At 38.2% G+C, this 135,674-nt stretch overlaps 1 protein-coding gene across 6 annotated transcripts; it reads right to left on the reverse strand.

Annotated features, from left to right (window-relative positions):
- Nucleotides 1–8,595: 8,595 nt before the first annotated feature.
- MYO6 (myosin VI) lies at nucleotides 8,596–91,099 on the reverse strand. Of its 6 annotated transcripts, XM_059829577.1 has the most exons (35): nucleotides 90,968–91,099; nucleotides 84,699–84,768; nucleotides 79,683–79,756; nucleotides 77,492–77,621; nucleotides 76,382–76,487; nucleotides 74,409–74,464; nucleotides 72,064–72,161; nucleotides 70,058–70,222; nucleotides 63,311–63,391; nucleotides 61,577–61,585; nucleotides 60,493–60,673; nucleotides 57,809–57,953; nucleotides 48,124–48,281; nucleotides 47,043–47,134; nucleotides 46,536–46,608; nucleotides 43,968–44,095; nucleotides 42,817–42,912; nucleotides 40,583–40,756; nucleotides 36,877–36,915; nucleotides 35,168–35,261; nucleotides 32,986–33,116; nucleotides 32,800–32,877; nucleotides 31,757–31,886; nucleotides 30,015–30,105; nucleotides 28,783–28,933; nucleotides 27,209–27,417; nucleotides 26,763–26,841; nucleotides 24,172–24,332; nucleotides 20,877–20,906; nucleotides 20,371–20,409; nucleotides 16,849–16,952; nucleotides 15,415–15,546; nucleotides 12,785–12,811; nucleotides 10,306–10,524; nucleotides 8,596–8,899 (listed from the first exon to the last, which is right to left on the reverse strand). In XM_059829577.1, exons 1-35 carry the CDS (start codon nucleotides 91,082–91,084, stop codon nucleotides 8,700–8,702), a joined length of 3,867 nt encoding a protein of 1,288 aa, XP_059685560.1. In that variant the 5' UTR covers nucleotides 91,085–91,099; the 3' UTR covers nucleotides 8,596–8,699. The 6 variants fall into 6 exon arrangements, with proteins under 6 accessions (XP_059685560.1, XP_059685564.1, XP_059685574.1 ...); XM_059829581.1 differs by lacking the exon at nucleotides 61,577–61,585 and having other exon boundaries at nucleotides 90,968–91,084; XM_059829591.1 differs by lacking the exons at nucleotides 12,785–12,811; nucleotides 61,577–61,585 and having other exon boundaries at nucleotides 90,968–91,084.
- Nucleotides 91,100–135,674: the final 44,575 nt, after the last annotated feature.

Consider the following 135,674-nt stretch of genomic DNA (forward strand, 5'->3'; position numbering starts at 1 on the left):
TTAAGAACAAAAAGTTCTTACTATAGCTGTTAGCACCCACTATTATTGAGGGCACTATCAGGATTACCCTGGCACTACAGTACAGGATTACCCTGGCACTAGCTATATACTATGGGAGACAGGATACTGGGCTACGTGAATCTTTGTCTTGAGCCAGTACACTGTTACATAAATAAAGGAACAAGTAATGATACCATAGAGAAAGGTTTATTTTCACTGATCTTCATCATACCCAGGTCTGGTCTCTTCAAGTACTCAAGATGACAGTTACAGACTGAGCTGACAATGGTGGGACTGGAACGCAATGATAGACATCGACAAGTCAGCAGGGAGTAGCAGTTCGGAAAAGCCCGAGAATAAATTGGCTGATAAAAACAAGAGCAGACGTTTGCCATTAGTATTTTACACCCATCTTAAAAGAAATGTGTCTGTCGGTAACTGTAGACCAATAAACTTTCATACCAGCTGAACTACTTAAAATTACTACTTACAAAAGCAGTATTTTATGAAAGAAATAAAATGGCACATCTGTGGGAGAAAACCAGGCCTGTGTCATCTAGACTCTGAATTGTCGAAAGTATATTGACAAAGCTCTTCTCAAGACCTAGTTAAGGCAATTAATTTAGTGAGAAGTGAGGCAACCACAAAATATAAATGGGTTTAAAAAAAATTAGGTAGTTTTGGCCATTTTTCACCATTACTTAAGTTCAAAATGAGTGTTTACATCAGAGCCCTTATGTTGAACACGTTTTAATGACTTGAAAAAAGTTGCTGGAGAAAGAAAAATGTATGTAGAACACAGCTTTCGTTAGCTGAAACTAAGACCACCGCTTCCATATCACAATCTAGAAAACTCCTTGTGGGCTAGGATTTTTAAAACAGAATATGGCACTTGAATTGAATTTTCAAGAGGAGGTAGATATCTAGGACTCTTAGGCCAAATTGAAAATTCCAGACTTCAAATTTTGTTTTGCAATGTGTAATAACAGCAGTGACAGCTTTTTAGGACCTATTATCTACAGTAAGTACAGCTCTGTATTTATAAAGGCATATATGAAAATAAGCATAACATTCCAGCAGAAGCTAAAATAACCTTCAATTCCTTCCTAAGCATGAAAAACGTTTCCAGTTTAGTTACAGGGTCACTACATGGCAAATGATTGTAAAACTTAGTTATCAGAGGGGATTTTGGTTGGGTTTTTACCCAATCAGTTATCCAGGAACTAACAAACATGTTTCACGTCCAGGTGAAGAACTTGCTCTTCCTTCTCTCCAAGCTCAGTAGGAAACACAAGTTCTTGCAAGCAGCTGAAAATCACAGCTACCTCTCCAGATGGTTAGGTCTCTGGGAACTTGGTGTGTCTTACTCCACACAGTATAATATGAGGAATAAAATGACTGTGAGAGTCATCTTTCTTTGGGTCAAAGCAGAATGTGACAATGAGCTAGAATTTACACATTCAAGTGGATCAGCCCGTTCAGACTGAGACATAAGGCCAATAAGTCCACATCCAGCTGGCCCACTATGGTTGAGAGTCAAACATGCCAAGTTCTCTAAAAATGATCCTGCTGATCTGACTCTCTGCTGCCTTCCTCACCTACACGTGCTCTCTGCTCCTTTGAGATGAAAGCTGAAGATACCACCTCATTCAAAATGCAACTTTTCTCTTGTAATATCTGCCGTCCCTGTTACCGAATGTGCTGGACATTGTCTGCTCAGTGAAAAAGGTGCTGAAAAATAAAGCACATTGCTTTTCAGCTGTAAGGGTCTTATGTCAAGCTGTCTGTAAAGTCTGTTATTTTTCAGTTGACCTAATAGATGCTATTCTATAAACCTGCCATTTATTTGTGCTCGTACATGGCATTTAGGGTGAGCAGGCTTCTTTTTCAAGACGTTATCTGGCAAAATTCAGTAATGGATCTAACCCTTGAAAAGAAAAAGGATCTCATCTAAAGAATCTTCACAAACTTTTTTAAGCTTGCAAAAGAACTGTGCTGCAAAAAATAGCACAGAATATCAGTTTTAACAAACTTAGATAAAACCTTAGAGGACCCATAAATATTTGACACAAAATAGCCCAGAACCATTGGAAATAAAGCACTGGGTACAAGGATGGTAGAATAATTTGTTTCATAATGCTGAATCTAATCGGCATGGACAAAGACCGCTTCATTTGATGTCATTCAGATGAAGCTTAGAAGTCATTACAGATTCTCCTTAAGAAATATGTAAAATACATCATTCTTTGTTCATCAAAACCAGTAACTGACACATAGCATGATCCTCTGAAAAACTGACTCTCAGCCCCCAAGAAAGATGACTGAAATTAAATTTGAGAAAACAAAGACTGCAGTTTGTTTTATCCTCACATCAGTCACTTGGATCATCAAGCAAACAGTATTTTGGATTAAATGAATACAAGAATCCAAGTTAGCCTGGTAGAGCCCTGCCACCCCTCCCCCAGTATCAGAGATTTAGTGTTTCATTACCAGAATCAGGGGGGAAAGACAACCTAAAATACCATACAGAGATTGAAGTGCTGTGCTCTTAGTTTTACAAATTTGTAAGTTTGCATGGCACAGCTGCTGCTCTTACACATAAAACAATGCAGAGAAGCTGAACATCCCAAAGACTATTTTATCCCAGGTCTGCTGTAACTGTGAATCTTGCAGCTACTTTAGATATGGCTTCTTTTGTAGTATGCTGCTTTCTAATTATTTTACAGTCAAAGATATGTTCTTCAGATTTTGATGATATCGGTGGTACTTGCTTGTTATTTTATACAAAAGCACAGCATTGTTATACCAGGGAGAAAAATAATAATTTTACTCCGAGCTCAATGATTTAGTATGTAAAAAATAACTTCAGGATTAACTCAATTCTCCTTACAATGAACTGGAAATTATCTCAACAGATTTTAGTGGGATCTTGGCTATTAGCAGTAGATAAAGAATACATTTTCAAATTTCAAATGTCTCATGAGAGTTTCTTTTACAGGTATTCAAAAAAGAAGTTCTGAGTTATTCAAGACTGGGCTTCAGGTTGATTATGCATATGAAAACGATTCAAGGGTTCCTAAAGATAAAATATTTTAGCTCTAAAATCTGTAATAAAACAAATTGTTTTATTAAAGAAAAACAACATGACCGTGTTGACCAACTACTTGACCACGTCTAAAATTTGCCTAGGAAGAAGTTACCAGTGTTAAGATGCATGCATTGAGCATCCAGTGCTTACACATCTTCACTGTATTTTGATTTAAGAGCCAAGTGCTAGAAAGAGATTTTACTGAGAAGTGACTTTTTTCAATATTGGATGTCACAACCATTCTGGTAAAGATGTTGATGAAACTTTACCACATTTCTATACCCTTTTATTAACCTTCCTTATACACACTAACGTAAGAGGCAAACACAGAAATAAAAGCTGTCATTGACCAAAGGCCACGTTAAAAGCGTTTGGGAACTTCTTCATTCTCTCCCTACAACGCTCACACTGCAAATCACACAGAAGTTGGGATTAACTTTTTTAATGGTTTCTATGAACATCAGATTCTGTTCATAAACACATTATGTATACATATGTACATACGCACTTCACTGCTTAATTTCTGGTGACAGTTAAACTGTCTTATCCCAAGATTTCAAACTTTTTGCTCAGGCACAATACCTGCAGTTTCATCTTTTCAGAACGTGAGATTTGTATTCACAAGCACCCTCTCCATAGCAAGTAGATCACAGAGTCGCACATAAGCACATAGACTTTAAACTCAGTATATACACAAATAATTTTGAGAGGTTATTATTACTTTTTGTAGAAGAGCTCTAAGCAGACAATGGGTGGCCATTAAGTATTTTACAGGCTTAGTAATTTATGCTCTACGGATCCACAGTCCTGATTCATGTATGAGCATTACTTTACCTTGAAGATCTTTTTCTTGATTATATATATCTATTTATATGCTGCACCAGTGTTGTCTAATATTCAGGCACTGTTTGCTGCTTGGTGCATACCAGAAGTTGTATTTACAGCTCAAACTGAGCTTCCACAAAGTTCGTGACTATACTGGATGACGGCTCCTCATTCAGGCGTGAAACTTTCATGTATTCAGGATAGTAGCTGATTTTAGTGACAATCCTTTTTACTTCGCACCACACAGTTACCACAGCAAAGACTGAACTTCAGTTTACCTTACTATGTTCGCTCAAAAGAACTGTTTATGAATTCCAAACAATTAACTGCACAAACAGATTTGCCTGCAAAGCCACCAAAACTGGTGATTGTGTACAAATGAAGGCAATGCACCAACAATACAAGGTTGAGTTTCTACAGCTGAAATAGTATTTTTACTTAATTTAACTAGGAAAAAACCCAACAAAAAAGAAACCTAAGATGTGGCTTTACACAGTAACACTCCAGAATAAAACTCTATTTAAAAAATACTTCTTGCAGGGCACTGGAAGTCATCCCTGCCAACAAATGTTAGCTTTTCACTATTGCTCATGTAAGTTAAGAATGCATTAAGAATGCTGAAAGCATTCCATTTTTTTTCCATTACAAATGTATTTTTGTATGTGTTTAGTATATTTCAATCCATACTGGTTATCACTAGTCAGATTAAAAAAATAAGTAATTTCAAAATGTGTATTTTAATAATGATTATTCATGACTGTATTTATCACTCTCAACTATTAATCACCAAATATATTTGCTGGATGTAAGCCTTTTGTATTTCAATAAAATATAATAAAACTATTTACTTCAAAATTTCAGAGGGAATTAAATTCATATTTAATCTCACACTAAAACACATCACGTTATCTTAAAACTGATGTAAAGCTACAGTTGGAAATAAAAGCCATAAGGACAAAACTGTATCTCCTAGATATCAAAGTCTGAATTACTTCAATGTTTTTAAATAAAAAGAAATACCACTCCGATCCGGCCCTTAAGACAGCAAAGTTTGATAACACTAAAAAAAAGCAAAACAAAAACCAAAAGTAACACGACCCCCCCACCCCAAACATAAAGCTTTTCCTGCACCATACAAACTCAAAGCTTAAGTGGATTCACTAGTCACTGACTGTCATGATCTAAAACAAAAAAGATGCAAACCGTACACAGCACACCACATGATAAAGACATCAGAAGTGACAGCAATAAAGGTTAAAAAAACAGTTATAAAATTTAAAAGACACTTGTTCTAACAAATACTGAGACATGAGGTATGAGACTTAAAGATAACAAAATCAGAATTTTTTAATACCAGAATGTTATTTTAGAGGAACACTCACCTTAGAAAGTAAAGACAAAATCTCTACTACGGTAGTTTTAAGCACCATAAACATCTGATAGAAAAGGAGCAGGCGGCTCCAGCACAGAAATCAAATCCTTCCATCCTTCTCATAACTGAATTTACCCTTACTTACTATGCTTTAAATCTTTAAAAGACAAAATGGTGAGAGAGACAACTGAGATTTCAACATGGAATGTATTTATTTTTTTTTAATTTTCAGTACAGTATTAAAAGGTCATTTAAATACTTTATTTAAAGATTTTTGAGAAAACCCCAAAGGATTCCACTAGGTAAAGAAAAACAATCTTATCAGTGGATGAAAGACAAGCATTTAATGACCTTGTGATCCTCCCAAGTAGCATTCCCTAGAAATTTCATATTCGTGGGTCACCTAGTCAGGAATGCAGCCTAGCACAGTGATTCTCTTCCTCGCCTTTATATTCTGGAGTGTTTCATGCAGAAGATCTCAATTATAATGGACAGCTTCGCTGAGAGGCAGGAAGAATTTTTTTAAAAAAAATAATCAAACACAAAGAACCAAGCCAACATGTTTACCTCATCATTTTACTTTAAAAACCAAATTACATTTTTCTCTATAACCATAGATCAGAAGGGCATTAAGTAACACAATCCTACAGATCAACCCCCTCCCCCCTTTTTTTATTTCCTCTCCAAATCAACCAACAGTATCATTATCTGACACAGTAGATGGGACAATGGAAACAATCAGTAAGCAGCTGAATATTGCCTGACATTAAAAAAAAGAAAAACCTCAAATGAACTGAAAATTAATTTTGTTGCACAAAAAGATCAGTAAAACTAAAAGCAGATGCTGCTTTTGGTGCAGGAAAAAAAAAGCGCACACTACTGTGCAAACTAGAATACCATGATTTTTGGAATGCATCTTCTGCTTGCCTCAGGCATACTGCTGAAGCAATGCAGAGAGGTGGGAACATCTCATTTGAGAACATCCAGCCACCAGTATCTCTTCCACTACTTCAAAGTCAATTTTATTTTCCTCATAGCTCAGATTTGTTAGTCATTTAGTTAACAAGAACTCCCATACACCCCATTCTGAAAAATAAATTTTCTTCCTGATGCCAGTCAAGGAAACCCTGGCATAATCAAAGGAACAGACTAGAAAAATTCAGTTAACAATTTTATTTATTTTAAGTTCCCCACAAGTATGTTTACACATACATATACTAAAATATTTAAGCATATATATGTGTATATTCATACACACACACACACACTTAAGTATTGAGGTTCTTTGCTTACCAGTCTCATAAGATCCATTTTTTATATCTCTAAGCTGAGACTGAATGTGTTAAGTCAAGAAGTTAAATCTAGATAGTAATAAATACAGGGTAGGGCATCACAGCCCTATCAGTTCAGCGATTTTTTTTTTTTTCTTCCTTGCTATCTCATGAATGATCACAGCTTCTTGCAGCGCTAAGTTTCTGGAGACTGGAAGTTCTGAAACTTTCGTTCCAATTCAGTAGCACATTAAACCCCAGTAATCTAAATTTCATAAGCAGCACCTTTAAACTCATGCAACATGGTATAGGTTTGTATACAAGCCAGCAGTCTGATGTGCTTCTCCTTTCATCTTCCAGCCAAAAATAACTGCTTCAGTGAAGAACTTGTTTGGGTAAAATGAAAACATTTTCTCGTTTGCAACCACATGACCAAAAAGTAGAGTGGCTATGCAGTGGAAGCTGAGATTCCCTGACGCAGCAGATTCATACAGAGTTAAGGTATTACTCAAATGCCTCCACATGTATTATTACAGTAAGGAGTGCATTTATAACAACAAGCAGACTGTGGCATGCAAGCACAATCTAAGGTCAGCAAGGATGTGTGCATCGTGAGCTTTCTCTGTGCTACAGAACTGCACCTCTTGAAAGTTACTCATCAAGTATATTTACACATTTAAAAACGAACGTTTCCAAGAGGTTTCAAACTGAGTAAACAGTGAGGAATTATTTTATAGTGTAAGCAAACTTGTCAATTCATTTTTAAATCAGCTTGAATAAGTAATTGCTACTTATATTTTGAATTCCTATCGGAGAGATAATAAATAATCAAGTTTAATTTGTTGAAATAATGGCCAGCATGGTGAAACAATGTTCACAAAAGTGAACAAGATGCATCTTAAAACTGTATGAAATCAATAATTCCCACCCACAAAAACTCCCAAAACAAATTGCTTAATAAGGGAACTGTTACAAGCTATGAAACTTGACAGAGGAGATTAAGATAAAGCTCAGTGTCTGAATCACTATCATATTCCAGTACACTAAAAATAGTAGCTATTTCATCAGCACATAGCATTAAGATGATGCATTGTGTTATTGGACTGAATTTTTATACAATCTAACAAAAGGTACAGACCTTGTGCATCTCGTTAGAATTAAAATAAACAATATGTCCGAGGCTCAGGCCTCAATATTCAGTTAAGTTATACTGCCACCAAAAAGCTGAACATATTTCCCTTATGCTATCCTTAATCTTATATGCTGCTAGATAGAAGTCTTGGACAATTTTGCATAATATATTGAAATTACACTACCTGGATGAACAAACTGTCCAAGAATTCCTAATGGAAATTTGGTCAGAAAAATAAAAGTCGGAAGGAAATTTCTACTTAAAGAGAAAAAAGAAACAAAGAGAGAAGTGGTATAAGCCCTAATGAGCAGTACATTCTTTTAATACCTCCAATATTACACACTATTGACTTACATGAATGCTCTTCTCAGAATGTACAGAAAACCATTTCTCTCAAACCAAGACAGAGAACGCATTAAATAGGAATTTATAGGTCTCAAGTTTAGGAGGATTTCCCATCAGTTTCTGAAAAAGTCAGTAAATACACACACTAACCAGTTTTCAAATCAGGACATAAAATGTCTCAGATTATACAAAAGTATACTCCAACTTCTCCGGAACAGAAGTCAAAGCTAAGGCCTCACAATTCCAGTTATTAGAAAGAGCATATCCTCTTTACTAGGCCACCACTTTAAGCCAACTATTCAGTGTTTTAAAGAGGGGATTTTAGAAAAAGGTGGTTGCAATGCAGTTCTTTGTAATATGTACCCAAGTATAGACAGATGGCTTAGAAGTGTTAAGAGTTATAACAGGAACTGTCAAAGAAAATGCAACATATAAACAAAATGCAACAAACTACACTGAAATTTCTTCAAGGTCCTCATACCTAGTGAAGTTCACTACACAAATTAAACATCATAAAGTACAAATTAACAAACCACATGATTAATAAAATCTGTTCATTTTATATTAAACATCTCTAGTATGATTATAGAATGCTTACGTCCTCTGTTGCACAGAGGAACTCTTCCCTTTGTATCATGGGCAAGGGTTACTGTGCAAAATGACCATTTATTTCAATAGGTTCTGCAGCATAGCTGTAGCATACGTAGGACGAGCTTGTCTGCTTTCAATTGCATTTTGAAGATACTGGATACCTCCACAACGCTCCCAAATTTCTTCAAACTGTCTCGGCAAAATTTCAGCACCTCGCTTTCGAGTTAAGCCAGTCTCTTCAAGATTAAGCTCACACATATCCATATCGTCCTTACCTGAAATGGTGAAGAGGAAAAGAAAAATCTTTATAAAGCTTTTACATCATTCAAAGGTCCCATTAACAAAGATTAGATCTTTGTTAATTAGATATCCTCTCTCAAGCTCTGGTTTGTTAATAGACTTCAAAACTTATGGGGAAATCAGTCCTCAGATACAGATATTGTGGGTTGTGGGGTTTTTGCACCAGAAAAGCAGTATCAGAACAAACTAGTATCAGATGCTGCAACTGACAAAATTGTGCTAAAAAAACGAGCAAAAAGGAACAAAGGAAAGAAGCCGAAAAGATTAGCATCTTGATATATTCTCCTGAAATCCACTACGGGATAACAACCGCATTTGTTTTACTCATACTTTCAGTTTTACCCAGTTTTACAGTGAACTGCTGTTATTATTTAATTTGTTTAAATGCAGCAAAGCAACTAAGAACTTGAGACTTTTGATCAAGTAGCCAGTATTCTTATCCCATGCTAAACAGTGTTTACCAAACGGGACTGACACAGGGAATCCAATGAAATGATGAGTGTAGCTCGCTCGCTATATTTTAATCTTATTTTTAATAGGTGATTCATTGAGTGTGGTACTCATGACAGCAATGCTACTTTTAGCTATGGGCTTTGACGCTGAACAGGTAACAGCTGGTATAAGGAATTCTATTAAAAATAATTAGCAGAAAACAAAGGAACTTTTGTCACTAGTAAAGCATCACTCTGAAGCTAAACAAATTGGTTATGGCCTCTTCCTCAGTCCCCAAGTTAAATACAAAAACACAGAACTATAAACAGCATTTCTCCCGTGTTTTCTCCCCCTTTCATTATCCTTCAGAAAAGGAGGATATGTTTCATTACCAGATAAATCTCTACCTATCCATTGCCACATTTAGTTTTAATCTTAAATATTTAAAATAAAAAGCTATTCTCCCATACTAGGCAGCACAAATACGGTAAAAGCATCAGTTTGCTATTAGCACCATAGTATGGAAAGACAATATATCATATGTGCAAATTACTTTGATACAAACTGCTGTAATTTTTCAAGGCTAACTAAAAACCAATACAACGCTGAGCAGAACTTTCCCAGATAAATTGTGATGTTTTATCTTCATGCTGTCTCCAGTTCAGTGAATAATCTGAAGATACTTAATAATAAAACCATTTACATTTGGATTCCTACTCTGTCTATGACTTCCCAGCTTAAAGGACGTGTACAGGTAAAACATGTGACCAGGTACATCTCTAAATGATACTCTGTAACATTTGGCCACCATCAACAGCAGTCCCAAATCCTCAAATTCCGCCCAGATGAGAACTGCTGATGAAAAAAAGAGGATGCGACTTGGGAAACTTGCAAGTAAGCTACCAACTCTGAATCGTCTCAACAATTGAATTTTGCTTTCAATACCAACCTGCTACAAGGAGAATGGGTGCCTTGTCAGGATGAAGCTCCATTTGTCGAGCAATCCATGGCCCATCAAAATGCGCATACCACCAACCCTTCTTCTTGTTCTGGGGATCTTTGTATTGGTCCGCAGGACGGATGAAGGGAATGCGGAAGTAACGCTGTTGTCTGTTTATTTCAATCTCTTGTTGTCTGGCTGGTAGCTGGGTTGTCGGGTTCTGTTGAGCTATCATACAAAGAAACCCCAAAACAAGCAAACAAAAAAAACAGAAAACAAGAAAACCATATTATGACTTGCTTGATTAATCAGCAAAGTAAAAAAAAACAAAAAACAACTAAATCAACCAATCAAAAATAAGCAAAAATAAAAAAAAAAAAACCAAAAACAAAAACAAACAAACCTAACAAACCAAACCCCCAAAAACCTGAGAGATTCTCTCTGAATACAAGGTCAGGTCATCTGAAGTCTCATCAAACCTAAAAAGCATTCCCATCTCACCTAAAAAGCATTCCCATCTCATATAATGTGCATTCTTTTAATGACTACAGCTACCACACTGGTGAGGAAAGGCTCATGTTAACTGTGTTATCTATATGTAATACTAGGTTGCTCAACGGCATCAGGTACATTCAGACAAAACGAAGTGAGTAAAATAACACATTTTGCTTTAAATCAGTATTTAAGGTAAAACTTCCCATATAAAATTTCTTACCAACCCGAAACATTAATCAGTAACTGCCCTAGTTCAGTCCATCTCTTTGTAAAACAAGGTCCCAGTGCAAAGCAGTATTTTCAGTTACAAAAATGCAAAGCATCACTTCAAGATTTTTGACAGTGACAGAATGGTGTGTAATACTGTTAAAAAAGACTAATTTGTTAGTAGAAATGTTGACCACACATACTGCTTATTACAAAGCTGCCACCAAACATAACTTTCTGCCTAGATTTCTGTGTACTAAACTCCAGCATTACAACTACTCTCTGGCGGCTTTCTATTTTAAAGAAAGTGTTTATTTCAGACCATTAAGATCAACAGACAAAACTTCTAGAGGAGACAGAGTTGTATGAAATCTTTTAAAGCTTCATACAAATTTTTGGTAAACATTTCCCATGTGCGTTTTTGAACTCCCTCAGAGTCCCACACATTTCAGACTTCGGAGAGAAACTTTCTTTCGAATAAAAGAAAATACTCTTTATGTTAACTCATCAACTGATTGACCTTCTTAATGTTATGTATAAACTATCATAATCAGTTTTAAACAGTAAATGTTCTTACAAGCAAGATCCTTTCCTTTAATAACTGTTCTCCTGGAAAAGTTTATTACTGATCCTGTTTTACTGGTTTACAATACCACTGTTACAAATACACTGTTTAAGAAATTCTGCATGTGAATCTATGCCATCTCTACAAAAAGAAAATCAGTATTAACAGTTCCATGTTTCAGCTTAAAGAGAGTAATTAAAAGTGAATTCCTTTTTTGTCCATTGTCTATTAAGCAGCAAAGCTAATTTTTGAGCTAGAATTTAATAAAATGGAAAATGACAATCACTTCTAATAACATATATTTACAGTTATGAACAAGACTTATAGACTAGCAACTGCACCTTGAAATTTCTTCCACTTAGATTCAAGGAAAAATAGTTTTTCTAGATGTGAAGAGCAGAAGCTCAAAAAATGTATGTACTATACAAATCATACCCCCCATTTTTTTTCCATGTCTACATGGAAAACAAAGAGAAGAAAAACAAAACAGATTTTAATAGGTAAATACTACTTTTATACATCAACTCTGATAAAGCATGTATTTTACAGGGAGACATAGTCTACAGTTTATAGGAGATTTATTCTATTTTCTGCAAATTGTCTGAACATCTATCACAGCAGATCAGTGCTTTAGTACTGTCAAAACATTTTTTCTAAGGCTTATTTCTAGCGCTATGCATATCTAAATCCAAGAGAAAATCTAGACAGGAATGCTAAGCAGCCAACATAGCCTCTACTTTTCAGTGCTATGGAATTGTAGTTCTTTTGAATAGAGAAACCATCACCTGAATGTTAGTTTGTGTGCTAGGAAAACAGCTGTTATATTAAGTTGATTCCAGAGTTTTGCTACAACAAAGCGCCATGTGCAGACAGTAAAAAATGTTAGAACAAGCACAGTATTTCTTGGGGAGAGGCAGGGGGAGAGAAGAGATTATACCTTCAAATAACCTACATAAAAAGGTTATTTCATTCTCCCTTCCCATGACTGCTCAAATAGGCAGGATCTCATGAAGATAAGCAGTAAATTACATTCGTAAATTACTAGAGTAACATATAATTGCCATCAGTTGTATAAGATTGCCAAATAGTAAAACAGAATTTTTTGAATAACTAAATTCTGTGTACACCTGTAGCAAAACACTGGATTAATTAATGTTAGTATAGAGATCTCAAGTGTTCCTATTCTTCAAAGTTAGCTTAAATAACCATCTCCCCACTTACGTGAGTTGCTCAAAAATGGTGCAAAATCTGTGAACAAATATTACATGTTGAACAAAACATAAAAGTGCTCTTTATAAGCTATAGTTTCATTACTTCAACATTTTTCACCAATGCTGACGATAGACAAATGGAAATTCTAGTTACAAAATAAACACAGATGTTGAGCCAAGTATTTCTATTCACTTTCTGCTCACTGTCATATATAAAATGTCTCCTTTCCTCAAGTTTCATAGATTTCCAACTGCTTCTATTTTCATCAGGGTTTAATTTTGAAATTGATTACTTCAATGACTTGCGATGCCTGTTACAAAACTCCAGTTATATACATGCTAAGCACAGACTGCTGTAACAAATCTGCTAGTTAATTAACCTGTTAATTAATAGAGGTAATATTAATTAACAGGTTAATTAACTAGGAAAAAATTTCCAGACCTCTATTAATACCAAATCTGCCTGTTCCAGTAATAATATACAAACCAGTGTTTAGCTTCTATACTGAATGTATGAATTTAATTAAAGGAGACCTGTAAAATTATATGACATTAGTGAGAAGACAGAAAGAAGAAACTACATCAGTTGAAGCACACATCCACTGACACCCGAAAGACTTTTAGCTTAAACATCTAAGAAATCAGAGTTCCTTCTTACTACCTACTCAGATCATTATAATACGTAGATGTGAAATGCACATGTAGCATAATTATTTGCCATAGGAAGAATTACTTCTGACATTAACAAGAGTCTCTAAAGGTCACTATTATTGACTGTCTTCTGAACTGCAATGTTGTAACTTTTCTTCAGAAATATGAAGCCATATTTCAAGAAAAGTAAAAAAATGCAACAAAGAACATGGAAAAGAATGTTGTAAATGTATAACTAAATGTGATGAGATCATGAATATTCCAAACTTTATTTGCAGAAGTCCAAAGATTTTCTGCTCTTTGATACTTCCCATCAGCAATACTATGCATGAATATTTATTTTACCCATTTAGCTGCAGACAGAATTTGCAAGCTCAAATTCAAAGCAACTTACCACTTTGCAGAAGTGCTTCAAAGGCCTTTTCCTGCTGTTTCAGTCATAAGCTTTCTTAAGCACTTAAAACCACATTACTAGGCATGGCCACAAGGACCCATTCTTTGATAACATCTTTTCCAGGGGTCCAGATTTCACCCACCATACATCTGTACCAAAGTTCCCTGAAAAGCTCAAATTCTCAGGTCATGCTCAAGCAATGCATAACTCTGAATGAATCAAGGAGACACCTTTATACAAAGACTAACACTGAAAGTAAGCAGGGCACCTGCATCCCCTGGGATCTGCATCCACCATGTCCCAGGACAATGCTCTAATCCCAGGCTAATGGGACTTTGGGGAGAGCATCTTCTCCCCATCTTCCCTTTTCTCTGTCTCTCCCATTAACTGTGTGGTGAGGAACACAAGGATCATGGAACCAGAAAACAGCAAGAAAGATCTGACTAAATTATTATATCAGTTTGCTGTGATTCTGTTCATTTCTTAGATTCCTTTTATAACAGATGATCACTGGACTTGAGGGTGGGGTGCCAGGGAAAGAGTAACAATCAACTCCACAAATATCACTTCAGAAACTGGGCACCTAATTTTCAGGCCTGGCAGTGTTAAACACAGTAACTCCTACACATTTTTGTTGAATTTAAAAGGCAGTCACTTATTCTCATTAGCGCATTGCTTTGATAATAAACACCCATCTGTGAAATCAGCAGAATGACAGTCTAATAAGAAAGCAGCAACTACAAAAAATTTGCCATCCCATAATCAAAAATTGCAATATCAACACCCATAGAATTTAAAAAAAAAGAATGTAACCTGAAATACATAAGGCTTACAGTAATGTAAATGAGGAAATTATTAGCGCCTTTTAAAAGTATCTACATCTATGTTTATATATCTGTGTCTTACAGAAGAATAAAAGCATGAGGAAAAAAACCCTTACACCAATACTTTTTGGTTTGGCTGGACCCTAAAAGTAATAGTGAATTACATAACAGAGCATGATTTCTTTCAATCTTGTTTTTTATAGCACCAAAAATATCACATGCAATTCTCTGATAGATGGACTATTTGAGAACTATTTTTAGAATCTCTATTCTATCCTTAGGTATAATTCTCTGTTCTGAACTATCACTAACTACTATCAGAAAGCAACATTTGTAATTACAGAGGTCAGAACTAGTATGAGCAGCCTTAAAAACAAAGTCTCAGAAGTCTCAAAATGCGAACCACAGTTTCATAAATGGAAAATTATCTTCCTTAGTCTTAAGCAGCACAGCAATGAACATTTAGCAAAAATGCCAGCAACCGCAACACCAAATCAAGAACTATTTTTAACAGATGTGAGTTGGTATGACAAAAGGTTTCAGGGAGAGCTATTCAGTACATGTGTCTGGGTCTCCTGAAAGTATTCTACTTTCTGCAAAGTATTTGTCAGTTACAATATTTTCAAAATATTTACCTTAAATCAATATAAAAATACTCCAAAAACCACAAGAATTTCCTTCAACCTAGCAAAACCAAAATTCATTCTAGAAATGTTTTCTCTAGAATATTGTCACCAAAATGATTATAAACACAAAATTATCTCTCCTCACCGTAGTCTGTAACTGATTTGGGAGCACGCTGTTCTGTTTCTGCATTGCGTTTCTTATTCTTGGATTTCCAAGCATGATATACCTTTAGCCTTCTATGAAACTCTTCTCTGCAAGCTGCCAAGAGTTCAATATCTGTCTCAAAAATGAGGAAGGAAGGGAGGAGTGAGGAAAATCAGAAAAATTATTTATTAAATGCTTTTCTATATTGATAGGTACATAATTTTAGATCAGTTTGTAACATATAATATAATATAATATAATATACCCTCATTCTCTGCAGCAACAGGGCCTGTATTTTATGGCCCAGAAAGATCCTTGGAGTGCTATATATCCTTTTTTCTTTTACAGGAATGACATTGCCCAAAGTAGCTGTTCTACTTTGAGATTTGGAGCAGTGAAATGCTACAAATAAAATTTTCTATTTGCTAAATTTGTCTGTTGACATTATCACAAGCCAAGCAGTACAGAAACAGATAAAATTTCACCACTGAATTTTATTTCTGCAACTGAAAAAAAGAAAATCAGCAATTTGACTGCTCAGATCTAGGTTCTTTTTCCACATTATTAAATATATTTTAATTTTGCTGAATTTCATGATACTAACAGACTGAATGATTGCAAGGCTTTTTCATTAGTCACCTAAAAGTATCCAAACTGGCTTCATCAGAGATGAACATACATTAGTTCCAGTCTTGCATATGTAAAAACAATAGAGACACAGTTAGAATTTGGAGCTAACTTTGGGTTTTATGGAGCGAATGGGTTTGTTTCCAATTTCTACATCCAGGGAGAAATTCTGCATTATCTTAAATCAGAAATTAACCAACTGCTTTCAATCAGAAGCAGGAAGAAACAGTAATATTTAATAAACAAATACTTCTTATCTGTTTTTATCTTCGTAACATCGGGGGAAAAGTAATTAATGTCCCAACTGCAAGCTTCCCAAATGAAGTTACACATTTTGAAAATTAAAGAATAATCTGAACATCTAAGACAGAAAATATTTTATGCTGTGTTTTACATGACGTATTTGCTTTTTTGTGATTTGGTGACAGCAAGAAGCAATAGCAAAAAATTTCTTAGAACACGCAAATTCTAGGTAAAGCATAATAACTATTATTCCCTTCGTGGAAATACATAAAACTGAGACAATTTAATTAAGAAATTTCAACATGTCTTTTATGGCCCAAGCAGTTTAACATCATAAATATATACTCAGTAAAGGAGGTAACAAAGGAAATTCTGTTTCCTCAATATGGAAATAGCTTAGTTTGCTGTTCTATTTGGGGTAATAGAAATTTTTAAAATGAATTTGACATTCATTCAAACCTGAATAAATTCATGAGCAAATTTTTATCTTTATCATAGGAAGAAAGTAACACCTTTCATTCAGCTGCAACTTTCTCAAATCAGAGAAAAAAAAAAACAACTCACCACAGGATGTATTGATGGTATCACGAAGCTCTGCATATTTCCACTTACTGAGATCATGCTTCTTAGTACCAGCGGCAGCTTTCGTGGCTTGCACTGAAGGACCCCTACAATTATTAAAAAAATATATATTTTTTCAAGTATGAAACGGGAATTGTTACAACAGGAGGAATAGATCCCACGATCAACGCTGCAGCACGCTTATTACAATGAAAATCAGCAGCAGAGGTACTGAATTCAAAGGCAAAGTGCCCTATTATTTTCATGATGTTCAAATGATTAAGTGAAAGCATCTTTTACGTCCAAAATCATGTGACAATCTGATTGGTTGCCTGGAGATTAAAAGGAATTGTCATTAATAGATAGCATTTAGGTGTGAAAAGACGCATATTCTATTCATGTGTACCTCACCCCACACTGATGTACACTTTTCCTGGTACTAGTCAAGATGCAGAATACAGACAACAAAGACTGGCCATATACATTTTTAGTTTCATTCGAAAAACAGACAAGGAAAAATATTTCTGAAGTAGACAAGGAGAAGGAAGAAAAAGCGTTTCCTCTGCTGTTTAAAACTGGATTAAGTCAAAATCCTTGTTCCAAGACTAGAGGAAATATTCCATGCCTTTGACAAAAGTCTAATTTGAGAAAAGAAATCAAATTAATTCTATATTAATTGTATAGCAGCTGTCTGAGAACAGCAACATTTATTCTGGAGGCGGGGGGAAATGATTAAGAGATACCAAGGAAAAAAAGACCATTCTCAGAAGAAAGGCTGACCAGTATAAAAAGACTCACCTAGAAACAGTGTTTTTCAAAGGCAAAAGGTATTCATCGTATAGGTAGCATGCAATAAAGTCAACAGCAAATGCATGTGAGAAACTATTACTAAAATCTCCATCATCTCTAATAGTATGTATAAAGTTATCCATGTAACAAACAAACACTATATGTATATGTATAAAGATAAACCTTAAAAATGTATAAAGATATAAGGTATAAAGATATACCTTAAAAATGGTATGGATAAGAAGAGGAAGAACTCTCCCTTAGGAACGGCAAACTTCCCATGGATTATTTGGATATAAACTAAGTTCAAAACACTCCACTGTTCAGTGATGATCAGAATACTTTTTAAACACTAAGGAAATTCAAGAACAGACACATGATTTTACCAATCTCTGCTAATGCCCTTGACTAAGAACAAGAGGCAAACTGAATTATCTTTCAGGATCTGAGAGGATTTGTTCAGAAGAAACTAGATCTTTAACAGGGTAGCAAAATACTTGATGTGATCTGTCACTTTAAAAACTCACAAGAGAGAAAACCAGAAGAAACTAGGCCTTTTCAGATAAAGTCTGTTTGTGCAGCAATATCTTTGTGGGACTGTTACATTATTACAGTATTTCTTATCCAGTGGATATTATTTTAAAGCTTGTTTTTCCATAAAGGTCTCATGTGGGACTATGAAGTTTTATGTTGTTTATTTTCCCTTTCAAGTTAATAGGTTATAAATACATCTTCTATGAAAAATTTCTCTATGTAGATATAGCAGTTCTAAAAGGACAGATAACAAGTGCAATTTATTTTTCAGTTTCAGAAAATAAAACAATCTGTTTAACCAAATGTTCTTCTTAATAGCAACTGAACCATCTCCTGAAATGTAATTAAAACTACAGAATGGTACTCTTTATTGCAGCATCAGCTTAATTATGCCTACTCATACTACTAATCTGAGTCAACACACAGCTTCCAGTTATGGTATGTGAGAAGTCTGACATAAAAAATGACCTCTTTGACTTTTAATCAGTACATAGCTAAGGGACAGGAACTTTTCCTCACCCTTAGCACTACTCGTAAGTGTAAACCAAATCATTAGACAGACAGTCTCCTTCAAAATATATATTTCAATATTTTCTTATCATTGGCATACCTGTAGGACATTAAAGGATTGCTGCTAAATGTAATTTCCGTTGCCTGGTGTCTAACCTTCTTGAACCTAATTTGAAAAATCCTAAGGATTTTCCTTATTTAGCAACACTACCCACTACTCTAAGAGTTTGCTACATAATTCAGAGCAGCAGAACTAGGCTGTAAGATCTCTGGTTAAACTAGTAATCTTTAAGAATGCTAATCCAATTGAATGGCTTAGCCTTTCCATTACAGTACTACTCTGCACTCTGCAGATCACTCTTTCTGTTTTCTACATGTCTAAAGACAGCATAACAGTCTGGCAGTAAGAAGAGCATCATACTTGACAATCAGACTTCACCGCTCAATCTGACAAAGTTATGTATCATAAGCAGTATTTTCAGACTTAAAAAAAAAGTCTCAAGTCAAAAGTTTCCAGTATATGAAAAGTGAAAAAAATCTAGTTAAACAAGCATGCAGTAAGAAGTACTGCATTTTGAATTCAACCAAAATAGAGCCTCTGATTTTGCCCCAAAATTTGTGATTTTTTTTTTTTTTTTGCACATTAAGAATTAGGCCATTGTCATTGGAACTATGTCAATGTATGCAATACAATCTAGCCATCTAAATTCACATGCTAACTTAATTGCACACAACATTGTTTATTCCTGTTGCTAAAACACCACTGCAAGAAACAAATTTAGTTAACAGCTGCATTTCCAATTATCATTGCTACAGCTAGAAAACCCAACAAACATGTGAGACCGATTATCTTCAGACTATATATACACAGCATAGTAGGTTGTTTAATAACAGATTCACTTTTTAAAACTCTAAACAATATTGCCTCTTATGTAAGCTTCAGAAAATGAATGTCAAAAGTTTATTTTTGTCCTCATGTTGCACAAAACACTTTCTAATTACTCACTGATATGAAGGACATTATAAAAATTTCTTTCAACATAGAATTAGTATTCTAACACAAACTAGTATGAGACTGTTACAGTAGAATTGTATTCAGATCTAAACCTGCATTCTCCTTTCCCCCTGCATTCTGCATAAAACCTTGCATCAGCATTCAAGAAATCTCAGAAGGGGATTTTGTTTAGATGTCTTAAGAGGGTTTTTAATATGCTTTTAACGTGGTAATTTTCAAAACTGCTTTTATTTGAAGGGAATTATAACTAGAATATTTTCTTATTAAAAGCACTAACAGTTACATTAACATTAAATAACTTCATTAATTCTGTGTTGAATCTGTAGAAAACCTCCTTCGGAAGATATGAAGCCTAGTTTTCTATTACCGTTACAAGAAAGGTGAAAAGAGAAGAAAGCTGGAGGTACATTATCAAAATTACACAAAACACCAGGGTATGTGAACTATTTTTTTTTTTTTTTTTTATGTAATCAATTAAAATGGCAGAACAGTAATTGCTGGAAAAAAGGTGTTGATAAAGGAAATTTATCTGAAAGAAATAATTTATTTATCTGCTTAGCACTTAAAACAAACAAACCAGATTCCATTATTTTTCATTCCATAATAATTCAACCCATTTCATGTGTGATTTCTTTTTATAAAATGATTGATTCATTTGGTGTTGTCTTCTCACCTACCTAGACAATATTTCTGACATTTCTGTGGCCATTTGTTCCCTATAAAAAAATTGATAAATAAGCATAAACCACACATATGAATATAAAAACAGCCTTTATAACTGTGATAGCCTCTTGCCAACCAAACTGAAGCTAATTCAAGTGCACAAAAAAAATGGCTACTTATTTTAAATGATTTCCTATATAATATGCATACACAGTCCTGATTCTTCAAAGAGCAATAAATCACACAGGGCAGTGAAAAATGGATGGTATGTGAAAAAGTTTACACTAATTATATAATCATCTTTAAACAGATATTATTAGGTATATTAGATTATTAACTTGTTTATTAGACATAAGCAAAGTAGAGGATATAAAGTATTACAAATTGATTTAAAGTTTACAGAAGCATGCTAATAAAGATTATTATGGGGTATTAGTAAATAAGAGGACAGTATCAATTTCCTTTGAATTAATTAGTATTGCTTTTTTCTATTATTCAAATGGGAAAAAAAATGCCATACACAGTCATTTGAGGCTTTGTTCCATTGGCTCTGCAAATAGAAGACATTTATGTTAGATAGACTACTTCCTAGTTACCTTTCTAATAACTGAAGTGGGAAAAGGTAGGTCATAGTATTTCCTGCTCTGTCACATCTTATTGACTATCTTACGCTTTTTGTTGTTCTTTTTTTTAACTGAAAAACAGGATTATATAGACCTTTTTTCTTCACCTTTTTCATTCAATCATGACTGTCAAATTATTTTTTAAAAGTTAAATTAAGATAATCTGGAAAAAATGTACAGGCGAAAACTTCCCCCACCCTTTCTCCCACCCCCCCACCCCATCTTTCAAAAGCAAAAATTTTGAGACATGCTACTGATATATTTTATGCCTGGATAAGCGTATCACAAGAAGTAACAGCAATCCTCATGTAGCTACTCTGGGAACAGGACCAATAGCTTCTTCATGCAAGCTGTGAAAAGACACAGTCTAACTGCCATACTGAAGACCCACATGTACACACATGTAGCACTGAATATGCTACAAATTAGAACTTACTTGGATTGTTCCAATGCGATGCACAGAACAGATACACTCACAACACCTTCACTGAGGCTAGCTTATTTTGGTGCTATATGCTACACTATATGTTTCAATAAGCCTCATAAATTAAAAATATTGCACAGGTGTAAACAGGTATCTATTATTTAATTAATTTTTTGCTTACGTGCTAAGCACTTCTGTTAATTTACCCCTAGGTGCAGTAAATCCCTTATGACACATGCTTTCAAATTGTGGATGAGTAATAAAATTGGATGAAGCTAGGAGACGTCCAGCATATCCAGCACAGAAAAAGCACAAATAAAAATGCTGGATCTACTGCCAGAAGAAACAACGCTTCTTCTTTGACGGGAGCCAACGAGTATATTTCTCAAAGAAACTACTAATACTTATGAGCCTTTAAAGATCTATGAAAACTAATGGTGAATGCAGCAAGGCATTGAGAAGAAAAGAAATAAAGCAGAGGCTACTCATTTTCAAATATGACAACATGCAAGTATCACACGTTCCTTAAAAATAAGCAAAATACAGGAGTTCCTTCACAGTGGCACATAAAAATCACCTTGCTCTTACTATTTTCACGCCACAGGTTGTACAGCACAATGGAAAATACCCTTTTATTCATACCAACATGTAAGCATGAAACGATTTTTTACAAAACTGTGCAAAAACACTGTAGAAACCAGTATACTGCATGAATTCAGTATGGAGTGATACATGCGTTATCTTACTACAGCAAAATTTAACAGAAAAGGGAAACATACATACATACATAAAAGTCACAGTGATTTCAGTGTATCATATGGTAATATGCAAGTCTCAAATCAGAAGATGGCAGAATATAACTTCCTTAGACTCTAGTAAAATTTTAACTGGTATCAGTTAAAATAAGTCCTGAGAATTTATGTTTAAATTATTAAATTACATGTTTTGTTCAAACCAATAAATAGTTTTCATTTCAGAGAAGAATTCACACAGTTTCTACCTTTAAGCCAATTCCTGCAGTTAGGTGGAAATCTACCCCTGGATTTGAGAGAAGATATTGGGGTTTGGGGAACATTTTAGTTTGTTTTTAAACAAACCAAAACAAAATCAAATCAAAGGTGAACTTAAAAGAATTTTCTTCAATTTTTGGACATGCTTAAAACTCTTTGAAGTAGAGTGCAGAAACGGAAGGAAAAAAATTTGGTAATGAGCTAAAAAGAAATCTCACATAAGCAGAAGAATCTCTCTATTACTTTTTTCTAGATTTATATAGTATCTTGTTCAAGAAAGGATTTACATTGCTATGTTAACTCATTCAGACCACTCTGCACTTTCCAATCATTCAGAAAAGAGTCTTCATTCTCCTACCGCTAGCTACACAGCGGAGAGGAACTGGCAGTCATAACTATCAGGACGCTTAGTTCATCACCCATTCCGGGACTACCCAAGGAAGACAAATACCAGTGTTACCCATGAGCAGTAGAAAACACTGAGGAGATTAGAGCTTCACTGACAGAAAATTTACTGAATTCTCTGAGCCCTTCTTGTCTATTGCCTCCCTTCTTTCATATTTAAGAGAAGTTTTCCAGTTTGCAACACTAGAGTGACTTTGAGTTTACCTTCAAAGTATTGCACCAAAATCCAAACAGGGAAAGTATGAAAATCTCCCAAATGCTGTCTGTGAAACACCTGGACATCCAACTGAGCATGTTAAAGTCTTATCTGAGAAAATGACAGCTATTGTATAACTGAGGGCAAAACCACAATCATTTTAGTGGAAGTGTCTAAAACCCAGTATTGTACATGACAAAAAAATTACCTAGCTATCTCATGTCGGCATACAGTTATTAAAAAAAAAAGTATACATCTAGATCAAATTTGAGTAACAAAGAGAACACATATGGGAGCTTGAAAGTCCATGGAAACGTTTGGGATTTTCTTACACCCATTCTTTCAACAACAACAACAAACTGCGTAGACTAGCACTAATGAAGTCACCAATGATGTGATTGTGTTCATAGGTCCATTTATGCAATTTGACCAGTAAGCACCATTTTTATTGGAACTTCTAAGTTGCTTCTAAGACATCTCCCTTTACACATGAAAAGCTCTTGCTTTGCAGGCAGCGTGAATCTGTATACTAAAAGCCAAGCACTTCTTGTGACACATCAAAAAGTTCAAACAAAACAAAATGTTTAAGACAACATTTAATTTTCAAACCCATCTACATTAAATATATTCATTCCACTTTAAAAAACTTACCAGTCAGGACACAGAAATAATTACGATGTCTGCATTCAAAGAGGGCTTCTTGTTAAAAATAACACACACAAATTCACACTATATTGCTGGAACCATCAAGTACCAGAAAGGGTATATTTTATTACTACTTACCACTGAAACAATTCCATTCACTATTTTCAACGAGTCATAAAAATCTTAATTTAAATTGGTTGCCACCCTTGCTAGAACTCAAAAAGAGAAAGAGAACTGTAGTCGTATTCGCAAGCACCTACTAAATTACTCATGCAGCAAGACGCAAAACGGAGAAAGTTTTTAAGCAAAAGCAATCTATTTGTAACAAATTTCACAAGTTAATTTGAAAAATAATCCAATACACTGACTTAAAAGGTCCATTTAATTAATACAAGAATACATAAAACCAACAAGAGAGTAGCCTTCTTAAAGGGATCAGGACAGGACGGAGACCAAAGTGGGGGAAAAAAAAAAGAAAAAAAAAAGAGAAATTTGACTACTTAACTCCATACCTTCGCAAACCTAAATCAAGCTGAGCCTCATCACTGATGAGTTCTGCCTCACTCTGGGCAATTCTCATTGCAAGTTCACGATCACGACGTTCCTGTTCAAGCACTGCCTGGTGCTGGGTTTCCTCTTCGCGTTCTCTAGCTAGCTGAGCCTCAATTTCAGCCTGTTGTATAAAAACACACCTTTAACCTTATCCAATCAAACCCAAAATGCTACATAAGCAAAGGATTAGAAAAATATGCCAAGTAGTATATTTATAGCTTTCAAAACATGCAAAATTTACACGACTGAAAAAGTAACAGCATTAGTATTTAGTTTGACCCAAGAAAAACAAAACAGCTACAGATTGCATCTTGGTTTTCAAACAGTTTATCGAATCGTTATTGTCCACCACTTGTATTACCTTTTCAAATTAAAGTGCCAATCAATTATTCCTTATTTAAAAAAACCACGTGAAGCTTTTTATTAACTATTATGAAAATTAGACTTCAAAAGTTTTTAGAATCATTAAACCTCAGATGATACAGAGCATTACAGTTACTTCTCCACAGCTCTAACACAATACTCCCTTGATATTCAGGACTTGGCATTATAGGACTTTGAAATAGGCATTGCTTTGCATATAAGTCCGTAGTTCATTTTGAAAAGCGATTATGACAGATACTGGAATCCTCTGTGGACTTGATCTGGCTTTGAATTTAAGCAAATAGTAAAATTCCGACTTACTGCAACGCAGAAGCAATCCAGATATACTGCCTCTAAGAGCAAAACTGTAATTCCAGTTTACCATCTTATTTAACAGAGTCTTGCACATACAGTAAGTAAAATGCGACCATCCAATTCATACTTCTGAAAGTCATACACGCCAAATCTTAGCAGTGCCTGTCTTGGTGCCCAAAAGTCAACAAAGGAGACAAAGTTCCCACTCATCACTGTGAATCTGCACCACTAAAGCAGTGCAGTAAGACCAGTGACTTTACCCTGTGAACTGTGTTTTAAATTAGCTGATAGTAACAATCACCAAAAGGAGAGAAAATTAATCACAGAATCACTAAGGTTGGAAAAGACCTGTAAGATCATCAAGTCCAACCATCAACCCAACACCACCATGCCCATTAAACCGTGTCCCACAATGCCTCGTCCACACATTCCTTGAACACCTCCAGGGATGGTGACTCTACCACTTCCCTGGGCAGTTTATTCCAGTGTCTCACCACGCGAATAATTAACAGAATGTAAAAGAAAGAAATACCCTACTGGATTACGTATCTGCTTTGTATCCAAACGCAGTGTTTCTAAGTGAAAGTGTAAATTACATTCTGCATTGCAGATATCCACATCTCACAAACAAAGAAACATAAATAAAGACAATCCCTAGAGGTGCTCACAGTGCTGGCAGACCAAGTTTTTAAACCTTCTGGCAACATTCCATCTTGCTTCCTCGATGGACAAAATTTAATCCATTTAAACTGTCCCCAAATGGAAACTTATCCTATGAATTTCTCACAAAACACCAGGCACATCTGCAGTGGTCTCCAAGCAATGATTTTAGAGACTAGCCAAATAGCAGCTTACTGTTTTTGTGCTTAAATTCTGCAAGCTGGTAGTGCTTATTATTCTGATACAGGTGACAGACCCAAAAACACAGGGAAGATTCATTTTTCATCAAAAGATTATAATTGCTCTGCTAGTTCCAGCAACTTGTTTATCAGGAACGAGGGTGAGGTGATAGAAAAGAGTATGCAGAGGCAAGAAGGATAAGCAGTGCTAGGCTAACTCCAGGGATAACAAGATATAAGAGAAAAATTCTGCTTTTGATTACTCATAGTCAGAGCTTAAAAGAGTCTGTAAACATTAGTGATCACTGCCCTGCACTTGCTACAACTGCCCCTACAGAGAAGCTTTTTCCCCTCTGAGACTGCTCTCCCAGGCCACCCAGGCAATCTCCAAGATGAGGAAAACAAGGGTACGGGGCCAAACACACCTCAGAGTGACAGTTCATGATGGGATCAGTAAGAAGTGTCAGGAATCAAGGGGGAGGGGTGGAGGGGCAGGGTTTGAACTGCATGTCTTTATTCTACATGAATGTAGCCAAAGGGGCTACTAGACACAGTCCTGTAACCTCTCATTATTACCAATATTATGGAAGTGTTTACAGTTAAGCTGGTACATGGCACAACCTGAGTCCAGATGTGACTTCTAGTAAGAGAGTGCCAAACTTGCCTGACATGGAACATCTGCAAGAACTTCAAAGGCTAAACCAGGATTCTCTGGTGTTGTGTATTTTTAACTTTAAAATAACTTTTTAAACCCTTTAAAAAAAATGCACTTTTACTCGGAAGACCTGAACTTGCATGTGAACTAGAAATAGGTGATCCGTCTTGGGATGCCCTAACCATGATTTTCACTTTACATTTACTACTAAAGCAACATGGCTGAATGACTCTGAGACACGCATTTATAAAATGAAGCCATTAGACTCAGTGGAGAACCTAAGCTGAAAAAGTGAAAAAGATTTAAAAAAAAAACAATTAAAAAAACCCCAACAACAACCAAAAAACCCCCAAAACCTCCACCCAGCTAAAACATTAACCTGAATACGCTTTTCTTCCTCTTCCCTCTTTTTCCTCTCTTCCTCTTCCTGTTTTCTCTTTGCCTCAATCTCAGATTTCCTATTACGAAAGAGGAGGAGGAAATGAAAACATGTTATTATGATGCACGTGAACAAGAGATAGGAAAGCATCTTCCATAAAACTGAACGGTACTCCAGAAGTCAGTACAGTCCTGACGACAGGACACTACATGTAAAGTCAAGAAACTTTCCAAGTCCATCTGTATTTCCAGCTGCATCATATAATTTCTTCCATACTCTATTCTGACTACAGATACTGGGAAAGGAAACGTTTTAACACTGCATAGCACACCAGGAGTACAATCCAAGTAACTCTCTTTAAGCATAGGAGTATTAAAAACAGTCTCATTAAAGTGCCTTTCCTATTTTCTTCTCCCTCTATAACCAACAACTTATTCAATACTCACAGACGTCTTTCCTCTTCTTCCTTCCTTCGTTGTTGTTCTTCCTCTTCACGTCTCTTTCTTTCTTTTTCCATTTCTTCCTGGATGCGTCGTAGCCTCTCTGCTTCCTCCTCTTGCTGTTTCTTCTTTTGCAGTGCACTCAGAAGCTGCTCTGAGCTTCTAACTAGAGCGTCATATTCTTCCTGTATCTGTTCCCTAGTCATTATAGTGGTCTACAAAATGAAATAATAAGAGGGGATTATATTCTTTTACATTTGTACTTCACTTCTAAAAAAATGTATATTGAAAAAATATTAAGTGAAATGAAAGCATTGAGAAATATAATTAAATTATATATACACTTCAGGGTGGGGGAGCTTGAGCACATCCTTCCCTTTCTTCTTAAAATCCTGGGGATCCATTACTCTCTCATATAAAACCATACAAAGTAATCTCCATTTTAGCACTGATACTAAACATGACTTCTCTTTAAAACATGCCTTCATTTTTTAAACCTTGCAGTTTTAAGCAACAGAAATTAAATCTTAGCATGCTAAGATGAAAACTAAGGGCCTCCTATGTGCATTTTGTGTCATGTTCTTAGCTGCTATAGCAGTTATTTACATCTCTGCCTTGTATGTGATAGCACAGAATAGTTTCTCTTACTGTATGTATACTAGCACTCAGAAAAAGCATTGGACTGTGTTGTGACTAACTTTTTTTAAAAAGGTATTAGTAGCAAATAACAGGTTGAAAATACTTAAAACAATAGCCTTTGCTACATATGCTTTCAAACCTCATTGATAGCTACAATTTAATTTCATTTTACAATTCATATTGATGTATAGTAATAAAACTGTGATATGAGGTGTTTGCTGACCTTTTCTGAGCGTGTATCATAATGATAATCAAATTATCTTATTTTTATTAGAAAAGAGAACTATAAGTTGACAGGTTAACTCTAATATTTTCAACCGTGATTTTAAATAGAAACATCTTAATACAGCTCACTAAGAAAGCTTTTATATTGCATGAAACAGAAATTCAACACATCAAATTTTTTCAAACATTAATAAATCCCAATGTTCTTTCATTTTGCCTGTATGCTTTTGTGATAAGAAACTGAGAACTATAGACCCTGAAGCATAATCAGCAAGCTGAATGCTCTTTACTACCAAGTCTGAAAAAGAATCATAACTGGAATAGAAATCTGTTCACTCTGTGACAAATGTCTGTATGTTTCAGCCCTGATTAATTTAAAACATTGCTAATATGCATTATTCAAACAGTAAAAGCAACAAGAAAATTATTAACACTTGCCTCATAATATCAACATACATTTTTGGTTTAAATTCTCCAGTGCCAATTTTGAAACACAGATAATAATACCAAAGTCTAGACGTATGCACCCAGTTTCAGGATTCACTTCAGTTACATTCACAAAGAATTTTAAACAGGATTTACCCAGTGCCTCTGAAAATTAAGACTTCAATATTAAAATGTCTCTTCTATAAAGAAAAATACATTGGCCTTCTACTTTAGATTAAGTTTTTTAAGATTCCAGTAATAAGAAACTATTTATCTGATTATTATCATACCTTAATTTTGGTCACTGAAGCATCAATAGAATACTCCAGCTCCTTGACCTGCTTGCTTGTCTCCGCCTTCCCCTCCTTCAGAGCACTTACTACTTCATTAAATTTATCAAGTCTCTTCTTCAGCGTACGCACTTTTATCAGGCCATCAATTCTGTGAAGGTAAGGTAGTTTATTTGTACCTTGAGATATTTTTACAAGGTGATATTTTTACAACTACCACTGATCACTCACATTAAAGAGGTAGACAGTGGATACAAGTTATGCCTTCTGATAAAACTCACCCTCTGTTTTTTTCAATTCAAACATTATCACATGAAGGAACTAAGCAATGGAGCCTTTTGCAAACAATAATTAAAACTGATCAGCAAATGGCAACTCAAAATGGAAAAATGGGTTTTTATTTTGAGAATTAATGTGGGGCAGTGGGTATTTTTTTTTCAATAACAAATCATTAGTATCCACCTGAGGTTTCTGACTGGAATGGATAAAGGTCGAGTTGTGCCACTTACTCGAAGAGAAATAATGGGACTGAATCAGATAAAACTTAACTACACAGCAGGGAACACAGTCATTAGACCCCACAAGGGAAAAAAGTCTGGGGAAGAGTCCAGGAAAATTTGGAGCTTTTTAAAGAACCAATGTCAAGGTACAAAATGAAACATAACTATCAAAGGATGTAAAAGAAAACATTTTTATAAGAAACCCACTATTAAAGAACAGAGAGTTGCATCTCTATCAAAGAACAAAAAGGTGTCAGCAGAGCTTAACAACGAAAGCATTTTTTCCATGAGTATTCCATGCAGTCAGATTAAAGCTAATGGAATTACTTAATTTCAAGAGGAGACACAACAGACAGAACACACAATTATTTTTAAGATAAAAAAGAAAGGGGACCTATAAAGGAAGGTGTGAATGGGTAAAGGACAAAAATTAATGAGTTTAAATTTCATTTAGAGAGACTTAATTAAGGATTTCTAATAACTAGGCTACCAAGGAAGGATTTTACGAACACAGAGTCAAACAAACATCTCTTAGGAAAGGTTCAGTTTTAGCCTACTCGTCCTTGGGAAAGAGAGAAGAAACACAGCACCTCTCAAAGTCTCTTTCTGTCATACTTAGCATAAGTCTATGACTTCAAATATATTTAGTTAAGCATAGTAAATCTCCTCTTTACATTCACAAGAAAATATTTTTTAAAATACATTTTCTTCAACCAAGGAATATCCTCTTACCGTGGTTTGTGCTTTCTCTTGCAAAGCCACATACGAATAGTCTTTTGTATTTTAATGCAGGCACTGGCTCGATATTTTATCTTATTTTTCACTGTAAACACACAGAAGATACTGAGTGTCTATGGTTTATACAATTTAACACAACTCCTACAGTACTCACACACTTGATGACTCCAAACTGTATGTAGACTACATGTGCTTGAGAGCTAGGTCTATACCGGAACCACAACTCCCAAGACACAGCAGACAACAAAATTCACAATCCTGAACCAGGCATAGAGGCTCCCACCCAAAACAAACAGGAAGAATTAAGCATACGCACACTCCCACGTGTGCACCACTCCCCACCTCCAGATTCACAGCTATCAGTAACCTCAGCGCAAAATCACTGGACCTAGGAAGCAGGAAATGCTCAGCTCGAAGTCTAAGTCCTGTGCTGAAGGGTAATCAAGTAGCCAGTATCTGCTAGAGATAATAAAGTGGCTGCAACTTTCCTGAGCATTTCTCTGCAATACTTAAAGAACATAAAACAAAACCTCTCTATTACCAGCAATCTCTATTCCACCCCGCCTCTTTCCTACTCTGCACAGTAAACTAGGAAGGCCAAGAACTTAGAAACTGCGTATCGATAGTGACAGGCACTTATTTGCTGATCAGCAGTAACTGCTGGAGTGGAGATGTTTGCCCCCGTAATTCATGTCAGTGCTTTCAAACATGCAGTTTCTGTCTGGAGGTGACAACCTCTGTTCAGGCACTTCCCAGAACTAAATGACTCGATGTTGTCAGCTGAGAGTTGAACTACTGTTTTTCTTGCTGGTGTAGAAGTCTCTCTCCCGTAAGACCTGTGATAGCTAGTTATTTCTGTGCAAGTGTTTACCCAGGCTTCAGTAAGCACCCAAGCAGACTGGACATGGGAGACTGGTGGTGGGCTGTACGTCCCATTTTGAAAAACCTCTGCTCTAATCCCCCCTGTATGTACCTAACATAAAGCATAAAAAAAAAATATCTCACCAACCTTGAAAGCAACTACTCAGACTTTAGTATGTAACCATCTGCTATACACGTCCTTGGCCACATTTCAAGGTGATAATTGCTTTGCTCTATTTTTAACAAACATTTTGATTTAATAAAACATAAAATACTGTCCCTGGTTTCGGCTGGGATGGAGTTGATTTTCTTCGTAGTGACTGGTATAGAACTGTGTTTTGGATTTAGGATGAGAGTAACATTGATAACACATTGATGTTTTAGTGTAAGCACTGCTCAGCAACAACTAAGTCAAGGACACCTCAGCTTCTCACAGTGCCCTACCAGGTGCACAAGAAGCTGGGAGGGGACACAGCCAGGACAGCTGACCCAAACTGACCAAAGGGATATTCTGTACTGTATGATGTCATGCTGAAAAAAAAATAAAAATGGGGGGTTCACCGCTGCTGCTCCGGAACAGGCTGGGTATCAGTCAGTGGGTGGTGAGCAACTGCATCATGCATCACTTGTTCTGTATATTCATTATTATTATTATTATTATTATTATTATTATTATTATTATTATTATTATTATCATTATTATTATTATTATTATTATTCCCTTCCTGTCATATTAAACTGTTTTTGTCTCAACGCAGGAGTTTTACTTTTTCTCTGATTCTCTCCCCCATCCCACTGCAGGGGGGGGTGGGGAGTAAGCAAGTGGCTGTGTGGTGCTAATTGAGAGCTGGGGTTAAACCACAACAAATACATACATTTAATTACTGAGAGAGAACACCATTGAACTTTTTTCCAACGACTGCAGATAAGCCAGCGATTCACTCGTCTAACCAGCTCTGCTAAGTGATCTGGATCAGACTTCATTATCTGATCAAACTCTGCAAACTAAATAATAAAAAAAAAGATATACAAATTAGGAGAACAAAGAGTGTTAGATGTTATTATTTAAGAGCATGTTGAGTTAAAAAGGTAAAATATTTTTGATGTAACTATGTCATATCAGCTTTCAATTAATTCAAGTGAGGAGGTATGTCTGGCATCACTTTATTCTTTAATGATAACAGAAGTGACTACTGGGGTTTTTTGTTTGTTTAATTGATGTGCAACACTTAGCATTTTGAATAATCCAACCATTTACTAATCACTAAAAATAGTTATTGTCAACATTTTTAAAACTTGTTTCTCTGCATCCTGAGCATTTACTCTGGCCTTCCACAACTTCAAGACACCTCTAATTCTGTATCTAGGAAAAAATAAAGCCCTGAAAGCACTTATCAATTTTTAACCTTTGTATAAGAGTACAACTAAAGGCAACCTTTTCTGAAAATCCTGCACTTCTACTTTTCAGTAATTATGACAGTAAGAACATTGTTCTGGGACTACAATAATTTTCCTTTCTAGTCACAACAGCTCCCTACCTCATTTCCTTTCTCTGCATAGCAGCAGCAATTCTCAGAATCACAGAAAGGTATTTCAGCTATAAACAGATTTTTTCTTTGCTCTGACTTGCTCTTTTTAATAACCAACATAAGTCTTAAGTGACTGGTAGAATGTCCGGGAATACAAACGTTGCATTAGAAATACAGCAGCATTACCAACAAGACTATGAAACCAATTATATCAGTATTAATATTGATGTTTTTCATAGAAAATGAACAGTATTTACAAAAAACCCTGGGCAACCTTATTTAAGTTGGCCACACTTTTAGCAATGTGTTGAACGATGTCACCTTCAAAGGTCCCTTCCAACCCAAATTATTCTAAGATGCACATTCATGAACTTCAAGAGAAACATTACCTTGCCGGGTCTAAAAAACACCTTGGTTAGCCCAAATTTGTAATCATTTTCATTCAGTCCCAAGGCTTTAAATAGTGCCTGAAACACAGAAAACAGTTAGGATTATATTCTGCCTCCTTCAAATAAACCCCCATAATACATATTCTGTCCTGGATGATATAGAAGAAGAATTAATTTATTTTTTACCTTGCAAAAGAGCCTAGGATCCAGTCGAGCCAATTTTTCAGGCAAGTATTTCTTGTACATATTATATAGTTCATGAAATGAAGCTCGCGAAGGGAAACCACCTTGCATCAAATCCAGAACTGACACCATTCCTAGATTCATAGAAACACATGCACAAAAGTTGGTATCAGTAAAATGCAAACTAAGCAGTGATTTTTATGATAACCAGTAGCTTATGACATAAGCCTCAAAGACATTGTTCAGAAACTAAACCACAAAATTCAGCTGGGACTTGATTCAGCCTCTAACATTTCTTGATCATTCATTAAATAGTTAATACTGAACGGATGAGAGGAGCCCATACAATTTTCTCCTTATTTAAGAGGTAAGTAACACCCAATCATGCAGAGATTTTTTTCTAATATTTTTCCTAAATATTTTTTCTTTTTAGCAGACTTGACATTTTCATTTTAAAAAGGGGGAAAAAAAAAGCAAAACCCAAACAATGCCCAGACAGGCTTTTACTTTCATCATGTCAATGATTTTTGTGAGATGTGGTACAGATGCAGCGTCAAATACATATGCAGTGCTAGAGCATTTAGTGTAATTGCAGTACTAGGTATAAGCTGCTAAGATGTAATTTTAATGCCCCAAATACTGTTACTACACTTTGGCTGCAACTAGGACATCAGTAAAGCACAGACACAAAGTCAGTAAAAGGTTCAAATTACTTCAAGCAGCACAGGCCATGCCAGTTTTTGCCTACTGCTTTACATAACCCTATCAACAGATTTTGCATATAAGTTTAAGTTAGCACTTAACTTGTGGTTGCTGTCTTTAAACTTAAATCTTTTGCATACCTGCTTTCAATGGAAATTTGATTTGTTTACACTAAGTCTTTCTTTTTCAAAAAAGATTTTAAAAAAGCAAGATGTAATGCTATAATATTACATATTACAACTTTGTTCTACTAGATTAAGCTTCATTTACTGTTGCTAGAGTAAGCACATATGGAAAAGTGAGCTTGTAAGGCTACTGTAGAACACTGCAGTTATTGGGGGGGAGGATGCTAATTTCTTATTTTTTCTTCTCTGACATGCCAAATGCTGTTAACCTGAAGAAACTTACTGCTAATGATGTTAATGGATTTCTAATTGCTGAAAAGTTGTTAAGCTTTTGTGATGATAACATGACATGTTAAATGTCGACTTGTCAAAACATCAGCTGCAGAACCTGAAGTATCTTGACTTCAGAAAGAGAAAAAATTAAGCACAAGCTACTGAAAGTACAAAAATACAGAAAAGGGAAAAAAATAAGTATCGAAGTACTTTGATGAACAAACACCCTATAAAGAACGACAATGCTAGCACTCTAATTCTCAAGCAAGCAGTTCCTTCCACTGCTCAGTGGGACATGAGAAAACTGCTAATATTCATTCATTAAAATAAAGCTGTAAAATTGGGAAGTGCCTAGCATTTCAAGAATAACGAAAATGCAGCATCGCAATCTGTAGTATGTAAAGCAACAGGAAAGACTATGGTTGTTCCAACTTCCCTTATTGCAAGTTCAGCTCCAAATCAAATTAATAGTGGTATAAAGTAATTTTGAAAAACTAAAATAAAACAAGGCGATTCAACTCTACTGTAGTATCTATAAAATCAAAGAAAAAGGGTGTGTTTCAATTATTAGATATCTTGGCTAATACTGACTGCCTCTAAATGCACACAGGAGTTTTTAACACTTCAATTGCCACAGTAATTTAAAGGAATTCTATTGCTCTGGACTGAACTGCTGCCCTATTAACATTGTGGGCAACACAGAGAGATGGGATTCAGCTCCAGGTCAGGAAATCTAAATTTAGGTACCAATATATGGCTACATGGCTTCTTACATATGCACCTGGTGTCTCAACTTTCATTATAATCAATAGAAAAAGAGTCGATGGAAATTACATCAACTCTTCCTGCGAAGAAGAGACCTTATGGCTCTTCAGATGAATTATTTCTAGGGTTCTATTGACTAAAATGAGACCTAAGTTACTAAGAATCGAAATAACTGTTCATAAGGCATAAATAAGGTACGTTCTAGAAAGCAACAGTTCAAGCAAGGAAATACTGCTTCCATCTCACATATTTCAAACTTAGGTCAATCTATAATGGCCAAAGTAATAAACAGAGGGAAAAATGTCAGAGGCGTACATTACCTGAACACTGAAGCTGAGAGAGGATCTGTCCTCCTTCAAAATGGTGATTTGTCATCTTTAAATTAGGTTTGATACAGCGAATAAAGCTAGACCCCTATTACCAAAACACGAAGTTAGCAGAATCTACACATTTTTAAACCTTCTGAAATAAGTTAGTAATTTAAGAATTATGGGTGGAAAAAAAAATATACAAAGTAATAGTATTCTGAAAAAGAAATGCTGACATTCTTTTTCTCTCATATATCAGTTTCGCACTCTAGCCTTCGTCTTGATGTAACTGATCTCAATGCTCAAGCTATTAATTGGATCCTCAACTTTTGAGTTTTCACTAAACTGTTCTTCTTAACATTAATATAATCTAATTATGATATAGCAGTCTAAATTCTACTAGCTTCATTATCTTCTACAATCACATCATGTAAATGCCTCAGTCCTCCAGAGTCCACATCAGTGAACATGCTACCAGCCTCCTGACGTTGGAACCATGCCAGATGAACTCTACCTTCCTTTCTTCTAACTTTTACTTTTTACAGGTTTTTTTGGCTCGTGGCTTCACTCTCGTTGCCCCATGTTGTTCCAGTCTGCTCCTCTCTTATCACCATGTGCATTATCTCTACAATTTTGACCACTGCTTTCTCTCATTATTTCACATTCATTAAGGATGACATTTTTGCAAAACACCATTCATTTATTCAGCTTTTCCCAAAACAGGTGGCTGCTAATGATAACCTACCTTATATACTAAAACAAAATTGGGACTGAGAAAACATAGTATTTATTACTTCTGGTTTGCAGTGTCTTCTCTCTTTTTCCATCTCTCAGCTGAGAGTGAGAGAGCACCTGCCAAGGGAGCTCTATATTAACAATACATCCTCACTCATGGGTTAGCTAAACTCAAGAGTACAGCAAGCCTGGCCACATACTCTTTCCCTGGACTGGGTCTCAGTTCTGGAGTGTTCTGTGTGAAAGAGATCATCTTTCTTTCAGACCAGCCTCATGAGTACAGTAAAATCTTAACGTCGACTACAATCCAGCACCTGTCCCATTTGTTTCCCATGTTTTTCCCCCTTTTTCTTTTCTTGACAGAGGATAACCTTGTATCTAGAATTGGTTAGAACATGCGGTCGAGAGAAACAAGAATGTGTTCCTACAAATACAAGTTCTAAAAAAAAAAAAAAAAGGGTATGTTGAACTACATGGAGAATTCCACAAACTATCAAATTACATCAGCTAAATTAGCAAACACTCATTAGGGGAATCAGGTTCTTTGACCATCTGTGCATTTACAGCCTATCACAAAAGTGAAATGAAACATTTTATTTTTAATGGCTTTATGGAATCTGAAAACAGTAATTAATAATAAATTATCGTCTGTCTTACTTCTACGTAACATCTCTAAATCTTCTGCAAATCAGTCATCAATGACAACCAGTGAATGGAGTGAAGTAAAAGTGACAAAAAAGGAGATTGCAGCCTAGACAGATTTTATATTGTTTACTCAAATTGTGTAACTTTCATTCTACAACAACTTTTTTAAAGGTGGTTCATTTATTTTAAAGTAACTCAATAATCATCACCTGCACAGCAAGGTGTTTCAAAAGTGCCATATAACTTCAAACTCTAAAGCAATTACTTAGCACATTTATTGTAGAGATAAGCAATTATGACATGTCAGAAAATTATGAACCTGCATCTGTATATATACTTACAGTACTGTGAAGCTTCTCAAGAAGCAAATTTAACTGAGTCTGTAAAAGAAAACAGTTATTTCAAGAGTCTAACCATAACTACAGAAATATACACACAGAATAGTGGTATAGCATTACTGCATGCATGTTTATTGTTAGTAAATCAGACAGAATTGATAAATCAAACATTCACAAACTTTAACAGACAAAATCATGCAAGTGTGCATGAATGGTCCTGAGGAAATTCCTTGTGTTTAATTGTACAACACTGTATGGATTAGTTACTTACTACAACATAGTTATCAAAAAAAGTGCAAGCCCATTTGGGAAAACAAAGGAAATAATGCCTATGTAATAAAATTATAAAGAAAATGAGACTGATTGGCAATAATTTAAAAAAATAGACTGAAAATTTATGAAAGCCCAAATTTAATCTATAACAAGCATATATTTGTATGTTAAATACTTAACACAGAAAACAGATATGCTCAGGGTTTTCTTGGTTTTTTAAAGCTACATCAACATTTAGGTGAATGAACCTGCATAATCTATTTTTAATTCCAAATTCCCAAATTTTTAATTCTCTGTTGATGACAATAGACTATAATTTTAAAATCACATTTACTGAGGCTGGATTTAAACATACTGTGATGAGAAAAGACCACAGCCCTATGATTATTTGGGGGTAAGTCTACAGGATCACCAGAGACTTAAGGCTATCAGGGAAAATGAGTTACAGTTGCTATTGAATGTAATTGGTAGGGACTTAAATATTCCAGAACCACATCAGGAAAACAGCTATACTTTTAGTTTACAGATGTGTCTGTTTTACCACATAGATTACTGCTGTGCCAGCCTTTCTAGTTTACTAGTATATAGACTGAGGTAAGACAAAATTCTGTATGTCCTAAACATATTCCTCATTTTCTGGACTGGAACCAAAATTGAAAGGATTTGACTTCTGACATTTTTTTAACCAGGTATTTCAATTACCTTAAATCCAAGAAACTAGATTTGAATGGGCCATATGCATCACCTACAGCTGCCAGTCATCGTTCCAGTGGATAAAATTGGTTTGTTGGGTTTTTTTTTAACTTATCATAGATATAGTTAGAAAGAGAGGAGTGCCACAAGAGGCATGACAAACACTAATAACCTCCTGCTCAGTTCTCACTTACACATACTCTGTATCTCTACTTGAATATAATCTTTATGTTTTCTTAAGTTAGAAATGCTTAATTTTGGAAGGGACAGCTTAATTTCCATCAACAAAATACATTTCTGCTAGAGGAAAAATACCCCTTCCTTATACTCTGTGATTTGACAAGAAATAAACCAGAGCCATTCTCAGCTAAATTTTACTAATTAAATGATCATATGAATAAAACATATTGCTAAAACTACTGCTCTTCGAATTATCACGCTTTAATCCATCATTATCGTAGTAAGGTAAAAATCATCCCAAAGATTCTTGAGTAGATCTGATGAACTAATCATTATTTCCTCAACTGATTTATGAGAATTAATTTTAATTAGTTATAAGGAAGGGATGTATGAAGGATTTCATAAAGAGAAGTCCCTGCAACATCATCTAATAATTAATGTAATTAGAATTTGAGACTGACTTACATACTGACGCACTAAGAATTCTTATTCTTAAAGAGATTAAATTTCTACTAAGATAATAGAACTTATTTTGATGTCATCTGAAGTGACATTTTCAAGGCTATTAGTGTTCATCAGCAGCACATGTTGTGTCTGGGAAGGTAACACTAAATGAATTACTGGAAGTAACACATACATTCAAATGCCATGAAACTTGAAAACATTGAAAGAATTATAGATTGATGGGCCAGATCCAAAGAGGACTTTAGTCACGTTCTAGGTGCAGAGGTGAACACTGAAGTCCAAAAGGCAATCCAATATGTCCCCCACTTAATTGCTGCTTAACTTAAAAAATGCCTCCCTTTTTACTTCATCCCTCCTTGGACAATGGTATCATTCACATGTCCGCATCCACTGGATGTGGGGTGCTAAACCCAAGAGGAACTGAAAACCCAGATGGAAGAATGCGGAAGCTATCTCAAAGATCCCACAGTTGGTTTCATTTTGAAAATGTAGTTACAAAAAAAAAAAAAAGGGTCCTAGCTTCACCTGCAACAGACTCATGCTTCCAGGGTTTGCTCAGAAGATGGCTTATCTGTATGTAATTCCATTTCTCAGTCTGCCTCCTCATCATTCATTTTATATTAAACCAATTGCTACAGTTTAATTCTACAACCACTGTATGAGAAGGAGCAGGAAATAATTGTCAGAGCAAAACTCAAGAGAGCAGGCTGCCCAATTCCCAGTTAAATACCAAAACCACTACCTTCCAAGTCAGGCTCTGTCTCCTACTCTTCCTGGCTCCATCAAAATTTTATTTCTGGCTACATAGCAACCCATCTCCAGAAGGGTATAAAGAGAATCCCCTTTGTCAGACTGACCAATAACATGGTGCTACAGGAAATTCAGCAGACATAGAACACTGAATACAGTATAGTCCTGAAGCAGAATACTGGTGCTACACAAAAAGCAAGTGCTGCTACCATATCCTTCCTGTTCTTCAGCCCCTGCATTTTTAGAGAACAGTTCTAAACACTAGCCACGAGATAGGATTATGCAAGAAGGAATTTATCTTGCAGTCCTGATTCAGCACTTAACCTTGACATGGAGCAGAAATGCTCTTCTGCTATTGGCAGTGCCCCACTCTACAAGAAGGTCTTTGAATTGTCTAAAATACCTGCTTTCTCCAGGGACTGTGTAAGGAGTCTAGTTAGAAAAGTGACGTGGGGTTTTAGGCGCCCTAGGTAAGGTAGCATACCAGAAACGTTGCAGCACTTCACCTGAAGGCATACAAATCCTTCATTGGATCTGGCCCAGATGTGTTGAGAAGAGCTCTTGCTGAAATTGCAGCAGCTCTACCAACAGTAAATCCACGAGATTGAAAAATTTACCTGCAGCCCACGGTTGTGCCTGCTTTTCATCTCTTAATTCCCCTATAGTTCTTTTTCTAGCCATCCTGAGCTGGAATAGTCCAGCTAAAATAAAACTGCTGAATGAGAAAAGGATGCAGAAAATATATGGAGAAGACAAGGTTTGAAGGTCAGCTTTACAACAAGCAGAAGAAAGGAGAAAATTAGGAGAAGCATCAGATTCAGGTATTGAGAAAGGAAACATTCAGCACAATGAACATCCTTCTGTGAAAGCCATGACTATACTTTAGAAGAGGAAAAACAGTGGTTAGGTTAGGTATTAAATTTTGAGAATGGCAAACTGTAGCCAATTGATAGATCTTCTAAAATGCACAATTAAGATATTATAGAAGAACACCTTTTGTCACATTTAGAGCCCCTTAAAGTCCACACAATCCAAATTTAGATCTCAAGACTTTAAACCTTTTGAATAAAGACTTCTATGTGGCTTTGTAAAATTCTGACTTAAAAATTACTGTATAATCTCTGTAAGGACTATTATGAAACATCTTTTTGACAGAAATGCATAGCACGTAGCTTGAATACACTGGTTTCTTATAATTCAATAGAAAAAAGGTCTCGTTAACAAAATTTTCTTTGTATGAATCTCAAGTTACCACTAGTTCTCCCAACCTTAGGTTCTACTTATTTCAGGTAACTGAAAAGTGGTATATATTACAAGAAGATAAGTATTTTTGCTATATTAATGTTACCTTGAATTTGTTTCCCACACTGATGAAACTAAGTTTCCCAGCTTTTTGTTTGAGATCCTTGTTGTTGTTAGTGTTAGATTCAAATAACTGTCGAACAAACTTGTCCTTGGATTCACATATGAGAGATTCAAGGGACATGTGCAAAGCATCATTGTTTTTTTCCACAAATTGCATCTGAAAAGACAACCCAAAAAATAATAGTACATTTGTTTCACTGCCCCAGTTACTTAAGTCTTAAGGAAAATTAAAGAAAACAATGCTATATACTTAATTCAAGAATCAGCAAGAATATGTGGGGTAAATATTCATACCTTATTTCAAACAACTTTTTAACTGGACACACAAAACACTAATGACAGAGAGAAAAGATACTCTTAAATTTGAAGGATGTTGGAATCATGAAACGCAAGGTAAGGTTTAGTGCCTTTTAAGAGATCAGTTGCGGTTTTGTCAATGATTATCCTTATTTCCATTTCTAGCACTCAATACATCACCACTTGGGAGTACTGAGAAGCTTAATTCTTCACTGCTTGTAGTATCACTTAAGATCTGTTGCGAAATGGGAATTAACATGCACACTTTAATTGGTGCATCTAGGCAGTCTGGAAAATGAAATGAAAAATGCTTATTTTAGTAGTGCTATGACTATTTAAGAACAGCTGATTTAATAAAAGATACTGTCCCTTCCTACAAACCTTACCTCGCTGGTTTATTTAAATTGACTCACTAACTTTTGGAAGTTCAGAACAATTCATTACACTGAAACTCAGAGACGAAGACACTAGTATCCTATTTCACACTAACAAAATTCTCAATAGCTTTTGGTGCCACTTTAATAGTGGCTTTGGTATTTATGAACAGACGAGGCCAAGACAAATTCAAAGAAAATATGAATTTGCCAAATATCACATAAAGGGATTTAATGGTGATGAGAATCAAAGGACCAACACAGGCCTCCAAAATTCCCCTGGACTATGAAAACACAAGACTGGAATACGAATGCAGCCAGAGGAGTGTCCTCATCACAAATGAGACTGTGAAAACTGCCACAAGTGCAGTGAGAAACAAGTAACAGATGAGGTACAAGGCAGCTATAGTCCAAAAATTCTAAGGCCCAAGCTAAGTAAGTCCCTCTGAGGGAGGGGATAAATTAAGTCAAGCATATTAGCATAGCTTCTGGGCCAAATCTACCTCATATCTGATTAGAGCTTATGTGCTCATACCTGACTCCTCTGTTCCTGAAGACGCTCTAAGGGATTATTAACATATCATGATGAGGTACACAGTTAAACACAGAGTACTTGGAACAAATGTGTTCCCATTTTGATATTGACTCACTGAGCGACCTCAGAAAAATCAGGCAGGTAACACACAGACATCAATTTTCTTATTTGTAAAATGGCCTGCAGAGTGTGCCTACTTCAAGACAGCACAGCAATCATTATAATTCTTGGAGTATTTTGAAGTAAGTAAGAATAAACCCTTAAAGTACTCATTTTCAAATGACAGAAAAAAAACCCCCATCTTTAGAAGTAGCTTCCCTCTTACACACTGGAATTACAGACCAGAACAATGAAGCATTATGGATCTTTGGTTTACCCCAAGACCTTATTTTTTAAAAAATTAGGTTTTAGATACTAGCTTCAGGTGTTTCAATGTTTTTGTATGATGAGCAGTCAAAAAAGTACAAGAATCTGGAATGTATTTTGTGAGTAGCAATTTCAGGCATTTCGTATTCTTACATGAATGATTCTATTGCCAGTAGAAATGGTAAACAAAAGCATAAAATGTAATTTTTACTATAACATAAACAGTGATTGCATACAAGGATAAGCATGCTTCTGAAAAGTTACTCTTAAGTCTAACAATACTTTTATATCACATAGTATATTCCTCTCCTCAAGATGCAAATGTCTGTTGAGATAAGATTTTCAGTAGATCATGAATCAATATATTTAATACTGACACCATTACCTATAGATTTATAACAAACTCTTACACAAAATACATGTCACCAAAACAGTCTGTAATCTGAGAATTTAAAAGAAACTGTCAATTCTGTCACATTAGTTTCAAAGCTAAGACATATCAACTTTTTAATTTCTCTTCTGATGAAAGGAAATTTTTAATTTCTCTTCTGATGAAAGGAAATTTTGTTATTTAACCTATATACACTGAAAAATATAAACGTACTAGAAAGCGTAACAAAAATAGTTTTGCACAAGTAAAATTACCGTCTCATAGCATACTGCTCCTGCAAAATGTCGGATAATAAAGCCTTCATCATCTCTGATATTTCTGTGAACAGCCAATTTAGACTTTCTAGGAATCTGGAATTAAAAAGTTGAGTTACAAAGAAGAATTACACTGGAGAGTGAGGAAAAATTTATTCTTAAAACATCACCATGATTCTGCCAGGAGCACTAGGTGTTAAAAATAACATTTCCTGCAGTACAATTGTGATGACTATTACCATTCCCATTCAAACCAAGATATTTCAGAAACCTATTTTCATTCTCATTCACACCCTTAGATACCTCACATTCAAAATAAAAGTCACCAGGGTTGCTAACACCAGCTAGTTGCTTCTCTTTTTGCCTTTAATCAACAATTTCTATACCATTCATTCCACCGCTGATGAATAGCCTTGTCATATGAATAGAATTAGATAGAAGTTCAAAATGTGTTTTTAAATAGTATATTTTAAAAGGCAACTACCTCTCTGATTGTACACATACCAACAGAAGTGTTTCATTGCACAGCAAACCAGTTAAGCAAGATTAAGTGGAAACTTAACAAAAGGTAAATGGATGACAATTTTATCTTATTTTATCTTATCAGCAGGGAACTAACTTTTTTTTTTGTATTTCAACAGAAGTCATGTACAAAAATTGCAATAATTTCTATTTATCTTCCACAGAGTGCTCTATGCTAAAGAATTAACAACAACAAAAAGGTTTTCCTTGTGTGTTCCCCTGTTTTCATCTCTGAAGTGCTAGCTAGACCCTCCACATGAGTCAGATATTCCCCAAAGCAAGATATTTTTGAAAGGAACAACAAAATAGCTCATCCGATATGAAATAGTCTAAATTAAAATGTGTTTTTAGTTCCTTTTCATGCATTACATGTCAACAAAATTCAAATGTAAGTGAAGAATATGGCTTTAGTTTCAGCAGGATATTAGAATCGCTAGAAGACTTAAGCCTTCAGTGAACTTTTCAACAAAACTAATAACCAAACTTGTCCTTAACAAAAGAATATGGATTGTGCAGACTGGTGTGGTATGAGATTTCTTAGGAAAGTTTTTCATTAAATTGAAGTACTACTATCAACTGTTTCAAGAACTGTTTTATTAAAACAAGACAGACAGCAAAAATAAACCTACAGAGAGTCTGAAATGGTCCTTGTGTTTTTGGTGCACAACTGAAGTAAAATGCTGGTCGCTTGGTTGGGGAAGACGATTTTCTTCATCCAAAATATCCAGTACACCTATTAATTTTGCTTCAATCAAATCTATTAATAAAACAAAATATGTTTACAAAAATTGAATATATAACCTCATATCAGAACTGAACATTACAAGTTTAAAATGCTACTGATCCGATTCTGTGTAACAGTATCTAGGGAAAGCTATTAACACAAAATACAAAAAGTCATTGCAAATTAATTCTACATATCTGAATTGTTGATTTAATCAATATCCTATACGTACCAAGTTCTAACTCTAACACAAGGAATACGAGGGAAAAAAAGATCAGGCACTGATTGTTTGATTTTTACTCTGGGTCTCAAGTTGAATTTAGTCATCTAATTCCCAAAAGGTGGATAAATGTTTCTGTGGTACAACCATAGGTCTTTATGGGATAATTGCTTATATTGCTGGGGTTTTTTTAAGCTTTTCATCTATGTTTCACCATATATCAAAACTAAAGGCATGAAAATGTGCAAACTTCCATTCACAACAGGATCCAGGGAGAAAAATGAAATGCATTTGTTTTAAGAAAGGCAGATCAGACTTGAAGATACAGTGATGGTTTCACAACTTTTTACAAGTGTATTGTCTTGACCTTTCACATACATATACAAAAGCCCTTGAAAGCTGACATAGAAGTTCATGCTCTTGAAACTACTAGACGCAAGAATTTTGCAGCTTTTAAAACTTTCTTGTATTATCTACAAAACTGTTCTTGTATGAGGAATTTTTACTACCTACTTCTTTTTCTGCGGAAGAAATAACTAATGCTTGTACTGCAGCAATGCCTATGAACTCTTACCACAGATCATAAACAGTATGAGGCTACATATAAAGCACAAAGATAGCCCCGATCCAAAGAATTTATGCTTGTAAAATCTGAATTAGCTAATTTAGCTACAGAGACGACTACCATTCCATATAGAAATTCTAACATACCATACTAATGACTATTTCTAAGATTCTTCCATAGTGTTAAAAAAGTGTCCATGTCAATATACTATCCCTCTCTTTTGTGACATTTAATATTTCCTACGTGTTCACTGCCATCACTGGCCTGGTCCAACACCTTAAATAAAATTGTATTGCAACAGAAACCAGTATTTCTCACTCACTTCAAAAGCAGTAGAAAATCCTTTTCTCCTGACTATGCAAGAACAGAAAAAAGGCATACATGCTGTGGTTTAACTGAGCTGTAATTTTATTAACTTACCTAAGAATAACTCGTACAATGAAGAAATGTGACAAATCTGTGGTGGAGTGCCATATGTTGGTTGGAATAGTAAAAGGGGTCATGACTGAGGGATTGCTACTTGTATTCTTGAGTAAGCTGACCAACCCTTTTCTATGGCATGAAAAGGCAACAACTTGGCAACAATCTCTACAGCCTGACCCATTTTCTCCGAGTCAGACAGAGACCTTTTCTTCCAACAGGCACCAGGGAACCCCTTTTGATCCTGAAATATGTTTCAATTAAAAAAAAAAACAACCCACAACCACCCATGCACTGGGGGGGAAATCAACCCTTTTTATAGAAACATGACAGTCTCTAAACTCTAACAACGTTTTTGGGAACAAGCTCATGCTCATATACACATTTTTAAAGCACTAGAAGAGATAAGATTTGTATTCATAGAAGTCACCTATTTCCTGTTGCTACGCTTTTGTTCCCTCCTCCAAATACCTTCCGGTTGCTTTTCCACAAGATGGCTAAGAAGTTTGCTTGACAAGAGAGGTCTTTAATTAAGTCAGAGTTAGTGACTGTACAGTCCTATCTGTCAAAGCCAGAACTTCTTCAGCAGAGCTAGAGAAACTCAGAAGAACCAGACATTTTGCAACAGATGTTAAATTCTGTCACACTCTGCTCAGCCAGGACTGACTAGTTGCAAAAGCAAAATGAACTTTTGTTCACAATACACCAATTTGGAGAACACAAGTTGAACGCAGAAGGGGGAAAAAAAACAAAACCAAAACCTAACATCATCATCATCTTAAGCCTCTGTTATATATCAGTCTGTGGAAGCCTAAAAGCAGTAGTAACATCTACAGCCTGTTGCCTATAGTTCATTTTGTTTCTTTGCTCACTGGCTTAAAAAAGGTGGGAAGAATGGGATGGGATTTTTTTAATTCATGGAATATTTTTCCCCAGACACCCTCACACCATTCTTCACTTTATTTATCCTATTTAGGTGTTCTAGTTAGTTTCCTAGGAAAATGCAAAAGAAATTCTCAAGCGCCAGCTGCAGTTATTACACACTGTAGGACAACAGGGCTCTATTGCCAACCAGAACTGGAATGTTATACAAAGCTGGAAGAATTCACAAGGTTGCAACAGTCATTGAAAGCATAAAATTACTAGTGCTACGCATATTTTGCCTCTTCTACTTGAAGCTAGTGCTATGCATACATTGCGTCTTCTGCTTGAAGCTTTTTTTCCTCCATGACACTAACAAATAGCTTGACATTTCAAAAAGTACATACCTATACAGTCCTGATTATCTACATAGCGCACTTCATTAACCCCCAGGCCTTCTTTTTGGTAAAGTTCTTGTTCCTAAAAAAAAAAAAAGGAGAGAAATCACCACTCACCATGTATATTTTTTAAAAAAACATGAAGACTTTTTTAAATACAGCATGAATCAACATAAATTTTAGAATTTCCTTCCATAGTTTACTATATTCCAACTTTACCTCCTTAATGATATGCCCATGCAATTAGATATTCCCACTAGGTATGAGATATTGTCCAGTATCTGGATGCCTCATTTTAATGAATGGTAAAAAAGAAGAAGAAAAAAGATTGTTGGTTTTCAAAAAGCCATATTGTTTTCTGGCACAGCCAGATGTCACACTGTCATTCAGTTCGTCAACTGATTTTTTTTTTAATCTAAGCGTAATGTGCAATCTTATGGAAAGCCGTGCTACTTTAAGTATCCCTTTACTAAAAAAAAAAATAAATCCTCAAATATAACATTAAATATAACATACCTCTTTCAGAATCCTTTCATTAAAAAACTGCTGCAGTTTTTCATTACAGTAGTTAATACAGAATTGTTCAAAACTGTTGTGTTCAAAGTATTCTGAAAAACAGAAGTTAAACTTCTATGATAACCACTGTTCCAAGAATTTATATTACATAGTAACTAAGAAAAGCTTTACCGTGCTAATATTTAAAGACGTGTTCAGATCCGTGTCTGTTTCTTTCAGTAAAATAAAAGCTTTTACAGATTTTCAAGTTGCACATAAGACATATAAAAATACGGTGGCAGATCATATTTCTAAGACAAGTAATAGACAGTTATATCTGGCAGCAAACCAAAGCAAGATGCTACCATGCAGTGAAACTGTACCAACACATCCTCATGCATCCATGTTACAACAGGCTGCCACAGGATATCATAGCTCTAAAGACCTGAAAACCAAAGGTTCCCTTTCTCACTGTTCTTGGACCACCTTAGCAGGGCTAGAGCACGCCAGAAAACATGCCCTATTCTGACTCTCAGTGAGCCAAACAGGACAAAAGGTTAACAGGAACCATCAATGCCCACCACTTCCAGGGAGCAACCAGGAGCCTGAAGTCCAACTCTGTAACAGAACTATCCAGCCTCCAGGAAACAGTACCTTAACTCAGAGACTTCATTTGCCTGTCTGTCAGTATGCACTGATCTTCTCAGGACTGAACGGGAGAACAGCATGCACATGCAATATCTTTCCTAGTTTTACTGGGTGGCCACAGTAAGATGCCGTTCCAAATTCTGAGTCCTTCAAAAGCTGTGTCTATGTAGACAATACAAGAATCTGAAACCGTTACAAAGATGCCTAGTTTCACACTAATGCTAGTTAGCGTTACTAGGTCATCAGGAGAAGCTCTAGACCTCCTCTACATTCTTGTATCTCAAGAAAATGAAGCTTTACCTGCTCTCTTGGTATCTTAAGCCCTTGTAACCCATCTGACCCACCACCACCAAAAAGAAAACCCTCCCACTCTCCATTACAGAATTTATCCTTGAATCTCTGGTGGCAATTATACACGAGTAGAAAATTAATTATTTTTTTAAACTATACTTACCAAAACCAGCTATATCTAGAACGCCAATGAAGAAAGAAGAAGTCTCAAATGGAAAACACTGGTTTACCCTGTTCACTACATGGTCAAACAGATGACTATACACCGTTTTAGCCAAGGCATCACGAGCATTGTTTGCTTGTTCCACTTTCAAGGGTACCCTAAAAACCAAAAATACAGATCTTATTTTTCAAAATTCCTTCCTCTGAAATACTGAGATTAGATGCTAAACTTAAGAGGAGCCTTTCCAATTATTGTAAATTAGGACACAAAAATACTGAGTTCTAGGCCCAGGTAGGAAACAAACTTGCTAAGTTAGACTAACTATACTACCTGTAAAAAGAAAGAATAATCACAGAATCACTAAGGTTGGAAAAGACCTGTAAGATCATCAAGTCCAACCATCAACAAGAAAACAAACAAACAAACAAAAAAACCGCACACAAAAAAAACCCCAACCACAACCACCATGCCCATCAAGCCATGTCCCACAATGCCACGTCCACACGTTCCTTGAATACCTCCAGGGAAGGTGACTCCACCACCTCCCTGGGCAGCTTCTTCCAGTGTCTCACCACTCTCTCAGTAAAGAAATTTTTCCTAATATCCAGTCTGAATCTCCCCTGGCGCAACTTGAGGCCATTTCCTCTTCTCCTGTCGCTAGTCACTTGGGAGAAGAGACCAACACCCACCTCTCTGCAACCCCCTTTCAGGTAATTGTAGAGAGCGATAAGGTCTCCCCTCAGCCTCCTCTTCTCCAGACTGAACAACCCCAGTTCCCTCAGCCGCTCCTCATCAGACTTGTGCTCCAGACCCCTCACCAGCTTCGTCGCCCTTCTCTGGACACGCTCCAGCACCACAGTGACCTTCTTGTAGTGAGGGGCCCAAAACTGAACACAGCATTCAAGGTGCGGCCTCACCAATGCCGAGTACAGGGGCACCATCACCTCCCTACTCCTGCTGACCACACTATTTCTGATAGAGGCCAGGATGCTGTTGGCCTTCTTGGCCACCTGGGCACACTGCTGGCTCATCTTCAGCCAGCTGTCAATTAACACCCCCAGGTCCTTTTCTGCGGGGGAGCTTTCCAGCCACTCATCCCCAAGCCTGTAGCGTTGCATGGGGTTGTTGTGGCCAAAGTGCAGGACCCGGCACTTGGCCTTGTTGAACCTCATACAATTGGCCTGGGCCCATCAATCCAGCCTGTCCAGATCCCTCTGCAGAGCCTTCCGACCCTCGAGCAGATCAACACTCCCTCCCAACTTGGTGTCATCTGCAAAACTGCTGAGGGTGCACTCGATCCCCTCATCCAGATCATCGATAAATATATTAAACAAGACCGGTCCGTAATGTTTCACTATCCTCAGTAAAAGTGAGATGCAGATCTTTTCAGACTCATTCATTAGACAATTAGAAACTGTATTGATAATTGCCAAAGAAAGATATTTAAAAAATATACATTCCCATCTACAAAAAATATTTCAACTATTTATTTATGAGTTGCCTAATTACAATAAAACCTATAGTTCAGTTTTGCTCTGACATCTTTGTCCCTAAGCTTTCATAAGGGCTATAACTAAAGCTATAAAGCTGTAAGTTGATCAGTAACAAAAATAAAAAGCCACATAGATAAGGGAGTGTGTTCTCATGGTGAAAGTTAGATGCAATCCCAAAAGAAGGGTTCTTTTTAAACACTGGAAGAAGGGGCCTTTTAAGAGATGAGCATTTATTCTCCCTCCCTTATTTATAAACCTTTATTCTGCATTGTGACCATTTATTACAAGTTTATATCCCAGTTTAGCAGTTAAAAAAAAAACAACATAAAAAACACATCACAACTTCAAAGGCTATGAAATGCATGACAAAACTGTTGGAATATCAGGCAAATAGAACTACATATTCAGCTATACATATAATAATATATATCTAGCTATTTCCTAAAGTCAGTATGACAGTGACATGCTTAGAATGCATATATTTCAAAGCACCTTTAACCACCTCATTTCCTGGATAAATGCATTCTACAAGAGGTTTGTTTTTTTTTAAAAATAGGTTTCTGGTTAACGGATAAGAGTACCAAAACTAAAAAACAGTTACACTGTACACAGCTGAGGAAGCACCTGTAGAAGTCTCCAGAATAAGACAATTGATACAAGGATAAAGACTTAAGAAAGTGTTTAAGAAACACCGTGAAAGAAGCATGAAAAATGAACTTTCAGCTTTATGGTATGATTGCAAATCACTCTTAGATCCTAAATCAAAAGCAAAAGTCCCACTAATCTGAATAGAATCAGACCAGAACAGAATCAGACCGTGAAAGATCAAAACTCTCTAAAGGATATTTATGTGTCAATAAAAGAATATAAATACAAAGGGAAACAAATTAAATTGAAATACTGATAGCCCCTTGACCAGACAGTATCAAAATTTCATGCATGGAAAGAAGGCCTACAATTTAGAACTACGATGGGTACACAAAGGCTTTGCACAACACTGCATCATGACATACAGATATATCCAATGTTAAAGTAAATCAAAAGAAAAGATTTTTAGGGAGAGAGCCTTTGCTAACCAAACTGATAAAATCTGCAGGGAAGAACAGGAAGAAATAATGTCAAGATATTTAATCACATCAATCCTCTTTGTCATGAAGAATACAAGATGATGGCTGTAAGCCAAAAGCTCTTACGCTTTTTCTAAATATTTCAATCAGTTGGCTTAATAAAACAAATCACTTCCCTCCATGTAACACCCTGTATTACTTCTCCCCATATACCTTGCCTCTTATATCCTTGGACCACCTGCTCTACAATAACAATTAGTAATAATCAAAGGATAGACTGTCCAGCTAAGGTGGTGGATAAACAGTTATGGAACTTCCCAAGTATGCAGCAAATCTACATTTTAAAAAATACCTCTTATCTGAACTGTTTAAGCACACCTTATGTACAAGGTTCAAGACGTCACTGCTGCAGAACTGCCCTGCTGCCCCCTCCAGGTAGTTTTCTGTACACAGGAGTACAGAGAACTGGCAGGTCAGAAAAGTAAAGCTTAACTCTACGCAGCTTACCCATATTGCATCATTTCCTTCACTTCCCATGATTCACAAGCACTAAACTAACTCATAACTGTTATTTCTGTAGTTTTTCAAGGATGACACTTCTGATGCAGAATGTGAGACTGATGGAGATCACTTTCTATTGTGATTATTGTGATATTATTCCTGTAAGTCAGGAAACCAGAGAGTCTGTTCACTAAGGACACCTGCAGCTACATTACATTAGATAGTAATTAGCTTTAACACACAATCTTGTCTTCCAGTAAGTATCTCCTGACTTATCTTAAGGTAACAAGTACTGACAGAAATCTTATCTTATAAATAGAAGGAAGGTACCTTTACATTCCATTCTGATACGTTTAAGAGATCAGAATACTAATTCCCACATGTCAGCTGCAGGCCTATTACATAATACAACACACTAAAATCATTTATGCTTTCAATTTATGTTTTTGAAGTATGTTAAACAACATTGCAGAGTCATACTTCTAGAGCGTGTATTTATAAAATGGCCCTGTTCTTCAAAAATAAAAAATTCTGTCATTATTAAGCAGAATTCCAGAGACTGCACAAAACCCTAATGTTATTTTAAATTATCATAGTATGCAGCAGAAACCCATGGAAAGAAAATGTAATACTGCAATGTGTTTTGCACAGCTGAAAGTACAGAACCACAAAATAATGCTGAAATTGCACTGAGTCGGTCGATACAGAAGAGCCCCATTACAGAAATGACATTCAGAATAATAACTTCCTTCTTGTGAACTTGCTTTCCCTGAGGTCCTCCTTTCTTCTGGTCTGCACACTGACAAAGGAATCTCCTTCCTCCTCCTGTTTCTTGTCTCAATAGGGAAAGATATATTTTCCTTCCTCCATTTCACCTTCCCCCTCTCTCCTCCATCCATCAAGTACTTGTAAGGAACAGGGAAGAAATTCTTCCAATTTTCTAAGCTATTAGGTAAGGGTGAAACAAAAAAACCTTGTTTGGTCTTCATACAAATTTCTTCAGCGAGGTTTCCAGTGATCCACAGTCCTAGGCCTAGGGGAAAGTGCTCTCATGGGCTAGATTTATCCTGTGGATAATTCCATGCAGTACACAAATTTTTCCAGAACAAATAAACTGCAGTTAAAATACGTATAATTTGCCCATAGTTGTCAACAAAATGGGGAGAGAGAGCAGGTGAAGCAATAACCATCAGTCACTGTCATCCAATCTGGTTACTGCTTCACAAATAAAATGGCCTGGATAAAGTAACAATTGTATGAGGTCCAACAAGGCCAAGTGCCGGGTCCTGCACTTGGGTCACAACAACCCCATGCAATGCTACCGGCTTGGGGACGAGTGGCTGGAAAGCTCCCCCGCAGAAAAGGACCTGGGGGTGTTGGTTGACAGCCGGCTGAAGATGAGCCAGCAGTGTGCCCAGGTGGCCAAGAAGGCCAACAGCATCCTGGCCTGTATCAGAAATAGTGTGGCCAGCAGGACCAAGGAGGTGATCGTGCCCCTGTACTTGGCCCTGGTGAGGCCGCACCTCAAATGCTGTGTTCAGTTTTGGGCCCCTCACTACAGGAAGGACATTGAGGTGCTGGAGCGTGTCCAGAGAAGGGCAGCGAAGCTGGTGAGGGGTCTGGAGCACAAGTCTGATGAGGAGCGGCTGAGGGAACTGGGGTTGTTCAGTCTGGAGAAGAGGAGGCTGAGGGGAGACCTTATCGCTTTCTACAATTACCTGAAAGGGGGTCGCAGAGACGTGGGTGTCAGTCTCTTCTCCCAAGTGACTAGCGACAGGAGAAGAGGAAACGGCCTCAAGTTGCGCCAGGGGAGGTTTAGGCTGGATATTAGGAAAAATTTCTTCACTGAAAGGGTTGTCAGACATTGGAACAGGCTGCCCAAGGAGGTGGTGGAGTCACCATCCCTGGAGGTGTTCAAAGAATGTGTGGACGTGGCATTGTGGGACATGGTTTAATGGACATGGTGGTGTTGGGTTGATGGTTGGACTTGATGATCTTACAGGTCTTTTCCAACCTTAGTGATTCTGTGATTCTGTAACACTACTTAGTGAAAGACCTATGTAATTAAAGAATATAAGCAGCTCACTTGCAATTTGAGAAAAGCTGAAGTTCCAAAATCTGGGGAAAAATACTTTAAAAAAAACCAGAAAATTTGAAAGGACTAGACTCCCAATATTTTTCCAACAGAGGCTTCATTACTACCACTAAAAATGCAGTTTGGTAGAAAACATACTACTCCAAAAGAAGCTGGAGGACCTGGAACAATGTCAGTTAAATTTTTCACTCTGTAAAATTATTTACTCTGTGATGACGGAGTTCTGTTTGAAATTCTTATCGGAAAGGGAGAAACTGAGTAAGAGAGTAGTACAGTGCATTTACAATCTAAGAGGTGTACTGGATTTTGAATACTAACACATTATTTCTCTCTGTAAACACACTTTACATGTATGGCAAAAACATCAGCCAACAAGGTGATCATTATGCTCTTTTTGGAAGACTAACATGGACACATAAATGTAGCGCAGCTGTCAAGTCTCCCTGGCAGTCCGCTACACATTAGTATTTCATAAGATTCACAGAGATAGCATTTAGCATCACCCTCCTACTGTTCCTTGTTGGCTCCATTGTGCCCAGCAGAACAAAGCCTTTGTTATACACTGAGCACAGTGATTTCAGCTGAGCTATTTATTCACTGTGACCTATTAGGACTCACATGATCTACTTGCACACAAAAGGTCCCTAAGAAAGAAAGAGAGAAATGAGTAGCTCTTTGGGTTGCTGGAACAAAATAAAATGATGTACTTGTCAAAACTCTAATATTGATAGCAATCAAATAGTTTCTAATCTATGCTACCAGAGCAAAACTTGGTGCCTATTTAATACCTACAACAGTCCAATCCACTTTCCTTGTACATGCAGTAAGCCACATGAGAAGAAGATATTAGTCTATTTATTAGCATACGTTTGCTTTTAGCTGCACAAGTTTAGAAAAGGCTAGAGAAAGAGGTTTAATGCATTAATCCTTTGAGATGGTGGAAGGAGTCCTCTGAATTCATTTTTGCCATCCACAAAATAAAACATTGGGGAAAAATAAGATCTGCTAGCACAAAAACATAGCTCCTTGTGTTTGCAGACTTTTGAAACAGTACACTGCTAACAACGCCCCAGGCTTATTGGGATAAATACGCTGAACAGAAAATCTTTACAGTCTTAATTCAAAGCGAATTTGAAGCTGTAACAAAAATTTTATTTGTTCTTAAGAAACCTTCCTTGATAGGGTCACTTGAGATGTGGTGAAAGGGAAGCAGTATATTATGATAAACCTTTGCTTGATATGTCCCACCAAACATTCTCAAAAGGGAACTATGTTATGTGTAGAACAGCCAAAACTAATCTGTTCTCAGAAGCTGAGTCAATAGTTCACTGAGAGCATTTCCAGTGGGGTGCCATCTGAATCTGACATGGATGCGATTTGTTCAAACCCCTTCTGCTTCTAGTTAACACTTTCACTTAAAAAGAATGCGAAAGTAAGGCTATTTTCAAAAAATGGTCTGATAATACTGAACTAAGAAAGCAGAAATTCTTGGTAACAAGATTAGCATACAAAATTATTTCCACAAATTGAAGATATGATCTAAAAATCCACAAGATAGATTTCAGTAAAGGAAAGTGTGTCGTGGTATACTTAGGAGAATTCAAAAATACAAATGCAAGATGGAGAATAACCAGGTAAGCAGTGAGTCAACAGAGAAAGATCAGCAGTTATAGTGGATCACAAGCTGAATCTAGATCTTGAGCTTTTAACTGAAGGCAGAATAACCCCTTCCCAATCACTACTTACCATTTGTCACTGCATTGTAATTTTTTCTATGGTAATCACTATGAAGGTTCTAACTCTTGAACATCCCTCCTTCCAAAGTACAGAAATAAGCAGACCACCAAGAAGTCTATTTGTTTGCTCCATCTAGAAATACACCTCAAAGGCCAGCTATTCGGTAATAATGTATTACTGGAACAACAGCCCATACCCATGCTGAAGTTAAGACTACTGTATATGTATATTCGGAAAAGCTTCTGCGTTCCCCTAAAAAACATGATGTTCAAACAGCCAGGCTGCCACTGATGGCTTACTATGCTCAAATTTTGGCCAGGAAGATCAGTTTCACCCTGGAGATCAGGAAGCAGGCACTGAACAGTATTTCCACTACAGCTATTCTCTTTTAATTTATCATTATTGGCTGTAATAAGGTAGAGATCAAGATTACTTCTCCTGCACAGAATGAGCTCTTGACCACTGGAAACCTTCATTACTCAAATCCATTATGTCCCTTGAGGACGAAAAAAGCCAATGCTCTCAGGTGCTCAAAGATAACTTTTCACCTATAAGTCTGATATAACCTAAGCATGCATTAACTAACACCTGCCCCTTCACCAGCCACAGTGACATACCCAGGTTAAATCAATCAGCTGTTACTTTGTTTCAGTCCACAAGTTTATGAAATGTTAGCAAATACTTCACACTATAAAACATAAATATAAACAATACTAATAAATTTCAAAAAATATAAAATATGCAAGGAACTTACATAAACCACATTAATACAGATAATTAATTATGGCTTTCATATATTAAACTTCTGGTGTAATGTGCACGAGGTTGTATTTCTGATTCAATGAAACTAAACCAATCTGATTGTTTCCATAAGTCAATATGAAGCACCCATGCATTCTTCCAATGAGTGAAGTGAGTGTTAATTAGTTTCCTAATTAAAAGATTGATGCATTCAGCTAAACACTGAGAATTACTTTTTAGGTGCTCACAATTGTTTAGCCCAAGTTCAGTTTTTGACGCAATGTTTTCTTTAACTCCAGAAAATACACGACACAGAAAAACATACAACTTAGAAAACCAAATGTTAAAATACACAATCCAGTCACACGCTGCTTAGCCAGCATCCCTTGCAGCCTGTGTGCTAGAAGGATCAATTTCAACAAGAGAAAATCTGTGGTGGAAGCTAGATTTTTTTCATAAACAAAAGGCAACTGTAGCGAAATTGATCGTTTTGATAAAACTCAGTTTCACAAGAGTCGTAACTTCCATGATATTGAAAAGTTATCATCAGTACCATGTTTAAACATGTTCTTTGTAATTATTCCTTCTCTGCGTGCAGACAGAAAGAAATAGCTCCTATTTCTGTGCCTAGGAAGTTACCTTGATAATAGGTTCTTGTCAAAATATAAGCTAATGAAAAAAAAAGGGATAATCACCCTTTTTTTAAAGGTCATTATTTACTTCAATAGTGACGCGTTCTTAATAGCTACAGAAAAAAAAAAAAAAACTTTCTCTTAAATTTATCCTGTTCCAGTATTTTTTATGTTTCTACGAAGCAATATTAATTTCGCAGTCAAGATTAAATGTTTGTTTACTAGCAACAGCAAGAAGCAGAGCATTTCTGGATTTCCATTTGCAGTGGTGTTTTTGAAGCTGAAATTTGCTTCCAGAAGAATTAGATGTGGCAAACACGGGGACACTGATCACCCAGACACTGAGAAGGGTGGATATATTACCCTCTAATTAAAGCATCTCAGATCTAATACCATAGGGCAGCAGAGTCATGGGAGCACTGTGCAGCCCCCATGACAAGAAAGATGCATCCAACTATCTTCTGAAATACTTTAGGCACAGCATTAACATCCCTTGAAACAGTGCATCTGTTAAATCTATTAGCATATCTAATTTTCTGTGTAGGTTATGGATTTAACAGGCTGACAGCTATACTTTCTTTGTCCAGACAGTGTACTCACTGACATGTGAGGTTTTATAAAAAGTGATAGTGACTTATTCAAAGCTGTTCCTTCCCTGAATAAAAGGCCATTTTGGTCAGACATTGTACAACTGCCATTCTTCCAAATGAAAATAAAAACACCTCCAAGGACTTAACAACAACGAAAAAAGTGAGCGTGAGCATCTAAAAATGTGCATTTGGATCAACTGGTTTAAAGAAAAAACAAAACAAAACAAAAAAAACAGCAAAGCCCTGTTAAAAATTTATCATCTCCAAATTAACACTTACATGATGGAAAAACATAGCATGTAGTTTCCGGCTTGAGGGGACTAACAATGTAAGTCTGCTAGTCTTCTGCACTCTCTTATTTTCACAGTACCATGTTTTTGTACTTGTATTTTGTAAACCATTAAGTAAGCACTTTAAATAGCTGCGGTTACTCTAACTGCAACTCAGTTCACACTTGCACATTGTCAAGCGGGAGTTCGAGGCTGTTTTTCCCTCTTCCCCGTGGGTAAGAAACCAGGCAAAGCCAGCGCCAGGAGGCAGACCCCAAAGGCCCTGGGCGGGGGGCGAGGCTGGGCAACGGGTTACCTCAGACCGCAGCTCGCGGTGCCGGGCGGGGAGGGGTCAGCGGCTCCCAGCCCCCGGCCACGCTCACTGCAGGCCCCTCCGTGAATACACCGGGGTCACTCCCGGGCAGTTCGTTTCGGAGGCGTTACGACAACACGCGTCCTCCCCGTCCCGCCCCGTCCTCCCCCCCGCACCCCCCCCCGGGGCCGCCGCGCCGGCGGGAGCGGGGTGAGGACAACCGCCGCTCGCGGCGCGCGGGACTCACTTGATGACCGTTCCTTTGGCGCCCCCTGCCGTGGTGAGCATGACGCGCGTGGTGAGGCTGCCGCGCAGGTCCTCCTGGTCCAGCCCCAGCAGCGCCGCGCAGCACTCCAGCGCCGGCTCGCTCCGCGGCCTCAGCGTGCAGCCCCCTGCGAGCAACCGCCACAGGCGTTACCCCACCGCGCCTCCTCTCAGCGAGGCTCTGCCCGCTGCCCACAGACACCGACACACGCTCTATTTTATGCTATACTTTCTACTGTTCATGAAACTGCTGCAAGTTTGGCATTTTTAGGGAGCATTCTAGGGAAAATACCGAACTGGTGATGATCTTGCCATGATGACTAGAAGTAACATCAACTCCGAAGGAACGGAAGTTTGCCTCTGGAAATTACTTCGTACACTAGATGTGAAGAGTCAGTTCTCAATAGAAAAAAAACAAAACCAAAACCAAAACCCACCCAAAAACTATGCATGAAATTCTCTCTTTCAAGAACATTGTTCTAAACGTCGGCCGTTCAAAAGCTAACCTGCTTGCGAGTAAAAGAACTATCCCACAACATATTAGTGCTAATCCCTAGAAACTAACTGTAGTGACCTAAACTTTTGGATTCAGACGTTCCTGTAACCCTCCAGACTTCCTTGCTATGCAACTGAAGTGCTTGGCAGGGCAGACTCCCGGCACTTGCATTTTCAGGTAATGGTACACACATTTTCCCAGGAAAACAGCTGAGAGGTGCGCTTCCTTCTGCTCCGCACCCACGGCCTTGGTGCCAGGGCTGGTTCAGCTACTACAGGTTCCTAAATCTCTAACCGAAGCACTCAAACACTTTAGCAAAACCTAACACTTAAGCAGTTACGTATGCCAGGATTACAACATGTATCTCCTGTTATTCTCAGTAAAATTTATTTCTACAGGTAAGTGAAGAGACCAAAAGGGATAAATAACTAGTCCAACACTGCTTGAATTCCTTAACTCTACAACCACATTACATGAAAAAAGGGAGGAAGGAGTCCGTACAAGATTAAGGCTTTTGTGAATTCATTTTGGAAGCTCTGAAACACCACCTGACCTGTAGTAAACAGCTTTTGTTTGGTGTTGCCCAGGTTTTTGAAACAGTAAAAGAACTTCAGAGGGTCTCTGGTAAGAGACATACCGCCTAGAGCAGTTCAAATGCACACCCTGTGCATATACATGCAAGGGAAGAGCAGAATAAAGTCTGTATTTGCAATGAACATTTTAGAAGTTCAGTAATTTATTCTAGAAAAAAATGGGTTTGAATTTCAATATTCAGAGACAGTAAATTTTCTGGTGTCCTTCTTCCCTTCTCCAAACCCTGACTTTCCTCACCGTCTGTGGTTCCCCCACTCCTCGTTCGTTCACCTCCTGAAACTGCCTCTCCACTCACACTTGCACCTTTTTTCACTCTGTCCCACCTTGTCAACCCCAAAGTCACAACTCACAGAAGGCCCAAACAGGGAAGCTCCCTGCCAGCTTATTGCTGAGCCCCATGAAGCCACTACCCTTCTCTACCCCCACGTCTTCCTAGATTCATTCACATTAATCATGTTCATTTCAGTCATCTTCATGAAGATGGCAAGATCATGAATTGACATTGGGGAGGTTCTGATTTGACCTAAGGGGGGGGAAAAAAAAAAAAAGAAAAAGAAAAACACAAAAAACCACCACCTTCTCTGTGACAACCCTAAGCTACCCAGTCTGAATTCAGTGTTGGTCCTGCTTTGACCAGGACACATTGGACTAGAAACCTCCCATCATCTCTTCCAAACAGAATGTCTGTACAGTTCTGTGGTGATTCTGTGCTGGGGGTCGGGAGCTAGTGAAGCTATAAGGCTAATACTCATTTAATTCATCATTCAAAACACCTTTTAAAATATTCTTTGGTATGCCCTTCCTAACAACTTTACCAAGTTTGGCAACAGCTATACATACTTGAAGTAGGCCTAAGAGGCACCAGTTTCACTGTATCTTTTGTATCTTGCAAGTCAAGATAAAGATCTACATACATATCTTTTGTACTGCAGTTATATTTGTAGTACGTCCAGACCGGGAGTTTCTTCAGTCTTTCAGGAATATTGGACAGCAGTTCTCAACTTAGAGCGGCTAATTTCAGTAGTAAGGTAAAAACAACTATTCCCAAAATACTCATTCCCCTTCCTCAGCCTTCCTGCACATTCTGCTACGAAGTCCCAGCTACGCTCGTCTTGTGAGTGACATCTTGAAATGCGGAAGTTTACATTTACCTAAGTTTTTGCTGTAACTTTTTTTCATCACCTCTCAAAATACTAACATGATGGTATTTTTGGAAGCCAAAGGACATAATGACTTTCCCTACAGATAGAGTTGATAATTTCATGACATTAGCAAGAAGTTGGACTTTTTAATATTATTATTAAAATACAAAAATGTCTCTTCGTTTGATATCCAACTTTGCACTGAACAGTTTCTTGAATAATTTCAGAGAGAGTCTATTTGCTTTCAGAGTATGTAAAGAAATACAACTTTCAAACAAACAGGTAAACTTGACTTAAAAATGGTGTGAATTAAGACTGAATTACTCTTGAACACAAGGCAACTTTCTAAAGTAATAATTCACATGGAAAGGAATCATCTATCATCAAGAGACATTTTCAGAATTTTTACAGTAAACAATTTATGTTTCATCTAACCTGAAGTGCTCCCAGCTTCCTCAAAATCAATATTTCCAAGGTGAAGGACACCAGCCACTACTCTAAAAAGATCAAGTTTTTCTGCATCATCCAGTCCAATCTTTTTCATTGCTGTGCACATTCTGTTAAAATCTCCATGATCATCTAAGAGTGGATCCTTCAAGGAACCAGCTTTGAGATACTAGAAAACAAGATAAATCAAAAATTCAGTAAGTGATTTTAAAGTAAATGTAAGCAATTATTTCCAGTCAAGAATAAACCATAACAAACAGCATAAAAAAGCATGCTGAACTAAGTAGAATAGGTAAGTAGGTATTAGAGCTCTTCATACAGTACAGGCTTTGCAAGAACCCTAATTTGTTTTAGGTTGTTGAAACTTTGAAGCATGATCTTCAAATGTCAGCTTCAAAGCAAACTTCAAACTATCTCCAGAAAGCAGGAGTTGGAGAGTGTGACAGCTAAAGACAGGGGAGTAGAGGATAGTGAGCAGTGGAAAGGAAGGTTTTGCTTAAGGATGTTATCAAAGCACTTAAACCGAGGAGTGCTTCTAGCCCTTAGCAGTTGAATAGGATGACAGAAAGTTTGACAGCTCATGGGAAAGGAGTACAGGACAAATCAGAATTGGAAGAGCTATCCCTATCCCAAACAGACTTATGAAGAGAAATACACTTCTTAAAGTTTGCTGGTGATTAAGAAACAATGAAGTTGTTCACAGTGTTCTATGGGTTAAAAGAACACCAGCTACGTTTTACAATACCAATTTAACATTTTGCTGATTTTCCTAATTTAAATACATCAAAAGCCATTTTAATTATTAATGGTTTTAAATAGTAGATAGTAACACATCTGCATGCAATCAAGAGACTAACTGAACATGCACAGATTGATCTAAGGTTTTACAATTACATTAAAATGTTTTCAACTAAGAAGAATAATTAACTTTAAATAGAAGCCTTGTTAATGTCAAATAAGCTAACGATTTTTATCAAAACAAAACACCACATGCATCTGAAAAATTCACTTCACACAACATTTAGACACATCAATAAAATAAAACTCCATCTTAATTATGTAAAATGATCACCTCATCTTCCTGATAAGGAAAACACAAAAACAATTTAAGTATTAATTGACTATTCCAGCTACTTTTATTGGAATAAACAATCTTAATATTTTTCACAAAATCACAGAGCAAATATTAAATTTCTGATTTAAAAAAACTGTACAATGCAATATATTTCCTGTGTAAGTGGCTAGACTAAGTTTTAATATCATTGAAATGTGATCATTTATTGCACCTTCAAATTGACATGGCTGTAGCATACAAGTATTATGGCATCATATGTTCCACTATTTAATGTCCAATACATATTTTCAGAATTATTCTTTCAGTATGTCTTAGTTTAGACAAACACTTCTTTCAAATTAAGTCCTTTAGAGGACAAATTTTATGACAGAACACCCGCCCGTAAATCACATCAGTAACAGAAGACTGCATAGGTTCATTTTCCAGTATTAAGAACAAATTACCAACTTCACTGCAAGTCTTACTTTAAGGCAAATCAGGTAAACTGAGGAAAAATCTCCCAACCATCTCTTAGCCTATATGCTTGACAAGAATTAAGTATCTATCAGCTTTCTGCCTCACAGTAACATCAAATCAGTATTTCTGTATGTCACTCTCCACCATCCGCGATTATAGAAAATAACCTACATTCAAGCAAAAGAAATTGCCATTACGTGCTCAGTGTTACAACATATAAACACTAGAAATCCAGGAGCAGACTTTACAACGTTGACCTGAGCAAAGGAAGTATCTATATTGTCCTTCATAGCTAGGCACAAGCTACGTACAAGCTCAGGCCCAAGTTCTCAAAGGTAAAAGAGATGGCACGGTCACTGGGGGAGAGAAGCTCTTGAGTAAACTTATCTTTGTATTATTCCACATATATATGCAGTTTGCTCTGCTACTGAATCCCAAGTATGGATTTAATTAAGATTTGAAATATCTTCCAGCTATACAAATAAAAAATTCATACTCCAGATATGAATAGATGAAAATTGTATTAAAGAGCAGAGAAGTTTAATGACGTTTTTAAACAACTTCCAATTCACATATACTATTAATTTGGATTAAATTCTTTAGTGTCCTCATGCAAACAAGCTCAAAGGCTTAAATGCTACAAATTCTGGTAATTCCAGTTTTAAAAAATGTAAATGGAGATGGAGCAAGAGGAAATAAATGTTTTGTAGTTTCACACTTTCTTCCAGGAAATGCCATGCTCTGCCATAAGTAACAGTTCACAGCCAAGGGGACAACAAAAATCAGTAAAGAACACAGTTCTAGGGAGGGTGATATACTCATGCTGGAAGTGAGGCTGCACTAACGTTTTATAAAACAGTTTGGAGCATCACTTCAAAAATCCAGACAGTAAAAACGGTTCTGGAAAAAACTACTGCTTCTGACCTATTCCTAGCAGTAGTAAGATTTAAAAAGAAAATTACAAAAAGTCTTGGATAGATTTTTGTTTTCCACAGAAGACAAGCTGCATCATTAAGTGTTATAATAATATAAGAATGAAAAGAAAACAATTTTATATACTGTGCCATTTGGGATTTTAAGATGCATGTTAAAATGTATTTCTAGGACTGAACTCCAAAACACGAGTTCTGAATATACCAGGTTTGACAGTACCTATTTAGACCTATAAAGATGTGTAAAATGAACATTTCATTCCACGCTGTAAAACTGTAATCATAATTTTCCTCTCTATCTGCATTACTTAATAATATAAACTAACTGAAGATACAAACATACCTCAGGACTCTTGCGATTTTGCAAAATCTGCTTGTCTGTTTCTTTGCTAGCAAAGTATCTGGTACAGCCTCGATTTAAATACTGAAACAATAAAAAAAGTGGAAATACATAAAGACAGAAGTAAGGAAAATATATGCTTTTATTTAAGACTTGCTCTACATAGCTTGATTTAGGTATGCTAGGTATTCAGAATTCATTCTTTGAAAATGCATTTATTTAGGTCTACAAAATTACAACAGTGCAACAGTAACAAACTTCTGTTGAAAGCTTTTCGATTCTCACAACTAAAATACTTTTTGACACAGTGAGACATTCATTTTGTTAAGTCCCACTCTACTAAACCTATTTATGGTCTGGGATTACAGAAAAGACAATCAAAATTAGGAACCAAGAAAAGAATTTTTCTGGCCTGTGTATACTACTGAACTTTACTCCAGCAAGCTGTATAGAACATCAGAAAAAAAATCACAATAATCTTTACGTTTTCAGCAACATACAGGCTTTATATAGTACATCCGGGGATGAGAGGGGTAGGATCAAATAATGTGCGGTACTAAGTCCAGTGTAGTTTTATGGTCATTTTTTCCTCACCAGTGAAATATTTCCACAGGTAGTAAGGGACATAGTATATTAAAAAGCTTGGAAAGCATTAAAAGCTTATAACATGGTACAAACAGAAACCTAATTCAGAATCTGGCTTCTGATATCCATCACATATTATATACTAAAGGGAACAGACCAGGCATTCAGATAATAACTTCCCCTTCCAGCAAAATGGGATCGCCAGCTTTTTCTTTCTGATTTGTTCAGCTGAAAGTAAGCACTGTCCAAAAGCTTGGACAGAGCCCTTTGTCTAAAGGAAGTGAACTGATTTTTTGCTCTGGCCCATGAACAAAAGAAGATGTTTTCAACTAGGTGAACACAGATAATACTACACTTTGATTAAAATTTATATACAAAATTCTAAAAAAAAAAAAATATATTCTTCAAAGCATTTCTAACAGCAGAAGGTGACAAATTTAATATTAAAACAATATTAAATATTAACTATTAAACTAATATTAAAACAAAGTGACAAGAAACACTGCTCAAAGTTAGCTTGATGTTTAACAAAATATTGACAAGTTTTCTTCATCAGCCAATAAGAATGCAAAGCACAGCATATTTTAAACACAACAATATATCCCTGTATTACAGTATTAGTAACAAGATCCCAGAAACTGGGATCTTCTTTTCAAGAAGAAAGTGTGGAAACTTATCTGACAGGCTGAGAATGTGAACCAGCACGGTATTCAGTAACAACATATATAGGAGGCATTTAATCACAAGACAATGGCTTTCATTGGAAAGCTAATAACTCAAGTAAATTTACTCATTAAATCTAGGAGAAATTATAAAGAACACAAATATACAGCTTGAGATTATAATATATAACATCTAAATTCCATTGTAATTTTTTTTTTTATACTCTAAAGTACAACACCACATTATAACAACAGTAACCCAAACATAAGGCAATCTGATTTCTCTTCCAGAAAAGAAGATCTGAAGAAAATTCAGCTTCTCATCTCCATCAACTATACTGCAGGTACAGATTTACTGTGCAGCTTTACTTTCAAAGCCATGTGGTATAGTCCAAGGCACCTAGACCTACGGGGTTCAGCACAGGGTTACCTAATGACTTAGAATTTCTGAAAACTTCTGCAGGGGAACCTCAAACACGAGCACCCAGGACTGCACGCTTTTGCAAGGGTGTGCTCGGAGGAGGGGTGTGTAAGAAACCTGCAACTTTGCATAGTCCTTTGCCAAGTAAATTCATGCTTCCTGAGGGGAACTGCAGGGGAAAGATGCTAACAGAGAGGTAACCCCGATCCGCGGTGCTGATATCCAGACAACAGGTCAGGCAGGTGCAGCCAGTGCAGTTGTCTTGGTTCACACGCCCAGAGCAACTGCGTGCCTATGCCAAGATGGCCAAATGTATGGGGAGGAGATTACTAGGGATGACTTAAGTCCAAGGGAAGCAAGCCTACTGCAGGGGCGGGGGGAGGTGGGGGAAGAGCATTAAGTTATCCTTGGTCTTTTAATATTGTTTCACTTTTGTGAAAAATGAGAATTACCTTAGATTTGAGATAGTCCTATTTTCAAGTGAGTGTAGTTCAGAGAAAAAAACATGCTGGAGTTTTACGACCCAAGCTGGCCCTAATTTGGACTTCGACTTGGTAAGTTAAAAGGCACAAGTCAAGTGGCACAATAGAACCAATGCAAAACTGCGACTTCAGGGATGGGTTTTTCTAAATAACCAATTTAAGAGTATGATATTTTTCTGAACGTTTTTCTTATCTAAAAAATTAGCATTAATATCAAAACACTGATCAATCATCAAACCTTGCCTAGTATAATATCACCATCTATTATTAGAAGCTTGAAAGATGGTATTTCCATGAAATTTGAACAACAGACAGACATGTAGTCAACAAAAAGTGTGGTAAAAAAGTGACACAAGTGTGATTATTCAGAGCCATTTTATGATAAAACCTGAAGCAGCAAATGAGAATGAAGAACACAGGAAAAAAATAATCCCGACAAAAGTGATACAAATTTAGGAAGAAAATTAACCTTTTACAGTGTGGTTTTTTCTTAACATCTCCTATAAAGTGATACTTCATGAAAATTTAGTGCAACATGACTAATAAACTTTAATTATATTTATATTAATTTACATACATACAAAGATGAAAATGATCCTAAGTGGTTGGGTTTTTTAATTGAAGATGATCTACTTTAACTTTGGGGGGGTGGGGGGGTGGGGGGAAGTGTTAAAATTTTTAAATTTAACATGCAGAGTGGATCTTTCACATGCAGCAAGGAACTCCGGATTCAAATACTTACTTATGGTTAAGCAGTAAGTATTCTTAATGGAAAATGAAAGCACTTAGCAGAAAGTCAAAAAAGTCATGTCACAGTGTGATAAGGCTGCTGTGACTGTAAACTCTTTATAATTGAAACAGGCAAGTGAGTGCCTTACTGCAGAGTCACTCAGGCTGTTCAGTACTGTACTGCACTAGCCCGATTTTAAGGAGGTTGTAATTCTGACCTTGACATCTACAACCTTGTGTGCCCTCATGAGCAGAGTTTTTGATTAAAAAAAAAAAATTCCCAAGAGTGGGCACGCAGCATATTCAGTTCCAGAATTAAAAGATCTATTAACTACAAGAAATAAGTTTTAATGGAAAAGTGGCTGCACAATAAAAATACGTCTTTGAAAATTTGTTCAAGATTTTAGCTTTAAAACTTACAAGGGAACATTGCATAGAATAACTGAACAGTAAAGAAGTAAATTTTGAAAACTAGCTCTGTATTATATGAAAATAAATGGCGGTGGGTTTTTTTCAAGTATTGTGTTTGTTAGATGTTTCGAAAGAAAAGCTTTCCTTCTAGAGAACAGAAGCAGTTCCTTCTTAATAAGCATCAGATCAAGTTTCCATTGCGCAATTGAGTTCAAACAGATGAACTATAAGAAGATACAAACTAAGTATTTAAAGAAATAATATAAGGTCTATAAAGGCCCCTAGGAATGCCTTTGAGGAAGGAAGGAATCTTGTCCTAAAATACTGCCACGGCATTTAGGGAGCAAGATCATCTAGATAACACAGTACAAATGTATGATGTGCATGATAGGGAAATGCAGCTTTGTGCCTGCTTCCTGGCTCATCAGTATACAGAGACTGATTTGGCCAGGCCAAGAGGCAGCAGCAACTTGTTCGGTCACCTGTGTACACCTGCATTCCCCATAAGTGCACTAATTTAGGTGTCACCTATGCAACCATTGCTTTACACAAAACCAGTAGGAGCTTTGTATCTTTTTAAGGCTTCTAGTTCGCTGCTGAATTCTGATGAAGCCGAGTATAAAAGATCTTGGGGAAAGAAACAGATAAGCACAGTCCAAGTTTTATTTAGAAAACCAAGTAGGAAGGCACACCAACAAAGAAAACAATCAACGCAGTCATGTAATTCCTTGTTAGCAGTGCTCCTCAACCTGTTTAAGATCAAGGAAGTCTAAAAAGATGACAGTCAATTAATTTATGTCCCTGTAATTGCACATGCTCTCCACAGTTGTGTTACAAAACCCTTCCAAACCCACAGCAGGGGTTTGGTCTATCTATTTTAGAAATGCACAGAATTCTGCTTCTATGAGATTCCAAACCAGGCGTAAGCCAAGAGACAGTGGAGAGATAGAGACAAATGACAGAACACAAGCAAACAACTGACCAGTATTTACCAGAAGGATTTGATTTGCCAATATTTTTCTTTTCGGTGCAAGTCAACAAAGCACATGGTGATATTTGTAGATATTTACAGTTCAAGTGTGATTGTCAAAAGTGAAAAAAAACAAAACTACTGATATATTTATACATAATTAAATAGCAGGAATGAGTGATTGAAGGCAAGAGTCTTCACCTTATTAGTAAAATTGGTGATGACAGTATAAGATGTAAATAGGCTTAAAAAGACCCTGAAAGGGAGAGCAGAAGCTTGCTTTGAAGAGAAAAAGAGAAGGGACAATCAGGAAAAAAAATGAGACACAGCTGTATCAGTAATGCTGCACTGGTTGGATAAGAGTTCATTTTTTTCTCAAGAAAATTTTTCTCAAGAAAAAAATTACTGCAATAATCAAGATGTAACACACTGAGAAATTAAAAGAGAATTTAAAAATAAGGGGAGACCTTACAGCAGCCTTCCAGTACCTGAAGGGGGCCTACAAGAAAGCTGGAGAGGGACTGTTTACAAGGGCATGTAGCGATAGGAAAAGGGGTAATGGCTTTAAACTGAAAGAGGGTAGATTTACATTAGACATTGGGAAGAAATTCTTCACCATGAGGGTGGTGAGGCACTGGAACAGGTTGCCCAGAGAAGCTGCAGATGCCCCCTCCCTGGAAGTGTTCAAGACCAGGCTGGATGGGGCTTTGAGCAACCTGGTCTAGTGGAAGGTGTCCCTGCCCATGAGAAGGGGGTTGAAACTAGGTCATCTTTAAGGTCCCTTCCAACCCAAACCATGGTATAATTCTATGAAATGGAGTTGGAGTCACTCAGGCAAACAGGAAACAAAATAGAGAAAAAATTTTGACTGACAAGAAAGGAAAAGAAAGCAAAAGGAAATGTCACGTTATTTGTTGACCATTTCTGAAAACAATTCAGTGAAATCTGAACATAGAGAAAGGGAGGAGAAAGAAGGAAACCTGGAGGAAAAAGTTAAAATTTGAACTGTACTAGTAAAACCATTCAGTGGAAAAATGGGAGGAAAAGGATGCAAGAACTTAATGGTAGGACAGAAAGCCAGCCTGTTTGTGGGTTTCCTACTAGAAACATAAAACAGAATCAGAGTTAAGCAGGAGAAACCACATAATCTGAGAAAAGGACAAAACCCCTAAAATAAAGCATAGGGAGCAGAAGGGAAGGCAGTAAACAATTCAGAAGTCATAACAACAGGCCCATTGGATTGAATTAAAAGGCCCACACTATCCAAGAGCTTGTCTTCAACCATGACCTCTGCTTCACCCAAGGATTCTACTGTTCCTTTCTGAATTGGGATGACAAAACTGTGTATGCTATTTACAAATATGAACATACGTTGCAGCATAACTCACTATTTCATTCTCCCTTTTCTAACAACTCCTAAAATTCTACTCTGCTTTTTCCCTGCCACTGAACACTAACCTAACATTTTTAAATAAGTATGCACAGTGATTCAAGTCTTATTTCTCCAGTTTTTATTTTAAGTTCAATTTCATTTAGGTATAGTTAGGAATATTACATTCAGCACTGATTTTATTTGTGTTTTATTGGCTTCTGCATTACTTGACTGACCGGACCAGTAACTGGTTATGGAAAGATAGCCAAAACTCAGAAAAAGTAAGTAGTCCTCAGAAAAGAATAACTTAGGTGAAGAAAAACATAAGAGGGAGGATCATGCTTAATGAATAGAAGTAATCTTGGCAGGAAGAGCTGAGCATGGGCTTTGGGTCAATTGGAGATAAAAGGGTAAGCTTTCAACTGAAAGGGACTGGTGAGTCTTACCATGTAACCTGGAGTGACCAAGAATGACAAAGGAGTATGATGAGAGGAATGGGAGAGGCTTGAAACTGGAGCAGTACAAATGACAGTCTAGAGTGTAGAGTATAGTGTGGGAGGAACAAGGTGCAACAGAGTAGAAAAGACAAGTAATGTGAAAGCCCATGGACTGGAACAGAGAAGCACAACAACCTGATAACTGTGGTCTGACGCTTGATGGGAAGTGTGAGGAAAGAATAATTTAAGAGAGAACCGTGGGACAATGCCTACATCTTCCTAAACACATGGCTGGCATAGGAAGAAATAAATGCAATTTTCAGGACTTAAAAGATGGGTTACCCACAGAACAGTTAGATCATCATCAAGAAATTCACGCTTTACACCTCTAGAAGAGACCATAACAACATTACTAGCAATTGGGTATGCAACAGTACATTTTTTGAAAAAGCAAAGATTCTTCAATTTTAAGACATAAAGAAAAAGTACAGGAGATCTTCCAATAAGGAAAAATGGCAGGCAGCTTTATTTCAGGATCAAATAGATTTAACAAAAAAAACCTTCTGATTTTTTTAACAGGAAAGAGACAAAGATAATAAAGATAGATTTTAATAAGATCTATCTGAAAAATCCATGTATGGCACTATGAGAAGCTTTACAAACACTGACTCAGATACTCACCCTGAAGTTGTCAGGAGAGCTGAGATACAGTTTTTCCCTAATGTCTTCTGGAGCACCAGCACAAAGCCTGTAAAAGATATGGTAATTCCTCTCTTCTTTGCCTTGCACACAGATCCTAGATTTCTCCAGCAGGTAATGTGATACAAATCCACCAACCACCGAGTTCTAGGAGGAAGAAATATTTTTCTGATTATCTGAATATTTTTGGAATTATTTGAGATTCAGAAATTTTCAATTTACATTTGTCTGATCATGGCTCGCTCAACGGACACTGCTCCAAAGGTGATTAAAATATATTTATACCTAATACATATTAAGCTTAGGAAAGAAACTGTTGCCTTTACCATAACTTCTCCCCCCTGCTCATGTATTGCATATACATACATTCCTCTTAAAAGAAGGGTCTGCTTCACCCCAACAAGCAGAAATCCGTGGCAGAATTCCAGTAGTTCCTGCAAAGAGCATTGCTACAGACACCCTTACACTTTCAGTGGATGGCAGTTAAGTGCCATTACTGTGCTATTACAACCTTCTCTAGTAGCATTTCACTGAGACTCTTGCAAAGGAGAAGGAAGGGTTAAAATTAAAGAATACATATTTGGACAACATCTTAGGCAGATTAATTATGAGCAAACATTTTATTTCCAAGACTTGCACTTCTTTTCTGAGATGGAAGTCTGACACAGCTTTTGAAAGCCATTTGTTATCTGGCTGATGATAAAATTCCCTGTGCCTAGACAAATCTTAATAGCAAGGAAATTCCTGAGCTTATGGCTATTACAGCAACTAAGAAGGACTTATTGACTGACAAATTTGACTGTGGTTATGCAGTCATTCACTTGTTCAGGAGGCCCTAGTCTGTACTTATATTCCTTTGAGAAACCAGACCTAATAAGGTCACCACAAAGTGAAGTCTTGTGAAGTATGAAGTCTTGTAAAAAAAAGGGGCTCAAGTAAACAGGCTGATCTTGCACTGGAAAGCTGAAACAGGCTTTTAAGCAGTTTCTGAAGATACTCTCAGTGCTATTTGCTTCAGCTGAAACAATTAATCTGAAACACCATGTAAGTGTCGACAGATAAGTTGACAGGTCATGAATGCATCATTCCAAGTAGAAATATGGGTCCTTTCCATAAGTCCATTAACATGAACTGGACCAACAGATAAAATCTCTCTTACCCTTAAAGGAATTTAGTTACTTACTATCTAAACTATTAACTAAAGATCTGAAGTTCAGTTACAAAACCAAGTGATGAAAACTTCGGTAAAGACCACAAGGTCAAGACCAGATGATGAGCTTAAATTCTGCAGAAAGGGACTGCAAGAATTTGTTTCTTTATGTCCTCAACCAGGAAGATAAGGAGGCATACATCATCTCTACAGGGATCGTTGACAAAAGTCTTCACCTTGGATATGCTGGACAGCCATACAGTCATCCTTAATTGTGGAATGTGTGTATACATATGCTATCCAAGCAAAACTACACCCAAAGAAAATTTTTCATAAGCTACACAGTGAATAGTACTTCTGACAAAAAACAATTCCATTACTTCTGTCACATACACAATGTGAGGTACCAAAATTCCATACAAATACATAAAAAACATCAATAATTCGTTTAAAGTATTAAAGCATTAAAATATATTTATATCTGTTTCTAGCTAATATGCAACTCACACTTATTTGTGCATTAAAGGAATGCACAAATACGTAACAGCAAGTAAGTCATTCTTTAGATATGCCTTTTTGCAATGAAGGGAACAATTTTTATTCTTTTGTGGATGGAAGCAATTTTCCTACTGACTTGACCCACCATTTTCCAGTAGTGACACAGTACTGTGTGGCTTTGGTTTTCCTTTCGTGGTGATAGAATACAAATTAAATCTGTAAAGTAGGACAGTAGCTATTTGCTGCAATATTAGTAAGTCTATTTAGCCTACTTACAGTCTAGCATTTCCATTTTATGGCAAAAAAACATCAGTGGTTATCTGTAACAAAATTCCAGTACCTTTTCATTGAAGTGAATTTCTACAAATTTCCCAAAACGACTGCTGTTGTTGTTGCGAACAGTCTTTGCATTTCCAAAGGCTTCTAATAGGGGATTTGCTGTTTAAAAAAACCAAAATTAAAATTTTTAAAGTGTTAAAATTTGATCAATAAACTACCAAAAAGAAGGAGAGAACACATACATACTAATTATTCAGTGAATTTATTGGGAATAAGGTTTGAAAATTAAAGGAAAAATATTACCTATTAGGAATAATCAATTTTGCAAATTGTACAGGATATACTTTGGTGGAACTTAAAATTAAGTACTTAAATATTATGTAACTCTGCAAAGTATTTGAATCAATACTGTAAGAAATTCAGAGACAAACAGCGAAAATTATTCAGTGATGTTCTTCTACAGCAAGTAGGTAAATAACTGATACATAAACTATACGCGACAACGCACAATTTGACACTTCCCAGTGAGCTGTTATTCATAAAATCTAAACGACCCACTTACCCCACAGAGAAAAATGTCACTTAAATGTCATGCATGCAACATGTTAGATTGATTAGGGAATAAAAAACCATATTAAAAGATTGTGTTGATTTCAAAAACAACTTTAAAATGTCCTTTCAAATTAGGTCAATTAAGTGATTGAGTGATTTTATTTTTTACTGGCTGCAGTTTTCAAGCACCTTAAAGCCCACACAGAAAGAATGGCAGCAATCTAATGCATGCGCATATATATATTTTTATTAAAAAAAATTATGCACAGTTTAAGCAGTTTGAAAATGCTTAGTAGTTACAAAACACAAGGCCTCTGAAAGACTGCATTTTACTAGCTCTGAAGATCAAAGAAAACTGATTTATTGAATCACATTAACAATAAACCATTGAAAATATCTGCAAGATTTTTTTAAGGCTTTTAGCTAAAAAATATGCATTGGACTCTAAGTGAGCAGAAACTCAGATTTAAAACTCCACTGACAACCATCTACAAATCTGCTCCTACTAAAATTAAAGAATGAAGGAATAACTACAATGGTTGGATAAATTATGGATGATAATGCATCATTTAGTAGGACAACATGAGCATTAACTTTTTTGTTTTGGCTAGGTTTTCATTTTTTTAATACTTAAATCTTATGAAAATGCAAATCTGACTTTCAAAACTGAATTCTTAACAAATCTTTAATAACTATTCATTTATTTTACGTAATATTAACAGTTTTGAAGAAAAGATTATGAATAAAAACAAATTGCAAGAAGTCTTTCAGACAGGTTAAAGGTTCCTCTAGTAACACGTATGCTGTAAGCATGCTCATTAAAATTGTGCCTAAAAAACTTCAAAATTCATGCATCAGATGCTGGTTTAGATTAAAAAAACCAAACTTTTCTAAGAATACCTACAAGTACCAATTAATTTTATGGCATACTGCATCAGGCATTATCCAACTCTCGGCCACTTTCTGAGTTCCTTTAGCGCACAGCGGATTTCACTAAGGAATTGGTTTAAGCAAACCTACAGCATCAAGAGATTAAAGGCTGCAGTACTTCTCCTGAATAATCCAGTGGCTCAAATTTGAAAACAGAAAAATTTAAAGCAAAAGAAAAGGTAAACATTTTTGGTTTAAGAGAAATACAGAGAGTAATGAAATTCCGAAATAGATCTACTATATGCTATAGAAGATTAAAACTGACATATAAGACATTATTTGATTGGCTGAGGGTTTTTTGTTTTTGAGATATTTCCATTTTCTCAAAAAGCTATTTTCTGTTCAATTAGGAAGTGCATGCAACATTAAAGAGCCTCAACTGGATGATCACCACAGTCTCTTCTGACCTTGTTTGAGAGTCTATTGTAGACACAATGAAAGTGTTAATCTGAATTATGTGCCTTCTGACAAAAAAAGACCTAACAGAAAAATGACCCAGAACCATAATTTTAAAGAACTTCCCTACTTTATCTGTCTTTGAGAATTTTATGGTGAGGAGGAGGAGGAATTACTCTTTCCTGGTACTAACCGATAGTAATGAGAACATGATCTTGTTCTTGCAGATTTCATACGGCATAAAATCCAATCTTGGGTACACGTGTGTGTGAAGTTCAACTCAAACACACACTTAAACATTTTCTAGATCAAGGACTGTATGACACTATATTAAATAAAAATAAAGTGAACCACAATTTAAAAAAAATATATATTTTACCTTGATCCTAAATTCTGAAACTACCAGTAAATTATGCCCTAGGAAGTCTGACAGTATTTCCATCCTAGCTTTCATTTAGTTACTGTTGATTGACATTTCAAATTTGAAAAAAAAACTTAAAATATTGGAACAAAATGAAAATTCAATACCTTCTACAATTCTATCATCAATATCTTGGCCAGTACCATAGGATTCTGTCAAATACCTGTAAAGTAAGATAAAAATATTGGTATCTTTCACGTGTCAGGTTACCTCAATTCAACAGGGTTTAGCATGGCTGTGCACCATATTTACTAACCATTTACTAAAAGGAAAGCATATTGATTATAAATTCCAAATATGTCTATCTTTGAAAATAAAAGCAGTTTTACTTTTCTTTTTTGTTAAAACAAAAATATTCTTGCAGACTTCAGATTTTTTTTTTCACTACTTCAAGACATGTTAGAAATTTCTTTTAGACGTGCATAAGGAATTTACACTTTTATACAAATATAATAAAACTATTACTGTGCAACCTTTTTTTATTAATAATCTTAGTAAACACATAGGTTTCACATGTATTTCCTGAATTAAAGACTGTTTCCATACATAGTTTCTGCATTCATAACTATTAGTGTTAATAAAAATCCCACATGAAGACGGTGAGAGAGGAAATTGCAGGTGTATAATTAAGGTAAGATTCAATTTAGCAACTGAAGAAAGAAATTGAAAATAAAGCCACAACGTACTTGCTCCAAGGTTGCAGCTTTTTTTTTTTTTTTTCCCCTGCACACAGGGCATGCTTTCTGGAAATTCACAAGTAAATCTGGGACAAGTTAAAAACAGTTCTCGAAAATGGGGCCTTCCAAAAAAAATTTAGGAGCACTGTCAGAGCTGTATTAGTACCTTTTTCTTTCTGACCACACAAGGGAAAAATCTTCCTGCTTTTAAAACTCAATGATGTTATGTACATGGACTCTGTAGGGGCAGGTGGTGGGGAGAAGCAGCGGCAGCAGCGATATTTGCCTACTGTGTAATTAGAACTTCCTTTTCTGAGAAGCGGAAGAATAACCTCCTTTGAGAGCATTCCTCAGGAGATGTTCTCCCAGTGCCTGCCATCTTTTTTTTACTCTTAGCAGGATCGAAGTTAGGATGTTCCCTATAAAAATAATTACCAGCACCTTGCAGTAATTCTTACAGTTACCTGTTAAAGGTTGCACAGGGGCAGAGAAGAGCAATATGAAATACAGATAGACAGCCGTGACGATTCTTCATGGGATGTGCAATATAATACCGCTACTGCACACACATACTAGAGAATACATGATGTCAGGGAAAAGGGAATTAAAGATTTATACTGGGAAACAAGGACAAGGGGGCGGAAGGGAGTGTATTCACACTGCCTGCACCATGCTTCCCTGGATAATCAGGCCTCCTATGATATAGGTGAATTTAATGGAGTAGTGCTTTCCAGTTACAGTGTTCCAGAGTGATATGAAGCAGTTAAAGTATAATGAAAATACGGTCAAAAACATTAAAACCATATATATCAGCCTTGCTTCCTCTTACATCAGCAATATGGCCTCCATGTAGTTTCATATGCTTGATGTAGTATCGATCATACATGAACATCAATAAATAAATAAATCCCATTATTCAATCTTATTCAGTAAATTAGGGTAAAGTATATTACAGAATCTCTGCAGTGATCTCAAAATCAAGAGTTAAACACTCTGGATGCTTAAGCAAACTAAAGAAGCAAAGACAGGGAAAACACATTAATGCACATTTATGGCAAAACCAACAGCGTCTTGCAAGATACAGTTAAAATGCCTAGTTACGTTTTTATCTCCCACAATACCAGATGTGCAATACTAAAATGACTGCATCATAAACCATAACTACTACATGATGTCAACTACAACCGAGTTAAGGTTTCTGTGACTATATAGCCGTTTCCTTATGTTATCATGTCAGCATTTAAGTTTAACCCTATGAATTTCTTGTATTAGAGTGTACATAGAAGTATCTTACTGAACTATGGCTTAAACCTACCGATTACTTTACAATTTGCTTTGTCTGTATGTCCACCAAATGCATCAACACAAGAGATTCACTAAATAACTGGTTCAAAAGCACAAACCTCAAAACAAATTTAGTGTTTTCTGTCTTGCCAGCTCCCGATTCTCCAGAGACTATGATGGACTGACTCATCTTGAGCACCTTCATGTCACGGAATGCTTTATCGGCTTAAAAAGAAAAATACATTAAACATGACAAAAAATTAATATTCAGGAGAGTTGCAAGCATAAAGTTAAGCTACAATACAAAAATTAAAATGTAACATTTTCAGGAATAAAAAAGTAAATCTTTACAACCGACTGCATTACAACTTACTAAAGTCTGTTTCCCTTTAAATTATATTATCGTTGCTCACCCTCAAACACTGACATCTAAGATCTGTAAATCTTTGAAAACAAAGACCTACTCAACTATATCCAGGACAAAAGAAAACAAAAACAACCACCTATAACTCTCTTGAATTACATGTAATTACAAAATAGTAACCAATCTTACTTTAATATGTTTTTTAAAGGGAAACTTTCAGTTTTACTTTGTAACAAATAACATCTAAGACAAGGAAGCTTGGAAAAACATGGGTTTCTTGTTATTCAACAGGTACTAAAACCCAAATATTTATACTTTTGATTGCAAAACAAAATGCAACATGGTGAAAAGCCTTTTAACAAGTCAAATGTTGATTTGTAGTTTCCAAATATTTTTTTCTTAAAAAAAGTGACTGAAATCAGATTTATCCCATTAATAACACTTAAATGCGCTTTCTGCCTATAACACAAACATATAAAAAGAAACAGTGCATGTGCTCTGGCAACATAATAAAAGACAAAAGAAATCACTACACTGAAAGACAGTGCCGATCATAATTATGTCATTCTTTGCTTGTAAAATCTGAATTTCTTTTTTTCTTTAATGGTTGTAAATTATATTTAAACTCCTTAGACATAAAACACTGGAGGTGCAGGATAATCATAACAGGGTTGCCAGGCTTGCTAATTTCCAAGTTCTTCAAACTGCATATCAAGGATGAGAAGATTTGCAATTTTAGCAATCAGTGGTTTTATTCTGAAATACTTTAAAGTAACTTAATTACTGTTACAGATGGCAATTTATAGATAACTGCAAAGTACTTAATGCTTGTTTTGTAAAAGACAAATACAGGCTCAATACGTACCAATTGCAAAAACATGTGGTGGCAATGTTCCAAGTGATCTACCCTGATACTTTTTAATAGTGTCTGAAGAATAAAACTTAGGTATATCAAAATACGGATTCACTGCAATAAGAATGTTGGCTACATAGGTCTGTGAAGAAAACAATTAACAGCAAACTATTAGCTAGTATCCAATCAAGTGGTTAACAGCAGTCTTCTATTACTATTGAAGACTACAGCCTAAGTATAACAATCACATTTACAATTCTCTCCATCTAATGCACAAACAAGAAGGGATATATTTTCAGAGTTATCTTCTGAGGACTTCTATGAAAAAGCTCTTCTTGGGAGAATTTCCTAACCACCGAGCTGTGGAGTACGTCCTGAATTTGACCTTTCTCCCAATCTCATTTTAAATTATTTCCTATTGTCCAAGTTACTGGGTCAAGGATAAGACACCACAACCTCCTCCTCAGAAGTGAATAAACTAAGCTTGTGGCTAGCATAATGCACTCTCCTCCAGTGAGGGGGATAATTTTTCAATATCTAATGGAAGCAACTCAGCAGGACGTACTGACAGGATCCTGCCTGGGAACGCGCTCAAGCCAAGCAATAAAAGCATTCAGCCAAGAGAAATTAGCTATGGCTGCTTCCACAGTGAGAAATACAGAATGCAAACGTTCTCTCACACAGAAGGAATTTGAGAAGAATCTCAAACCAAGACTGCTTTTTACCTTTCCATAGAATAAGGGAGACTGAGGATAAGGTTTTTTTTAACGTTTCTGAAAAAAACTTTCATACCGTGGTTATAATGGCCAGATTACATACAAGGAAGAACAATCACAGAAAAAAGCAGATTTGCAGGAAAAGTTCTGAAGAAAAATCAGACAAACCTTCAGCTTGAATAACTTATTTGGTTTATTGTTACTGAGCATATCCCTAGACAACTAAAATTTGGACAGTATCGTGACACGTTGATAGAAGGCTGGATCACACACAATATATGAATTTTCTTAGATGTTTCTATTTTCAGCACTTATTTCACTGAAGCAAAACATATGCACAGAGTTCTTCAAGAGCTGCAAGTACTAACATTAGTTTTCCTTTTAATAACAAGACAAATACTGTTAAACAGCACTAAACAAAAAGCAAAAAAAATTGTTGATTTAAACCGTATCTTAAAGTTACAAGGGAAAGGCAGTTAAAATATAAATGAAATCTTTCTCCCCCCCTACCCCCCAAAAATACACCTGCTCAGGACAACATACTAGTAGTATTTGTTTAAAATAAAGAAAGGCTTTATGAAGCTAAATACTATCCTACCTCATAACCAGTTCAGTTTTAGAATTTTACTTCCTTGGGAGTTTTTTTTGGTTTTTTAATTATTTTTCCAGAACAGTGTTCAAATGGCCATTTTTATTTATTTATTTTAAAGCTGATGCTTGATCTTGAGCCATAAGGAATTTATAGCTATGTAAAATTAACTGCAACAAAGGAAAACAACTATACTTTCTTTTTATATATATGTACAAAAGGGTTTAACTCCAATTCTATTCATTTTAGAACAGTATGCTAACACAAAAGTTGATTATTTTAACAGAAACTTAGAAAATATGTAGAACTGTTTTGTATTATCACTATCCAGCTTTCTATTAGAGAAAAAACAGGGAAGAAAATTCTTATCTTTCTTCTATTTCACAGCTGTCAGTGTCCGGGCAGATGGCAAGGACAAAATGTAATTTAGTCAGAATTCATTAAGTACAATTAGGCAATTTGATAGCAATATAAAAGATTAAGATGGACATCTGAGCTAGGAGGTGTCAAAGACGGCACCTGCTTACTTCGTTCAAAAATAATGAAGAAAGAAAACCATCTTTGTTAACAGCTACTCTGCTAGCAAAGTAAGTTACCTGCAAGAACAGACCTTTGTGATACAACGCTGTGCTATGATTGCACATGAACAGTCTTGCAGAGAAAAATCTATTGCTCTGCCTGGTAAAAATCAGCTAACGTTAACGTGATTCAGATCTCAAACAAGGTATAACGTAAAAAAAAAAAAAAAAAAAAAAAGCCTAAAATCTCCTAACCTTCCAAGGTTACCATTTCTGTTTAGTTTCTGTTATAGGAAAAAACAGAATTGGAAACACTTGTTTTGTTGATTTTTGAAAGGACATCTATCATTAGACTGGTTGTCATGACACATAATACTTACGTAAATTCTGTCCTTACTGTACCGAACTTTGATATTGTGAAGGAGAGTGGCCTCATTTAAATACATAAGGGAACCTGAAAGTAAAAGACAATCATATGTCATTAAGAGCTCAGGACTAGCTTTGTGTACAGCCAAACAACTAAATCTTAGGATTACAGAAAATTTTACTTCCCCTGCCTTTGGTTATATTTTAATCCTATCATTTCTTTATACTGTCTTGAGGCAGAACTGCTGATTCAATGTCTGTTTTAAAAACAGTAGACCTGCTCTTTACTGTACAACGGCAGTTACAGAAAATTGCTGAACAAGGAATCAGACTGGAGGAGTCTTGACACAGGCCCTGCTCAATGCAGGCTCCCTTTTATTGGCCTTTCAGATGAATATGGTGTGTATCCCTCCATGCCGTCCTGTAAGCGCAGAAACCGGTGCCTATCAAAACCCCCAACACCAACTGTTTCCTTCCTTCCAGCTCCCCTCTCCAATCTCTGCCACAGTGTCCACAGGATAATACCATCTAATGGACTGTTAGAATAACTGTTGTCTCCTGGTGATTTCCGAGATGTTTATATTCACCGATTCAATTGGGAAATACTGTCCTAAAGGCGGCAGCGGGCATCATTGCAACACCAGGCACCGACGCAACCTTTCACGTTTCAATTCTGAATTTTGCTGCTACTAGGCCTCCTCAGAGAAACTGTTGGGCAGGGGGGAGGGGGAATGTTAACACAACAAAACCTACGTATTTTATTTCTTAGCTCATTAATATAAAAATAACTGAACCAACTCTGTTGAAATGTTAGAAGGCAGTGGCTCAAGTGAGCAAGCGGGCACCCACAGAAAGCTTCAGACCATACGGGTTCACATTCTGGCAAAGCTGGTCCTTGTTTTCAGCTATAAGGCACTAGAAAGTGTTAGCAGCCTTAATTACAGAGGTAATTACCAGTTCCCATTTTAACAATATTAAAAACATTATCCCTAAACCAGCTGAGGGCACTACTCATTACATAGCCTCCGTTTTCAAATATGCTCAATCCTCTTTTTCTCACTGCTTAAAATTCAAGCGTACAACACAATTTTGTCTTGTTACAACTGACTGACTACCATACTGTATTACAATATTAGCACCACTTGAAAAGTTGTACACTGCTGTCGATGGAGTAAGCATTGCACCTGTAATGGTAACTGCTACCCCCGCCTCACACAAGGGCCACATAGGCATCACCTGTCGACAATGACCAAAAAAAGGTGTTTCTCAAGTTGGACCAAGTGGGACCGATGCCCTTTCTCGAGGGCTCCAGCAAAGGAAAATCTATTCCAGCTTATTTACACAAGCGTGCAAGGAAGGCTGCCAGCTCTTATGACGTGAAGTCAACCTGCTCAGCCACCTCGCCCTGCAAGGATGCCTGAAGCTCAGTAAAATGCTCCTTCCAGGCTCCTCCTGCTGAACCAAAAGATACTGGCAAAGGACAGTAAGAGCTTCTCAAGAACATCTGTGGTTTTGTTTTCAATCTTATATCCCTCCTTCTGTGGTGGACGGAGGAATGGCTCTGCCTCCTACCACCTGCACCAGCCTGGCCTGAAGCAAAGACAGGCTCAGCAGACATTTGCAGCCTCCCTCCGGCTTGCGTAGCTCTACTGAATAACAGCCCTTCCTTCCCTTACATGATTAAATACAGCTTTGCCTCATGTGGCTGGAGTTCACGCATCTCAGAGGACCTTGCAACTTCTGGGTTGTTTAGAAGAAACCATCTTCCTCTGCAAAATCCCTTGCATGTACACCCCTGTGTTGGCGGAGGCACACAAGGCACGCTTTAGCTTTACGCTAGGCAGAACCTCCCTTTAGATCACAACAGCCTTGAAATCAGGCCTGTGCATGACACCTTCACGAAGCAGCAGGCTGGCCCCGATCACCACAGCCTTTCCCTGCCACCCCAGCAGACCTACACCACACACTAAGCGTGCGGTCGCTGGTACGTGCGGCAACTGAGCGCAGGCACCCAGTGCTGCACAGCAGGACTTCTCCTCCCCTCCCCATGTATAAGGGACCTACCCACGTGCTCACCCCGTGGGGCCGAGACAATAGCGCTGGGACCACAAATTGCAGACCTGCCTCCACAGATCTCTTTTCGCCTTCACTTTTAACAAGGTCATCCCAAGAGAAAGACACGTTACAAGGAAATGGGCCAGAAACAGAAACTCCTGCTTGCTCTACTGAAAGTCAAAATCTCCTTCTCCCCTTGTGTATGCCTTGGGGGGGACGGGGGGCAGGGTGTTACCTTTTGAAATTTGCTAATTTTTTTAAGTCATTTGGATTCTCAATTTTGAGTTGAGAAAATACTATACAGTAATTGTCTACATACACTAAACGATCCTTTCCCTTGACTGTATCTTCATAAGACCCTCTCAGGGTTTGCAGTAGGTTTTAAGGGGAACAGTCATCAGTTAAGCATCCTAATAAAAACTTGACAATTATCTAAACAACAAAAGGACCCCAGGTTTCAGTGCTTCCCCAGTACTTTCTTTGCAAGTCCTTGTTAAAGCAGTAATACCTGCAGACTCGGTGCATAATGGGAGCTTGCTCCCTGAGGGAATATCGCGCCTTCACTCAAGATATGCAAACTCAGGCTTATGTCAGCAACTTCAAAATGCATCTTCTTTAGAATAAATCCCTTAAAAGAGGCATCCATATCCAGAGGCAAAGGAAGTCACCAGAGAGAGAATGCTGAATATTCATATGGCTCATGCCTAAATATAACCAGTGTATGTATGTGCGTTTAATAGTCCAGATATTTACTTATACACACACACAAAGTTCACAGAAGTGAAGTCAGGCACTAAAAACTAGGAAATATCAGCGTCAAATTTAGTCACACTGGCTCTCCTGTGCACACAATGAAGCAGGGTTTGTATGGAAAATAATTTTATCATGTAATTGCAAGGCCCTGCATCTGTAGAACAATTTTTTCAAGATTCTTATCTGATACCCTGCCACCTGCATTTTTTAAAAATTGTTTCACCTCAGAAATAAAAAAATAAATCTTTTTCTTGCCCATAAAAATATACAAATTCCACGTATGGTGACAACCCCCCAAAACTTGGGGGGGGGCGGGGGAGGAGGGCAGAGAGAAGAACAGTGTGAATCGCAAAAAACAGAAGTAAAGTAAATGCTTTGTCTCTGAACTGTTTGCAATATTTACTGAAAATTCACATGTAAGAAAGGGCTAGATTCTCAAAAAAGGTGTCTCTTGCAGCTAGTGCGTTTGGGATACGGAAAACTAAGACTGCAAAAAAGCAATACTTCAGCAAATTACTTCCTAGAAGGGAGTTAAACACTAAAGCATAGGTTGGAATGGTAAGTGTATTATTAACTGGTTTTTCAGGATTTTTCAGAACAGTATTATAAGGACAGACTGAAAGCACCCAGTATTTTAAAGTTTCTTCTTAATGATCAATGTGCTCAGCACAAATGCTCTCTGACAGAGAAGGAACATGAACTTGGGTTTCACACATCCTGAAGATAAACCTCAACTAGCGAACAAAAGGTGAGAATACATTAGAAAAGTCTCAAAATAATGTTTGATACAGAAAGAATTGCTGGGCAAAGCATTTTTAAGTCTTATATTTTACTCAGTAAGCCAAAGAAGACATTTTCTCTGATAGAAAGACTGTTTTAACTTAATTGAATAGTGTTTTGCTGAAATCTCAAATTTTGTCCATAATTTCATTCCAAATTTCAGTTCCCTGACACTAGGACACTGAGGTTCCAGGACATCTCAATAAAATCACTGCAACAGATGCACAGATTAAATGCATTTCCCTAACAGTCATCATATGCAGAGACTACAGATACCAGCTTTGAAAAGTTTCAACCCATGTAACGTTTGCAAAAATATAAGCAACTGGAAACAAGGCTGCCAGCTTGGTTCCACCTGTAACGACACTGTACCGTCTAAGTCAGATCATAAGCCTCAGGTCTCCTCTTCTTGTTCCTTACAGAGCAGCTGTAACAGTTATATTTCCTGTCACGAGATATAAATACTAACCCCTATTCCAAAACAGGAATTGTGGTTAAATCACCTAAACAACTTTCAAAGTCCTAGCCTCTATTTTAAATGAAGAACAATAGAAGATATTTTTGCCCACCATTTTCAAAGTTACCAGTATTTTCACCAACAAGTAAACACCACAGGAAACGTTTAAAAGAACTGCCTGCCTTCATCAGGTTTTCAAGACAGGAGAGTCTCTATGATTTGCTCACACAGAGCAACAGCAGCAAAATGTTTAACAGTTCTCTGAAAGCTGATGCTAGCGCTTGCTTACCTTTCTTGGTACTCTCTCCTCAGATTTGAATACTGTATTTGCTTCCACACATCTAACTATAAAATATTTTTAAAAATAAAAGCCCTGCAGATCAACACTGAAGTTTATTACACAAGTTCACCTCAAAACTCCTTCTCCAGCAGCACTCCTGTATCTAATTCACTACAACCTATTTCCTTTTTCAGTGGCCCTGATAGATCCAGATTCCTGTCTCCAGTTTTGGGAAGGTTATCTTAAAATTTATTTTCAATTACCTGTACTTCCACGGGAATGCTACCTGAGAAATGGGTTACGTGCAGGGAAAAGCTGTGCAATACAGCTGCTGATAAAGCAACTAATTATTTTGCTGCACTATAAAAAGATACAGTTAACCCCCATAACGCTGAATGTAGTTGATCCTGACGTAGTTACGTGACATCTGATATATATCTGAAGTCTAACAGTTGTATGTGGGAATAATGTAACTGTGAGTTCCTCTAAAGTGTTCAACTGGAAACTAAAAAAAAAAATTAATTATGTTTAAAATGGGCTTACTTTAAGACATTTAAAGGACTAGTAGAGGTCATGCATAAATTCAAAGCAAAGAAGCAAAACAAAGATGACAAGGGAGAAACAGGAAGCTTGTAAGGAAACAATATTCTCTTCTATATGGATTTTTTTCCAAATGCATAATTTATTTTTAAATTCATAACTTACAGTTATCTTCTACATCCTTTTTGCTGTCCTCTTCCGCAGGAAACACTTGATTGATAGCAGCCTGGAAAGTCTGTTAGATGAAAAATATTAACATTGTCAGAATTCCATAAAAACAGAAATATAGTTCAAAGATGTCTGATGTGATGATACAAGTGAGTACACTGTAATTGTGCATGGTTAAAAATGAAGTTGCCAGCTTTATACTTCAGCATTGGAAATTTTACCGAGTTACTAGATGCAGATAGGAGCTGCTGCATTTACATTATTATGCTACATTATAAAAATGCAGTCACTGTAAGATATATTTTAACTGCAGTAATATTTGATGCTCATTTCCAAAATTGCATGTAATATTGTGTAATATAAAAATAAGGATTAAGAAAAAAAAAGTACTGCAAAGGGAAGAGCATTGTAAAGGACACAATAGTTCCTCAGTTTTGCAAAGAAGCACAAAGAATAAAAATCAAATTATTAGTTCAATCAAAGGACTTTGCTGTCATTATCATATGCTGTTTTAAAACATTCCTACTTAAAATATGAATGTTCAATACATAGTATCTTCTGTATCCCTAAATACTGTAGCTTTGGTTGTTGCTTGTTGCTTTTTTTTCTTCAATAAATCAATACTAAAGTAAAACAAGACCTTCCTTCAACCCTTGTATTCCAGTTATACAAAACAGCCATTTATCAAGTGTTCATGTCCAACTGGAAAAATTCATAACAAAAGCAACTTTGTTTCTTCTTTATTCTCCAGAAATCATAATTTATATTGTTGTAAAAAGGAAGGAAAAACATCCTAGCACACACACATTACAGCATCTGCACAAAAATACCTATTGTAAGAGGTAAGCTTTTAATTGTACTTTTTTGTTTGATGTAGTAATAGCTTGTTTGAGCAACCTATAAATGAACAAAAACCCTGCTGTATCAATTAAACACGATAGCTGCTATGCTGCTGCAGACACAGTCTCCTCTTCCCCATGGAAATCAAGACAAGAAGTCTAATCTAATATTTGAAAAGGCCACCAACTGGATCTAAAAGAATGACCTTAATAAACAAACATGTTTTCTTGTTTAACGTTGTACTCAGCAAGATAGTCCCATGAGAAACATCTCACACGGAAGTTCAGGAGAAATACAGCAACTTGCTTCATCGTTGCTTCAGTACAACAGACACAGTATGTGAGCTCCTGTAGCTTACATCATCACGAACAGCCACAAATTCCAACTCCCTTTGAAGTGGGAAGGGTTAAAAATGTCTAGGAGCAGAACTAATTGCTGACAGTCAGAAAACAGTAGGTCTATGATATCCCTTCCCTACAAAGTTATAAAGTATGCAATTTGTAGTCATAATAAATTACATTTTGTCATCCCCTTATCAGGATCTAATGCAGAAAAACATGCACAAGAAGCTTTCCTAAGGGAAACGGAACTGCTCGATGATGTTGGAACATCTGAACGTCCATCAGACCAACTTCCTCCAAAATACCCTTTATCAGAGCTTGGTGGAGCCATGGAGGACCTGAACGTCTTTACCTACCTCAGCAAGTTGCCAGCTGCTATTCAGAGTTTTAGCAGGGCAGAGATCTGCCCCCCTTTCCTCCCTCTCACAATATTGCCATTAGAACATATTATCCTAATAATTTTCTCTGCAAGTTTGTCAACTATAAAGTTGTATCTTGTTGGGTAAAGATATATTTGAACACAACAGTTTCCCACATAATCAGTTCACTGTGCATGAAACCATGGAAAAGTTTAAAAAGAGCATGACTGGCTTCACGAAAATCTAACTTCACTTCTTGTTCTTGTCTGCTGATGTGTAACTCAAGTTTAACCACAAACAAAGACAGATTTTTTTTTTTCCCCACAGGAGAGAATGAACATGATACCCATCTATTCTGTAAGACTCTTCACAAATCTCTGATACTTCACCATTTCATGGATCTAAAGCGAGCCATACCAGATCTATCCCAGAAAAGGAAGGAAGAGCTTTTTCAATGTCCTCACCACTCGGTCTTCTGATCCAAGATAAATTTCAACGAAAAAAAAATGAGAATTCATGTTGTATTATGTCCTCCTTCATTTTTTCACTCAATGTGAATTGTGAATTAATTTCTAGAATATTTCAGAAGTGATAAAACAAATAAGCAGTATGAGGAAGACTTATCTGAAAGCTGATGTTTTTCTGCTGGACTTCTTTTGACGAGTACATGAAGCCTATTTTCAACTATGTCAACAAAGAGTTTCACTCCTTTATGTCACAGTTGGACTACTGCTTTATGTAAGGTGATTACTTGTTATGTAGGTAAGTACGTTAGCTAGATGTGCAGAGCTCTGAGTATTGCCAATTACTATTAAAATCTGATATATTAAATAGGAAAATGGGCAAGGTATCCCAGGTCTATCAATAAAAAAATTACCCAAAGAAATTCTTTATTATGTTGTCCCATTATTCATTTTTTTAAAAAGCATTTATTGTAAGAAGAAATCACTTCAAGCATTTGGTGGAAGACTTTTGCATTAAGGCACAGCTTAGGACAAACATGTTCTAAGAAAATGGAGAGGATATTAATCTTATGAGATGCTGAAGTGGTCTCAGGAGGCAAAACACAGGATTTAGGGTCTTTTGTAGGGTGGGTTGTTTTCCTCTTTGTAATGAAGCAATCCTTGAAACCCAATGGCAATCTTAACTATTCTCCCAGAGACTAGATGAGTGAAAAAAGATATCTTTCCATTCAAGCAGGATCTTCTTTCTACCATGTTATCCAATACATGTAACCATGCCTTCCTTTTACATTTCAGATACAGACAGGAGACATCCCTACTTTCAGCTGTATTTCACAAACCAACCTAAAGCAGTACAAGCGGTGTGTAAGACAGACAAGAACATGTCTCAGTCGCACAAGCAAGCTGCGCTCACTGCTAAAAAAAAAACACCTCTTAACTTGAAACACTGAACTTTGGACATTCTGATCCTTACTTTCAAAGTACATTTATTCATTTATACTTAACCCAGGAAAATACCTTTCTGGTTATTCACAGCATACCAGAGCAGGTGCTCCATAAAGCCCTTCACGACCCTTCAAAACCGGCACAGAGCCATAAGGTGCCTCTCAGTTGACGACAGGAGGGGTGTCAGTGGGTGCCTGCAGCACCCCGCACCCCCCCACAACTGACAGAAACTCACTAGTGCTGATGCTCTAGGAAACGCCTGCCCCCCACTCCTCATTGCCACAAGGGTCCTTGGATGACATCTCAGGGTGCACGTCCCTCCAAGACATCTCTTACTAATAGCTTTACTCAGATTTGCTACCTCCAGGAAAAGAGTAAATTCCCCATTTGGCAATTTCACCATCATCTGCCTTCTCCCTGCTACAGCATCAAGCAACACAATAAAGTAAGATACATGCAACAGGATCTGAGGTTAGGATTCCCAGTAAGTTCAGAAAAGTACGCTCCAATTAGAAATGTAAACGCAGTACTAGTTGAGTTTAACAACTGGCTGCCTTTCTACCCGCCTGCTTCCTTGTACCGGTGTGCGACTGCTGGTGGGACACAGGCAAGGGCTGCCAGCCCCGGCTCCCTGGTCCACTTCCGAGCCCATCCTCAGGGCAGCGCTCCAGCCCTAGGTGGGACCACGCTCATTAGCAAACTCCTCTCCGGTTTCTCTGTGTTCTTTCAGTCATGGCATTTATCAGTCTTGCAAGCCGATGATCTAGTTTTCAGGGAGCAGCTCCCATCGTGTAACACATGTATCCTCTGTTCCAATAACACACTCCCGCAGCTTGGGTTACTCTTTTTTGTGCAGTGCAGGCTGGGTGACTCAGATCCCCACCTCTCTTCAGACACCCAGCCTCCACACAGAAATGTCAATGCTGTTGTTAACTCCATATGGGCTGCAGATCCCGAAACTGCTATTGCTGGTTTATAAGTAAATCGGTGTGTTGGCCAGCTACCTTCACCCAGTCTGGACTGGGTAACTTGGTTTCAAAACACAAAGCAATCTATGGCCACACTGGCCTCAGGTCCTCCATCCTCCTGCCACTGCTTGCTGCTGACCTGAAAACTTTCCATTTCTTCATTTTTAAGGTGGATCCGTTCTCTGACCTCATTTGCTGTGTCACGCACAGCTTGGCAGGCAGAGCTGAGAGTGTGCCACTCTGCAACACCAGAGCTAACTACAGGTGGGGAACGGAAGGAAGATTTTAAGACATCCTGAAACTGCTGCCTTGCAGCATTTATCGCAGTTATTAACAACATATTTTAAATAGCCATGGAGGTGGTATAAAAGTCAATAATCAAACATATGCATACACATTTTCTTTTCAGCCTGTGATCTCTGGTAAGCTTCCAGCGCCTACAGAGAATGCATATGACATGTTAATGACCCAGATTAAAAAATAATAATACGTTACGCTGCCCAGATATGTTTACAAGATCAGGTTACTCCTCTCCTCCCTGTAATTATCATGGGCAACTCTGGAGCTGCTGGATCACTCTTTCTTACTGAAGAGCACTTTTGAACTATCATTTTAAGTAAATAGAGTTGATAATAATGGGTATTAATGCTGACTACTTCAAATTAATGGTATAAACACACAAGAACAGAGTCTTCTTAAAAAGACAAAAAGCAATAAGAAAAATTTCACTGTAAAAAAAAAATCAATGACACCTTGAAAAGACTGAGAAGGTAATCAAGAAAGTGTTTTACTTCATGGCTATTAATATAAGGAAGTTTGATAATTAGAAATATAGGACCATAATCTCTACGGTATTTAAACTGTGAAGTGTTTGTTCCCTTAAATGAGTGAACATTAGGCGCTTAACTGATCTGCTTAATTCAAGAAAACAGCCAACAGCAGAATAACAGACTTTCTAGACAAAAGAGATTGCTCGTTGTGAACCATGAAACAAAATATTTGTATTTTAAGGTCATTTTTTGTTTTCACAGAAAAAAAAAATTATGTATGCTCCCTGAAAGGAGTATATGTCAGAAATAAACAGCAACTCAGGAATGTCCTTATTGCCTGTTTTTGTTTCAATATACAGACTTTTGCTCTTTATCACATCAGAACCATTTGGGGATATAAACAGAAATAGTGGTGGGGGTCAAAATCATTTAAGTCAGTTAAAGACTACTTAGCCATAGCTTTGGAATATTTAATATTCTTGTCTGAATAATTTTGCTCTTCCCCAAACTGAAGAATGCATACTACTACTACTACTACTAAACCTACAGACTTTTATCTCTCACACATAAAAATCAGATGTTACACTTGCTTTGTATTTCTAAGGAAAGCAAAATCAACTTCCTCTGGAAGATGTAGAAAAAAGAAAGCCTATAAACATTTCCCCAAAAGGAAGGACTGCTGCATAACCTTTTGACCTGTGACAAGGCATTCTCTACTACTGTTGATGTGAAAAAAGAAGTTACAAAAAACATTTGGTCTTTTCCATACCTGAAGATACAGAAAGGACAAAATTGTTAGAAAGGGCACATATCACCTATTCACAAAGACCAAAATCACAACTCTTAAAACACTGTCTGATCTTATTCCAGCTAGTAAAAACCAGGATGCTGACCATCGGAATTAAGATAACTGACAGATACAAGGCGCTTCCTGTAAAAACTGACATTTAATTATGACATACTGAATCTGAAAGATGTCATGATAAATGACGCAGTTGGAACACACTAAATAGGATGAATTAGGACTTCATTTTAAAAGTTACATCTATTTTGCCTTTAATTTGATGTAGTAATTCTAGAGGAGCTTTATTTGATATTGTGTTACTTCTCAAGGTATTTGAGGTAAGAGGGTTCATCTCTCAATCTTTGTCAGTCTAACAGTAAGGTGTCTAATCTAAGTCAGAGTCTAGGACACCCCTGTAGGACACTCTCTATGCATATAAGGGAAAAGAGAAGCTAATGTCAACAGTAGACTCTTAACCAGCCTCTAATTTTGAAAAATAAAGTATACAGTACTGAATCAAATGGCTACAGAGGTTCAATCCTCCTCTCTTTCATGAGCATATACGCAAGGCACATGCAGACAACTGACAAAAAGCATGCACTCCTTATCAGTAGGATGTTTCATTTGCAATGCAAGCTAGAGCTAAACAAAGATCCTTAGCAAAACTTAGAACAGAAAACTGATTTTCCACTCCTTCAGGCTGCGTGTAATTGTAGATATTGGCAAAGGTTTGGCCTAGAGGTAAAACAGTTTTTGTAAGGTTTTTCTCCATTCGTTTGTTTGTGAGACACTTACCTTGCCTTTCTGATTCAAAGGTTCAATAGTTAAGTTGTCAGTGCCAATGTCCACAATCATCCCCATCTGAAATCCATCAGTTGGGTGTGGAGCCCAAACAGGCTTCCCATCCTCCATTGCAGGATCTATCCAGTATTTCCTGTAAGGGGAAAAAAAAATTAAACAAATTTTGTACACAAATTTAGCAAGCTATCAGGATTCACTATACAGACTTTAGTTTATGATGTTTATTCCTATTATTCAGTGTAGGAGGAGCCAGCCTACAGACTGGTGCCAGCCTGTCAGGACAAGATTCTTCCAGCCTTTTTCCAACCTGCAATGCTTTGCTTACAGCGGACACCCTCATACTTGATTGAGTATGGACAAGATTCAAGAACAGATCAATTTTGGGGGGGGTCCACAGACTGCTCCCTGCAGCTCTTTCCCCAATTGCCCTAATTTGTGAACCAAAAAGGGGGTCTATCTCATGATCAAAATAGAAGTACAAGACAGATTCAAAGCTAAGACTACACTAGGAGTGTGTATATACACATGTATAGACACACATAGATACGTGCATGACATATATATGTGCATGCAGTGGGTCATATGACTAATGGATACTTGTCTGTACTTGATTTGGTGTGCAAATACTTGAATTTCTGTAACGGGCACATGTCGAGGCATGTGAGCAGAAATCCAGTCTCTTGTCATTTGAGACGAATGAACGTGCTCACTCTTTGCATGTGGCTGGGCATGTGGCTTTTAAATAACCCACTAATATATTCGGTCACAATCGATTTATCATACTATAAGCCTTTGAGAGACTGACATCTGATACTGTAACATTACGGCTCTGCCTCTAAAGGAACACCAACCTTACTTTCTATAAAAATATGCTATGAGAATTGTTTCAGAGGAATCTATGATGTACAAGTGAAATAGATGCAAAGGCCAAGACATTCAAACCTTAGGCTCCTCAAGTTATGCAGCTAACTAAGCTCCCAATGAAAAGGAGTATTTGATCGCATGCAATGCTCATTGAACTAACCAGGAAAGTTGCCAGGATTGGCAGACTCTGAATGGCTACCGGTGCCATTTTAAATATGCTGAATTAGTCCCTTTTTTTTTTTTCGGGGGGGGGGGGGGGGGGGGGGGCGGGCAGGGAACAACCTACTTTATAGCCCTTACCCTAATAAGAATAGAGAGTCCACACAGCTTGAAAGGCTCACTTCTCCTGGCCGTTTCTTACTCCCCTCCAAAACTCACTCACATACTAAACTGACATATTCTAGCGATTCCAGAATTTGTAAAAAGTATCTCATATCACCAAGGTGTAAATCGCCTCTCTCAGCATGCACACAATGAGCCTGCCAAGCAGCAAAGAAAACACTGGCAGCAAACTCCAAGAGTCTGTAAGATAGGAAACGTCCCACATTTTCCTTTTCCTACATCTGAAGGAAAAAGGAGGTCCAAAATTTCTCACAACCGGGGAAAGTTGCACACCCCTTTGCCATAAGCAGTGGCAAGGAAAAAGAGTTATTGGCCCACCAGAAAGTTGTACAACCATGAGCAGAAAAGGACACTCTTGTCCCACAGAGGATCTGTCAGGACACGCTGCACATGACCTGCTTTTTGCTGCCTCCAGGGACTTAAAGTTGAAGAGAAGGAAAAGGCTTGCTGTGACCGCTTTGAGAATGCTGTTGATCTTAACATCTTACTCGTCAGGGAATAAGACAATTTGCTGTTAACTTTAATGTGAAATGATAGAAGATAAAAAAGTAATTCTAAAGCAAAGACTCAGAACGCAAAGTCAAGTATTTTTTAAATGAAGTAGTGTTCTGAAAAGATGAAAAAAACTAGCTCTAGCATTCTTAATTTAGTGTTGATATCTGGTTTTGTGTTTGAATTTACTCAATTAATCAGATCTTTTCTCCCTGAATGCAGTTCAGGATGTAAGAAGCTCATGAAGATTTTAACAAATGTTTCTAGTGTATTCTACTCATACAATTCATGCTATTTAAAACGTTATATTTAATACAGGAAAATGTGCAGTTTCCTCTTCCCCCAGGAACGAAGCATATTAACTTCTTTCAACTACTCATAGAAAGTTTATGTTCGAAAACCTCGAGTGTCACATTAACTTCTATTTACTTCAAACCTTCTGCCACATCCCATGAACTCCACAAAACACCATCTTCATCATATGTTGCCAGCATTGTAGAATAAATACTGTAAAACAACACCTGTATTCACTCACAATTGGCTGTTGGCCATTTTTTCTTTAGGATACCGTAAATCAGATCCAGTATACATCACATTTTTCTGATTTTTTTACTTTTTTTTAAGCCACATCTGACCTCTGAGTACAACTGCCATCGCGGGCATAGTCGCTAAACAGCTGAGTTTATTTCTGGGTATAACCAGGCCTTCATTTCTTCACAAGCCTATCATTTGCTTTTAAAATGCTAGTTCAAATTAGTAGTTAAGTGATATGTCACACAACCACTAAAAACAAGGCTCTCTTTTACATCCCGAGTAGCATGGGCAGGGCTCCGGACATAACCATGTCGCACAAGAAACAAACCCTGAAATTACTGCCAAAAGTTAGAATCCGACTTCCCCACTTGGCATCTAGAGGCTTCTGCTTTGCTCACTGACATGGGCTTTTGCATTCTTACATATTCTTAACCCTACTTCATGATTTCTTAATAAATGATGATAGGGAAGTATCACGAGCTAAAAAAAATCCTCTTGAAGGACAGAGCAGTGACTAAATTCAGCCACCACAAGGAAATGCATGTTTAAGAAAAATACCTGAGGCTTTGCAAGTGTCTAAGAAGCCCTTGGGTGAAAGCATCTAAATACGAGCATAGTAGTTATTCACGGGACAATTACTTTTAATAAATACAGTTTTTCGCCTGAGAAGCGACACAAAACCAGTTGTAACATTTTGGTTTTGGCACCACTCCATCTCTGTCAGCTGGGACTCTGACAGGCAGCGCATTCAAATTGGATACTGAAACCTATCAGGTCATACCTGCTCTATTACCTACCCCTCCAGCTGATGTATATGCCATTGCCCTTGAGAGAGATGCATGGAGTCTATTCCTGAACCAGCTCTTGAAAAGCCAGTTTCCTGCCCAGCATTTTAAGGTGAACAGAAACAAAAAAAGTTCAAAGTTCATCTACCTGATATAAGTCCTTCAGAAAAAGAAAACAGCACTTCTTTAAAACACGAAACTATGCTTTACTGATTAAAACATACATATCACAGAGTACAAACTGGGAAAAATATAGATTTGGATGGAGAACCTTAAAATCATATTTCCCCCATAAAAATACAGCCCCAGTCTGGTTACAGACCATTCATTAATAGCTACAAGTGGCAACAAACTTTTTCTTCCCCATGTGCATCCATCTAAATCCAATCCACAGGCAGCCAACTTCACTACACTGTTGAAAGAGCACACCATTTCTGAAAACTATCAAAGCAAAAAGACTCATATCCAGGATAAAAGCACTAAGGCAACAAATTTGAGAGCAACACCAACAAACACAAGGAGTCACCTGAATGATGCTTCCAAACAAAGGAGGCCAAAATGAGCCATCTTCCACATTTGTATTTGTATATATGTACTCAACATATATTAAAGTAGTTGATTATAAGTTGCTAGGTCATTTTGGTCTCCACAATTAAGTCTTCTTTCAACACGAAGGAGAGAATTCACAAAGGTTACACTTATAAGCGGGAAGCCAGATGCTCTTTTCTCTTTCTGCAGTCAGTAGAAAAAGAGACCAGGAACCCTGTACTGGAGTTTGTCTCTCCATTGAGCAGGAGAGGGACAGTAATAAAACAAGCCTTTGTCTGAAGTTGGTAAGCTCAATAGCTGTTCCTTCAAATGTCAGATTTTATATTTTTATAATTGGCAAGCAGTAATAGACCTTGCCTTAATTATCAGTAATAGTATTCAACATAGTCAGCACTGGCTAAACACTAGTAGCCAGCAGTTCAAACAACTTGCAAGACAAAACTATACTGCACTCCGCAGACTACAACAGCAAGAAAAACACCCGCCAGCTCTTCTTTAACTTTTTTGCACTACTATTCCCTCTTTTGGAGAATATTTAATGATACTGTTTCTCAAAAAAAATTATCTATATAACACATTGAGTATATGAAACAACTAAAAATTCCTCAGTCAAAAGTTGGTATGTTACCCTCCCACTTATCTTTGCTTAAATCTTATTGATTTTAAGAGAATGTAATACAACTACATTTTGGTTTTGTAGGGTATTCAAAAGGAAATCAAACAGTACCATCAGGTGAAAGAATTCTAGGAAGGCAAAATATAGTAATGCTATTTTAAATTTGTTACCAGAGCCCAGAGGTAGGCATTTGCATGATGTGTTTCTATTTACTATCCTATGAACAGTTTACTATACTAAGGCACTGTCCTGATTGCTGAACTAATTAAAACAAATGAAGAATAAAACTTCATTAAACAACTGACGGTATCTCATTAGGTTGGCTAAATCCAAGGAAAATAAGCTAGTCAGAATAGGTATAGTAGCAAATTATCACAGTAAAGGTAGAATTACATAGGTTATTTTATATTAAAAAACCCCTACTACTTGTGTGTTTAAGAGCTGCTCAAAATTTTGCAGGTTACATTGGGCTCATGAAAATGCTTTGGGAAAGGTCCTGTGAACACACAGGACAGACCAGATAGAGGAAAACATTGAGACATAGTGGTAGCTTACTGCCGGTCGAGTTATTTTTTTCAATGCTATTTCACTGTTTAACTGAAACTTGAACAAATCAAAGCTTAGGCAGCTTTCAGCACTCTGCTGCAAGTGACATAGTATTTCAGAGGAACTGCAGATACAGTACAGAGATATTTTTTCTTGAGTTAAATGCAATTCAGTCATAACTGCATTATTTAACTGAATATTAAACCCATTCAATTTTTATTTCTTATTTACTTTTTCAGTTTACTATAAAACTTCTCTGCACTAACACACTCTAGTTTAGCCATACCAAAGTGCAGTTTTTCATACCTACTTCAGTTTTTTCATACCTACTGATGACATCAGCAAGGTAACTGTGTCAAGCAGAGACTTCTGCCAACCCAGAAAAGAAGAAAACGGGCTAGAATACAGCACAGCACAAAGGTATCTTCAAAAACAATTTGCCTTGAAAATGTTAACACTGACATGTTAATTGCCAGTACATTTTGTAGATGTATGCAAGTAAAACAAAGAGTAATAGTTTATGCATGTGAGAATTACTACGTAAAAAAAATTCTTTTAAAGCTACATGCTCTGATTGCCAGAGACAATTTGAGCACAGCAGCTGATGAAATTATTCTCATGGCATGCTCCTTTTCTTGTATATTTGCATGTATCAATATGTTTTCAATACTGAGCAGCTAGAAACTGATTTCTGTAGTACTTCTGTAAGAATCACTCTTTTGTATTTGTATTTACTTTGTATTTAGCATTCACATAGGAAATACCTACTCTGTTGTTGTGTTTACTACTCAAAACATTTAAAAAAAAAGACAAGCCAATCCCTCATGCTTAAAGCAGAGGAGAAATCTAGTTTTATTTTCTCCACCTTAAATGTGGCAATTCCCAATTACAAAAAACTCTTCTGGACCTCAGTAAAGCAAGCCTGCAACACTCTGTGTCATTTCTCAAACACCTTTGCCTGGAACATCCATGCTCTCTTTCCACTTCCATCACTGTGGGAAACGTTTATGAAGTTCTGAAATTGGAAGGAAAAGACTCAAGTAACCCCAGAAATATATCCTTGAAGAACAAATTTTGAGGCACAGAAGAAGGGGTGCGGTAGAGACAGGTTTGGCGGAAGACCTGTACAGCTTACTCCGAACTATCTCACCTTCCTGTGTCTTAACTGCTGCTGCTCGAGCCAATTCACCCCAGCTACTCTCCAGGTTTTGCTCCCTGCTCCTGCCTCTTCCTCTCCTGGCCACGTATAGAAACACTGATCCAGGGCAGGAGATGGTCAGAGTAAGAATGAGTATTTTGAAAAACAAAAACAAACCAAAAAAACTCCACTTTCTCTGCAACTATTTAAATGGTTGCTGCAACCCAACAGGTTCTTGAAAACAACCAGGTTTGTTAACTCAATTCATGGTAAGAAATTTCCTTCACAGGAACTGAATGTTTCATATTTATCACTATTCTGAAAATAAGATGTTACATGCATTGAGCTGTAGGCAAGAAACTGTTCCAGTTTTGAAATACATTTGTTTCACGCTTTTTCAAATGTATCATATTTAATCAATTGTCACTTTTGTATGTATATGCACCTTTCACATAACAAAAATGTAGCCCATTAAAAAAGGATGAGACCATTAAAAAAGCACCTATTGTAGTAACATAATTCATCCTTTAACTGAATAGGTTTCTGAAAGGCCAAGTGTCTTTCCGCTGTTGTTTACTAAGTGCCAAAAGCCTCAGTACCGCCTCAGAAATAAGAATAAATACTGCGTGGCCAAGGAAATCTGCCACTGGAGGTTACAGTGAAGCTCCGAGAAAGCCAAAGGAAGGAGGGTTTCAGCAATTATAACAAACATGCCAACTCTGTGGGTATGGTGGAAGAAACAAGGCTGCAAGAGGGGCGAGAGACAGAAAAGGAAGGCTCTGCACACCAGCAGAGGAGAAGCAGCAAGCACTCTCATGAACTGTACTGTGTGAGAAGACGACAAGGAATAGAGAAGACAGAAGGTCGAAAGAGACTTAGCAAAGGAAGAAGGCAACACACATTTTATATTACCTAGCAGATTGATACTGGCTCATATTAAATCCCGAGGTAATCATGACCGTGTTTGCACCTGACATGAGGCACTTCCATGAAGAAGGACCAAGGCATATAAATAAAGGGGAATAAAGAAAAGCTAATTTCTATAAACCTAAAAGAATAAGTTGAAGGGAACAAGCAGCTTTCATCTGTCATCAATGCTAATAGATTTAGCTCTCAGCAAGCTGTAGCATGGAAGCATTTGCTTAGACCTTTAAAAGAAAAACCCATCATCTTATGTAAAGTTTCGTTTGGGAACCCTATACAAATCTAACAGTAGTTCTAGCTTCAAGAATTTCAAATCTACCAAAAAGCAACATCTCACTTTTACTAAGCCTAACCGAAACTGCTAGCTGCAAAAGCTCGGTGGAAAGTGCCCTATCTGCCAACAACGGGGGCTGCAGGAGCAAGCACTTGTGGGGAAAGCTTTCCTGGGGGCTCTGCCCAACCGGGCTTACTGGTTTTTGGAAATGCGTCCCTCACCAGACCTCGTGAGCACCAAAGATCTTTGTGGTACCTGATGCCACTGTGTCCCCCATGTGCACTATGCCCACATGCGCTCCCCACGGCAAGTACTGACTAGATCTGTCGATACGTGGCTTATGCAGTAGCATCCTACTGCAGCAACAGTTCAAAATGAGAACAAACCAAAACCCTTGATACCATGAAAGCTAGGTTGAAACAGCTCTTATTTGCTGAAACAGCTCTTATTTGCAGCAACATAGTTCTAGTTAATTTCTTAATAACATTCTAGCTAGTTATAAAATTCCCTCAAACTAGTACCAATTCTCTTCAGCCAGTATTTGTCCAACTGCAGTTATACAAGACCAAGATGAATTCTGTACAACCCTAAGCTTGTCAAACTCTAACCACAGAGGTTGTGATCTTTTGACTATGACAGTGGGAAGTTAAACTTGATTCATATTAGGATCAACGAGGTCTGATGATTTCCTCTGTAACTCTCCAGCTTTTTAAGCTACCGTTCTCTCAAGAACATTGTTCCTACTTTAGATCCTAGTAACAAAATAGAGAGGTTTCTGTCCCAATTCTTGTTAATTATAATAACCTGAGTGGAGCTCCCTGACACACCAAGGAATAAGTATGCCAAGGGGATCTGCACAAGCATTTTCAACCAGCAGCAATACCTAAGCCAGTAATAGTAACAAGCAGAAAGAGGAAAAGTAGCAAAACACAACATCAAATTTCAGCAAGACAAAAAAAAAAAAAAAGCTGAAGTTAAAATTAAAGAAAGAACTCCTCAGTTATGGTCTGGACACTACTTCAGAAGCATTACTAAACAGAAAAGAGGACCAGAAAAACAAAAGAAAACCAGTATGGCTAAGAGACAGAGTTTGAAAAAGGTTGTTCAAACCAACGGAATGCTTTCAGACTGTGCAAGTCAGCCCTAGTGAAACCAGCTGGCAGTGAGAGGGGAAGAAAGGAAGTACAAGGCAGATCTCGGCAAACAGATAAAGGCATTAAAGTAAAATCAAAGGCATGTTAAGCAGTCTCATGATAAAGTATAAAGAATACACAGGAGCAGACAGACACGCTCTCTTGAAGATCTAGCTGGAGTAGTTCAAGCTAACGAGGTGAACTCTGGAGATAACTACCCCTATAGCTGAGGGACCACACTGTTCGACCACTGGTAGCAGCGCTCAAGCACGCTAGCTTATATCATATTCAACAAAGAGCCTCAACAGGGGCAGGTAACTTCAAACCCCTTCAGCTAGCACTTTAACGGTGTATTTGTTTACACCCTTGTGTGCCATGTTTTCCAAATGTAAACATCAGAAAGAACAAATGCTTCTTTAAGACTGAGGATGACTCTCTCCAGGCTAATGAAGTTTAAATTCTCCTCCAGTTGTGTCATTTTCCAGCCTTCCCCACTCATTCATCTTCTACATCTCATACTCTCCCACTGTCAAATTAAGAGTGCCATTTCCCCACCCAACGCACCCTGCTGCCAAACTATTGCTCATCTTCAGGTGACCTAATACAAGAACTGATGTGTTTATTCTCTTTTAAGACTACGCACGTGACGGCTTCTCTTTGAGCTCTGTATACAAGATAAAACAAAAGCTACCAACTGGCCTCAAGTCTGCCAAACACAAGGGACCTCAGCTCCAGCACAAGAACTAGAAAATCAGACTACACAAATGAAAAAAATAGTAAGGTAAGAAAGTCCTTCGATTCACAAATACTTTAAGGAAACACTATCACATCATACATACTGGTTTGGTATGTAAATATCTGGTCACTAGCTTCCATAATCTGAATTGCAGATGCTGCACATTATGATAAGTAATTGGGACCCCAAAATTTTAATCCTCTGTAGACCATCATAAATGTTGGCTAAAAGTACACCTTGGTGTAACCAGTAGGGGCTCATACCAGTTAAAGCAAGCATATATTGCATTTTACATCAGCTGTTGCCAAGCTGATTCAGGAAGAGGCTGAGGTAGACTGAATCCTACTAATTTATTCTAACTCATATGAACACAGATAAACACAACAAGAAAATCAGAGGCATAATCCTAACCACCAATTTAAGAAAACAAAGAAAAACCAACAACAATAAAAAATTTTTGAGTGCTTTTGAAGTTTTGGTAATTTGCCAGCAATTCAAGAACTCTCCACAACTTAACTAATTTTTCAGAAAAATATTTGAAGAGGAAAGTCTACACTAACTACACTACACTGACAATACCATACATTTAGTACTGTTTAGATGAATCATGCTTAGCCCCTGAATTTCAGGAAACCCTACAATTCCAACAGAGAAGGTCAAGAGCTGAATCACAACCTTAAGCCTACCAGTAACTGTTCTCCTGGGCTGCTCTCCTGAATGCTTTAGAAACACTTCAGTGACTCCCAGGGGGTAACCAATACACAACTCTAGCCCCTTCCCTGAACTCATCTGTTTTGTGGAGTTTTGAACTTCAGCTATATAAACCTCTTGCTGCAGTGTAATAAAGCAAAACTAAGTAACTAAGTAAATACAGAGATGAGCAAGAAAGCAACCTGCACTGTGTTTTATCAGTTTGATAAATACATACGGGTATAAATAACACAACAGAGAGACACATTTGAATGAGAATTTGTTTTTGAAGTCCAGCAATAAGAAAACTTTGCCAAAAACCACTTCCTGGTACGTATCAGAGTGAAAATGGAACTGATATTTTAGAAAAATAAGAATATATACTCATCCAGGATCCAAGACAAATCAAATAAACTAAGCACTGCAGATGATAGCATCAAAGGCTGCTAGAGGGTCTGCAGGAAACCTCAGATGCTTGACTTCAGGCCACTGCAGAGAGGCTGGACTGAAAAGAAGACAATTCTACTTTCTGTCTTACTACTATAATAACAAATAGCAAGTAAATCAGAGGTTTCCAAATAGTACAAACTTTGATTTGGCCCCTTTATTAAAGGAGAAAATACTAGGAACTAGTGACAATCAGCATCTGCAGATTAACAGGTACAATCCAGGAACTGTTCACGGTCACCCCTCTCTTCACAGAAACCATAATTCTTTCAGAGACAGAATTAGCTCCTAGAAACACTTACGTTAGCAGGTGCTGCCTCCTTTTTCATCTCTTCATATCAGCTTGTACTTCCTACAAAAAGTACGGGTGTAATGTACAGGCAACGCAGTGAAACACAGACAATCCTCTACAGATTGTAATGAACTCATGAGAAACTCCCCCTTCAGAAACAGGTAACTAAAAAAGCAAGATTCTTGTGCAAATCTACTCAAGCTTGTCTTAACCAAAAAAAAAAAAAAAAAAGAGACAGAAAAAAGACAGAAAAATCTATTGCCGAGTTCATCAGTGTCACTGGTAAAGTAATTCTGAGGGATGAGACTAAAAGCTTTCTCTTAACATAAGAGAGCATGAGAGCCATTTGAGACAGTTATTAACAGCAAAGGACAAAACAGAGGTATTCAGAGCTACCCAGGGAAGGGTAGCATGTTTTGTCAGTAAATCTATCAGTTTTCTTGGGCAGATGAGTATAATGGGCCCCTTATTATGAGGCAACAATGTACAAATAGTAATTTCAGCAAGAGACAGTAACTGCAAAGAAATCATCTACACTATCTCAATCTCAAAAAAATATCTGGAACATATGCTTTAAGAATAAAATCCACCAAAAACCCATGAAAACTATCAGAGGCCTGGAATACCTCTCCTATGCAGAAAGGCTGAGAGAGTTGGGGTTGTTCAGCCTGAAAAAGAGAAGGCTCCAGGGAGACTTTACTGTGGCTTTTCAGTACTTAAAGGGGGCTTATAAGAAAGATGAGAACAGACTTTTTAGCAGGGCCTGTAGTGATAGGACAAGGGATAATGGTTTTAAACTAAAGGAGGGTAGATTTAGACTAGATATAAGGAAGAAATTTTTTACAATGAGGGTGATGAAGCACTAGAACACATTGCCCAGAGAGGTGGTAACTGCCCCATCTCTGGAAACATTCAAGGTCAGGTTGGACGGGGCTCTGAGCAACCTGATCTAGTTGAAGATGTCCCTGCTCATTGCAGGGGTGTTGGACTAGATGACCTTTAAAGGTCCCTTCTAATCCAAACTATTCTATGATTCTAAAATAACCTTTAATTCTTGTTCTATTCTGGAAGAGTTCGCATTTTCGCAGAAGGCAAAGTGCTGTAAAGACTAGACATCTGAACAGCAACAAATCAGACAAAATCTACCATTAGCACTAGGTCTCTGCAAGGTTTAAGAAAGTCCTGGGCTTCCCCAAACCTAGGTACAAGGCCAAGCAGAATATGGACTCTGGATCACAGCTAATCTTCGCTCAGATTTTGCCACAGCCTAAGACAAATGTACTCCTGCCAGACAGGCTGTTTTTCTTACTACTGGGTCAGTGTCTTAGAGTAAGTAGCAAGTAACTGATGCAGCTCCCACAGCTCCATACTTTTACAGACCACAAGTTATAAGAAATCCAGCTCAAGAACATCACGCTCACTTCTTGTTCAGAAAATGGTTAGAAGATCTAAGGCAGAGATCAAAGTCCAGTTGTATTTTACTGACTCATTTCAAAGACTCAAATACATCATCTGAACACTACTCACCACCCCCACCGTGTATAAAATGTTGTTTATTAATTTAACAGAAATGCTGCAAGAAAGTGCATCCCTGCTCAAAAGATTCTGTTAAAATCAACAGTGACTAAAAATTACCAAGCAGCATTACCACAAAAATCGTTATTAATTTTCTGTCCAAGTATTACAAAACCTATACAAGAGACAAGGCTTGGCCAAATCCGTCTTTCAGAAGAAATCTGGGGTAGCTTTAAGGCTTTCAATAGTAAGTCCCGTGGTGCAGGCGATACAGTGAGGGCACTGTCTCTTCACATATAAGAGAGCCATCCCTGGGGCTGGGAATTGTACTAAAGCACAGCAACCACAGGCACACGTGGTCTCAATAAATCGGATATGAAAGTAAACTGAAAATAACACATGCAGAATCACGGCTACCAGGACCAACCCTTAAGCGTAATTACAAATTTTGTACAGAAGCTCACGCAGAGGACAAACCACCATGGTCACATGCTAAGAACAGGCTATTTATTTTGGCAGGGAGGTCAAAAGTGGAGTCAAGGAAAGCTTTTAGTCAGGTTGTAAATTCAGCCACAAAATGCGGCTCAGGTGTTTTTAAATGTAAACTTCCTGAGCAATTACAGTTGGAACAAAATTTCTGGGAGAATGAGCACTGTCATGCTGTCACTGCTACTTCCCAAGTGGACTTGGCAGCTCAAAGATGAGAGCATTTATCTATGGCACTTGAGCCTTCATTTCAGACTATGCAAAATGTTTTATACAAATAGCACACCTCCTGAGGTTAGGAAACTCATTATAACCACTTTTGTCTTCTCCTCCTTCAATTACATGACTATTTAGTTTCCATTTCATTTTCCTTTCTTTAACAGTTATCCCAGAATTTAACATTACAGTGGGGCTACGATCATATTACATTAATTTTCATCTTAGAAACAAAATGAAAAATTAAAACACTAATATTATTTTCAACTCTAAGTGACACTTTTCCTCCATTCTGTTGCTCTTCCTACAATATTCTGAATTAAATTGCACACATTTTAGAGCAAGACCAGAGAAGTCACATAAAAGCCCTGTATGTTTGATTTTAGATACCTCTGATTTGGTGGGGGGTTTGTGTTTTTTTTTTTTTTTTTTTTTTTACTAATTGTAGAGATTTTAATAATATCCACTATCCAAATGAAAGGAGAATTTTCAGAAGGGTAGGACATATTATTTACAGATTTTCTTCAAGTCATTACTTGTCCTGACATAAATTCAAAAAATAAGTTTTAAACTCAATGGATACATCTATGTTGGCAAGTAACTACAAGAAGGACTTTGAGGTGCTGGAGCATGTCCAGAGAAGGGCGACGAAGCTGGTGAGGGGTCTGGAGCACAAGTCTGATGAGGAGCGGCTGAGGGAACTGGGGTTGTTCAGTCTGGAGAAGAGGAGGCTGAGGGGAAACCTCATCGCTCTCTACAACTACCTGAAAGGGGGTTGTGGTGAGGTGGGTGTTGGTCTCTTCTCCCAAGTGACTAGCGACAGGACAAGAGGAAATGGCCTCAAGTTGCGCCAGGGGAGGTTCATGCTGGATATTAGGAAAAAATTATTTACTGAGAGAGTGGTGAAACACTGGAACAGGCTGCCCAGGGAGGTGGTGGGGTCACCATCACTGGAGGTGTTCAAGGAGAGTGTGGATGAGGCATTGTGGGACATGGTTTAATGGGCATGGTGGTGTTAGTTGATGGTTGGACTTGATGATCTTACAGGTCTTTTCCAACCTTAGTGATTCTGTGATTCTGTGAACACAGTACAACAGGAGCAAATTTTTACAGTGAAACAGCAGCACTGAGGGGCCAGTGCCCATACTACAGGCATTTTGATGGTTTTACTAAACCTAGTCAGTACCAAACGGCTCTAGTCTGGGTCCCTGGACTGAATATTAATTCACAGCTGGAAAGCATCAGGTGTTTTTCTAAGAAGTATCATCCACTCTGGTTTCATCCAAACAGGATTCAGCTTGGTGCCTGGACCTGCAGTGCAGTTAAGTGCAGACAACCAGGAGGTTCACCACAACAGCAAGCTCATAAGATGAACTAAAACACACCTCCACTCACTCTTCATCCAGCTGCTCATGGTTCCTGGCACGGGAAAAGACAGAAATTGCAGACTGTTCCTCTAACATAGTCATGGACTGGATTAGGGCATTTTTCCCCCTTTTTTATCTGCATTTTGTCTTCAACTTTATCATCGTTTTAATCTAAGCTTTATTCTTTAATACTGAGTATTAGTGATCATACAACATATAGCTACCAATCATACAGCATTACTCAAGCAGCAAAAAAAGGCCTTAAAACAATGCAAACACAGTTTCTCATAACTTCTTTTGTTTTTAAATCATGTAAGCTAAGTTATTCTTCCTTCTTCCCTCCCCAAGGATGGGCTATTGCTACTACAACACAAAAATTTTGTCTTAGACCTCCGAAGTTCAATACTTTAAATGTATGCTGCTTTTAAAAAACACAGTTGAAACACCACTTAAACTGAGCTTCCCCTTCAGAGCTTATGTAATGGTAGTGATCTTGCTCTCTAATACCAAAGCATGATTAAAATTATCTTCAGTTTCCTCTAAATTGTCCCAAGACAATCTAGAAGCCCCCAGCCTGGAAGCCACCACCAGGCAGCTCTCCCCAGCCCACCCATGGGCACTGCGCTCCAACCAGCACCCAACAAGCAGCCCTCGCCTCGGCTACGGGAGGACACCCAAAGATACCATCATCTCATCAGAAAACAGATCTCAAAGTAAAATATCACTTATATTCTCAGCTGGTAACTTACCACCGTCTCCCCGTCAGATGATGCTGCAGACTGGAAACCTGGAAGCAGCAGCAACAGGAATGCGAGCAACTCCTGTTCCTGCATGTTTCAACATAACCCTGTTCAGCTCTCCCGAACAAAGGCTTGCACTTATTCAACCTACAAGTAACTTTAATCATCCTGTTTTGTCTAAAACTGGGTATGGATTCCTCTCTCCGGAGGAGACTAATCTTCCCACTGTTTGTCGGACAGAGAGACTTGAAGCAGGTCTTTAAGCCAAAAGCACAGCTAACATTTGCAGTTGTGCAGATCTAATCATGTATCAAAATTTCTGCTCCTGTTCCAACTTTACATTACAAAAAGTAAACTTTTCTTTCATGTATGGACAATATGTAAAACATAAATCCAAATTGTTTTAAAAACACACTGGAAGACATTATTAAAAATACCCTCGAGGAGAGCGTACAAGGCTTGTATACAGAAGTTTAAAGTTCCAAAACACATGATCAGTGCAACATTACTCTTCCCCACAAACCACAGATACCTCCACCAAAAAAAACAAATAAAACCCTCTTTCCCCTCTGACAGGACAACTCAGCCCACTTACTCACTATGTACAGCTCCACTCACAACCAACTAGGAAACTATCAAGAACTATCCAGAACATTCTGTGACTTAGAGAAAAGCTTCCAAAAAAACCACCCCCCAAAAAAAGCAGGTGAGGTCATTTAACAGCTCGCTGCCCCAAGGACAAAAGTCAGGTTTCCCGTTTCTCGGTCCCCTCCTCCCCACTCAGGCAGTACCAGCCCCGGTGCCTGCAGAAAAGTATCTCTGCCAAAGTGCATGGTTTAAGCCACTTAGATAATTCTTCCCAGTTCAAAAAGAAGATGGGTGAGCTCCACTGCCAGCATAAGGTAGAATTAGAAAGTGCATCCATGAGAAGGCAGAGATGACAGCAGAAACTCCTCCTTGAGGCCACAGCAAGTTGTTACATTGGCTCTCCACATCTCTGAAAATACGTTCAGAAGTGTGAAGGATGCAGCTGAAAAGAATGAATACAGACCAAACGTCTGCCTTTTCTAAGACACAAAAATGAGTCCACTTGTAATTCAAAGTTCAGGCAGACTAACTTTATTCATTTTTAACATACAATCCTTTCTTAGACATAAAAGTTTCACTCTACCAAAAGCAAAATATTAGATGAAGAAATACAAAGAGTATCTGAAACATTAATTAAGGGTATTTTCTTAATGATTCAGGTTAAAAACCTCAGACCTTTCTAAACCTAATGGCTTTTCCATAGTTTTGAAGATTTTATTCAATATTTCTGAAAAGTCAGAAGGTTTTTTTATCTCCCCCAGCTGATGTTACCTGTAATATTTTGCAAAAAATCTCAAACTACATACAAGCACGACCTGAGTTACCTGGACTCAGTTTGAGTTCAGACACGCAGAGCTTCTGGAATCGATTACTGGCATTTCTTTGAGCTGTCTGATGTCAAGGATGGTTGACATCACGATTCCCAACTGTAAAAGTAGGGCACTTCATGTGGATCAAAGAGATTTGGCCAACATGACCTCAAGTATTTAAGAAACGCTCTTCTAGAATAGTTATTTTTAACTGCTGGTTTGGCAACCCCCAGAAAGGGATTAAGAAAAAATAATATTCCAAAGACCCCACAGATGTGAAATTTCTAACAGAATCCAGGTGCCCAGCAGAAACTTCAGGGGGAACAGAAATCAAAAAGACTAAATTATTTTTACAAAGTAATGAGCAAAACTGACATCACAGCTGACATCACAGGTTCAAACCATGTATCAGCTACACATCTACACATAAGAAGTGCAGTTGATACGCTCAATATTGAGACCATCAAGAAACGCAATCAAATGTAATTGTGTAAACAAGTGAGAAGGACCAGGTGTAGGTGGAGCAGAAATGCACTGAACAGCCATTTCCACTTAGTATGTTTATCTAATCAACATTCTTGAAGAAATTTTAATTTTCTCAACACCATTCCCAAGAAACAGGCACAACCCATTTTAATTCATCATTAAGATTCACCCAGGTGACACAAGAGGAAAAACCAAACTTAATTAGATAAATCTAGATCAGTTGCTATAAAATCCATGGGTTTTGTTATTTGGCACATTTAAACCTATTATCCTGTTAATCAATTAGAGAAGAGGATAATGTGAAATAATTCTTAAGCATGCTTCAAAGATACTTAAATCTTCTTATACGTTTTTCTTTTAATTCAAACACCTTCTCTGATCAAGAGCAGCACCTTTAAAGCCTTCCTCCAATTCTAGCCCAATCTAACTGAATAGTTTCAAAATCCTTCAAACTTAAAAATACATTATTACTAATTTCTAAGCTTGAAGACACATCCCCTTGTTCTTCCAAGGCCATGGTAAAACATTTTCTTCTTGCACATCTTGACAACTTTCCTGTATATGCTCAGTACCAGCCACACAGAAATTCCCTGAAGTCTTAAACAAACCCTTTGCCAAACAAAAAAGGATAAGGATCACATAATCACAGGTTAAATATGTACAATATTTATGTGGAAAACCAACTACAGGATTCTTCAATCTAGCAGAAAAAGCTGTAACACACAATCACTGGAAACAGAGGCCACACAGACTAAAAACAGGCACTATTTTAAACACAAAGGCAATCATTCATTTTGAAAATCTTTTGTAGAATTACTTTTAACCAATAACACGGATTTTAAATTAGGACTACTTTTTTTTTTTTCTTTCTAGTTTAATATTTCTCAGTCTGATTTGCCAGACATCACACCCACTCTGCAAAGCAGCTGCCTTTTTTATTTATTTTTCAGCACATATACAGACACAGCCAAAAGATAAGTGCTAGTACCTTCTGCCAGAAACACTTGAGAGTCAATTCCTGGCAGGTTTCAGCATTTGCAGATATTGCAAGTACTCAGAAATGTCAACAATGTCAATCAAAAGGTCTAGGAAACGGTTCAAAAAGGCACACACTAAGTCCTGATGACAGAAACATTTAATGAATGCATTTGCGATTACAAGCAAGACCCTCACCTGCTGACTGCGAAACAGTAAAACACGAAACAGTCCCTGACTTTTTTTCAGGAAAACTAACATGCTACTAGTTTTTAAAAGATGAAAAATACAATTCTAAACCAAACCAACCGATCAAAGATGCAGAAGAGGCTATGCTGCTATTGAAGGAAAGACTGAGAGATCTTGTGGAACTTATCATCAATGGACTGACAAGAAAAGAACCCGATGTTTCCCTTGTGCAGGGCTTTACAAAGCATCCTCTTCAGCTTTCTGGATTTCTGGTCTACAACGCTCCAGCTTAAGTTCACTCAAGCACTCTATTTGGGACTCCAGTCTGCAGGTCTTCAGTGCTTCCTACGTTGCAGCAAATACATTCTCTATTGCAGATGCACATAGTCAATATATCTTCTTTGTATATTCATACAAAATTTGAGCTCCATAGGAGCTTAAATTACAGTGAACAGGAAATTCTACATGAAAGTCAGATATGACCAATGCAAACTCCTCCTTGTGAACAGAAATATTTCAAATCTCCTCTCATGATGGATGTTTCTTCAAACTGTTGAAGGGTCTAAGCACCCTCTTGGAGGGGCAGGAAGGGGGGCATGTTAATACCAAACACCCCAAAGATTTCCTATATTTCCTCTTTGGAGTAAAAATCTTCCTCAGAGAAGAGTTTTTGGTTTTGAATGATTCGTGGGAACTAGAAAACTAAAAGCTTGTGAGTATAGTTGTCTTACAACTTCATATGATTAGAGATCTTCTAAGGTCATCTTAGAAAAAAAGGGATTCAAAACACAGCATAAGAAAAAAGAACATGTGTAGAATAGAGATAAATCTGACTACCTCAAAGTGTTAAATTGAGTCAGGCACTTCCTCAGGAATCCAGAAAAGCCCAATTCTTTTGTTTGGTGCTGAGACAGAGAACACAATAAATACATGCTGTTCATTCACCTTCCAGAGACCTACATGAAGTCTTGAGGCAAGAACTCAAGAACAATTGAGTTCAAAAAGAGTAAGACGGTAGTACAAAGCAGTCCACTGATACAACTCATAACCCACTGAACTAAAAAAACAAAACCCAATCCACAGACCCATTCTGCAAAATGCATCAACAGATGAATCAGTACCCTCATCACACCATGTTATTGGAGACTCCACCTCTCTTTAGGAAGACTCATGTTCCACCCTCCACAATAGCATACCTGTCTTCCATTACAGGGACAAACGTGTTTCCTTTTATTGACTGACGGACACAAGGTCTGAAGAATTATCTTATTATTTCTATTTAAAAATAGAGGATATTTAAAAGAAGCACTAGACTGTCATTCAGAAGACTATATTTAAACCTGGAGTACACTTTTGCCACAGTATCCCCAAAAAACCAAAAGCAGCCAATATTTCTTTCTTACTAAGCAGAAAGAAAATTACTACTATTAACCATCAACCTGACATTGCATTTCAGTATCAATGCTCTGTTAAAAGCAATTTTAAAGGAAATTCACATCTTACACAGTTTCTGCTTTATTTGGGTAGCTAATAAAAATAACTCACTAGCTACAATGGTTTATCTTGACAAACTTAAAGCAAATATGTATGTTTCTTGAATAACTCAAATAACTTGGGAACAAGGAAAACAAGAAGTTAATCAAATGCCTTCTCAAATGCCTGCACAAGCAGCAATAGCCATTTCCTATACTCCCCTCACAGACAAGGGTGAGCCACACTGGCTAATCTCCCAGTGTTATGACCCATGAAGGATACAAATCTAATTTTGCTAAAATAAAAATACCACTGCATCTGGTCTGTTAAGAGATAATAAATAATATTTTTTTTCAGAAGTGATGAGTTAGCAAAATTTGCTGACGTTCAAGTTTAAGTACACAACAGAGAAGCCCAAGTATATTTCAAAGGTTATTCAAAAAGTATGTGGTTTTTCAGCTTCTACTCTATAAAACTCATTCAAGTTGTACTGGATGCTATAATTTAACTAATTTCTTCATACATCCAGCAGCTTGTGCTGTGTGATGATCCTCCTCTGATAGGGAAGCTTCTGACATCATTCTGGAAACATTTACAGAGTGTGTCCTGTAATAACAGCATAGGGAACCCTAATAAACCAGGTGTGGCTTTGGAGACAAATCCTGAGCCACCCAGGAAGTGCTCTAGTATCTGCAACAGCCCTCCTGCAAGCCTTTACTGCTGTGAGTCTCCTGAATGAGTTTTATACTGAAAAACATAAGGGAAGAGAGGTATAGGACAGAGGACTAATTTTTCGCCTGACCTGCCCTTCTATTGTAGCAGTGCATTAAAAGACAGGCCTTGACTGTAGTGGTGGTTTTCATCTTCTCTGGCACTCAGCTTCCCCCCTTTCTCTAGGTATCCCATAGTTTATCTCTTCTCCCAGCCTCAAAATGCTTTTTTGCTCTCTGAAGAGAAACTCTAAAGTTTCTCTTTGCTTTCCAAAGAGAAACTCACATCTGCTGTTAAAACTGTCAGTTAACAGCAAGTCAAAAACCATGGAAATGGCAGGATCACTGAAGACATTTAAGGGAAAACATGCCAGCAGAAAGGGCCACATCCTGGAAAATCACAATTGATGCCATTCCAGGTAAGAAAAACTCCTCAAAATGCTCAGGACTGCTTTTGGTTTTGGGGAACACTAGGAGCTCCCCATCCTGCCATGGGGGCTGTGCTGGTCCTGCACTGTGCTGCGCCTCTCAGCCCAGCTGGCCAGCAAGGCTCTGCCTGGAAGGTGAACCACATCTTCTCAGCCTCCTTCGTTCAGCATGTCTGCAGCTCGGTGAAGCCACTGTTCCACATCGTGCTTTCCCTACATAACATGGTTGCTTCTGCCTACACCACCCTGGTCAATACCAGCATTAATAATTTTGTACCTCTGGTAATTACTCTCCTTCTCAAGCCCTCCTACCCTAAACTGCCTCCCCCTTACACATTAAGCTACAGCTAAAAGTAGCTTCTAAAGCAGATCTCCAGCTCAACACAGCCGTATTTCCCCCACTTCATTCTTTCCAAAACAGAAAAACAGATTGCTGTTTCGGTCTAGAAATTTAGTGAATCCACACATACTATGGGCAGCAAAGGCATAGGGGTTTCTTTGCTAGGATGCCCTTGGCATGGTGACAAGGTGCTTCTGCTGACCCAGAACAAGATCAGTGCGGTATCACCTGGTGCAAGGACCGCTGTGAGTAGCCAAAGGAGTTCCCTGCAAAGCAGCAACCCACAATAGTCTACAACAACAAAAAATACTCATTCCTGCTGATTCAGATGGGGAGCAAGCACATTCCACTGCAGGGCTTCTCAGGCTGTGCTGGGCACACGTGAGCAAAGCCTGCTGTAAGACGAGTGTTCACCACAGCAAACATGTCCTCCACATCACTCTCCCAACCTCAGGCTGATGAGCAAGGGTAATTGTAGGTTGACAGCTTCCAAGTAATTACAGCCATCTCCAATCCAGCGCTTACTGGTATGACATTGGTCATCCTCAACAAGCGAAGGCAGAGTAGAGAAAAATATGGATTTTGATTAAAACTCTTCCCAATCCTTAAATTCTGCTTCCACCATATGTTCTGCCTTGCATGTCTCTGCTACCCTTCTCACTAGACACCAAGCCTGCCAAGCAAAACAAAAAGCAGTTATCTCTTTCACCCTCAGAAAAACGTACTGATGCAGCCAGTTTTACTTGCTCTATTGTACAAACTCCATTTGCAATCTATCTTGGTATATGCAGTCCATGAAGAGCATGTGAAGCTGCATGCTCACTTGTAGGACTGACGCCATGCAAATCCTTCTCATTTGCAGCAAGCTGTGAAACACAAAAGGCAGGATATCCTGGAAGTAGCAAAGTAAAAGAAACAATTTATAAAAAAAAAAAAAAAAATGGGGGGAGGGGGACAGAAAAGGCAGGTGTCCTGGCAATAGCACTTACGCAGGGCTTCTTTAAGGGTAGCAGCTGATCCTGAAAACCAAAGTCTGACTCAGAGGGAGCCACCTTGTGAAGCCACCCACAAATACCTGCACTTGAAACACCAAGGATCCACACCACACCTCCACTGCAGCCTGGATCTCAGAGTGATCCAGGCAGATGAACAATGGGTAAGACACAATGCAACCCAGGAAGCCAATCCAGGTGACATGCTAACAACATATACCAAAGTATTCCTTACATTTTACGCTCTGTTGAACTCCAAATGAACACTATCATATGCATCCGGGTCAAAATTTGACTACCATTATATTCAACAGTGCAAAGAGGTGGTATCAGCTATCACTGAACCAAAGTCTGCATCCCACATATGACTCACTATAGCCTGAAGCACCCAAGCTCCACATCAAGCCATTCCAGTCCCAGCTGGGTGGGGGCCCTTGGAGGAGAGCCCTGGTACCCAAAAAAGGGGAAATCCTCCCTCAGCTACAGGAAGATATTTAAAAAACCCTTTATTCTTCTCCCACCTTTTCTTCTTGTTAGTATTGAAATATATGTGAAGACCTCGACAGAAGTACAATAATATAGAAGGCACTTCAGCTTTTCTAACTTCCCTACGTACTAGTACAAGCTTTTAGCTTATATTAAAAGTTCAGCATAGTCCAAACACTTGCAGGAGATGCTTAAGGGAAGTGGTGATGTGGCAGAAAAAAGGAAAAAAAACACCCTTCTTTTTCAACAGTAGTAACTTGAAGACTGCTAAGACATGAGCTTCAAAAATAAACAGCCCCCACACATCAACCACCAAGCTTTGTTTAAATGCCTGCTAACATCACTAGGTTAATTCCTCACAACATAAAATTGCTTTTCCTGAAAATTTGGCTACTATTTCGTATTTGACTTGCTTCTCCTGTATCTTCAGGTGTGTGATAGCTACACAGTTTTTCCTTAAGCAAAGGCCCAAAAACAGTAAAATTAAATACTTGAAAAAAATCCTGTATTTGTCACAAAGCTATGCTTACCTCATTGTCAGACTGTAGACTACCAGTTAGAGTTTTGTGGGTTTGCCCGCCTACAAGATGTTCATCACAAAGTTAGGCCATGAATTTAAAATGGAGCAGCTGATCAAACTAAACAAAACAAAGCCACACAAGCCTCATGCACTGCTGTATCTTGCCCGTTAAAATTTCTCCATAAACTATGTACAGTGAAGGAAGTAACAGATCCTTTTGAGAAGGCTCCTGTCTTACCTGGATCCTCTCAAAACTCCTTGGCCATTTCCAACAAGACAACAGATGGAAATAAGAGAGGCTGCTAGAGAGAACGCGCCGAGTCCTAGGAAAACAGGAGCCAATTAGCTTTCATTAATTACAACTAACCACACCTCAGCACACCTTCATATGTTACTCCAAAACCTTTACCTGTCTTGGGGTGAAATACTTAGCCCAAATTGTGAGGCCTCGTGGTCATCTTACACCCACGGCAGGCACACCCGGGGTCAGTGCCTGGGCATGTATGGGGATCAGACAGCATCTTCCAGTTGAGGAGGAAAACATGGCTTTAAAGTGAGCCCAGGCATGGTAGGAAGGGCAACCCCTGACGCTAACCTGCTTTGCCTTCAAGCAGCCAAACCAGCGTTTTTCTTCCACTACAATCTTCAAGTGTTCCCTCTTAAATCTGCTAGGATCCCTTTGGTCCTCTCAGCTCCTCAGCCTTTCCCACCGTGGCATCGTCCTTCAGTCTTCATGTGTTCCTCAAGAAGGAGCCCACCGCAAACTACTCTTCCTCCTCCTGCTAGTTTCCCTCTCCCCTGCTTCTACCTCCTCCCTAGGGCTAAAGCAGCACAGTCACTCAGCAAACACGCCAGCGGCATAAAGTGGCCTTTGTCCTCCCTCTTCCCTCCCACGGGGATTCATAAAGAAACCAGGATTAATACAGAAAACAACTCATCTCAAATAGCCCGTTTTCTTTGAAACCATACAAATTTCCACTTCCATCTGATGGACTCAAGCAATAAGTACTTATTACTCACATGAATTACCAATTTTTTACTAAAAAAAAAATAAAAAAAAAAAATCAGGAAATAATAGAACTGCGTTTTCTGTATGGATACAAAAAATTCTCCTTCTACAGAGCTCAGTAACTGATCCGGGACCATAACAGAAGGGTTTGCAACAACAGCTGTAAAGAGCAATTTAAAAAAAAGTCTATGAATCAGCTTAATATCCTAAAATCCCTGCTAGGCTACATTAACAGACACACAACTCCTTATCAACAGAAATAAAAAAGCTGACCTCCAACACTTTCTAAAAAAATGTACTTTCAGTTCCAAGTTAAAAGAAATATGATACAGTATTTTCCAAATACATATATGCATGGAAAATTGGGAAAGACTGTAAGGATTTACATTTAAAGACAATAGTCCACAAGACTATATGGTCAACATTATTTATATTTATCATTGCTGCTTTGGTGATGAAGATCCATAATCATAATTTAGCATGTAACACAGAAATACCCATAGCATCAGATCCCATATCATGGAAAGACTGTATTTTCATTTACAGTAGGAAAGACTGTTACAGCCCCAAGAAAAGCAGCTATGTAGTCCACTGCACTGCAAAAACCATGTTCTGTGGCTGTTGACCTTTTGAGCAAGACATGACTTGTACACCATGACAACAGGCTAAAAAACTTCATATCTAAGATTCCTCTCCCTAGGGTAGTAAGAAATAATCTTTTTCTTTGAAAGGATGTAAAACTTCAGAGCAAAACATAAAATAAGATCTAAAATTTGTTTCAGACTACCATCAGAATATGACACAAAATGTATATGAAAAAGCATCCTTCCCCTAGCCAAAGCTTAAAATCTGTTCTTGTGTAGATGATCTAAAAAAGACTAAGACGTTACACTACTGTTCAAAAGCCCATAACATATTTCCAAACACATGAAGAAAAAAATTATTTTAATTTATGACATTCATGCAATGAACCAAACACTACCCTCAAGGTCTGTATAACCTGAGATTGAGTGTCTCACCATGACTTGTTGAGTATTTAAAAATTCAGGGTTCACTCAGAGTTCCCGCTGAAGAGTCTGGGAATTTCTCTATTGATTTTTCTGAAAGCAGGCCAGGCCCTGAAAGATGCTCTCTGCAATTACCTGAAAGGGGGTTGTAGAGAGGTGGGTGCTGGTCTCTTCTCGCAGGTGACTAGCGACAAGAGGAAATGGCCTCAAGTTGCACCAGGGGAGGTTCAGGCTGGATATTAGGAAAAAATTATTTACTGAGAGAATAGTCAAACACTGGAACAGGCTGCTCAGGGAGGTGGTGGAGTCACCATCACTGGAGGTGTTCAAAAAACGTGTGGATGTGGCATTGCAGGACATAGTTTAATGGGCATGGTGGTGTTGGGTTGATGGTTGGACTTGATGGTCTTACAGGTCTTTTCCAACCTTACTGATTCTGTGATTCATTCCTGAACATTTTGATCCTTGTCCTGGAAACTCTGCAGCACGCAAGCAGGGCCAACAGCACAGCAGGTTACCGCACACCATTAAACCTTGAACCAGCAGAGCAGCTACAGAGCATCCCCTCCCAAAACTCTCCAGTGCCTCCCCTCAAACAAGCAGAGTGCCACAGTGGGCAGGTTCGGCATGCCCGCACACAGTGCTCACCCAGCTGAGAAAAAAGAAGATGCAGCAAAACAGCCAATCTTTGCCACGGAGGATTCTGTGAAAGATTTTTATTGCTATCATCTCCACCACTATAGAGCGGGTGTGATGGGCTGCACTTGAATGAATCAGGAAAGAGCGAAGCGTGGATGGGAACTCAAGAAGAGGGTGTCCTCACCCCACCGCCGGCACGACCTCACTCATGGGTCGTGCCGGAGGACTGGAGACGGACACACTGCCCTCCCACAGGCAGCTTCTTCTGAAACGTGGCTATTACAGTATCACCTTTTATTCAGGTTGCTTTGGATCCGGGGCACTAAGAATAAACCTGAGACGACCAAAACCTTGCCGAGTGTCACCGTAACAAAGAGAGTACGGCAGATGCGAGGGACACAGTTCTGGACCGTACAAATCACAAGCTGGACTTACTGAAAATACAAAACATAACAATACTTACATGACTTCAGATCAGGCCTGAAGGATCCATAAAAACACTTAGATATAATTCAGGAAGCTGTTACTACCAATATAGACACAGATCTTGCTGATAGCAGAGAGATTTTTGTGAACCACTGACTTTGTTACACTCCCTGCTTCTCATTTTTTCCCCAAATTTCAAATCAGTCTGCTAAAAATTGTTCATTATAAAGAAAACAAATTTGTTCAGGAAACTAAAGAATTAACCAATATGTAAATAATACTGTTGATTTAATTGTCCATTTAACTACCTTTGGAAAATAGAATCAGCAGCTCATTCAAGGCAGGTTGCTTCAAAAAGCAAAGATAAGTTTTCTTTTATTTGCAGTTGGAAAAGGCCTTTTGTTGAGTATTTACAAATTCAGGGTTCACTCAGAGTTCCCGCTGAAGAGTGTGGGAATTTCTCTATTGATTTTTCTGAAAGCAGGCCAGGCCCTGAAAGATGCAGCCATGCCAGGTCCAGTAGCACTCAAGACAGCTCCGTCTGGCACTGCTGTGGCTGGATCCCAGTTTGGAGACTGGCCCCATTCTGCCTCTACCGCTGTGGCCAGGCGAATACAGCAGCAGCAGTGCTGTGAGCTGCACGTATGGAAATTGAGGTTTAACTCCAGATGCCTCATCCTTCTCTCATTCCCCGAAGCAAGCATGAACTACCCCTTATCCACCCGCTTCCAGAGCGAGAGGAAGCATTCAGCTGACAAGGAAAGACTCCTGGCTTGACAGAAGTGCTTCATGAGTCGCACAAACTCTGGGTACGACCCGCAGGGTAGCCACAGCAGCACAGACAGCATCCCATGCTAGCCAAGTGTTTGTGCATGCCATGCTACTGACGGGAGCTATCATTCAGTTCGCAGAGCTCCAGCATGTCTACAGGAGCTGCAGCCGCCAGCACTGTGGCTGCAGGGTAAACACTGCCTGGCTGCAACTCACTCCCTTTTCACTCAGAAAACGTTAGGGTGCTGCAGGGGCTCCCAAACCACCTTCACAAGGCCATGCTAACCGGTCCACAGGTGGAAAAAGCCTTTGCCTTTGAGCTGCGGCACACACAGCACAGCGGCAGGACCGAACCGAACCAGCCCTCCCTGGCCCCATCGCCCTCTGCTCTGTTTTTGCATGCTGTTCAACAAAAGAAAGAGCAAGCACTCGCTTTGGCTAAATCAATTTTTTTTAATTGGTATTCTAAGATAGCCGCTTATTGAAAAACAGAATTAGCATGCTCTTTCCAATAAAATAAATACTATTAAATATCTATGGTCATTACTTACAGAAATCATTCTGCCAGAGATTAAAGAACCCACGGATTTATCTGTCTTTTTCTTGCCATCAAAACCTTAGGAGAAACCATAAAGGCTGCTGATACTTCACATTTAGCTTTGCAAAACTGATATTTTGGAAGAAAAAAAAAGTGGCTTCATCCACAGACTTCAGTTCAAAAAACTGTATGTTTTCCATGTGTTCTTTCTATTATAGTGTCCATCAATACTTCAGAAACCTAAGTCTCACTCACCAGTATTTACAAAAGTAAAACAGTCATTCCAAGTAACAACAAAGCAAAAACCTAAATAGATGGTACGCTATGTTAAAATGTTAAGTCATTTTTATCTGCCTGTGCGTACTTTAAAAAACAGATTCAAAATGAGCGTACCTAAAGACACTACTTAACAAGTCTGATTTCTTTTTCTTAAATAGGCTGACAGTTCTTTAAAAGTGTTTCAGAACACAAGATGCTGTAACATTTGGACACAGGTTATGAAGCCACATACAGTATATACCACAGTAGATGATGAATACCTCAGGTTTTATCCCTCCGATTTTCCCGGTTTAAATCACAGTATGATCCTGCACCTACACTTCCTCTACAGGATTACGGGCTACACTCCTAAACCACAACAGTTTGCTGTCGAATGCAAGAGTTTGCTTCAACACTACTTTAAAACCAAATGCGTTAAGCTGTAACATCAGATGACCAGCAATAATTGAAAGCTTCCAGGTCTTTATCACAGAAATTGCATTTCTTTTGAGCACTAAAATTACTTTTCCCACATAAGCTCAGGCCAGAATACAGACAGCACCTGAAGAAATCATCAAGTTCAACCCCCTGCGTGAGAACAAGTAAAACAGTTGTGAGGAAAGTCTTTAATATATCCTTAACACAAGTTCTATTTGACTTTCAAAAACCTTCGCAAAAAGGAGACTGCACAACCTCAGCTTGTTCCAGTTTTCCCCAAAGCATAACAGATTTTAAGAACTACATCAAATCTTTGGTACAAACTAGTTTCATCTTTTTCAATACAGTCACTGACAGAAGGACACAGACCACTTCTCACTAATTTTAAGACTGTAGCATCTTCTTGTCCCCTCATCTTATCCTCTTTCTGCTGGAACTGAGTTTGTCTAGCCGTTGTAAAACACACTTTCCAAACACGTGTGGTCTCTGTAGATGATGCTTTCCAAACCCTTCCTAAACCTTGATGACCATTTCTGCCAGATTGAGCCATTTGCATTTATCTTTCTTAAAGGGCTGTGGCCAAAACTGAACACATTATTCTGTTAACTTAAGCTTCCTTAGTATGAAAAGTTAAATGATAAACTTCAACAGTACTGCATCCCACTGCTTATCGTGATCCCCCATAACCCTCAGAGCTGCTTCCATGGTGCTGCTGCCAAGTTGACTTTACCTATCTGCATTATGGGATCTCCTTCCTGAAAATTGTATCTTGTACTTGAATACAGCCATCGAATTTATCAAAAACCACTTGTCCTCCAAAACAGAGCATCAAAAATAAGGCCTGAAACCCCCACTCGGTCTCCTTCAGACTTTGTGATAATTCTGCTGATCAAAGACATCAATGACAACACCGAAGTACAAAGGTGCCAGAACTGCCCCCAGCACCACTTAAGCTCACTTCCCAGTTTGATGACGACTCATAATCACTCTGTGAGAATAATCACCCACAGTTGCTATCTCTAGACCTGGTCTCTTTGGGTCAGCTCTTCTCAAACACTTCAGATGAATAAATGATTTTCCCAAGAGCAGCCCTACTGGGTCAGACAGCAGGTCTGTTGTCTCCAGTATGCTGCCTGCAGTACTCAATGCCTGAAATGAATATAAAAATTCGGTAAATACATTTTCCCATATATTCTTCCGGGCTCCAACTGCAGCCCAGTGACTCCTTGAGCTACAGGAGGTACTCTGTACAAGTCAGCCTTAGTGGATTTTTCTTCCATGAATTTGCCTGGTTGCCTTTCAAGTCCCTGTAAACTTTCAGTATCCACATGCTTTAGAAAGGATTTCCAAAGCTTAACTAACTACACACTGGGTCAAAACCAAAACACACCCCTTCTGTTCATTTTGAACCTGCCAGCTTAATCTCGTGTTCCACATTTTGTGGTGAAAGTGACGATAAAAAGTTAGACCCTACTCAGCTTTGCCACATCACTCATGAGACCGTCAAAATTTCTAAAACCTCGAAGTTTTCCTCAGACCAGCGTTATCAAATACCAGGAAGGTTAGACTGGGTCACAAAGCCTTCTCCACCCCTGCAGACCAGGCACAAGGAAGCACTATTTCACCTTCCTAATGAGAACATTATGATTAATGGGTCAAAATACTGACCCAGTATCAAAACAAAGGCTCATGGGGATCCCAGATCCTGAAGGACACGGTACTTAGCGCAGATTATACATGAATGCCCACTCGGAGTGGGGAAATTAGTTCAACTTACAATTACTGCAAGCTAATACTGATGTGGTTTTAATTCAGAAAGCTATTAAGCCTCACAGCAATCTTTACTGCCTTTATGTTCACTCTGCTGGCTTTACAGTGTCACACTTAAAGGCATAACTATACTGTCACTAAATAGTTTATTAACTTGTACATATTAAAAACACATCCACTAAAAATACAGTCAAGCGAAATCCTAATTTCTGTGTTAGTAAAACCAACATCACAAAGGTTTCTAACTTTTGCTCTGACAATTTCGATATTTACTCTCCCACCTCAATAATAAACTCAGACCTTTTTTTTGCAATTATTTTATAAACCATACACTTCATAGTTAACTTGTACATGAGCACAGCTTTATGATATTTGAACAAATACTGCAAGAACACATTTACTTATGCTTTTTAATTTGCACAAGGATAATTTCAATCATTAAATAATTTCTATTGTTATTACGCTTTTTTTCCTAGCATTCCCCTCTATCTTGAAAAGAAAAAATGCAGATGACATTTAACTTTGGAGTTCATCTCTACCCTCTGTTAATTTGTCACGTTTGCAACAGAAGGAAGAGTCAGCCCCGTGGCCAACCTTTGTACTCTAATGGCTGCGAACCCAGTTCATAGGCCGCTCCGCAGCCCAGCGATGCCAACTGAACTGTAAGAAATTAGATTGCCTGGAAGGTCTTTTCCTTCCGAAAGCAAGGCAGGACACAAGTCACAACATACTGCTTCTCTCCACCTTTATAAAAAAAGGCTGACAATCAGTGATATTTAGATGAAATAACAGGTAACAATCATCCTTTTATGCAACCTGTAATCTATTCATTTAGCTGTCTCAATCTTATGGTCCTCTGGTGGCATTAGGATTTATTAGTTAGAAATCCGAGGGCCAAGCATCAGACAAACATCAACAATAAATGTGTTGCATTGCAAGTTGTATTCAAGTGATGGCCCATTAAGGGGACGAACCTTTTAAAGTTTTCCTATTCAGTAATGAATGCAAGTTACAGGAACCGGGTATCAGTTTCTGGTAGTACATCACGCTCGCACACGCTGCTCTCCAAAAACGCAGCCTGCAAAAGTCCTTCAATGAGAAACATGCCAAGAGAAGATCTATTTTAATTGCGCTACCGGACAAACGCATCCGGCTGGTCAAGGCTGTAAAAAATTTCTTTCCCGTGACAAGGACAGTCTTACTAGCACAGAAATCTTTTTGACACAAGGAGAGGAGCTCAGCTGTAACTCAACATGGATGGCATTTTACAGAGGATGATACTAAAAAATAAAACAAAAAAACCCAAACAAAAAATCCAGGAAAGACATTCCCGTGAAAGTTCATTCAAGGCAGTGAAGAAAAATCCCTTTAGACTGTAGCTGTACCCACTCGGGAAGGTCTGGGCGCAGCACACCCACCCCGAGGAGGGCTGAGGGGAGCGCTCACCCCGCGGAGGGGCTCTTCCCGGCCCGCGCCCGCGCCCGCACCCGCACCCACAGGTCTCTCCCCCGGAGCAACCGGCCCTCCGCCAGCCCGCAGACCCCGAGGCCGGCGCCAGGACGCATCTTGTGCCGCGACGTCGGCAGTAATTTGTTTCCGTCGTTACCGAGGCGCGTAAGGTGAGAGCCACCGGGCGCCAGAGCCGCCCCCCTCCCTCCCCGGCGCCCTCGCCGCCCCGTCCCTGTTCTCTCCCCGCAGCGCTCGCCCCCAGCCCCGAGCGAGCGCCCCTTAAAGCAATGATCGTGTTTGTTACCAGAGGACGCCTGCCCCCGCAAAGCCCCACTCCCTCCGGCGAACGCCCCGCCGGGGACCCGATCGCACCTGCCGGCGGGCCGGGCCGCGCCGCCCCGGGGCCGGGCGGGAGGCGCCGGCGGGGGTAGGCGAAGGGGCAGCGCGCCGCAGCCAGGCCAGAGGGCCGGCGCCCCCCCGCCGGCCGGGGGGAGGACGCGGAGGAGCGGCGGGGGAGAGCGAGGGGGCCAACGCGCTGCTGCGCGGCCCGGCACCGCGTCCTTACCTGCTGTTGCTGCTGCTGCTGCTGCTGCTGCCGCCGCCACCGCGCCCGGCGCCCCGCTGCCAGCCCTGCCGCCGCGGCTGCTGCGCTGCTCTGCGCCACCCCCCGCCGCCCGGCACAGCCCGGCCCAGCCCGGCCCGTTCGGCCGCCCGGGACGTCAGCGCCACAGGGGCCGGCCGGGGGCGGGGGCTGCGCCGGCGAGGGCGGCGGGAAAAGGAGGAGGAGGCGCCGGCGGCAGCTGGGAAAGCCGGCCCGGCGCCGTCGGCCTTCCCTCCGCCCCGGCGTTGCCTGACAGGGGGCCCCGGCCTGCCGCCCTCCCCGGGACTCCCCGCGGCCGCCCCGGCCGGTGCGGGCAGGACAGGGCCTGGCGCCCCTCGGGCAGCCCGACCCCGCGGCCTGCGCCCTGCCGCACCAGAGCTGTTGTTCAGGGGGTTGGTTTGGGGACGTGCCTTGCTTGGGGCCGGCTCCTGGTTGTTCTGGGAGAGGTTAGTTTTTTTCCTTCTGTTTATCCAATGCAGTTACGGAAAGGCTCAGGTTTTGGGTTATCTTTGTCTTAATTAAGCATTACCCCATGAAGAAAGGTACAGAGTATGTGGCGACTCTCCTGCTGCAGGAAACCTTGGAAGTCAGAGATTGTTTAACCCTCAGCTACCCCTGGCCCAGGCCCTGTCCTGTCCCTGCCCTCACAGCCCAGGCCCTGTCCTGTCCCTGCCCTCACAGCGCGGTCCCAGGGCACCTCCCCTGACAGATGTTACACAGGCGGGAGCAGCAGTGGTCGTGCCTGCTGCTCAATGGCGGAGCAGCACCTGCCTGCCCCAGCCCTATCCCCTCCAACCCTGCAGCTCCTGCGAGGCAGCGCAGGTGCCCACCTGCCTTCCCCCCTTTCTGCTGGCCTCCATGGCGGCTCTGTGGGATTTCCCTGCCACCTGCCTACTGCCGGCTGTTCATTCCCGCAGCTGGTGCGCTGGCATGACTCGGGAGAGCGGCTTGACTGGATGGCATTGCATCATGCTCAGCCGTGGCGTCACACCACCGACAGCACCAACAACCGCCCCTCCCTGACCAGCCGTGCTGGAGTTTTGTGTCACCTCCCCGTCCCTCAGCTTTACAAGCGTTCATTCCTAGCATCGCCCGCTGGTTTGTCAGCTTTCCCGTAAACACTTCGCTTCTCTTCATGCAATACTTCACGAGTGGCACAATGACCGTGACTGTATGCGCAAAGCCTCTTTGCTCTCCACCTGATGGCCATAAAATTCTTGTGTATTTTGCTGACAGAGGGAAGCAAACCCGTTCATACTTCAAAATCTCTCATGTTTTCCTTAATCTTGCAGCCCTACCTACCTTTCTTTAGGCAGGGTGTGCTTTGAGTGTTTGGACAACACCAGGGACATTGCGAGTACAGCCAGTAGCTAATAAATAATTTAAACAAAATGTTTTCTTCCAGCCATATCATCCCCTGTAGATATGATAGTCATAACGATGCCTTGGCCTCTTTTAGGGGATAAAGAGAAACCCCAGCAGGGTCTGTAGGGAAAGGGTTCTGTCAAGGATCAGTGTGGATGTACATGTGGAAAGGAAAATGGGAGCACACAAGCTCCTGAGTAATCCTGCATCCTGGGCAGAGCATGGGTGGAGTTAAATCCTGTGTCCAGATTAACATTCCTACAACTCATGAAACATGCTATGAGCTTGTTTAGGTTTTTAAAACGTTCAACATGCCTGCAAAGCAACAAGGTGAATTTGACAGTTGCATCTTTGCTTGACATAATTTAGGAATGTTTAACAATTTGGACAAATCAAAATATTGTATAACTTCCAGAGAATGGGTGTTTGCCTTTGGCATTACCTTTCAGGGCAGTACTTTGTATGTTCAGCCTTACTTTTATTTGTGAAAGACAGATATGGATAGTTACTATCTGGGAAATAAAATGACTGGACAGCTAAATGAAAATGTAAATTTGCTGACTGGATAAAAGCCCCTCTATTAGCAAAACAGGATACAATGTCAGGAAATGGTCAACAAAATATTTTCAATGTAAACAAGCAGGATGGTTCCATGGTGCTGAGCACTATCTCACTAATCAGACATGCCACTCCCTCATCAGAAGGAGCGCGTCTCCACTCTCTCTCCCCTTTTTTCTCCCTGGAAAAATCTAAAAATAACCCGAGACACGGCAGCGTCTGTTCTGTAAATCTTCTGGGAAAATACAGGAAAACTCATGCACAAGTAAAATCTGAGTGTAAGAAAGAACTTCAGCCTAAGCAAAACAAGGCAAAATGTATTATACTGTACCCGTTGTCTGTATAAAAGGAGACAGGCAAGAAGCATTTCCAATTTCATTCCTAGGAAAGTTGGACCAACCTCTGTAATTTCAGTCTAACCAAGACTTTTCAGAACACCAGGAACAGTGTGGCTAGGTTGGAGACGCCAACTGGACAGCCTACCAGGAATCCCGTGGGCATGCCAAAGCAGAAAGATGACCAAGACAAGGCAGCACGCATTTTAACAGGACTATTGACATGCACACATGCCTCAAGATTTAGAGCATTCAAAAAGGCTCTCACACTTGCATGGCTAGAAATTTCATTCCCGAGATGGCTGTTCTCAAGTGGTTAGTATCATGAGTGTTAAGTTTCTCTCCCCACACTTCATTATGAAAAATTGAAATGCTGAAATCAAGTTTGACATAGACGATAAGCCTTTACTGTATGTATCTCTTCACACAGAAAGCTTGTGTTTAAATCATGTTGGTATTAGCTGGGTTTCCCCAGGGATGTAGCTACAACTGTTTTACACATTGCATGTAATGGGTAAAGTTCTGCCTGTATAAATGTCCATGGGCACTGACTTAAGTCACAGTGAATGACTTAATGAGGCCAGAAGTTCATTTACTTTACATTGCTTTGTTGGCATACTCTAAATATATATGAATGTGATGTAATTACACTCTATCTGTGTAATGTGGTCGTGTTAAAATACCTTACAGCTTGTCAGCATCAACACTTTGAGTTTCCTGACTGTTGAGTATTTCAGTTTAGTGCCTTGATAGTCCCTAAAGTGATTTTACAGTTTTGCAATTAATTTCTGAAAAAACTAAACTTAAACTCACTGGTTTTAAAAGCATTTTGAAATTACCCATGCAGAGTTTCCAAACGTAGCTATTGTAGCTGCCAACGTAGTCCTGCCAGCACAATTTATCTGTTAGTTGTCTGGATAAAGAATAGCTTGCTCATATGTTTGCAAAACAACATTTCTAAGTGGCTCAAGGTTTAGCAGCTTATGTTCAGAGTCAGAGAAAGAACAAGAAAATTTGCTGGGTTTTTTAGCAGTAGTGTGCTTACCAGCTCCAAGATGACATTCCTTTCAGAATCAACCTTTGGTTTCTTTCCAAGGAGGCTTACTCTAGATAAGAGCCATTCATTTCCTTATCACGTAAATTATTTACTCGAAAGTGGTGTGTAAGTCTTATTTTATCTGCTCCCTTTCACTTAGTGTTATGTGCACATACATAATTCTCCGATTTTGACATTTGTGAAACTATCCTTCCCCCCCACCCTTTCTTCACAGTCCTTTCTTCCTGGTGCAACATACCCCCTGTCTCTGGGGAAAGGATTTGCTTTTGGTTTTGCTGAAGCTTTTCTTTGGCAAAGATATCACAGGCACACTCTCACACATATTAAAAGTAGAATGGGCTCCACCAGTTTAGATACTTCATCTGGAGGACAGGGAGGAGCTGTAGTATAGGAATGAGAAGCCAGTAAAAGTCACACAGATAACACACAATAGCATTTACCATAGTTTTTTTAAATTTTTGCTCTTTTTTCCCTTCCTGCTCTCTCTTCTGTGATCACCTATATGGATTTCCTTTTTGGTGATGAACAGCAATTGTTGATAAAATAACTGCTGGCTCATCTGAAAAGCAAAAATAGCCTGCAGTAAATAGGTAACCTATAGCTGTCAGGCATAGGGCTGTTCTTCGTTCATGGAGCAGAAGCTATTCACCTGTAGTTGAATGAACTTGAAATGAACTTTAGTATGGATTGGTAGATCACGGTACTGATAGCTTTTCACACTTCTTAGGGAAGTGGAGACTTTTTTTTAGAATTCTGTGAGGATTTTTTAAACCTTTCTGTAAAGGCCACTGCTCATCTAGCATGTTCCCAAATGATGGCATCCTGTTAAACATACTGTGAGGGCTTTTCTTCCATTCCATTTCAGACATTTCATTTTAGGCAGTTTTAGCTTTAGCTTTTGAGCCAGTCTTGAGAAAGAAAAATTGAAGAGGAATGAGCGATCCCCTTGAAATTCTAACACACCTTTGGGCAGGGACCAGAGGACATCTATCAGTAGTCTAAGTCACAGAGTAAGGAGGTCCAGCTGTGGCTCTCCTAGGCTTCACATTGATGGAAGAAGAAAAAAAAAATATAGTCTCAATTAAAAGGCAGCATAAGGAACGTGCTGCTGGGCTGAAAAGGAAGATCACTAATGCTGCTAAGACAGGAATGAAATTCTGCAAAGCTCTTGCAGGCACCTGTCTCCTGTCTAGCCCTCACATACCACTGTGGGGTTATTATACAGAACAGAGACAGTTTAATTTACATTGCTCATTGCATAAATCCACTCTCAAACATGTAGATCCTGTCTTTGATATCCATCTGGGCAAACCACTCAACGATCTTGCCTGGGGACCATTGTTGCATGAAGGAATCATAGGATCATAGAATATCTCAAGTTGAAAGGGACCCATAAGGATCATTGAGTCCAACTCCCTGCTCCTTGCAGGACTACCTCAAACTAAACCACATGACCAAGAGCATCGTCCAGACAGAAGAATAATACTTTGCCAGAAAAGTAGGCTGCTGAAGCAGCACGTTGTTTCAGCATCTCCCTCTATTCCTTTACAATGCAGTTACATGTGCACTCGAATGCTATCAAAAGCATGGACGGCCTAGACTTGCCCCCTCCCCCGCCTTCCCATACGTGTACTAGTTAGATTACCTTAAACCTCACCCTGAGTGCTTTCATGCTGGTGAACAGCCCTTGAATTGGGTTTTACACCCATACTTAAATTCCACCAGCAGCTCTTCAACCCCTTGTGGTAGGACTTTTGGTACAAGATAAGGCAATCCTTGCTGAGTAGTTGAATACCCACTGCAGCATGATGTTTTCTCCTGGCATGCTTATTTGGCCTAGGGAGTGCCAAATTGCCCAGTTCTGACTCAGTTACTAAATCTGCTAATAATCCGAATCACTTATCTGTTCACAGACAGTTCTAGTAATGGGAACCAAGTGGGAAAGACTAAAGATAGCCCTTAGTTTAGTTAATTCCTTGTGAAACCACATTTCTGAAATGGATGTGGAACGACATCTGAAATGTGGACATTCAATGCAAATACTAGTATGTGGGGGTTTTCTGGCATAAATAATCAAACCTCGTGGATTCAGAATGCTGTAGCAGCTCTTCTTAGTATGGTCAGCTTCTCAGACAAATGAGGATGAACTTTGTGGGTAAAAATAAGTTTGAAATCAGAAGATATTTCCTCCACTTCCCTGAACTCAGGGGATTTCTGACTATATAAACAGGCTGATAATCAGAGTAATTTAGTGTCACATTGGCTGAAAATTTGGAGGACTGTGAACAGAGTTTGGTATAGCAGCAGACTATGTAGGACACAAACTGAATGTCATACAAGCAAAAAGCAGCAATAATTCATAAATCACAAAAGTTAATATATTTAAGAGGGTTTACTTAAAAGCACATCTAGCTTGTAAACTGCAGCTATTCTGGGGAAACAGTCATATTTCTGTTCTAAAGGTAGTCACTGATTCCTGGTGAGAGTAGTTATGACACTTTCTAAGTATTTTATCAATACTTTTTACAAGGCAGTGAAGCTGCCTATTTAATTAATTTTTAAAGCTATTAATTGAAAGACCTCTCTGCTGAACAGAAAGAATATCCAAATCGTTCTAGATAAATAGCAGGTATCAAAAATTGCTGAGTTTTGCTTTCAGTTGCTTATAATAGCTTTACTAGCTTTCAGCTGCTTGGTTTAAAATTTTCCAAATTAGGTATTTGCTTCAAATTGAATGCTAGCTAAAATGGTTCTGCTTACAATACTAAAAAACAGTAACACTGATTAAGCTTTGCAAGAAAGTTTCCTACAGACTTGTAGCACAGATTGCCCTTGTAGCCAGTTGCCCAGGACACATCCAGATGGCTTTTGAGTATCTCCAAGGATGAAGATTCCACAGCCTCTATGGGCAACCCGTGCCAACGCTTAGTTACCCTCAGAGTGAAAAAGTCTTTCCTGAGGTTCAGAGGGACCCTCCTGTGTTTCAGTTTGTGCCCATTGCCTCTGGTCCTGTCACTGGGCACCACTGAAAAGAGCCTGGCTCTGTCTTGTTTTCATCGTCCCTTCAGGTATTTATATACACTGATGAGATCCCCCGAGCCTTTTCTTCTCCTTGCTGAACACTGCCAGCTCTCTCAGCCTTTCCTCACAGGAGAGATGCTCCAGGCCCTTAATCATCTTTGTGGCCCTTCACTGGACTCTCTCTGGTATGTCCATGTCTGTCTCATACTGGGGAGCCCAGACCTGGACAAAGTATTCCAGGTGTAGCCTCACCAGTGCTGAGTAGACAGGAACCTCCCTCAACGTGCCGGTGACTCTTCCCAGTGCAGTCCAGGATACTATTTGCTTTCTTTGCAGCAAGGGCACATTGCTGGTTCATATTCAGCTTGGTGTCCACCAGCAAAGCTGCTTTCCAGATACTTGGCCCCCAGCATGTACTGGTGCCTGGGGCTGTACCTGCCCAGGTGCAGGACTTTGCATTTTCCTTTGCAGGTTCCCATCAGCCCATTTCTCCAGCCTGTTGAGGTCCCTCAGAGTGGCAGCACAACCCTTCAGTGCATCAGCCACTCCTCCCAGTTTTGCATCACCTGCAAACTTGCTGAGGGTACCCTCTGCCCCATCATCTGGATTGTTAATGAAGATGTGGAAGAGGACTAGACCCAGTATTCATCCCTGGGATGCACCGCTAGTTACCGGGCTCCAACTAGACATGGTACCACTGAGCACCACCCTCCAAGGCCCAGTTGTTCAGCCGTTATTCAATCCACCTCACTGTCTGCTCATCCAGCCCATACTTCCTCAGCTTCTCTGCTATGAAGCTCCTTTGGCAACACAAGATCATGGAGGAAAAAGAACAGCAGTGGCCATTTTTCTAGAGTGTAGATTGAAGAATTGAGCTTAAAGACATGTTAAAAGATTAACAGATGTAGAGCCAAGAGAGACTGGGAGAAGAACCAGTGCAGAAAGGATATCATCTGGGATTTGGAAGGAAGGAAAACAGCAAGGAACAAGTGGTGCTGGGGCAAAATCTGTAACAACCACCAGAATGAGTTCTCCCTAGAACAAAACGAAGATTGATGTGCACCAGTGTTCCTCTGCTGTCGGCAAACAACTGGAAAAGTCAGTGGAATTTGTGCACTGTTTTCATCTAGGTGAGCAAGAAAATGACAACATACTATGGCTGCTTAGAGAGTAGTAAGAATCAGAACGGTGGAATTAGTTCTATGAGTGACCATCCTATACTGACAATGGAAGTCAGAAAAGCCCAGATATACAAAATGCAAAATACACGTTAAGTGAGACAATTACAAACACAAGTACTAAAAAGGTAGGAAGCATCCAAATTATTGAATTGTCCAAGGAACCTTAATTTAGTCCACTTGCATGTACAAACTTCTATGTAATCACATGTAATGTTTTCTCCAGATGCCACTTCACTCAATGGATGCTAAGTCTAGTGTTTAGGGAACTTAAAATTTCACAGTAAAGACAACTATGAGCTGTACAATTCCTGTTGTTCCATGATGAAGGCATGATCATGAAAAAATATTTCTCATCATTAAACTAAACACTGCATTTCAGACATGAACATTTGACCCATTGCTACAGGAAAATTATCTGATATTTGGCCAGTTACTTGAAAGTATTTTCCAGTGGTCATTAGCTATGTTCTTATTTTCAGGTGCCCAACTTGAGACATTTAGGGTCAGACCTGCAGGAGTATTTGCAAAACCAAAGAAATCAAAGGACAGCTCAATACAAGTACTGTTAAAAGCACTCACCTGTGTAAGGATCAGAGCAAAAACTGAACAACAAAATTAAACACTCACTTCGACGCTGGCTTCCGATAATCTCAGGTCAATAAAATTTCAATCTAGGCAAACAGCCCTCCTAACCACAAAATTAGTTTCTCTCTTCAAGTAGCTAAGTAAACAGCAAGCATCTTTTTAAGCTTAATTTTCAACACCCACAAGTGAGAGTAGCTGGAGTGTGAATTTCAGCAGTTTAGTTAGAGTAGCTTAGCTTAGTTAAACTAAAATGCTTTTAACCTCTTTCGCTGAACTTCAGCACTCAATTTGCAAAATGGAGATAATGACATCAAGCAACTCTGACTGTGGACAGGATAGTGAAGCCAAGATCACCCCGTCTAGCTCCTAACTAGCCTGAAAAATTTAGTGTCTAAATAGAAGCATTTGAATTAGACAAAGTCTCTATGAAAAAAGGAACCTCCTTTGACTGAGAGAACTTACTTGCTTTAGACAGACGACTGAGACACAGGGATGCAAGTTAGATACTGAAATCAGGCTGACAATACTGCATCCAAATTCATTAACTGTACATGAAAGATTGAGAATAATTGATATTAGAATGAAAAGCTCACAAAAATGACAGGACAGTAAGTTGTAGAGCAAAAAAGAACTAATAAATTCATTCAAGGAACACTGCTTTTGCAAAACAAAGGCCTGGTTTCCTTGGGGGAAAAAAAGCTTGCTAATTAAGTATCATATCATAAACTGTCCATACAAGCACATTCAACACATTAATCCAGACATTTGTTTAAAATATCTTCTTGATTCCTGAACCTAAACATTCATTTGCAGTGAAGGAGTCAGTGCAAAATTTGTTTGAAGTCTAGAAATTTCAGTGGTCTTGTAGGGTGGGAGGAAGCTGTACAACTTCTCACGGCCTTTTATTGCCCTTTTGTAACACGGACAGATATTATTACAGTATTGTTTACAAAGCAGTTTAGCTTTCAGAACCAAGGAACATTTAAGTAAGAAACATATTCCATTTGTTTGCACTCCAGCACAACTTATGTCCTATTTAGTTTCATTTTCTGTGAGAAACATGTCATGCTTTTAATAGTGCTCTTTTGCGGTTAGCCTGATTTTCTTGTATTACAGAGCCCACACACTATCCACCATATTACTGATGTATAGTATGAAATATGTTTCCAGGCCTGAAGCTATAGGGCTAAAATACTGTTTTCAGCCTGCTGCATAGATAGTGAATTAATCCTAGAGCTTTAAATTCCCAACCCGTTATTTCCTGAGAGTTCCTACAATTAATGTTGTAGGTTTGGCCCAATATATACTGATGTCCCTATCCTTCTTACATACATATAAAGATAGGGGAAACCTGTTAGTTCCCCAGAATATGAGTCAGGAAGGACAAACCCAATGTAAACAGGCACTGCCACATAGCTTGATTTAAAAACTGTTATATTTGGAGGACAAGGGGGGTAGAGGTTTGTGTAACAGTTTGCAAACTACTGCTGTGAGTTGGCATCAGTATATTTAGTTATATTTAGTGTATACATATATTTAGTTGACATCAGTATATATGCAAAAGTAAACTAAGTTCCTAAACTTAGAAATATGCTTAAACAGATACGAGTTTTGTGTAAATAGTTGATAAATTTCACGAAGTTAAACCACCGGGGAAATGTCACATGTTTTAATTTCTGGGTTAACAACCAGCATCTAAACGTGCTCTCAACACAAGAAGCTCAGGCTGGCCGGAGCAGGGTACTTTTCCCGTAAGCGGACTCGTCACAGCTCATGGGGAACAAACACTCAGCTGAAACAAACTAGTCTGGCTCCCATGAACCTTAAAGGTATTCAGTCAGTTTACAATAAAAGCGAATCTGGTCCTGAAGATGGAATTTGTAAATATCATATAAATCTATGATATTGCACAAATGGACACATATACTACGTGGATTTGACTATTCCATTAAAATAAACCATCTACTTATAAAAGTACATCCAGCTTTTTTGTTGCTGTTGTTTTTCTCATAAACAAGAATCTTTTATTTAAAAGAGTTAACAGTCATCTTTCCTCCCTCTCCTGAATTACTTACCATTATATACTGATGATTGTTCTGGGTAAAGTCATACCCCAAAGAACTCTAGAGAGAATGTGATCACAAAACACAAAAAATGAGGAGGCATGAAGACAACAACAACAACAACATAAAAAAAAAGTAGACAAGGTAAGTCTCTTTCTTGTTTACTAAAATTTGGATACTTTTTTATCTGTATAACCTTAGCTCATGTATCTTTTTAAACATCATCCTTCACAAATAGCTCTGTTTACTCTCCCCCAAGAACATCAACTATGAGCCTCACAGAAAAAACAAACAAACAAACAACAAAAAAGAAAGTTAAAAAAAAAAAAGACCTAGCAAAGAAACAGCCTGTCTGTTTGAATCTAGGTTGCAGCTAGCAATTACTCGCACAACTGAATAAAGAATCCCTGAGGTATGGTGTACGTTACCAAGTTTCCCTTTTGTAACCCCAGGTTTGCATGAGTCCACATGCAAATTTGTTAAAAGCAAGCAAAATCTAGTCTGTCAGAAAACTCCAACAGACCACAACAGAGAGAACACTCACTTTCCAGATTACATCCTCACTTAACCAGACTGGAGCCTGCAAAACAGACATCTTTCATCACATCTTTTGAGCAGGCATGATTGAGTTAAGCAGAAAGGGTTTGGTTTAAAAATATGGTGGTGAAAGATAAGTAAAACGGCTGCTACCTCACTCTTACTGTTCCAAAGTTGTAGTTTGCAACATCAGCTCCCCTTTGATTTCCAGAAGTAGATGGGAAGAGTCAAGACATGGGGAGATGAGGTACCCTTGTGAACCCAAGTCACTGCACAGAGGTTCTTCAGGGGTGCCAAGTATGTAGAATTTAAGAAAGACTGTTATAAAAAGTATCATACCAAAATGAAATAAAATCTTTTATCCAGACTCCAGTACCTCTCATCATCGTGGCCCCAAGAATCAGGACTCCAAAGAACAAGCACCTTTACAGCTACTTCCCCTGTTCATATGCTAAAACAAAAGTACCATGTTATCAATCAATGAAGGGCAATGTAAAGCTTTAACCAGCGACTGAAAATACATTCTATTGAAAAATCTGAGTAAAAAATTACCAATCCACTGTAAAGTAAGAAAACTGCTGCAGTTTGTTCGTCAGAAAAGTCTAGTAGTTCACTCCAATTTCCAGAGGAACTACATTAACAGAAATTTAGAAAAACATACATGCAAAAGCTTCTTGTTCTGCTTTACTCATTTGTTATGCAATAAATAAATAAATAAATCAACAGCATGGTTTTCTCATCATGGTGTAAACTTTGCTTGATTTTTCAACTCTTTCTTTACTGAATGTTTTGGAAATTATATTCTTCCAAGACGAGAATGCGGTGCAACCTCAAAAAATCAACAACACATTTCTTCTGTTTGAAGTCTTTGGACTTTAAAGAGTGCGCTCAGTTTCTTAAGCACGAAAAATAGGAATGTCACAAGGGACTACTTAGATGTCTCTTCTGCTTTTGCAGCTATCCTGCAAACGTGCACCAGAAGTACATGCATTTTTTATGCTAAGTAATCCAAAACTTTCATAAGAATGCCTAACTGTTATTCTACCTGACATGAAAAGCAATACAAACAGATACATTTAATTAGGTAGCCATCTGATACCTTACACTGCAGAATGCAGTCACGCTATTCTTAAAGCATTTGTAATCTTAAATCTTATAAAGGAATATACAACTTCTACTTTCCTCAGAGTTTATGTGTTGTCATAAAATTAGTAAATAAACATAACTCATCCCCACCCCACTAACTTCCACTGAATAAATCCGATTCATAAAATTCACTGGTAAAACTCTATGTTAAATTGCAAAACACTACAGTGTAGCTGAGCATTATGTTAAGAACAAATGCCTAACAAGGACATGCAGTAGTGAGCTTTTTAAACCAAGCCAGTAAGGTTTTAAATAACTCATTCTTAATTCTGTGTTTTTTTCTATTAACATCACATTTTATTACAAAAATAAGTTTCCTATATTTAACATGTATATTAGCTTGCTGTATATGACTGAAGAACTCGAGACCTTTAACATTAAATGATAATAAATCAAACACTTTCTTCACAGCTTTGAAAAAGGGGAGGGAGGAAGAAGGGGAGGACAGGAAAGAGTAAGGAAAAGGAGGAAGCACCAGGCCATTCCTAGCAAGAGAACCGAATAGTTCTACAGCATCAAATTATGAACCTGCATCACAAATGTCAGAAAAAGGAAAACTAACTATTATATTGATCAAATTTGGATATATTCCATACAATTAGAACATACCATTGGGAAAGACTAGACTGGGAAGGAATACATTCTATTTGCAATTGCCTCTTCTCTGAATTTCCAAGAAATTCTTTTCCTTCCTTCTCTAGAAGCCATCACTGATTTACTTGCATTTGTATATTCTGCTATTCCAGTACGTCAGTTGCACTAAAGCCAGATATACAAGACCCTGCAGGGAAACAATCTGAAACTATTTTATCACAGATTTTCCCCAACAATGGCAAGAATACTGGATAAATTTGATGGAGGAAACAACTTAGGGGTGTGCGCATTACATGTTTAATTTGTAGTCCAGATTGCCCCCACATACTTTCAACAAGAAACCTGTGTAGGAGTCATCTCTAATATAACGTATATACGTGGTGCTTACATATTCTCCATGTGGCCCAGAGTCTACGCAAGAAGAAAGAGACGAGGGAATGAACAACTCTCCCCTAAATTCCATGGGTTATCTATTCTAAAGATGAGGAGCCCACGGTTGTATTGCTCTATGTGCCATCACTCCACCTTGGTGAGTGAACCTCCCTTTAAACAGAGGGTTTCACAGAGATAGTTATCTGTGCAAAAATGCCCTGGCAGCAACGTCATTAGCAGCTGTGTTTTTGGAGTTTAGTGAGAATGAAAACTCATGGAGAACCTGGGTTAGACTTGAT

This window comes from Gavia stellata, chromosome 2, assembly GCF_030936135.1.
Source record: "Gavia stellata isolate bGavSte3 chromosome 2, bGavSte3.hap2, whole genome shotgun sequence".
In the NCBI taxonomy this organism is placed as follows: Eukaryota; Metazoa; Chordata; class Aves; order Gaviiformes; family Gaviidae; genus Gavia; species Gavia stellata.

What these genes read in the sequence shown, in the direction of transcription:
- MYO6 (XM_059829577.1), bottom strand. Translation starts at nt 91,084, where the DNA reads ATGGAGGATGGGAAGCCTGTTTGGGCTCCACACCCAACTGATGGATTT. An exon ending in ACAGTAAGGACAGAATTTAC is followed by an intron (nt 77,622 to 79,682) that starts GTAAGTATTATG and finishes TTTTCTTCACAG; the next exon opens with ACCTATGTAGCCAACATTCT. An exon ending in GAGCAGTATGCTATGAGACG is followed by an intron (nt 40,757 to 42,816) that starts GTAATTTTACTT and finishes TTGTCTTTTCAG; the next exon opens with ATGCAATTTGTGGAAAAAAA.